The sequence below is a fragment of the Lygodium microphyllum genome, chromosome 22 (genome assembly GCF_053477565.2).
Source record: "Lygodium microphyllum isolate KBCC chromosome 22, Lygodium_microphyllum_v1.1.10, whole genome shotgun sequence".
In the NCBI taxonomy this organism is placed as follows: domain Eukaryota; kingdom Viridiplantae; phylum Streptophyta; class Polypodiopsida; order Schizaeales; family Lygodiaceae; genus Lygodium; species Lygodium microphyllum.
Window position 1 is genome coordinate 62,983,578 of NC_141156.1, and position 144,179 is coordinate 63,127,756.

Genomic DNA, 144,179 nt, shown 5'->3' on the forward strand with positions numbered 1-144,179 from the left:
GACAAAGTGCATAAGAGTTTCTATTGGAAAGGTTTATGGCGGGATGTGAAGGAGTATATTTCTCATTGCTTGGAATGTCAACAAAATAAAGATTCTTCTTTATTACCAACCGGTCTCCTTCAACCATTACCTATCCCTCAAGGAAAATTGACCAACATTTCAATGGACTTCATTACGGGCCTTCCTACCACAAGGCATGGTTGGAATAGCATTTTTGTTGTGGTGGATAGACTTACCAAATCAACCCATTTTATTCCAACCAAGATACAATTTTCAACAAAGCAAGTATCCGATCAATTCATGGAAGGAGTGTTCAAGTTAGATGGTATGCCTTTGAGGACAGTGTCGGATAGAGACATTAGATTCATGGGAAATTTTTGGAAGGGTTTATTTACTTCCATGGGCACTACTCTTACCCCTAGTACGGCTTACCACCCTCAAACCGATGGTCAAAACAAAAGGGTTAATCGATGGGTGGAAGTGTACTACTCACGTACTACTTAAGGCATTTTTGTCATGACATGCAATCAACTTGGGATGATTGGTTGCATCTTGCTGAATTTTGCTACAATAGCACATATCATATGAGCATTGGGATGGCTCCTTTTGCTGAATTTTGCTACAATAACACATATCATATGAGCATTGGGATGGCTCCTTTTGAAGCACTTTATGGATACAAGGTTCAAATTCCTTCAGCCATGTTTCATGAAGACATGAATCCACAAGTGAAGGATGAGTTAGAAAGAATGGAGATGCTTATGAAGCAATGTAAAGAAAACATACGAAAGGCACAAGATGTTATGAAGTCCTATGCTGATGATAGGTGGAGGCACATGGAGTTTGATGTTGGAGATTGGGTCTTCTTGAAGGTGCCCAAGACTCATTATGCATCCCTTAAGGGTGGAAATAACAAGTTATCTCACAGATTTTATGGCCCATATTTGGTTTTGGAAAAGATTGGAGCTCCAATTACCCTCATCTACTTGCATACATGATGTTTTTCATGTATCACAATTGAAGAAGTATATTGGGCAGAATGTAAAAGTTCTTGAAGAGCTTCCACCACTTGATGAAGATGGATTGATTGTCTATGAACCTGAAAATATTATTAGGAAGCGTGAAAATGTTCTTAGGAACCAAACTCTCACTAAATTCCTGATCAAATGGAAGGGGCTACCTATGGAAGAGTCCACTTGGCAACCCTCTTCTTATTTGGATGCTTTTTCATAGCTTTTGCAAGATGAATGATCATAATCTGTGCAGGGATAGCTTACTGTTTTAAAATATTGTTATTGATTAAATTGCCTTAACGACATCAAAAGTGATCTTGATGGTATGGATGATGCCTCAGGGTGTGTACTTCATTTCTACTCTTCAAACACTGAATTTGAACACTCCAGTCAAAATTTATGGCAAATCTACTGATGCAACCCTGTTTGGACAGCAAGCAGTCAATTCATTGTTTCAAGTTCATTATATTGTTTCTTCACACAAAGTGCTTCCACATGCTTATGGATCTTCATTGACATAATTTGCTTCATTATAAACTTGCCTACTACTCAATATCTTTAGTTTTGAGGACAAAACATCTCTAGGAGAGGATGATTTGTAATGAAGCAAATTATCAACACGAGAGTTAAAGCCTATTCCAAGTATAAAACTTTGTAAATATTTGAGCCTAGAAAAGAGGACTTAGGTTTTAGTATAAAAGGTAAGAAGTGCTAATGTAGCATGATTCTTTGGCATTATAAAAAATTTCATCCTTCTTGTCTCTCACATTTTTCTTGTACTTGGATGACAGTCCATGGCTACATTGTGCTATGGTAATGGAAGTTGTTCCATGGCATGGCCATGCTGGAATCTCAGTTTAGTCATTTGTGGCTTAGAGTATTTTTTATTTCCTGTTCATTTCCATTATCAGATTAGTTCTTCTTTACAGAGAGGGCCTCAATGGGGGGTTGGCTACATGGTTGATGGGGGAGCTCAATAAGGGCTCGTCATGCTACACATGAGAGGGTTAACCAACCTCATAGGTAGAAGGGGGAATTCCCTTAGCTCCAAGGATGCCCTATGGGCCATGCAGTGGCTCCTGTGGTGGCGATCGTCTAGATTCGTGCTTAGATTCATTTGCCTTCTCTTGGGTAAAGCTATAGCTAGCTGAGCAATAAGAGTGGTGAGCTGCTCCAAGGTTTGTTGAGTTCTGGAGTTTGAGAGGGCCATTTTCTCAATTGCTTCATCAAACTTGGATGCTATTTGGTGATGGTTAGTGACCATGTCATTATGTCGTTCCATGTGACGAAGCTCATGCTGACATAAGGTGTGGTTGAGCAGGCTGTAGGAATCCGTATATCCAACATTTGCTCATGTGCATATCACCATGGTAATCTTGTGTCGAGATTGGTTCATCATTCATGGAGGTCTTGGAGTCTCTAATCTCCCTCTGGAGTTCTTCATGGGCCTTACTTTTGCCTTTCTGGCCAGTCATCTAGATGCAGCTCATAGAACCTGCTGTTAGTAAACTAGGTGTAACTTTTGGTAGAGAACTCTGATTGGTGAGATTTTTGATTCAGATCGGAGGGGACAAAGCCCTCTTCGAGATGTGCTATTAAGATTTGTGATAGAAAATGGTCAAAGTATTCTGCATTGGGATTTCTATGTTTGTCTTGGAGTGGTCTAAACCCTGTCCACAGTGACCCTAGTGCACAAAAATGGGCATAACTTTTAGATCGTAGCTTCGATTAGGGAGATTTTTGATTCAAACTAGAGGGGAAAAAGCCCTCTTCAAGACGACAAGCTATAGGGTTTACTCCCGGTGCAATACAAATTTTTTTGCAATTGGATCTTTATGATTGTCATGCTTGGCTATGACTATAAACATTGTCTGTCCCTTAATGCAAAAGCACTATATGAATGATTCATATACTTAGAGGCATGAACAACCACATGAATAACATCTTGAGCATACTGATCACTATCCCAAGCATAATTACATGTCCATATGCTCTATCATCATTGCATAAGTGAGGCTTACTGCCGTACATCTCTTCTAAGTACATGCACTTCAAGTGTCATACATGGATACCATCAGCACTGAAAGGGTGTCTAGGGGGATCATTTCATCAGCAGAGCTGGTGATCATGGGAGAGTACCTACATGTGCATACAAGTATCAGGATCTGGATCATTGGGAGGTGGGAAAAGTTTCCCCTAGGTCGGGTAGTACATCCCTTCAGGGTCTCAAGTGGTAAGGAAGGGTCATCTCTCTTTTGTCTTACCACCTCACCTAGCATCGGCCTTTTTCCTCAATTGGAGTATACTTTGCAGACATTTTTTTTAAGAAATCAGCATGAGATGCATTGGAAAGGAAACATTGGGTCGTTTCATGAGATGCAGGCTGATTGGATAGGGATTACCTTGGCAGTCCAATGACTCACTGGCAACTACTTACCCATTTACCAAGGTCTATGACTCACTTGAGATTTATCCAAGGCACACAAGATAAAGAGAGGTTAATGTCAACAATTACGATTGATTTAGGATTAGTTGCGATGCAATAGGAGGCAAATGGGATATTGACTTTCAATGGACACATGCATACAACGAGGGATTGAACTAGTAAAGCCCATGCAATCTTTAATCTCTCAAACAAAAGGATTAAGCTCAGCAAGTGGATAAATATGAGAGATTAAGATCAGATTGACATACCTCTTCAATGTTTGGGGAAGATGGTTGAAGCAAAGCCCATCGTGATGCCAATTTGCTTCATCAAGCAAGTTCGGTTAGTTGTTGGAGCACTCCAATGGATGAAGACTTCAAGCATTCAAATGCTTCCACTAATAATGGGGGCTCTCGTGTTTGTTCCCGAGCTTGAACTTCAAAGATGGAAAGCTTCAAATGGAGCTTTCATGGCTGCCCACAAGAATCCCATGCATGCTAAGCTCCATGTTGTCAATCAGATTTAGAAGGAGGCAAAAGCGGTGAGGGATCTCTTAAGGGATGAGCTTCTAGAGGTTGTAGGCTGAATTAAGAGCTTGGGCTGAGCTTTAATAGCTGCCCACAAATAGTGTACAACAAGGGTTCATATTTGGGAGCTCAATGTCAGAGGGAGAGGTACCAATCTTGCTCAAGGAGGGTTCAGCCACTTGCCCCCCAAGGGACCAGGAAGGCCAAGAGAGTTGCCAGTAGCTAGAGTAGAAGGTAGGAGGAGGGAAAGGGTAGCATCACAATTTGTGCTACAAATTATGGGCTACTTCCTAGTGCTTAGAGTAGGGTTTCCCTAGCCTCCAAGGAATGAAAAATGGAGCTAGGGATTTGAGGGATCAGTCCCTGGTGGTGGCTGATGTCTTGCAAGGGGCTAGAGCAATCTTGGGGAGGTTGTAGGGGTTGGTAGCCATGGCAGTTTGCAAGAGAAGAGAGAGAAGGAGGTCTAAGGCAAGAAAGTAACTGGGATTTTTCCCTCTTCTAACTCCTGGGTCTCTAAACTTGGCCTGGAACCCATAAAATTTGCATGAAAAGAAGTGATGATGTTATGCGAGTGTTGTTTGAGACAAGTCTTACTCACAACTCGATAACGAGACGCTAAGTACCAATGAGAATAATTGACTTTGTCAGGTGCACAACACAATGCAAAAAACTTTAAATATTCAACAAACACCACAAGCCACTCATGGCACACAATGCCTCTCGTAGCTCAAACAACTAAAAAACCAAATCTGGGTAGAGCATCACACCAATCTTACGACAATCGTTTGGAATAAAAACACAAACTTTGAAGACAAAACCAATTGAATAAGTTTCTCATACCTTGACAAGAACCATAGGCCAACACTCAGTGCTTCAACATCCAAAGTTACAATCTTAACACTAGCACGTCAAGACTCCGCTTGCATACGTGTGACCCTCCACTCTCCTCACGAGATACAATAAGTTTTTCCTAGGGTAGGGCAAGGCAAGACTCTTCTCCATCCCTTTATATAGTTTCTACAAATACTCACGTTAAGTTTGCTTTTGGCCTTTGCAAAATGCCTAAGGCTTTTACGCCTTTAACTTTCCTAAAAGCTTAATGAATCATTAAGGCAAAGAAACTTTAAAGCCTAAAAGGCTTAGTCTTATGAATAGCCTAAGCCTATTAAGCTTTCCTGCCACCAACTTGTGATTCTTCAATGGCCACCAAAAACATCTCTTTTTGGAGTAGCGACCCCCAGCTGGAGCACCAACAATGTCATTAACTAGTGTTGCCTTTGTATGGCATCATGCAAAGCTTAAACTACATCTTTCCCAACCCATCTGAAATGGCAAAACTTTAGTCCATTTGATGAGAAAACTAGAATCAATGGACATCTGCTTCACTAGAAAAGTAAATGTAAATCCAAGCTCCTGCAATTGATCAGGATTAGGATGTTAATCATCACCCTCAGTTTCAATGAATCTTGCCAGTTCCTGAGCTATATAATCCTTTAACTCCTCCTTATTACAGCATTCCATCATTTCAAATTTTTGTAGAGAATATACTAATGTGTGTGGGATCAAATCCATGAAGAAGCTCCTCCATGAATTGCACAAGTTTTTTGCATTCATCTTTGCTTGTGAATCCTTCAATTACCAAGTACCCTTTACATTGTGTATAATCTTATCCTCATAGTTGTGTCCTCCCAATGACATTGAATATCAATTTCAACTTGACAAAGCATGCCAAACTTCCAACTCATGTAGGCCTCATAAAAAGCATCGCATAACCTATCTCAAAATTCCATTTGTGATTCACAATATCCAAGACCCATAAGCAATAGTGTTGATCTATTAAAACACATCCCATTCCGCATAGGACTCATCACTTGAAATCCATGTTACTTGATCCATCTTTACATCACCATATAAAGCCACCTTGACATGCTCCTCAAGTCTTCAATGATTGACACTTTCTTTATATGTACTTGTCTTTGTTCATGTAATGTGCTCTAGCAAAAATATGCTTTGAAAAACATATGTTGTGTCCATCCATTCATGATTCAAGATAAAATGCAATGTCGAATCCATGATATGCAACCAATCAACTCATGCTGACACGAAAATTATGAATGTAGTGAAGAACGTGCCTAGCCTATCTATATGTGCTCATGCGTCATGTATAATGCGAACAAAGTTCTTGATTAAATCAAATCCTTAACCCTCAAAATGTTGACCAAGAAAACAACCCATCTCACAACTAGTGGCAACCTTCACAACCCTCAAATTCACCCAACCACCTTACCCACTCAACCAGAGGTTCCTAACTTGGTGATGAATATCCCAATTCTCGTGCGTGCATGAAATAGGATGCTCAATGACGAGTGCTCTCTCAAGTGCATGTGCAAGAAAGATTTACTACATATAGTTGCAGTGGGCCTCATGCCGTGCTAGTGACCAACAATAGTGCAAAATATGTATAAACCCATGCCATGGAATGGGAGTGTTTGATAAGAATAGGAGATGACCCCTGAGTGCGGTGCATCACAAGTGCAATATGAAGTGCTCGTGAACCCATGATCCCTGTGATGTGCAAGAGTCTCGGCAAGATAACTTACCTTGTTCCACAATGTTCAGTAGCAGCTGGCAAACTCTAGCTCCAACCTGTCCAAAAAAATACCACGACCAAGGCCATCAAGTTTCCACACTCAACAATCCAAACAAAATGACAAAAACAAATCCTAAGCTAGACTAACACTGAAAATCCAACTATGAAACAATAAAACAAACTGTCACGCAAACAGCTAAGCTAAGGGAAACCAATCCTAACTTCAGTTTCACTAGGGATTTTCAGTTTTCAAAAAAACACTTGATAACGACCTACTAGTTTAGCCATTTTACCTCCAGATATGTTTGAATCTCCAGCCATAGCTCTTGCTTGCTTCAAAAAGGTGACTAACTATAGTCATTCTTGTTGTACGTGTACCTATAACCTGAGTAACTAGGGTTTTGGGATTTGAAAAGATAGAAAGGGGAAAGAAGAAAAGGACCAAAGCCTGATACTCTGATACCACTTGTAATGAATGAAGCTAAGAGGAGAGAGGATAAAGAACTGAAGAGAGAGAAAGAGAGCAAGAAGAAGAGAAAGAAAGACTAGAAGAGGAGAGAGAAATATAGAAAAGACAGGAGAAGGAAGGAGGAAGCCATGGAAGCTGAAGATGAAGGTGAAGAGTATGTTCTTGATAATCACTGCTTGCCCTAAACTAGGACTCTTACACCTTATATAACCTGGTCAGTGTGACTGGGTGTTTAACCCCTAGTTTCTATGTATCTCGCTTGTTACAAATTAGCAAAAAGATTTTAGGCACAAGGAAAATCTTATAACAAGAGATTAGACACAAAAGAAAGCTCTTATTGTTGTAATCCATATTAAAATTTGAGGCACACTCTCTAACAACAAAAGCAAGTCAAAGCTCTAAGGATATTTTGAACTACTTTCATTGAGCTTTGCCACTTTTTTTAGCTCCAATGCTTTGATGATGCTACACCTTGCTAGAACCTCTCATTAATCTAGTGTGCAATTAACATTTAAAGCATTTATTGATTGTTTACCTTCATGGCTTGAGAGGTGAATGAGAAAAGAGATAGTCTAAGAAAGAAGGTGAATGAGATGAAGAGGAAGATTTGGGGGAGTTTATAAATGACAATTGCTAGTACAAGGATTGGATGCCCATCATTGTTCCTTATGTACAATACATGGCCTGTATAGAGGTAGAGAGCTTTACCTTTGTGAAAGGAGCGACAAGTTTCACAACTTGCAAGGGTGCATGAACAAGTAGAAAAATCAATTGAACTCGCAATTTTGTGAGTCTTCTCAAATTTGATTGAATAGAGTATACTTGAGACTAGAAGACATAAAAATGATCCAAGAATAGCCCAAATGTTAGACACCAAAATTAAAAATTTCATAAGTTTAGCAAAGATGAAAAATTTACAAATTAAGTTAGAAGGAGCATCAAAATGAAGATCTACAACTAGAGCATTAGAGAGAAAGAAAGGACAGCACTAGCAAGGTAGTTAAGATTCCTTATGGAAGATACAACCCTATCCTTCAACAAGCGTGCAAGTTTTTCAATGTGGGAGTGTGATGGAGACAAGAGTTCCCTTACTCTAGTGGTCATGGATTTGGAGTCCCTATACCCTACCATGGCTAGGCCTTATGATCGAAGTTGTTTTACTAACAATTTTGGAAGTGTTTTGTGTTAGACTATGGTTTTTCTTCGATAAGGTTCACGAGCACGCTTCACATTTTAGTGTGGGAGAAAATGATGACACCAATAGAACCATTAAAAAAAGGCACAAAATATCTTTTTTTTGCAAAAAAAATAATAATCACACTATTTCAAAATCCTTAGAATACACCCTTACACATGAGGGGGCCACATCCACATTTATCATCATAAATAAATGGTATACACAAAAGTGTACGTGCATGCATTTGTAATAAAGAGCTAGAAAGAATTGAAATGTGAAGGATAAAGCCTTACTAATACAAATGTATCCAAAATTCAAAGAAATAATAAAAATAGAAGGGTTGTGTGTCTTTTGGGGAAAAGGTGGTGTGGAGTGCATGGTTAATTATGTGCCTCTTTCTCTCCTTTCTTCCAAGATTCCCACATTCTCCCCTTATGGTGCTACTCTTTGTCTCTCCTCTCTCCTTTGTCTTTTGTGCAGAAATTACTCTTTTCCCTTTGCTCTTTCTTTTGTGCATAATGGTTGAAGCTATGGATGAAGATGATGAATTTGTTCATTATTAAGAAAGAGATTTATGGTTTCTTTTCAATTTTGAGATTAATGGCAAAGCCATACACATAGATTTTGTGTGCTTTGTCCTTGGTTTTTTGTTCATTTTCTACCATGGGAGGGTTGCCTTTAGGACAGTAGGCTTTGCCAAGCATTTGGCCACGTACACTCCCTCATCCTTCTTGGCTAGCTTGGAGCATCAACCTTGTCTCCATTACTCTCCTCTCGAGCTCAAAGCTCAGGTACACTACCTTTTGTTCTCCATTCTAAAACTTGCACAAAATAGTGAGTCCTTAGCTTTTAAAAATGCACTAGTTCCTTGATGACCTACTCTTTTGATCCTTCAATGATTCAGTACTCTCTTGTTGTACAACGATGTGCTTGATCAATAATAAATAATGAGAAATAGATTCAAGCTTTGTGTGGATGCTTTGAATGCTTTTTAGGAGATTTCCTTTTGTATATCTATGTTTTTCAATGATTTAGTTTAGTCTTCCACTTCAATGATTATTGGATCACCATGTGAAAATCTATTGCATAGAGGTAGATGCTCCATCCTTCTCTGTGTGGTTTCATATTAGCACATCCATGTGTATTTTCACATCCCACCATGCCTCATGGTGGAGATCTAAAATGTATCCACAAAGTGATACAAAAGCTTGCCTTTTTTTTCCCCAAATAACTCAAAAATGTGAGCTTTCTTGTTGGGTCTTTCAAGAGAAAGCATAACATCATAGCAGTGATTGGGGTTTTCAGTTTCACCGTTAGTATTTTCCTTAACTCATAGCCATGATAACATGTTGTTCTATTCTCATGTTTTACATGATTTTAAATTACCTCATGAGTTGATTTAGGTTTCATCATGAGTTGATTTAGGTTTCACATTTGGACACCATTTTCATTGCTCAAACCTTTTAAGACATCTTTTTAAACCATGGTTAGTAGATCAAAAGCACCTACTTTTCACATTCATCACATGTGAGAACTATTAGATGGCCGTAATATTAAGGAGCATGATGATATGCTCTATTATCTTCTTTGAGATTGGTTTGGATCTCATATGCATGTTGGATATACACTACCTATGATGGTAGATTGAAGTAGCCATTCAAGTTTGTCAATCAGAAGACATCTTCAACATAGACATTTGAGGGCATGTAGTTGGAAGAAGCTTCAAGGGAACATTGATGCCAGTGACAAAATTATTGTGCACTATGAAAGACTCATGTATTCCCATGATCATTTTATTAATATAGTAATTTGAAAGCCTTTCTTGCCATAAGCTTCAAAGACCCTATGACTATCGACTGTTAAAAGGTCAACCAACATAAGATAGTCGAGGTTAACGAAGAAACCACAAACATGGCATGTGATATCATGGTGGGCCGTCTCACTAAAAATAGTGTTGTGCATGGATTGGGAGATGGAATTCCATTATGGAACTCCCATATTGAGGTGGAGTCAATCAATGCCATGCATATAGCTAATCGTGTGCTCAAGGACACATGGATGTTACTTTTCCTTACCACAACACACTCCATAGTAGAGCTAGTTGAGCAAGTTGTGGAGGATAAATGCCAACAGATGGAGTCAAGGTAGAAGAGTTGGGCCTTGTGCATGGCACATGTTGTTCATTGTGAGACACCTGCTTGTGTCATTGGAGGTAGAGAGGTGAGAGTTTTAAAGTCATTATATGGTCAAGCTAGATATTCTTTATGTATCACACTTGAGCTGGTTCCATTCAGTGAGTGCAATTGCATAAATTTGTATTTCATGCTTTAAATGCAAGTATATGTGATATATATTCTAGTGTACATGCATTCGAATGTCAACACAAAAGAAGGGGATGCCATTCTGTATTTCTTTGCCAAAGATGAAAGATTTCTAACAGCAAAAGTAACACGTTTACATGAACCTGTACAATATTTGACTATATTGTAGTGCTCTTTTTTATCATACCAACACATGGGTGCTCACCTTTCCATGTGTGCATGTACACCTACCTCCCACAACCCAAAATTTAATTGTGTTCAATGTGAATGGGGTGCTTTGCATATGCGGCCAAAGAAGAATGGATTGTTACTAGTGAAGCCCTTGGAAGTGGGCAGGTGTTGGGGTGATTTTGCGGCTAGAGCTCACAAAGTTTTTGAAGGAAATATCCACATTGTTTGACATTGCCATTTGGAGCTCAATGAAGGAAGACAACTTAAGTGAGCTACTCCAATTGGTTTCAAGTGAATGTGTGAAGTTGTCAAAGGAAGCACAAGTATTTGTATTTCAATATGGACAAGGCAAGTGTAGAGCAACTCCCACAACCACTTCTTCCAGAAGGAGTTCCACAAAGCCCCTTTTCTTGAAATGTTTTGATGACATTAATTGGTCGCACTGCACTTCAGCCCAACAACAACACTATTTATGGATGATAGCATGGAGAAGATGTAGAGGAACCCACCTAACGCCTTTATATGCCCACACCCATTTGAGGGAAACCCCATGGACACAATCCCCAGAGCACATGCTTCCCTACTTAACCGAGCTAGCATGATTCCACGGTTTAGTCCTGGACTTTGTTAGGGATCACCCATTCCACCCTCCAACAATGAAACTCGATTGATATTTGATGTGTATGATGAATATGTACTTTCAGAATTATTTGATTGTGTTGATTTACAAGCGCAATGAAATGAGGATGAGAGAGAAGAGAAAGAGAGAGCAATGTGCAAGTGAAGGAAATTGTGTACATGCCTTCGCTCAATTGTAGTACTATAAGATGTGTAAAAAAAAGCACGTGCAAAACATATAAGGAAGGGTGGAGTGTAGATACATGCACGCGTGTGAATATATATGTGCATAATGTGTAACGATGAGATAATATTGTTGTCCCTATATTAACTATTCAAACAATTTGAAAAACAGCAGATATTGCACGTTATTGTAGTAAGTGTAACAAACTATTTGATATCGTATCCACTTGCAGTAATTCCAAACAATAATGCTCAATTGAATGTAGCAACAACATGTGCGATATAGTTTCACTTATGTGTGCACAATGGAAGTGATGATATATCAAGATGTAATAGCAAATCACGAACATAAATGAGAGAGGTACATGAATGTATACATGCACGTGGAAGTAACAATGTGATATTCTTTTCATCATGATCTTAACTAGTAAAAGTGACAGACAATGGATCTTGTGCAAACCCTTGATCCTTGCAAAATTAAGAGGGTTGTGAAAAACGGATACATGAGCGTTGCAAAATTAAGAGGGGGAGAAAGAGAGAAGTTGCTAATTGAGAGAGAGAGAGAGAGAGAGAGAGAGAGAGAGAGAGAGAGAGAGAGAGAGAGAGAGAGAGAGAGAGAGAGAGAGAGAGAGAGAGAGAGAGAGAGAGAGAGAGAGAGAGAGAGAGAGACACCTATACTTGAGGTACTTAACATGGAGGGGGGGGGGGGGGAGGACATGGGTGGTGGAAGCGGTGGAGGTATTAGTGACAGCAGTGGAGATGGCGGTAGAGGTGGTGGTGGTGGTGGCAATGGTGGTGGTGGTGGTGGTGATGGTGGAGACAGTGGTGGTAGTAGGGGGGCAGTAGTGGTGCTTGATATGTGCCCAAGAGAAGAGGAGGACTAAGTTGATATGTGGAACAAGAAATGGAGGTTGCCCAAATAAGCTCACCTAAATGCTCACTTCTCACACGAACTCTTCACCAAATTAGTAACATGAGATGTCACGTGGGAAGGGCATGAGCTCATTTGCTTCAAATACCTCAAGATTGTAGAGAAGTTCACAAAAACCCTCTCATTAGACCATACCTAACATGCTAAATTGATATTGATTTTTACGAAGAGTTTGCATACATCTAAAATTGCACCACACACCCAAGAGAAGCTAAAGATCGACAAGCCCTTCTCAAAAGGCGAGTAATAAGCAAGACATATGATAATGAATGTAGGTTATTGCACTATGTCCAATGCAAATCGTTGTAGGACTAAAATGACTATGGGATGTAACTTGACATGTATTAGCCCAATATTAATACAATTAATAGCTCAACTATATGATGACTTCATGTTCAAGTAAAGAGTCACTTACTTTTGGATAAAGTCTTGAACGAAGAGACAAGTTGTGTTAGAAACTCATGGTCTTATCTATAGACTTGTTTACCTCAATTTACTAGTTTTCAACTTGAGCAACTTAGATATTCTTGAAAATGCATGTTAACTAGCCATATTGTCAAGAGACAACACAAACTACCCTTAAGGGTGTGTTAAAAGGGTAGATCTAGCCATATTGTCAAGAGACAACACAAACTACCCTTGAGGGTGTGTTAAAAGGGTAGATCGAGGTCTAGGAGTCAATTAATGGTTTAATATGATCTTAGTCCAAGAACTTGGTTAAGTGCTAAGGTATTGATGTTAGCCATGGTGTAATAAAGAGTTTTAGTTTACATATGACTCTATAAAGCCACCACGAGAGGTGGAGAGAATCAAGGGGTGCTACCACCATTTAAGGGAGGTGAATATGTGATTGTTGGCTAACCTTTGGGCTAATTGAAACGAGTCCTAATTCGTATATCAAATATTCATTTTAAGATGTACATATTAATAAAGAGGAACAAGAGAGTGTATTGCATCTCTCTCTCCTCCCTTGATCATGGCTCCATTCTCTTATAGCACTCTTCCATCACAAATACATTGATTGTGCACTTGCACTTTTATCAAGAACAAGTCCCAAGGACTCCCCAAACTTAAGGCAAATGACTTGGAAAATTATAGGGGTTATGATAAAAAGTACCAATATTGTGATGTCACATTAATATGAAATATAACCACATGGCCAAAATTAGAAACCAACCATCGTATATAACAACCAATGGGCTTAGCATTGCCTATTACTCGAGAGAAAAGAGATTGTGTGGTATGTTTATTATTCTACTTTGGCACTTCTCAACCTTGTCCACGATCCTTAGTCCCATAGGCCTAATCCTTGTTGGTATGATCTTAGGTTAGATGGCCATAATGACTCCCCTAAGAACCCTAATATCTATCCTCTAGGATAGACAAACCTCTCTTTTACAATCATATGATCTACTTATACTATTTTGACCTTTCATTTCTAAATCCCCAAATTGCACTAATTCTACCTTCATTACATCTTTAAATTATCTCCACCTCCTCATCCTTCTTCTCAACATCCCTCCCCCCATTATTGGACATTGCCTTCCCCTTCACTTCTTCAATGTCAATGCTGGAATAGACTCGCCACCCATGTTGTAGCTTTGCTCCCCTTCACTACTCGTTATATACAACCTCAAAGTCTTAGAGGTTATGAATGAGAGCGAGTTTACTAGTTGCTTTCACCTATTTCTCCCAAGCATTATGCTTTTACTCTTGCCTAGCCATTCATCATCATGATCATCTCCTAAGCCATAAATTCCCCCTAAATCCACTAGGCATGTTCCTTCTTCTAGACTATCCTCTACCATTGCTTCAAAAATCTATTCTATACAAGTAAAAGAGCTAGCAAAGAGATATGAAAATGATACAACAATGAAAAGGGAGAAAGAAAAGAGAAGAGACCAAATGCTCCATCCATGTAGTGTGCACATACTTGTTGCACCTAGGGCTTCATAGGCTAGGGATTCAACGTGGTCTCACTTGGTTGACTCCTTTCTTACCCACCTAAACCCTCCCTTGTTATCACTCTATATCATATCAAGGCTACAACACCCCTTGAATTGTTATAGGTTGCAATTGTTCAGATGATTCTAATAGATAAATTTTACCAATAGGATGAGTTAGAAGAATACATGATTGAAATTTGGTTTAATATGTATCCTTATATTGCAGGGTTAATAATTAAAACCTAGTAGAGTATTACATTAATATTTTTGAGTTGAATCATCTTAAACTATGAATAATATCTAAAAACATTGTAAAGTAAGTGCAATGTCACAACCATATGTTTATACATGATATCATAATATATACTTATGATATTGTTTATTATTTAAAATAATATTAAACAAATAGTTATTTTGTAAATTTGATATGACTGAATATTAAGTTTTTATTGCACCATTGATTTTTAATAGTATTAATTTATTTAACTAGATCTCTTTAATATAAATAATATTAAACCATTAGATTTAATATAAGCTTTTCTTTTTAAATCAAAATAAGCTTTCTTTATGGGATGCTTTAATATATTTGTATGTAGTCAAGTTTTAAAAAGGTTTTCCAGCTTTCTTTATCAAAGCAACAAGATCATGCACAAAATTGAAAAACATGGTAAAAAGATAGTATTGTTATTTCTCTTTCATTTGGAATTGGAATTCAAAGCTTTCAAAGCCATTATGGGGGGGTTTTGCTCGTTTCAAACATGGTGTTGATATCAAAACACTATGATTTAACATGCAAAAATCTCTATAGCTATTACAACAAGCTTCAAAAAACTTCATGATAGACAAACTTTGTATTTTGACTGATATTTGTATTTCCTTTGCATATAGACATGAGATATAGATGTAGATGACTATGTTATTTAATATTCCATAAAAGAGGATGGCAAACTATGGCTTTTGCCGTAGGGGAGGTTGGGCCCTGTCGTATGCCTTGCAATTATTCTTTTTGGATTTTATAATTAACATAATTTCTTTTATGTTTTAGGGGATTATATATTCCTAAGTTGTGACAAACAATGTTTCTGAGATTATATATTTCTAAGTTTTGAGATGCAATGTTTGCCACATGATTCACTTTGCAACATGAACTCACTACACTTTATCAAAACTCTTATTAATCAGGTCCTCAACTCAGATGCATACATAGGAAGCCTCAAGTTAGATCCATTATCCAATTGCACTCTCACCCACCTCATCACTAGCACTTGGGTTAATACATCCTTTAGGGAGAGCACTCTAAGCACCCATGATTGTGGCACCCATTGATCACCACTCCCATCTTTGTCACCAACCCTTCCACCATCCTCATAGACCCCTTCACTTCACATAGTGTTGAGAGAGGTAACATTACCCCACTATGGCACAGGAAAGGAAGTCAAAGGCAAGAGAGAAGTTGGTGCACACAAGAAAGGTGTAACAAAATAGGAAAAGCTGGACATGAAAATTTAAATGAATCACAAGCATCAACCACCACCAAACAAAGAGGTTAATTTTTACTAGTATATTTTAATAAATCATTCTTAATTTTAAAAAGCCATGTAGCTACTATGGGAATCTCTTATAAATTTAAGTATTAGGCTCTCTCTTATGCAACTTGTGAAACCTTATGAGCAAATGGTACAAAGGTCTAGGCTGAGATCCAAACACTACACTCAGATGAAATGGCCCAAAATGCTACAATGAGAGGGCTAGAACCTTAAATAAGTATTGTATAGAAAGTTCAAAAAGAGATAATGAAGGCATAATCTTGTGTGTGCTAAGTAGTGTGTCTCTCTATCTTTTCTTCTTCTCTTTTCTTGCTTACTTGCATTGGGAATGGATGGAGGGAGAAAAATTAAGAGGAGCTAGAAAGTTTGCATAAGGGATGGGAGGCCATTGGAGCATCCTTCCATGTAGTAAAAGAGTTGATTTTAATGGATAAAGAAATGGATTTTGGTTTAGAGTCATCATATTGGGTGACTTAGTTGCTCAAGCAGAACAAAGGTTGCCTCCTTCCCAGCGGAGGCCCCCATGGCAACCTTTAGCTTTGACATCCATGTGGCCCCAAATGGCTTGCAACCTTCTCATACGCAAATTGACAACCCACTCATCAAAGCATGCAAGGCGCTATTTTTTCCTTGGAGCATTGCTTTTCATCTTCCTTGCTATGTCACTAAGGGTGTTTTCCCACATTACTCAGGTTTATGCTTGATTAGTGAGCACTTGGAGAGTGTGAGGAGCCACCCAACTTGTTAAGTCAAGCTGAGCTAATCAAGTGTCAGTTGGATGAGTCACGAGAAAGGGGGTCTCCTTGCTCCGGCAGCAACAGACTGGGCGGGAAATTATCAACAAGGCTCTATTTACTGGAGCTGAAAAAATGGTCAATTCTGTACCGAAGGTAGAATATTGCTTCTCGAGTCTCGACTCCATAACGGACTAGTTTTGATGCGGAGATACTGCTAGTGCCCCAGGCTGCAGGTGCCTGCTAGTTTAATGCTTCAAGGTTGGCAATGGCGTGCCTTGCCAGAATTTCTTCATCGACCGCAGGTGTCTTTTTATGCCACGTTCGCACGTCTTGCCAGAATTTCTTCTTCGATTGCAGGTGCCTTTTAGTGTAACGTCTTGAGGTTTCGAAGTGGCGGCAATTGCGTGGTTTGCCAGAATTGCTTCATCGACAGAAGACAGCAACTCGCCAATTTCTCAAGGCCGCCTGTGTATCTTCATCTGGACAGCCGCAGGTGTCTTTTGTGTAATGTTTTGAGGCTTCGAAGTGGCGGCAATGGGGTGTCTTGTCAGAATTTCTTCATCGATAGAAGACAGCATCTTGCCAATTTTCCAAGGTCAAGTCAGGACCTGGCGGTGCTGAGTCTTCTGTTTTGAAAGAAGAAGCACTTCCTCTCGTGCAATTAGGGCCTGTGTATCTTTATCTCGACATCATGGTCCGAGCAGGAGTCCCAACACCTAACAAAAGAAAAGAGAAGGACGCTGGTGCTGCCTCTACCGCTGAGGATAAGGCCGAAGAGCTTGAGAGTAGACGACTCCGTGATCTTGCCTTCTCTCACGACTTGCTTTCTCGTACCAAAGAACAGGCCAACAATCCCTTACGTCCTTCAAAGTGTAAGTTGGTTTACGAAATGGTATACAAGACTTTAAGTTTTTCCATTGCTTGTGACAAATTGATTGAATTTGATGGTGTGCTGTGGGCTTGCAGTTTGAATGGTTAAAGCGTGCCACTAATTGAACTTCTGTAGATCTCTGCAGTCTAAACAATTTTCTCTCTCACATCACCTCATGCCCCTTTGTAATGAGGAGCAACAGGAGAATACATCCAAAGCGTAGCTCAGGGCTGTATTGCTTTGTCTTAATGGCTGTGATGCTTTTATACCATCTATGTAAGTGTAGGGCTGAGGTTTCAAAACTCTTAAAAAAGGCGACCACAGCAACTTTTTAGCACTGGTATATCTGGAGCATCTTTGCTCTGCCCAGCTGGAATTGCGGAAGGCCTCAGTTGCCAATTGCTTACTGTCAGAATGATTTTACACTGCTGAGAATCTGTTGGTAGAAAGTAGAAACTGCAGCTCTTTTGGTGATTAGTGTCATTATATTTCCCAAGCATAGGTGGGTGCTCAACAGTTTTGACTAGCAAAATACGTGCTTTAGAAGAGTACCTTAGTAAGACAAATATAAAATGAAAATGGAAATTGCAAAGACTTTGGGGTGATAGTTCTGAAATAGAGCAAGGAGGGAATGGCTAGCATATCATGTACGACCTTCTATTGATGAGTGTAAGTATGCAACCGGATAATGTATTCATATGTTGCAAAAGCTGTTGAGCATACAACTTACATAATCTGAAACCAGTTACATTTAGAGTTATCCAGGCTAAACTTGGGTGCTGGCATGCTTGTAGTGAACTTCATTACAGTGCCTAGAAAAGTTTAGTACAAAATCCATGCCGAAGTTTCTTTCAAATTAATTTGCTCCAAAGTATATAGTTTGATGTATTTAAAATTTGAATATGAATGTATGCAGGACTTGAGAATGAACATATCCTTGCATGGCATAGTCATGCTGGATTATGGATGTTTTAAAAACTTTTCAAGCATGATCCACAAAAAATGCATGGTGTTTGTTGACATCGTGTGATAAGCTGATAAAGCAACAGTTGTGTCAGCATCAGAAGATGTTTGGTGTCAGTGGATATAGCTGGATGGAGCTGGTGGACAGGTTGTAGTTGTGTCAAGGCAGCCTGCTGTAAATGTTGCTCCCTTGGAGCACTTTTGCACCTCATCGTGAACCTATCTTAGCCCATTCTTCTCCTGTCTTAGCATGTGGGATGCTGCCTTGCACTTCACCATGCAGACAGAAACCACATCCTTTTTGTGGGGGCTATTTTCTCTCTTCCTACATGTTTGTTTATTGGCTGTGTTCACTTGAGTATGCTTGTGATTGAGGTGTTCACCCACTTGAGTATGTCCGTTGTCGTGATGCTATGCGGACACAGTGTGAAAAAGCATGGAATGCATCATCATTTGACTTCTTATTAATTAAGAGAGTCAATGTGATCTAAGTCATTAGTATTAGTGTGAGTTGCATGGATTATCTAAAAATACTAGATTTTTGGATAATTTTAGCCTATTTTTGATATTATTTATTATAAAAAATCCGAAAAAGTTAGAAAAGCTTCTAGATTAGGATGGCATGCAAAAAAAAAGCTAGTTGCTTTTTTAGCCAGTTATGGGTTTTCCATAAAAAAGACAGATTGACGAAATTGCGCGCATGTCGCGAAACCGTAGTTTGAACTGAAAGAAGAAGGAGTGATTTAGGAGATCTGTGACCAGGTGTCTTGGGGTTGCAGTCCTCCTTGCTCTATTGGATCATCATTAGTAAGCTAGAGGCATCAATGCCTCTAGCCTAAGGGGAGGACTAATGATTTGGGTTTTTTACAAACCGGATTTCTATCACAAAATTTGGTAAAAATCCCTATCAAGAGCCTTACCATATCATTTTGGGTTTACTCTTCAAGCACTAGGTATGTTACATTGCTTCTCGATTATGATAACTCTAGCAAATGGAGGGAACAAGTTCTTAGGAGGGATGTCAATATAAAGGGTAAAAGAGATGGTTATCTTAGTGAATATAAAAATGGATTACATCTAGGAGTTGAGTGAGTGCATAGATTTTTCAAAGGACTAGCCTCCAACTACATGTGGGTTCCGCTTGCATCACTAAGATTTGGAATCTATCATCATTATTAGAGGATACCTCACCCTAGTACACAAGTCAATATCCACATCATGGTGTCATTTGGATCTTACACAAAAGCTTACAAGTATGGGTCCCTTCTGTCACACATATATATGTATAAGGAACTAAAGTCAAAGCAGCTTTTGGAAGCCGTTTTTTATAATCTCAATAACTCCCAAGGGAAAGCGAATTTCAAGAAAATTCTCGCGTTACCCGATCGGTTTTGACCTGGTCTACAAAGTTGCAGAATAAACTTTTTTTAGATTCTTTACCGATTTAAAGTTACGAAGACGCAGACTGCTGGCGACATGCAATTTTCTTCTCTCTTTTACCACATCAACTTTCCATTCTATCCTTATTGTATATATATTATAATAATGTGCTTTGGACACCCACCTCTTGTAATCTAGCTCCCTTTCTCTATTTTGTCTACCACCACTCTTGGCTTTTTGCATGATGACCAAGGTGGAGACTTGTCCCATTCACTATTTTCCATATTTTCAAAGATGCCATACATCATCTAGGATTATATTAATCAAGAAGATTAGGTTAATCTAATCTCTCATGGAGGTTATATAAGGAGTCTATGGACATGTAAAGAGGATAATAACAAGCACATGAGAGCACTCTAGAATACTCTCATGCTAGTCCATTTCTTTGAGGTAAGCTATGAGTGAGTTCTTTTATTATGTAGCATAATGGTAAGCTTCCTTTACCTCTTTTTCTATTGTCTCCCTCTCTTCTCATCTTCTCATTCTATAAATATATAATGGCAAGCTTCCTCTACCTTTTCTCCTCTTGTCTCTCTCTTTTTTTATCTTTTCATTCCATGAATACAGAATAGCAAGTACATGAGAGTACTCTAGAATACCCTCATATTAGTCCATCTCTTTGAGGTAAGCTATGAGTGAGTTCTTTTATTATGTAGCATAATGGCAAGCTTGCTCTATCTCTTTTCCTCTAGTCTCTCTCTCTTCTCATTTTTTTTTTCTCTCTCTCTCATATTCTAGTATGGTGTCTAGTACATATATTCTCTCTCGTGAAGTTGTGTCTTGGTTCTTTTCATTCTCTTTGAGAAAAAGGATATCCTAGCCCATCCTCCCTTTGGTTAGGTGGTGTCTCTCTTTAGTTTTTCTTAGTGAGGATTGTAGGCTGGGTGGGTAAGAGACAACCCATTCATCTCTTCAACGCTCATTTTTGGTGCCTCCACAGAGGACTTCTCAAGCTACGCTCTACAATTTCTATGAAGGAAAAAACATCTAAGGAGTTATTATCTTCTTCAACGAGTATTTGTCAAGGAATCACTAAGGAGGAATCTTCATCAAACCCTATTCAAGGGATTCATTGCTCAAGAGTACCACTATGGTCTTCAAAAGAAGCTCAAGAGAAGAAGAATCTTTTTCGGCAAACGGCGCGTATGCGGGTAAAACAAGTTAAAAACTGGAGTTTAAACTAAAAGAATGAGTGATCTAAGAGATCCCTGACTAGGTGTCCTGGTGTCTTGGGGTTTTACGCTCCTTTCGGAGCCAACGGAGCCATTAGATTTAGATTTCGAGTAGCAGAGGAGCTGTAATTTTGATGCACGTTTTGTTCTATGAAGAAGCTCCAGGAGATCTAATGTCTGGAGATTGCTTATGAGTAGTGCAAAGATTCCAGGTTCTTTCATTACATATTGATTTAGTTCATTGTGCTTTGTCTTTGTCGTATTTACCTCTTGTCTATTCTTTTTCTTCTCTTCCATCTCCTATCTCTATTTCCTTCTACTTTTGACTCTCGATGGATTCAACCTTTCGACAAAAACCCCTTCGACACCGTGATTGAGGGAGTGACTAATAATCTTACATTTGATATGAGAGCCAAAGTTTACAATCGGCATATTTAATAAAAAATTCAAGCTAATTTTCATTTCTGCTATTTTATAGAGAGTCTTCTGGACTGATTGCTGCATCTTGTATGCTTTCACCCACCTAACTTCATGATTGCACTCTACTATCTTCTTAGAGATTGGATGAGACAGGTGGTGTTCAATTGGAACTGTTGCATCTTAGTGATCTACTAGTGACCATGTAGTAGCATTTGCATACTGTGGAAATGTTAAAAAAGTAGAGTCATAATGACCCCACAATGGGAGAAGAGGTCTCTACAGTCTAGATACAGGTTGACTTTCCCATTAGCTTTGAAGAAGTAGGTGAAATACCCTAGGATACAACCTGCACATGCATGATTATACAAGCCATACTTTGTGTAGATGAAACACAAGGGGATGCATATCCTCGCAGCCTAGAGACAAACATGCCGAATACCCAGCCTAGGAATAATGCACTTTCATATCACAAGGTCCTATGTCTCACACCAACAACCCTCACCATTCTAGTATACAATAGTGACAACCTAATGGCCTAGAGTCCAAGTGTGGTGATTACACTAGATATTGCACCAATGAGTCCCTAAGTCCTCGTTAACCACCCTAGTCTAAGGGTGCATTCATACATAGTCATAAAGTGACCTAAGGTTGTGGTAATGCTATGGGAGGCCATCCTAGATATTATATCCTCCCATCCTAGATATCCAAGCATGTAATGATAGGGAAACATTTCTTAATCAATATCATTGAGCAATGCTGTTTATGTGCTAGTGAAAGCCCACACAAACACACAGAGTTGATACATCTTGGTGCTTGCAAATCTCCAAAAGGAAGAGTCCCAAGCATGTTTGTAGGAAAGTCATAAACCCACATAGTGTAACAACCCCATGTTCCAAATTAAGTAAAGCATTTGCAGATGTACTGCTCGTCGGTCTCCACCTCCTACATCTAACATAGCTTGTCCTCTTGTGTCTCTCTAGAATCTCTCTCTAACTTAATTTAGAGCTAGTATCTATGTGAATTTGTGTGATTTAAGAGTCTTAGCGATGCAAGCGCACATTTGTGTGTGCATGTGTGTTGTTGTTGTTGTTGTTGGTCCTTTTTTGGGGGGGGCGTATGATATGAGACTATGGTTCCTTACAAATTTTTTCAAGGTCACAACACCACTAGCATAGTTTAAATTAAGAATATTAGCTTGAACATGTTGTGCATGACTCTCTATTGTAAGTACAAATAGAGCCACAGAGTCATGTAGAGTTAGGAATCCTCATCCTCGAGTTAGACGGTGCCCACAATATTATTGGAGGATCCAAGCTATAATCTCTTACCATAGTTGGATATTCTTGAGGGATTTCATTTCATTAGATTCTATCATATAGAAGAGTTGATATCTCTCCAATGTAACTCTAGGATGAATTGCCTTCCATCACATTGGCTTTTTGGTGAATTTTTATTTTACCTTTATTTATTGATGATGATACATAATACGGATCAATTGTACTTATCATTTTCAATCTCATTGGTCACTTAGGTCTCTAGTAGATTGTAATATGACTTTGTTATCTGTGTGTGTGTGTGTGTGTTTGTGTGTGTGTGTCTCTCTCAACCCCCTTCTAAGCCATGTCCACCCTTGTGCAAATATAGATTCATTTATATGTTGTTATATTATGGATGTGGTGGTCTGGCCCCTACTTTTGGTAGTCACTATACCTATTTCTATGCCTATTGTATATCCGCATCTCTAGTCCCATATTTCTATGCTTAGAACCTCCACTTCTCGTTGAATTAAAAAGTTTGACCTTTGAAAATCAACCATGGGAGTAATAAGAACTCAAAAGGTTCCAAGTATAGATATTCCTGAATTTCACCTGGTTTTGGCCAAAACAATTGTCTATTTTCTTTTGGTATTTTTGCGTTTTGCTATGATACAATGAATCATGTTGTGATTAAGTCTCAAAATAGGTTTGTTTTATTTATGTTATTTGTCTTGTTTGTTGGCTTTGGGGCAAATACTTGAAACTTGAAACACATGTTGAGAATTAACCACGATCAAGACAAAAGAAGGTGATGACATTCGATTAAATGCATATACATAATTTGTCATTTAACATGGTGCCTTTAAATATGCTTTTATACAAGTGATGTGGCTCAATGTATTATGACCTAAATAGAGATATGATGGGCAAGAAGGCTAATATATCTTTTGCTTAGTTAATGGAGTTATGCCCTAGGATGAGAGGACAATGGAAAAATTTAGTGAATTTGAAATCCATGGAAAGAAAGAGAGGAACAATGAGAGTTTTGAGGGTAGAGGAGTTACATGATATTTTCCCTATTTTTGGTGCTTGGTATAAGAATCAAAACATAGGTGAAGCAAATAATGATGGAGGAGCACACGTTAGTGTGATTACTGTGGCTTGCGTAGAGCAATTTGGACTTTGAATTTTTGAAGGATCAAAGTTTTGAATCGGGCTTACTAATCATGCTAAAGTGAGTTGCCTAGGCATAATTCAACATTTCGAGGTAGATCATGGCTTAGAAAGGCACGTGCAATAGAAGATTGGAATAAAAGGAATCACAATGATTTATAATCATAGAGGAGTAGCAAAAAATTTATATAATATGGCCTCGAGAAAAGAATTGGTGAATGACGATGATAGTGGAGAAGAGGAGGAGGAAAGTGATAGTTCTAAGGAAGATGATAGTGAGAATGAGAGTTCTGGAAGTGATTCTAATCATCAAGAGGTGTCATCTATTGTAGTAGAGTTTGTAAATCTTGAGATGGGGAGGGACAAGAGACTCCATAATTTCTTGATGGTAGATGTGATTGTTTGAGAGATGAAGAGAGCATTGAGGAGGAATTTTTGAGTTTTTTAGAATATCATGAGGGGGAGGGCTTAGAAATTGAAAGATTTAATGATGAAGTTGAGAATTCATATTTGTTACCGAAAGAAATTGATGTGGTTGAGTGTGATAGTGAGCTTCTAGGTGTAGGGGCTAATCGAGAGAGTATTGAGGTTATGGATTTTGACTCTTATTAGCTCCCTAAGGGCTTTCCCTCAATCATCCCCACCTCTCTTATGGATGGGATCCAACTAACCTCATGCTCACTTTTACTCGACAAATCTCATTGCTTTCATTGATTGAGAGTGCTAGCATGTGCCTTGCATTTCTAAGGTTTAATAGACCCTTGTCTCCCAACACCCCCCTCAAGGATTGGTTGTGTTGAGTCAATTACAATGCATAGTAGTCCCCTCCTTAAATTTGGCCTATTTGCTGTAGAACTGACTCATGGCTTACTGGTTTCCATAGTATTTGGTAAGTAGATATAACATTAGAATTTTGATACATACAAGGACTCAAATAAAGAGTATCTAAGTTTGATTAGAGTTGTAGACTTGACATCTTGCTCCATGGTATTTGCTTGATTGCTTCAATATTGCAATTCGAACAATTAGGCTTGTTTTCATTGTAGCAAGCCATGAAACACAATTTGAACAATTAGGCAATTGTATTGCAATGCTCTAAACACAGAAAGCATGGAACCCATTGTATGACAAAGCACAGACTGATAAACTTAGAACACAGTTAGGGTTAGGGTTAGGGTAACTCAGAGACAAGGAACATAATAAATAATAAAGTGAATGAATAATGAATATACAATGCTCATGTAGCAAACACACTATGCAATGATTATTGAACCTCGAACTCTTGTATCTTTGGGATCAAGGCAGAGGTTATGAGTTGTAGAGTGTGTTGTACTCCAAACGGATTTTGAATCGTAGCAAAGGTAGTCTCCAAGTGTTGAACACTAGCAAACGTAGCTAAAAAAGGCTAGATCTGATGCACACGGTAGTGCAGGGGAGAGAGAGAGACTAAAAACATAGGTATCTGAGAACAATAACATCTGACCCAGAAATTGGAGACATTGTGCGCATTTGCTTCAAAATTTGGGGCTTTTCTTATACAAGTAAAATTTTGCTCAGCTAAGCCAATTTCACTGTAATTGGTGCACATTTGGACCCCGAAATTAGAGGGTTTTGCAGAATTTGTGAAATTTCTGGAACATTTGTCTGTATTTGACACTCGGGATGATGAATTAATGCAATTGGGGCAGATTTATTGCAAAAAATTTGGGGCTTTTTGCATCGGTGATGCATTTTGAGCCGATTTGTGCTTTGACAGTGAAATTACAGCAGATTTACTATTGAGTGGGAGAAATTTGGACTTGGGATGTATTAAATGTTGTAAAAGGACAGCTTCTCTTGGTACATGTATTGTTGAATGCTCATTATGTAGTGAAATAGTGGTACATACAGCATTTGGGTGTTACGGTGATGCATTATTGAAGTGGGAGCTATCATTTATGCATGTGTATCAGATTCGATTCATGTACATGCTGTAATCAGCTCTTGGGACTGAAATTGCAGCAAAATATGCGCTTCTTGGACACCTTTGGAGGTACAAGTATGTGTGCTTGCTGTTATATTCAGCAACCTTGCCATTGGTGGAAAGCATTCAACATTTTATTGCAGTCTTTTATTGCTGAAGATGGCTGGTAGTGCACTTACATCTGACACAAAGAATCTTTTTGAGATTCGTAAATTTGATGGCAATGACTATGATCTTTGGAAAGATTGTATGTAGTTTATACTTTTTCTGAAGGATTGTGATGATGCTTTGGCAGAACATAAGCTTGTTGCTTTACCAGATGCGGATTGGGCTAAAATGGATAAGAAAGCCATTGCTTACATTAAAATGGTTGTCACAAATGATATCTTGGTTGATATCAAGGGACTTACCACTACTTATTTAGTTTAGGAGAAACTCAAGGCTACGTATGAGAATACAACTCCTGTTGATGAAGTCCATCTCATGTGAAAGTTAGTCAACTTGAAGCTTGATGAGTCTAAGCCCGTCTCAAAGCATTTAAATGCTTTCACTGGTATTTTGAGTCAATTACAGGATGTAGGCTTGCTGGCTTTTGATCCTAAGCTGAGGGCTATTTTCTTGCTCATGACTTTGCTAGATTCATGGGAAGCATTGGTTGTGTCATTGAGCAACAACCCCAACTTGACATCTGATGGTGTGCATGGTTCTATTCTCAATGAGGAGATTAGATGCAAGGCAAGTGGGGAAAACAATGGATCAGCCTACAATATAAGAGGACGAATTGAAAAGAGGTCAAATGTTGCAAATAAGCTAAAAAATCGCAGCAAAAGCAAGGAAAAACAACAAGATGTCACTTGTTATCAGTGTCGACGCAAAGGGCAAAAAAGCCCGATTGCAGGTACCATAAAAGGGAGCAAGAATGCAAGAAGCAGACTCATGCAAAAGGCAAAAAGAATGAGAAGAATGGCAGCTCTACCCCTAAAGAAATAGAAAAGGCAAATGTGGTATCTAATGTTGTTATTTAGGGAATAGAAGAAGATAAAGATGTTGATTTGTTGGTTGCATCTTCAGATCCATATGCTATGCTAGTGGAAGACATGTATATCACTAAAAGGGATGTGATAGATGCCTTGTTGTCTGCTCATGATGGTTTGTCACGATCGTGGATTGTTGACAGTGGTGCTTCTTTTCATGTAACTCCATCTTTGGAGTGTTTTTTTTCTTATGCAGAAGGTAACCTTGGGAAAGTTTATCAAGGGAATAACCATGCATGTGATATTGAAGGAATGGGCACCATACACTTGTTGCTTGAAAATGGTTAGGAATTGATTCTTCATGATGCTAGGTATGTATCTGGCATTAAGAAGAACTTGCTTTCTGTTGGGCAGCTAGACAACAGGGGTTACTTCACTATCTTTGGTGGTGGAATGTGGAAGATATAGAAAGGATCTATGCCAGCCATTAGAGGCGGTAAAAAGGGAATTCTAAATTATCTTCACTGCAAGGCACTTCCTGGAAAGTTTGTTGTAGTTGCAGAAGTGTAGTCACACTTGGAGTTATAGCACAAGCATCTTGGACACGAGCCAAAAGGGTTTATAGGCACTCTCTTCACTTCGAAGAGTTGATGTGAAAAACTCAAAGCTTGACTTTTGTGATGATTGTGTTTTGGGAAAACATGTAAAGAGTTTAGACTCTCATGGAGCCTCGAGGAAGGCATGTATTTTGGATTTAGTCCATTTTGATGTATATACCATACCAATAAAAAACTCATAATGGTTTTCATTATTTTGTGTTTTTTTATTGACGACCATTCTAAAAAGCTATGGGTTTACTTGCTTAAGGAGAAAAGCGAGGCATTGGATGCTCAAAGGTTTTATGCATTTGTTAGTACTCAAAAGGGTTTAAAATTAAAATACATAAGAATAAACAATGGGGGAGAGTATGTATCCAAAGAATTCACTAAGTTTTGTGATGTCAATGGGATCAAACAAGAGCTTACAACTCTTGATAATCCGTCATCTAATGGTGTGGCTAAGCGAATGAATTGCACTTTATGTGAGAAGATTCGGCGCATGCTGTTTACAACTAATCTCTTGCAATCGTTTTAGGGAGAGGCACTTAAAACCACAGTGCATATTTGCAACCAATCTCCACATCGTGCACTTGAAAGTGGCATCCTTGAAGATAAAATCACAGTGCATATTTGCAACCGATCTCCACATCGTGCATTTGAAAGTGACATCCTTGAAGAGGTTGGTCTGGTAAACTTGCTTCATATGATCACTTAAGGATCTTTGGTTGTGAATGCTATGTCCATGTACCTGTTGATAGCAAAATCAAACTTGACATGAAATCCCACAAAGGCAATTTCATGGGTTATGGAGATGAAGGTGAAATGGGTTATAGAGTTTGGGTTCTAAGCATGAAAAAGGTGCTATGTAGTCGAGATGTGGTATTTAATGAGTCAAAGTTGCTGAAAAATGCCACATCTAGTGATTTGGACAAAAAGAAAGTAAAATTTCAGCATGATCAGCCACTTGGATTGCCATCAGCCCATGAAAATTCAGCTCCATTTGATGCTGGTTTTGATAATCAGCATATTATCATTGAGCGAGATGACAATGGGCAGCAAAGGGATGCTGAAAACCAGCTTGGGCAACAAAATTAGCATGTTGAAAATGAATTACAGTAGCAAAAACATGTATTACAGCAACCTGAAAATGCAGTCCAACAACCAAATAATGAGGTCATTGACATTCCTTTGGATGTGAATCCATTGCCTAATAACATAGATCATTGGGTGAGAAGGTCCACACGTGTCAGGAGACCTATACAAATGTTTGATCCCTCTTTGGACTGCATTTTACTCACAGATGAGGGTGAGCCTCTCACATATAAAGAGGCATTATCATGTGAGTTAAAGAAAAAGTGGGAGCTAGCTATGCAGGAAGAAATGAAGTTATTGTGTTAAAATGATACTTGGGTTTTGGTTCCATTGCCCAAAGATAGGAAAGCCATTCCTAACAAATGGTCTATAAAATCAAGTGTATGGATGGCAAACCCAAATACAAAGCCAGGCTTGTGGCTAAGAGCTATACATAGAAAGAGGGGATTGACTTTTAGGAAGTTTTTTCACTTGTTGTTAAAATGACCACTCTTCGGGTATTCTCTGCTATCGTAGCATCTATGAATTTTGAACTTGATGAGATGGATGTTAGAACTACATTCTTGCATGGTGATTTAGAAGAAGAGCTGTACACGAAACAGCCCGAAAGCTTTGTTATACTAGGAAAGGAGCACTTGGTGTGTAGGCTTAAGAGAAGCCTGTATGGTTTAAAGCAGGCTCCTTGACAGTCGTATAAAAAGTTTGATGCCTTCATGCTCTCATATGGGTTTAAAAGAAGCAATGTAGATCACTACTTATATATAAAGAAGGCTGATGATGGAAGCCTTATAATACTTGTGCTTTATGTGGATGATATGCTTATTGCTGGAAAGCATAAAAGCCAGGTTAATGCATTGAAAAGACAACTGCATTCAGCCTTTTCCATGAAGGACTTGGGTGCAGATTAATACATTTTGGGCATGCATGTGACAAGAGATAGAGAGCAACAACTCTTATTTCTCTTGCAAGAAAAGTACATCAACAAAGTACTTAATCGTTTCTCTATGGCAGATGCTAAGCCACTTCGTGTTCCTTTACTACCATACCTTAAGCTTAGCAAAGCAGATTGCCCAAAAGATGATAAGGCAGTCAGCTCTATGAAGGGTGTTCCTTATGCTTCAGCTTGTGGGTCACTCATGTATGCTATGGTTGCCACTAGACGTGACATTGCTCATGCAGTGGGAGTTGTGAGCAGGTTTATGTCAAATCTTGGCAAAGCACATTGGGAAGCAGTGGAGTGAACCTTCCAGTACCTTAAGGGCACACAAAGAAAATGTATTTGCTATGGAAAGGGTACGTTATATCTGTAGGGATATTGTGATGCAAACATGGCTGGTGACTTGGATACTCACAAGTTTGCAGGTGGGTACATATTTACTTTGATTGGTGGGGCCATTTCTTGGTGCTCTAGATTGCAAAAGATAGTAGCACTTTCTACCATTGAGACTGAACATATTTTAGCTTCATTGAAGCTTCCAAAGAAGCTGTTTGGCTTGGTCATTTGGTCAAGGATTTTGGGCTACATATTTACTTTGATTGGTGGGGCCATTTCTTGGTGCTCTAGATTGCAAAAGATAGTAGCACTTTCTACCATTGAGACTGAATATATTTTAGCTTCATTGAAGCTTCCAAAGAAGCTGTTTGGCTTGGTCATTTGGTCAAGGATTTTGGGCTGCCCACCAAAACACTTGGTAGTTGGATGTGATAGCCAAAGTGCTGTATGCTTGGCTAAGAATGCCATGTTTCATGCACGTACTAAACATATTGATGTGCGGTATCACTTTATTAAACAGGTTTTGGATGATGGTCTAGTCACACTGACTAGATCAAAACATAGGATAACCCTGCAGATGTTCTCACTAAAAGTCTTGCTAAGGCTCAACATGAGCATTGCATTCGGCTAGTGACCCTTGGTTAAAGGTTCGCTTAGGACCTTTAAGTGGGAGGTTGTTGGGTGTAAAGGCCCTTTCGCTACTCCCCGTGTATATATTTACTTGCACATGTGAACACACCCTGGCGGGTGTAAGTGTACCGTACCCTAAGTATAAATACATTCTTTTATTCTTCATGTGTACCACATTGGTACACACCCATCTCTTGACTCTCCACTCTCCACTCTCCACTCTCTCTGCATTGCACGGCTGAATACACCTCAATTGACATGCACACTACCTGAGTTCTTCCTCTTGCTCCCTTTAAGGTTTGTAGGGAGAAACACGGACTGTATAGCAAACATTGAGAGAAGAAGAATTCAAAAAAAGAAGAGTGAAGAATGATGAACATTGAATCATGTTGATACAATGGAGCAAAGCTCGAAGATGATTGCATTGTCTTGGCTGATTGGGCGGCAATATTTTTAGGGAATTTGCATAGTGAAGGGAGCAAAATACAGTCCTCTAGGTAGTTGGGTATCAAGGTAAATGTTGAATGGTGAAGGACGGTTGTCAAGGGAGTGGAATGCAGTCCTTTGATGCTGTCAAAGAGGAGAAAGAAGATCAGCAGCAACCATTGCACTCTGAAGTCTAAAGGATAGCAGGGTGGCTGAAACATAGCAATAGAGGACCCAACAGCAGCAAAATACAGCATACTCGGTGTGCAGATTGACTGTCGTTGATGATGCAGATGCCGGAAAGGTGTCGAGGCTGCAAAACAAAAATCTTGGCTGATGAAGAATGATGTTGTGTGCAGCAAACCTGTAAACGCTAGTTAGCCTAAAGGTGTAGACCAGTGGGTGGCTGCCAGCAGCATCTGACCTATAAATGCAGCCTACAACAAGTAGAACAGGCCGCTAGGCAGCAGGCACCTATGAAGGATCATCCATGAACTGAGATGTCCTTTGAGTAGGGGTGTAAACATCAGTGGAGAGGCTGAGGAATAGAGTGGAGATGGATAGGATAGAGTGATCTGATGGAAGGAGTCAACGAATGAATGTCAGTGAATGTGTAGAATAAAGGGATTCAGTGCCCTATTTATAGGTACAGGCAGTCTCGAGTGGTGCCCTAGATTGTGGGCCCCCAGCCCTTTTTTTTGCTGTAAGAGTGAAACGAGAATGAATTAATGAATGAGTTTCTCAATAGCAACTTCTTGGCCTTTGAGTTCCTTCTCTCAAGTAAAAGGAAGAGGCACAATGCTCGAGGGTAAATGATGCCATATTCCTTAATGTGTCGTTAGTAGTGTCATACTCCTTGGGTAAGCTTACTATGAGCATAGCCATATCATCCCTTTTTGGAATTGGTGCATTTGTGCCATCTAATTGGACTGTGATGCTCCTAATTTTGTTTATATGCTCTTCTATTGAGTCCTTAAATTCAAAATTTAGGCCATAGGTGTCAGAAGTGATGCAACAATGGAAGCATAAACAACATGTTGAAATAAATTGCTGAAACACAAGACAAGAGAAAGAAAGAAAGAATGAACACAAATACAGATGAGAACTCAGATGTATGCTTGGGAAACGGAATCCATATCGAACACGAGACAGCAACATACAACAGTGAGTCATTGGTTGTGTGGGCACCTTGGCACCGGCTCCTCTCTCCCCTGAAGAATCCACAAGTGATGATTGAAGTACACAGAGGAGGACGAGCCCAGCAATATATAGGCATAAAATGGGGGGAGCAATAAATGCAGTCAGCCAGCATTTAATGCTGGTCGGCGAGCATTAAATGCTCCCCAGCCCTAAAAAGGGCACCAGAAAATGCCAGAAAAATACTACATGAAATGCCACAGCTTCTGCAACACAAACTCACACCTGAGCTGACTAATTTGCTAACACCCTCTCTTAGATCAGGGGTGATCTGATACAATACAATAGTACAATGATGGGGAATCATGAACTATACAACATAGAACCACTAGAAGAGCCATGGATATCCAAGCAGTGAGTGGCCAGCCCACCACCAAGATGCCTCGGAGAGTATCTAACGTCAATGTCGATCATAACAGCACCACCTGAAAACAGAGAAGAATCATAACAGCTCTTTGTGTGATGTCACCTATGTCACTCAGGACATACAAGACCAATGTGCCAAACATGTCTCTGAACATGTGACCATGGAATCTCCGCCTTCGGCCAAAACTGCCAAAGTGTCCCCTCATGTGAGCTCGAGACGAAAGCCTCCCGCTCTTTGCCAAGTAACCAGCCCATCATGAACTTGGATGTCGATCCCAGCTCGAGGATTTGTCCTTGCCAAACTTCGGTCGATGCATCAGGGATGTTCCTCTCTGGATCCTATGCATCTATATAGACATATAGATGAGGCACGGTTGCCCCATCTCACCACCCCCTCACACTTCCTCTCTGGCACTGGAGAGTTGTGAGGGATGTCCTCATCACCACCACCAGAAAGCAATGGAGGAAGGGGCCACCAAGCCCTTCCCACGATCCCAAGAGGATCCCTTCTGTGCCTTGAACTTTGCCTTGGTCGGAGGATCGGAATCGGAATTTGAGGTAGAGGATGACTTATCAGAGAAGTCCACATTCCATTTCGTTTTCTGCTCCTGTCTCGTCCGGGAAGTCGCTAACTCTTTGCAATCCTTCCTTAAATGACCCTTTTTGCTATCGTGGTAACATTGGGCCTTCGACTTCATCTTCGAACCCCTCTCCGAAGCTGCAAGAGCCTCACCCAAACCTCCATAATGTGACGGAAGCCTCCCCTGTAGTTGCAAAGTAGTCTCATGCTCAAGTAGCATAGAGGACGTGAAGAAAACTGACAGGAGTCGTAGATGTTTGCGCCTGTAGAGCATTCGCCACTCCATCAAGCTCTCGAGGAAGCTTGTAGAGTACTGTACCAACAAGATGTGCCTCTGATAGGGCAGATTGTAGAGTGCGAAGCTGGTCCTGGAGTTGGGTAACATGAAGTAGGAAGGATTGAATCGTATCTTTGGATTCAAACTTCAGTTGCTGGAGTTGGCCATAGAGAGTAACGGCCCTCATGGTGGAAGGAGCCTCGTACATCAATTGTAACTTCGACCATACGTCTGAAGCTGTTGTACAGGAGGTGACCGCCAATAGGACTTCTTTGGAAATACACCGAAGTAATGCCGAATAAGCACGGGCATCATCCGAATCCCATGTAAGCATTGCCTCCTCATGGTTATCTTCATCAAAATCAAATGGAACAGGAGAAGGTTGTTGAGGACGTGCCATAGCTCCACCAACTATGTATCATAACTGCTTTTGGATAAACCAAGCCTTTATCACCGCACTCCACGTGTAATAATCAGGTCCATGGAGCTTGTCATCAGTGGTTGTGCATGGGGGAGCCATCTGGAGAAGATTTAGAAAATAAGTAGAGAAAAGGGATTGGGAGAGGGGACATAGCCAAACCACGAGCACAGATTGCAAAAAGCAAGAGTTCACGTGCAGTATAACCCAAAATCTGATCAAAATAAGACAAAAGCTGCTGTAAAAAGTCATGAAATCAGTCAACAACTGTCAAAAACAGCAAAAATGGCCTGATGATGTAAGTGCCCAGCTAGGAGGAGATGCAAAAACACCAAAACGCAGGCTGAAATGAATGCGCAGGCTGTACGGATGCTGATGTCAGCAAAAAACGCCTGATTGGAGTAGCAGCTGCCTGATCAACAAGAGGGAAAACAGTCCTGAAATCAGCAAGAAAACACAGCTGAAACACAAATCCTAAAATCTGATACCATGTCAGACGCGATGCAGCAATGAAAGCATAAACAACATGCTGAAATAAATTGCTGAAACACAAGACCAGAGAAAGAATGAATGAATGAACACAAATATAGATGAGAACTCAGATGTATGCTCGGGAAACGGAATCCATATCGAACAGAGACAACAACATACAATAGTGAGTCACAAGTTGTGTGGGCACCGTGGCACCGGCTCCTCTCTCCCCTGAAGAATCCACAAGTGATGACGGAAGTACACAAAGAGGAGGAGGAGCCCAGCAATATATAGGCATAAAATGGGGGGAGCAATAAATGCAGTTGGCCAGCATTAAATGCCAGCCCTAAAAAGGGCACCAAAAAATGCCAGAAAAATATTACAAGAAATGCTACAACCTCTGCAGCACAGACTCACACCTGAGCTGACTAATCTGCTAACAACAGGACTCAATCTTTAAGTGAAGCTCGTGGTTCTTTGCCTTTAGTTCTCTCAAAAATCCTAATTACTTAAAGTTTTGGGCTACAGTGTTTGTGCTGGCTGCAACCATCCTAAATGGAGGGCTTAGCTTAATCCTTTTTGTTTGCTGCTCTTCAGGCCTTCAAATTTAACCAGGACCTTCCCTGATACACAGGGCTTAGTATTGGTTGTGCTGCATGTATGACCAGGATTTTTGCACACTGCTGCCTTTTTGGAAAATTTAGTCATTGCTCTTTGTGCAGGGTTCAATGTTGTGACTTAGGGGAAAGTTTCAATGTTGAACTTTCACTGATAAGACCTAGTGTCTCTAGAGTTCAAAGAAAGCTTTTTCTTATACCAGAGCTTACGTTCCAAAACTCACATACATTATACAGAAAGTACTCTGTTATCTGCCCTACTATTAAAAAAAAATCTTGTCCTATAAACTAGTTATAAAAGCTACGCAGCACGCTAGCTAGAAGACCATAAAAATGAATAGACACATGATAACAAGAGAACAAGATTTAACTTTGTCATCTGATATTGTTTGTAAGCATATTTCTTTTCTGATGATGCAAATGCAAAAAAAAGGAGAAAAATGATTCTAGAAGGCATCACTTGTAATCATATTCCCTTTTTCCAATAAAAAGGTCATTTGATTCATACCTCATCAATTTTGTAAGGTAAGGTGAATATTTATGAAGAACTGACCTAGTGACATAGCTGGCAATGGCTATGGTGATTAAAGTTGTCTAGATGACATGCAGAGTTTGATATGACGTTGAGGATTAACCAGGATCAAGATGAAAGAGAGCCATAACGAGACTTGATCAAATGCACACACAAAGACTGTGATACTATGTTGAGGATAAATCAAGATCAAGATGAAAGAGAGCTGTAACTAGATCTGATATGTGACTGCTTACATCAATTACTGAGTGATATCACATGTTCTAAGGCTCTAAGGTTTAATCTGCCCTTGTTTCTCAACAACACACAACTCATGTTTGTGCCATAGAAGATGCAAGCCAAAAAGCCCAAATATATTTACAGCCTGATAGAACATAAAGAGTTGGATACATTATGCTCTTATCTTTAAAATGAAAGAGGATTGTTGCTTGTGTTCATAATGTCTAATTAACTTGCTTGACAAGTTCAATATTATTGCAGCCATTTTAAATTGTGATGGAAGAGATATAGTAAAGAAAGGACATAGGAAGAGCAAGTATTTGTTCTCCTTTCCTGGGCTCATGGCTCCTGTTGCTGGTGGGAAAATTGGAGAACTCACCAACTTGGACTCAAAAAATCCAGTCTTGTATGTTGAGTTTCCGCAGGTATGCTTTGCACCTCTGGAAAAGCGCATTGATAGCGAACCTTGAGGGGGGGGGGGGGGGGGCGGTGGGTGACGCATTTTGCTCCAGGATTTTTGCTCTTGTCAACTAAAAAAAAGTGTGGTGATTGCAGGGCCGTCTCAAGCTGTTTGGCACAATTGTTTATCCCAAAAATAAATATATGACCTTACATTTTGTACGAGGATCTGGGAGTATCATCTGTGAGGATTGCTTTGAGTCTCTAGTAAGTGTGCTGAATTCAGCACATACTTTGATTAACCTGTTTGAAAAGTGAAGTTTAGAACAGCCTGAACATTTATTGCTTTGCATTTAGGCCATATGCATTAATGATCCCATGTATGGTAAGGATCTGGTTTATCTCATATTAGTTCCTTTAAACATCAGTTTGTGACATGGACATGCATGCTCAAATGCTGACACATCCACATACACTCACTCCCATTGACATTAGTGTGTTTTTGTGTAAGTGTATATAGCCATATATCCACTGTTTACTTGATCATGGGTTCAATTAAGGATTTCAGCTCTCTCTCAAGACATTAGCATTCTTGTCCTGCATTCCCCTACAAGTTGGATTTCCAAATATAGGTTTTGGCACAATTCATAACAACTTACTTTTCTGTACTCACGTATGCTCACTTATCTCAGGTAGTATTCTCAGTTGCTTGGTGGATAGGTACCAAGGAAGAGAACCCTGAAGAAGCTCGGCTTCCGTTTCCCAAGAATCTTGAACAGGTAATGCAGTTTTTTGAAGTAATGATTACTTCTAGATTGTTTTCCATTACCATTTGGTGGGATCACCCATTTAAGAAACCCCTTGGCAGGATAAGCATTCTGAGTTTGATTTCACAGCTGGTGCTGGCCAACCAAAAAACTCAAATGCAGGTGGAGAGCAAAAAGACAAGTCTGACCCTGTCTCTCTGTCCAAGTTGAAGGCGAAAATTGAGGCCTCTCAATGTAATGTTGAAGAGCCTGAAGCTCAAGCTTCAAGTCAACCAGTGCGCCAATCTGCTCGCACTTCTGGAAGAAAACTCAAGTAGGCATTTTCTTTAAACACGGCTCCTTTCTTTGTGGTTTTAGCCCACCTGGACACTTTTAACAAGCACTTGAGTTTCTTATATGGAGACCTTAGCGCTACTCTCTTTCTTACGGTTTGGCTTAGACACACCACGTGCTTTGGTCTGTAGCCTCTGTCAGTAGCGCCCTCAGTTGTGCATCTTGCACTCGTTCTTTGTTTGTTCTTCTGCTGCACACTCTGACACAGTGTTAGAGCCATGGCATCAGATCCGAAGGTGGCCTTTTTCCATCAGTTTAGGCAGGGAGACTTCTGGCTACTATCAACTAGATGACTTTCTACTGCTCGTGTTGGTGCTAGACAGCTGCATTTTCAACAAATGAGCAGCAGCAAAGTTTGTGTTTTATTGGGCAGCCACCTGTAATAGTTGGCAATTGCGTTTTGTGTGGACCACTGGACAGCCACCTAGGAATGGCCAGATTTGGTAGATGGTATCCAGATTATAAGATGATTCACCTTGCCAGTGGCTGTTCCACTTATGGTTGCCAAAAGCCATATTGCAGCCTTCAAGCAATAGATGGGCACAAAGGGGGAGTTTATCTCCAGAGGAGCTGTGTTTACAGGGCAGCATGCATGTTATACCTGCTTTTTCATGCTGCCTAGCAAGAGAGGCCTGCATTTTGGCATTGGGAGAAGTTGTGGACCCGTGGTAGACTTTCCACAGCAGCTGGCTGGTTGAGTGGCATTTTGCTGCTGCTTGGTGTAAAATATCTAGATACCATGTATTTGTCAACCTTTTTTTATCACAACATTCAATATATGGAACATCAAAAAGAGATTTTCTCCTCTTTCATGTTGCTGACTAATGCATTGTGCAATTGCTCATCTCGATTCTTAATTAACTTTATGAAAAGAGTTAAATTGATAACAAAGTTGCCCAAAGTTTGCTGTTTACACTTCCATATTGACACAATGAATCACATCCAATCTGTGTTACCTTCAAAATTGTTTGTGAGTCATTCATAAGAGAAAACTTGTTTAAAATGAATTGAAGTCGCAATAGGATAGACCACCATTGAAGTGCATTCCCTTTTAAGAAAGTACCTGCTTTGTGTGCTTTTGAATGCTCAATAAAGCTATCCCCAAAATAAGGTGCATCAAATAGTTGAAGGAAAGTCAAAGCCTTTAGCGTGTAAAAGTGTTTGTGAGCCATCGAGAATAGAAAACCTATTTAAAATGCACCCAAGTTGCTAGTGTATTGCTTTGCATCAAGAGGATAGACCACCTTTGAAGTGCATTCCCCTTCAAGTTGCTTTGCGCACTCTTGAATGCTTAGTAAAGTTACCCCCAAAATACGTTGCATCAGATTATTGAAGGAAAGTCACAGCCTTCAGCCTATCCTGCACATCATTAAATGTCTCAAATTTCATTGCTGTCTCAACGTCTATGTAATTCTTTATCCTTCCCAGGTGCCAAATTATCATACATTGGTGGTTACAAATATGGTGGCCTAGGTGATGCCATTGTTGTGTTTGCATTAATCATTTTCTTTGCTGGGCCTCCAAATTAACAAAAAATTCTAGTTTGCATAACTGGCTGCATGCCAGTGTTACCATAAATGCCACTATGCATTTCAAGTTGCAATGTCCCATGAGAATTCCTGTGAACACCTTGTATAGGTGGCTGAAGACCAGCTATATTTTGCATGCTAATGTTGGCGGGTATAGTGGCATTCATAGCGTGAAACATTGGACCACCTCCAAAATAATCTTGATGTATAGATGGTTCAGGAATTGTTTGATGTCAATAAGAATATCTGTAAGCTCTTTCATTCTTTCTCTCTTTTGCCTATGGAAGCACTAGAAGTAAGATAAAGCAAAAATATTAGATTTTGAGATTTGGTGTGCAAGCAAAACGGTGTATATTCAACAAATAGGTTGTTTAGGGCTTTGTTGTTGTGTTTTTGGCTATTTGAGGCCATTTCGGGTCCAATTTTAGCTCTGCAAGGTTGCAGAAAACAGTTTTAGCGTACACAATAATTTCAGATGTGTCGGCTATTTCTAGGTGCACAGGTTATAGATTTCGAATCTGTGAGTTCTGAGGTGTTTATCAAGAAGCAAACACAAGGTTTATTTGCAAACATGTTGTAGATTGTATGTCTTGTTGAGCAGTCAGTGAAAAATGTTGCTTGGTATATTGATGTGTACATTTTGTGAAAGGTTGCAGAAGACTTGCTTGCTGTTTAGTACTTAGTTTTGTCATAATGATTGAGAATAGTGGAAATCCTATTTTTGAGAAGCCAAACAAGAATAACTATCTATCATGGAAGTTTTGTGCGATAAAATTTCTTATTGAAAAATACCTCCACGAGTTTGTTTTGGATGAAGAAAAGGAACCAGAGCTAAGTAATCTTGCGATTGTAGAAGAATTAAAGGTGCGGAAAGAATGGAATGCAAAAGACAAGAAGGTAATTTATTGACTATTTGCAATCATTGATAACACTATGTTGGGGCATATTAGAAATGCAAAAACTTCATATGCAACTTTGACAATCTTCGAGAATATGTTTTCAGTATATACAAAGGCACGGAAGATTCAACTCAAGCAACAATTGAATATCTTGAAGAAAGGGAAGATGTGTGTAAATAAGTATGTTTTGAAGGTGAGAAGCATTGTAGATGCCCTAGTAGATCTCATGGGATAAAGAGACAATTTATATGTAGGTATATCCCATAACAAAATGGGATTGCGGAAAGAAAAAATAGACATATTGCAGAGGTTGCATAGGTATTGATGGCTGAGAGAAATATGCATAAGTATTTTTGGTTTGAGGCTGTTCATACTACTATCTATATTATGTACATGTCTCCTATACCCGTAATTCATGGTATGACCCTTGAAGAATGTTTTACAGACAAGAAACTTGATATATCACACTTGAACATGTTTAGTTGTATTGCATATGTGCATGTGCTTGATGAGTTAAGAATGAAATTGGACCCTAAGGTTGAAAAATGTATTTTCATTGGATACTTTATTGAGCAAAAATGATATCGTTGTTATAACCCTGCTAGTGGTGAGTTTCGGGTAAGTAGGGATGTTATTTTTGATGAGATGAGCAGTTGGTATGCATCTAGTGGAGATACGTTGAATGATGTTGATGACCATGATAGCCATATACAAATAGAAAAGCAAGAGAGAGAGAGAGAGAGAGAGAGAGAGAGAGAGAGAGAGAGAGAGAGAGAGAGAGAGAGAGAGAGAGAGCGAGAGAACTTCTTCACCTGATGGCTTAGTGTCATCAACTATCTTGTAATCAAGTAATCTTGTATTTTTCGTAATTAATACAATTACCTTTTACGAAAAAAAAAAGAAAAGCAAGAATTGCAGATTCTTAGTGGACTAGAGATATCATATGGTAGTAGATCTATAGTCAGTCCTTGGTTTGAGAAACTAAGGGATAGCTCCACATTTTAAGATGCATCTACTAATATTGCAGGTAATGACAAAGGGAAGAAGAAAGTGTGAGATAGTAATAATGCATCTACTAGTCATGTAGTTTTTGATGGAGTGGATGATAAGCTTGGTATTCCTTCACTCAGGATACTGGTGTATAGAGAGCACATGGTAATGTAAAGACTCCATTGAGTGATCCAGTGGTACTACGTAGGTCTAGTAGGGTGAGATATCCTATTAGAAGATTTGGTTTTGAGGGTTATGCAGCTCACCGTTATGCTTATATGGTAATTGCTTTCAGGAAGCTATTGATCATGTTTATTGGGATGCAGCAATGGATGAGGAGATGGTTGCATTAGACACTAATAGGACGCTGGATCTAGTATCATTGCCTAACTGCAAGAAAGCTATTAGTTGTAAGTGGATCTATAAAATAAAGCATAATGCAGATGATTCTATTAGTAAGTATAAGGCGAGGCTAGTTGTAAAAGGCTATGAGCAGACATATGGCATAGATTATGAGTAGACATTCAGTCTAGTTGCTAGGATGGCAACTGTTAGATGTGTGATTGCTTTAGCAACGGTCAAAGGTTGGAGTTTATAGCAAATGAATGTGAAGAATGTCTTTTTGCATAGTGATTTGTAAGAAGAGGTGTATACGGAGTAGCCATTAGGCTATGAGGATGTAGAGCATCCCACATGTGTGTGCAGGTTAAAGAAAGCACTCTATGGGCTGAAACAACCAGTTAGAGCATGGTTTGACAAGATCAGAGAGTATCTTGCCAACATCAGAGCTAGGTACACTCAAAGATAACTAAGCCTTCCTTTGAATTAAAGAGAAGTAAGATCACAAAAATGGAAGATGTCACATCCACTGTCATCAAAATAGTCTTCTTAAGAGCTACCTTCTTCTATGTCGACACACATCTTTATGGAGGCTCAGAGAGATGGGCAACAATCTTCCGAAACACTTTGAACACCCTTCCAAGTGCACCCATCGACAAGATCTATGCACTTTATATTGATGAATATGTTGAAGTCATCAAAAAGAGAGAAGAGAGACATCGACAAGAGAAATGCCAATCTCCACTTGGTATGTCGTACACTACTACTACTTTAGCAATACCATCTAGATGATCCCATCTATACCTTGGAGGAAGGTGTATAGTAGCTTGGTACAACACTAACAAGGATCGGGAACTCTTAACCTAGGGAAAACACATCAACATGGAATATGAATCATACCGCAATCCCATATAATCGGTGAAGGTAAATAAATTATATTTTCTATTGAAAAGAAAAAGCTTTGGTTGACGTGTATGCTATGGGTACAAGTTTATGATAACCTCAACCTATTAGAGTATATGAATATTAATAGAGGTGGCTCAAGGGAAGAAAGATTAATTGACACCTTTGGTTCAATTGCAAGTTCAGGAGATGTTTCTTTTGGTGCATCACTTTGTACAAACATTCCACCAAATCCCACCTACATCTTACACTCAAAGTCCACACACATCTCACATTGAAATCCCACCTATCTCACTCTCTCATTTTGTTGCACATACATCTTTGCATCCACCTCTAGGACAATTCACCACTTTGGTGTGAACACAATTCCTAGACACTCATCCTTTATGACTCTGAGCTATGTGCAATCGGGTGGTGGGGGTGTGTTAGTATATCCCCCCAAACCAAGCACCTTTGGGGTTCGATTTACAAGGGTTGCATACCCACACATACAAATCCCTTAGTGTTGTCTAGAGGGTCCACAGTTTGTTCAAATGTCATTATCTTGTGGACAATTGGTTTATTATTAATACCTTAGTCTATACTTGGGCAAGGGCCAAGTGTTACATTGTCTTCTCCTAGGGCACCACATTGGGCTCTATTCCCTCCTATATATGACGTGAAAGTTCACACTACATTGCTATATTTTCTAAGAATGCTTTTATTGGATGAGGCTCATTTTAATGGATCTAACTATATTAATTGGTCCAATTTGTTGAGGCATATGTTAGATTCTTAGAGCTTGTGGGACCTTGTTAAGGGGTTAGAAATCTAGGGAGACCCCTATTGGGCTCCCCTCGAGACTGTTTGAGCTTGGAAAGCAAGAAATGCTTCAGCTGTAGTTGAGCGATGCAAGGACTTTTACTTGAATTTTACTTTCAATCACAACACTTTGATTGAGCATTTGAACATTGGGGAACACTTGACCGATTGCTATGTGATAAAGATAGGATTCATTGTTTCAATCTTGACCATGAGCTTCGAAAGCTCAATATATTGGATTGGGATGGCCTTAAGGTCAAGTGACTTGATTATCGGAGGTGGTTTGCCAAGTTTTCCACTACCGGACCTCCTAAGTCTACTAATGACTAGGTTACTTTGTTCCTTAACAAATTGCCATACAAAAACTTCAGTTTTATGAAACAAGTGATCTCATAGCCTACTATGCCTACATTCTATGAGTCTTTACATGTGCATGGGGGAGTTTTCACCCACTTTACATGCATGAAAAGGCTGAAGGGCGTTTTGCCTTCCTTTTCCTATAAAAAGGACACATTGAGAGCCTCTCAATACATTGTTTTGAGCTCTATTTGACCAGGACACTTCTTATAACAAAAGGGAAACTGTTACTACTGTTCTAAAGCCATTTCTGCAGGTTTGCAGCTGATTATTCACCTTATTTTACACTTAAGTTGGTACTTAAACAGCTTATGCTATGTGCAACACTTGTCTCTTGTAATTTTCAGCATATAGTCAAGTCTCTATACTGCTGAAACAGTGTTTTTACAGCTTTCAATTGTGTACATTTTGTGCACAAGTCTCTCCCTAATTTGTGGTGCATTTGTCTTCATCTTAATCAGCTGTAATCTCAGTCTAATATCAATTTAATCTCTATGCTAACTTGCTGTAATTCAACCTTTTAATCTTTGTGCTATCTTGCTTTAATTCAATCTTGTGTGAACAATCTGTTGTTTGGTTCTTGTTCTAAGCATTCTCTATCAAAGTTCATAAGAGATCCACTTTTCCATCTTTAATGAGGGCCCTTGTTTCCATGTTGTCTCAATTAAAATTGAGATGGTAGAATGTATGCAAGAAAAATAGGTATTGTCAACATTGTGAAAAGGTTAGTCAATTTGATGGGAAGTGTTGCTCAAAGGCCAAAGGTATACAAACTAAAAGCCTTGCACACATAGACCATAGCTCCATAGTCAGTGGGTAACTTTTCTTAGTGGAGGCAGGGTGGTGGCCAACAAAATGCATAGGGTCAATGGCTAACCCTCCCTTAGTGGAGGCAAGGTGGTGGCCAACAAAAATATGTAGGGTTAGTGGAGACATCATGGTATGACAAGGTCACATTGCTATCGATCAGCCACCACAATTTGCTCCTTTTGGACTCTTGAGGGGATGTTAGATTGGTTTGCTAATATACAAGTTGCCTTGAGATGAGGCTACCATAGAGGCCTACCTCACATGTCCTTGTGGCCATCAAGCTGTTTGGATAGTGGATAGTTGAGCCACACATCATCTGACTCTGCTCGAGGCCTTATTTATCATCCGTGGTTCAATTGTGGGGAATGTCCAATGTAGTAACAAGTCCTTAGTCAAGATTTAGGGCATTGATCGTGTCAAGTTTGATATCAATGAAGGCATGAATCTGGCTACTTTACATGATGCTTATTATGTTTCCCAGCTTGGGTTGAACCTTCTATCCATTGATTAGCTTTGCCTCTTGAGGAGACTTGAAACCAGTCATCCTCCTTGGAAAGAGTGGTAAATAACCTGATTTAGCACTAATTAGAGCAAGTATAAAATGCACATAAACTGAAAATGCAAATGTTACCACTTAAACTTGGAAATTCGATAGTTTATTGGTCCCAAAATTAGGGCCCCTTGCGGTGTTTCTTTAACTTTTATTGTGAATGGATGGAGTACAATTGAGATCTTTTGATCTCCTATGCTAATCTAAGTGCCTCTTGCTGTCGAAACTGATCAACAAGTCTCCAAACCAATTTGCCCTTGGTTTGCTTGGGGATTGGCTTTCACCCTAGTCCTTGAAAGACAAATGAAGCCCTAAATCTGATATGGGTTGGTTGGTGTCTTGAATCTCCTTGAAATTCTTCAATTTTACCTACTGGGTTTCAAGTCGTAGGCCCTTAATTTTGAGTGTCATCTCACGGTAGTTGTCAAACCCTAATTCCAAAAAGGTTGCTGTCCCTTCCTATATGCTGTCACTTGCACTAGAAGGACCTTGGATTGTTGTCACTGGCACTTGGAGGGCTCCAAATTGCTGCCACTTTTGTAGGATTGGTCCCTGGTGGCTGAAAATCACATCAGCAACATCTCCTTGCTCTTTAACAGCCTCTTTCTATCCCACAATGGTTGGAATAGACTTCCACCAGTCTCCAAAGACGTTTTTCCTACTTGCATGGGCAAGTTTTGCCAAGTGGCAGCCTTCTAATCCTATTTTCCAACATTGTCCAACTTATTAAATTAATTCTTAGAATATTAATTCTGAAAATTAACTTAATAATTATTTTGATTTCTATAAAAATAATTACACTAGCCAATAATTGAATTGGCTAGGGCAATTTGTCTTCCAAGTATCCTTGAGGAGTTACTCACCTTGAGACTAGCAATAATTAATTAAATAATGCCTAGTCTCTAACATTACCATTGACATTAGTGGCCAATAAATTGGTCTAAGCCAAAATTTGACACCGGATATTGGCTAGTACTTGTTAGATATAACTTATTACATCTTTTGCCTTTGGCATCAATTGATATTTTAGGGTCTTGGATCCCACACTGTGAAATAATTAACTTGCACCTCACACGTGTAAGTCACGTTAGCACATTTGATTAACTTTTACTCAAATGCTAAGCAAATCAATAAAATTTCATGTCCTCATGACAAGACTAGTCCTCTTTACAGTGGCCATAGTCAAGCTACTTGATGCCAAGACTAGTTTGGTTGGGGTCGGATACATTTAATGGCCTATATCAATTCAATTTCTATCCTACTCGATGACTAAAGGCTCTACATTGTATAAAATCCATGGCTTGGTTGTGGCTAAGAATCCTACTGACGTGGAGCGACTTTGACACTTTTGCTTAGGACATCATGGTACAATGCTCTTTATAAGTTGTTACGCTGTTAGATGGCTGAGGTTCTTTCTTGCCTAAAATTGTCTAAGGATGTGTATAAAGTTGTCAACTTGGGAAATAACATCACACACCATATCCTCAACAATCGACACAGAGAGTTGAGGGGCCCCTTAGGTTGATGCATGTTGATCCTTAGTGGCTGGGTATCCACTGTTGCCATTAATGGAGCACAATACTATTTCTTATAAGTGAATGACTTTTCGAGATACATGTGGATCAATTTTTTCAAAGTTACATCCAAAGCCTTCACATCTCTACATGGATGCGTCTAGTATAGAATCAAATGGGTGTGTGCATTGGGATACTAAGGAGGAGCAATGGTGGAGAATTTGTCTCCCATGAGTTCTTCGAGCTCTTCAGGAGCATGATATACAATGCCAACTCAGCTCTATGACTTTGCCTCTTAGAGTGACTTGTAGAGTGTAAGAACTGGGATGTAATGAACATTGAGAATGACATGTTGTTCGCAGTAGAGCTCCGTGAGGTCTATGGTCAAAAGCTATGAATACTTATGTGTGTATTTTGAAAGATGCATGAATGTGGTGGTTCCTCATAAGATCCCCTTTGAGGCATTTCACGATGTTCAACCTTTTATTTTTTGTCTTGAAGTCTTTGGGAGTTGTGCGGGCATGCATACTCGTGTCCATAGTAGAGGTCTTGATGTTTATAGGCTACTCTTTTAAAGCTAAGACCTATCGGTTGCATGATCCTTGTATAAATTGTTTCCTCAAAGAAGTGATGGTGCCTTTCACAAGAGGGATATCATATAGCCTTTTGTATAGACTCTCAATCTATCCCATAGCTTACCCTTTGTGAGGTAGCGCCATCTGAGGCTAGCCTTTTTGCTACTCTTGACATACCTATACAATCTTTGACTTCCAAGCCCCCTCCTAGGGAGTTGTTACCTTGCTGGTACTAGCATACTATGCGGGATTCAGGGATCCTTCCATTGGATAAGGACCCAAAGGGCCCTATAAGATGTGCTAAGCTTGTGCTCCCTAGCCTCCTTGCTATATTTGCATCTATCTTTGTGGTAGATCACATAGCACACTCTAAGACGAACAATTGGTAGGAGTCTCTAAAGCATCTTGAGTGGTGATTAGCCATGGAAGAGAAGCTAGAGAGCATTGATAGGAATGGAGCCTAAACCTTGTAAAGAAAAGTGATGGGACGGTATGCACTTGTACCATATCTGAGAGATGAGAGTGAAGAAGATGATGAATGATGAATCACTGAATCAAGCTTAATGAGTCAAGTTGATACAATGAAGCCGAAGCTCGAAGATGATTGCACTATCTTGGTTGATTAGGTGGGAGTATTTGAAGGAAACTTGCAGTGTGGAGGGAGTGAAACACAATCCTCCAGGTAGTAGGGTATAGAAGGTAATGCTGAATGATGAAGGAACATGTAAACCAGTTGTAGTTGGAGCAAAACATGGTCCTCAAGCTCGTTGAAGATGAGGAATAAGATGACCAGCTACAGTCACGTACTTTGAAAGATGAAAATCAGCAAGGTGGCCTGCTAGATGCACAAGCACAGCCCTAGAAGGCCCAAAAACTGCAAAATCCAAACCATAAGAGATAGCAGATTCCTGTTGGAGCTGATGCCGAAGCCAACAGTGGTCCAAATTGCAAAATGCAGCTTTGGGAGAGGTGTCATCAATAGAGGGAATGATGCTAGACTGCAAAACGCAGCCTACAAAGGGTTCCGTCTCAGGTAGAATCCATTCGGGCTTGAGAGGGGGTCTTGAGTCACTAAAATTAGGGTTTCATTAAATCTAGAATTTAAGTTTAACTAGCCCCAAAAGCACAAAATGCTGAGTTACTTGAATTAAATGGCTTATTTTTGGTATTAGGTCAAATGCAATCCCAATTCTCTATAAATAGGGGCCTAGTGAGTGCAACCCTTTATCACAACCAACCTATAGTGGGCACTTTGGGGCACATTGCCTAGTGTACTCCATACCCTATTCCTACCCTCCCTATCCTACAATGAGTACGTACACTCCATTTGTGATGTTGAAGAATGGTTTTAGTGATAAGACTTGGTTCAATGGTTCGAACTTTGTAACTTGGGCAAATCCACGCAACAAGTGCTAGAGGCTATGCTCGATTCTTAAATTACCCATCCTGACATTTTGGCAATGGAAAGCTCTAAATGCCATGACTAATGTCGAATCAATGTAGGGATCATTACTTGAGATCCATTCAATATTTCAACACTTTCTCCTAGCATTTGAGGGTTGGACTCATTATTCATATCATCGATTGCTATGTAGGGAGAGATTATACTCAACATATCAACCTTGCTCGTGAGCTTCAATAGTTCTCTATTAAGGAAGGGGTGATTTGAAAGTTAAATTGGCTGAATATAGACATGAACTCGCTTACCCAAGTCAAGCAACGGTCACTACTATCAGACCCAAGTCAAAAAACAATGAGATCACATTATTGTTAAACAAGCTGCTGCCCTTTTATTTAATGGAATAAGTTATCTTGTTCATAGTGCTAGGCTTTATGAATTTGAATGTTAGCTATTGTGTTATGCTTGATTGCATGACCAAGTGCACAAGATGACCTCCTCTTCCTTCTTGTTATCTTTAGAGGGACTTTGGTTTCATTTAATTTGAAGGGGGTGGCAAGAACTCTGAAGAATGGAAGGCAAGCCCTACAAAGGGTGGTTCGCCCTATTCAAATGGAACCAAAAATCCCAAACCAGCTTGACAAAATATTCCTAAATAGAATAGGTATTGCTCTCATGAGTCATTGCTAGTGCCCGGGTCATGCCAACAAGGAGTGTCAGTCCAAGGCCCAGGGTAATGCCCCTAAGCCTTCTCCTCATGCACATTAGACCTTGTGCATTGGCAGGAGTGGTCCTTCCTCTGGTAGCTGAGATGGGGTCCTCCTCTTACACATGCTCCCATTCTTCCTAGTCCGACACTTGCACGAGGATTGGTTATTGGTGATGGATGTGGGCTGTGGAGGTGGAGTGGGGCGTGTAGGCCTGAGGGTATGCTGGTTGTTGGGAGAATACGTAGGCCCATGGTGGCGCATGGTGGGCTGGTGGTTGGTGGACTGTGGGGTTGATAGCATGGGTGGCCCATCATTAAAGTGGCTTCTTTAGTTTCAGACCATCGGATGGGGATGTCTCCCCTAGATGACAGGCGGGGTGATCCAAGACTCTCCCAAGGTAGGTGGCAGAACCCTAGGAGACACCAAAATGAGTCAATGGGACTGAGTGACAGGACCAATAGAGGTCAATAAAGGACCAATGATGGGACCAGCAGATGACATTGTTATCATGGAAAAGTAAAATGAACCAAATGAGTGAAAATACCTTTGCTCTAAATGTTGAAGCCTGAAGCTTTAAACATTCTTACACACATTTAAGGTATTATAACCTAGACGCCTTGTTCCTTTGCACACTTCGGATTGCCAGCTACTCTGCTTCAATTATTGTTAGGCCTTCATACTCTTAAGATCCTCCATTCTTTAGCAGAAATGTTGCACAAACTACATGCTGGCTTATCTCAATGTGCCTATACATGTAAGATATGCTTTGTGTTGCAACAGACAATCCCGTGCTTACGATGAGGAAAACTTTGAGCCCACTGTGCAAAAAAACTGAATGAATGAAACGAACAAAACCCCAGAAATAATGGCTTAGTGTAGCTACAAACACTGAGAGTGTTGTAGTCATTTCTGCGGCTTGGTGCTCCAAGAACATCAAGATTCAAGTTGAGGCAACTTCGACTCATGTCCTGTCTGTTCTTGGGAACCCACTTCACACCAACAACACCATGTAAGCAGAAGATAGATTGCACTATCAATAAAAGCCATACTACATTTTTGGTTTCTCTCTCCACTAAAACTGGAGTATAATTGGACTTTTCAATTGTGTACCTGCCTATTAATAGGCATTGCTTGCTGTGAACTCCTTATACCACATTGAATCTTATGTTGTCCAGGTATGTTGACGATGCATCATCATCTGAGGAAAACAGTAGTGATGACTTTGACACTCCAGTCCATAAGGAGGCTCTAGCTGATGTTGAGAAAAAGCAAGTTCGGACAATGAAGGAATCATTTACAGCTACAAATGCTGGTGAGCGATTGCTTGTCATCTAAAAATAGCATTCAAGATCTGATTGGGACTAATGGCAAAATTTTCAGTAACTTACAATGGTATACATATGTTGCAGGTGATAATGCTCCAATCTCTCTTGACAGCGATGGAGATACACCTGTTAAAGTGGTAGATAATACCATGAATCAAAGACAACTCTCACCAGAACTGGAGATTGTGAGAACAGAAAGCTTAAAGCAATCAAGACCCCCTTCTGCAAAAAAGATATCAGTCTTGAAACAGTCTAAACTTGAAGCTTTCAGTCAGAAGGTGCATTGGCTCTACATTCACTGGATTTGAAGAGTGTATTCCAAGTGGTTTGTGCTTTAAAATGATATACAGTTGTTTGCTTATTGCTTCCAGGAAGAATGTACAACTATGGTACATGAAGCATCATCTCTTAAAACTGTTTATAAAGGTATATGTGAGCGCCTATCTTTCATCTTTTGCTACTTGCATGACCTAGTGATAATTAGGTGTAAATACTTGAATAGCAGCACATTGACAACTTGAAGAGATTTTTCAGTTTTTTTTTTGTTGGGAGTTCACCCAGAGAGGCCTGATCAGTGTTATAGACTGAGATCCACAGATCTCTCCTACTTTCCTGAAGGCTTCAATGCGGTGGAGTCCTGTTACGTTGTTAGTAAATAACTATGCAGAAGCATGGCAAATTAAATATGTGGTGTTATGCACACATGTAACTTAAGCATTTCTATGTGTGAAATGGGGCTTGTGAGTGAGCCACATCATTAATTAATTAATTAAGGATGAAGCTTGTAGAGAATTGTATGGCAAGAGGTTTAGGAAATGGGAGGTTTCATGTGGGTTCCGTATGTAGGAAACAATTTCATATAACTTAAAAACTGCAACAATATTTGTACAAAGTAGAGTGATTGTATGACATTTCAGTACAACATTAGCTAGGAATGCAAATAATGCATGGTTAGCCTAACTGTTAGACAACTTTCATGATGGCTTAGAAAACACATATGAACTTGAGCAACATTGGTCTAACATTAATTCTAAAAGATAAACATTGTGGAATAACTTGCAAGAATACCTTCATCAATTAAGATTAATCAATGAATGATCATCATTCATGATCAAGCCAGCTGCCATCATCCATTGAATATTTAGATGACAGGTAACTACGTACAAAGAATTGCAGGGTTCATGAATCGCAAGAGTACTTTATCCATCAATCATGAGTACTCAATGCATTACTGGTGGAAAATGAAGTGTTGAGAGCCGAGCATGGCTGAGGGGAAAATGGAGTGAACTCTCTCTGAAGAAACACCTTTCACATCTATGGGCGTTAGAATGGTGAGTAAAGAGTGAGGACTGCATTGACAAGACATGGTGCCTACAGAGACTCCACTTAGGGTTAGAGACAATCACATGTCAAAAGATCTTAAGCCACCTCAGTCTAGTGATGAAGAGAAATATGGATGCAAAAATAGCAAGGTTTGCAAGACTTAAGAATACACCAGTAGAGTATTAGATGATTGAGGCTAGTTTGTCGCTAGGAAATAAAGCATATAAATGGTGGATGAGCTTGAAAGAAGCTATTTTAAAGATTGACTCATTTTGAATCCATATAATGGAAATAATTCCTTCTAGTAAATGAATTAGAATAAATTGAGAGGATCAAGAAAAAGGTTGCTTGAACTTGAAACCTACTTAAGTGAGCTACTTATTGGGTGAAACTTTCAAATGATCATTAATTCTAATTAATAAGAGTTTCACATTACACCTGGTTTCTTTTGCCTTGTTTGTCCTGTGGACGTGAAATTTTGAGATGCTTTAATCTTGCCGATAACATTTGATTAAGTTATTAATTAAATGTGCAAGGTTATTTAGCACATGTGATGCACATGGCAGTTATTTCATGGTAACGGATCAAGGACCCTAAGGATGGAGTGGGCGTCAAAGACAAAAGTTGTGATAAGTTATGCTTGACAGATACTAGGTGGTGTTGTGCTAAGAATTGCTCTTAGCCACTTAAACAGTCCCAAAATATGCTTATTTTAGGCTTATTTTAGCCAAAACCCTAAAACAAGGAGCGGATCAAGAGAGTTAAGTGGGAGAGGATCTAGAACCCTAATTTTCTATAAATTGGCAGCCAACCCTCCACTCTTTCCCTTAATCTCGTTTTTGCAGGTTTTAGGTGTTATCAGCTTGCTGCCTACACCCCGTTCGTGGAAGACATCTCAGCCCTTATTGTCCATCACTGTTCCCTACAGTTTGGCGCTTGTTTCCAGCCCTCCACACGCTGATTGTTGCTGTTTCTGCCTGGCGACTAATTGTTGATCATCTGCACTGTTGTCGTACAGCATGCCACATCAGCAAATTGCTGCGTTTGTAGGCCCCAGCTGTCGCCCTGACAATTTTCTCTCTCCTGCTGCAGTCGCTGCAGTTTTTCTCTCCTGCAGGTTGTTTTGCTTGCATTTTTAGTCTTTCTCTCACCTGTTGCCTACGTTTTTAGTCTTTCTCTTACTTGTTGTCTGCATTTTTAGTCTTTTTCTCTCCTCACTGCTGTCTGCATCAGATCCAGCTTCTCACTATTGCGTTTGCTGATGTTCAACATTTGGAGACTGCCTTGCTGGGATTCGGGATCCGTTCGGAGTACGACATACTCTTCAACTCATTATCCCTGCCTTGATCCTTGAGATACAGGAGTTTGAGGTTTAGTATTCATTCACTGTATAGTGTGTTTGTTGCATGAGCATCGTATTATTAGTAGTCATATCATTTCATTTATTAACTGTGTTCATTGTCTCTAAGTTACCCTAACTCTAACTGTGTTTTTTTATCAGTCTGTGCTTTGTCGTACGGTTTCTGTTTATGCTTCTATGTTAGGGTATTTTCTTTACAGGTGGTACTCGGTGTCAGATTTTGGCCTATACGAATTTATTGGCTACTAATGTTAGTGTTTATATTAAAAACTAAGCATTGATTAATTAATTAATGTCAATCTAATGGTCAATAGTTGCTCAGGGATACTTGGAAGACAAAATTGGCCTAGCCAATTTAATAATTGATTGGTGAAATTAATTTTTTGAGCACTAGAATAATTATTAAATTAATTTTTAAAATTAATATTCTGAAAATTAATTTGATAAGCTGGATAATACTGGAAAATGGGATTAAAAGATTGTCACTTGATAAAACTTGCCCATGCAAGTGGAAAAAACGTTTTTAGGGGTTGGTGGAGTCTATTCCAACTATTGTGAGATAGAAGGAGGCTGTTTGAGAGCAAGGAGATATTGTTGATGTGATTTGCGGCCACCATGGACCAGTCCTACAGCAAGTGACAGCAATTTGGAGCCCTCCAGAAGCAGATGATAGCACTCCAAGGTCCTTCTAGCTCAGGTGACAATATACAAGAGGGGGCAACAGTATTTCTGGTAGTCCTAAGCTGTAGATGATAGCTTCCATGGCTGTCTGAGCAAGGCAGCAACAGTTTTTTAGTATTTTATCGCAATGAAACTCTAAGATTTCTTGTTTGCAGCATTCTTTCTCATCCCTTAATCATCTCACAAGTTAATCTTAGCATTTTCCAGCAGTTTGAGCCATCAGAGGAAGAGATTTTAGTCAATCTTTGCTATAAACCCTGATTTACAGCAGGAATTAGGGCTTTGACAGTCGCCTCGGGATGTGTGTTTCGAATTGAGAGCCTAGGACTTGAATTTCAAAAGGTGAAATTAGGGAATTTCAAGGAGATTGAAGAGGCTAGCTAGCCAATATCAGATTTGGGGTTGAATTTGTCTTTCAAGGAGCAAGGTGAAGGTCAATCCCCAATCAAATCAAGGTGTAAATTGGTTTGGAGGCTTGCTGATCAGTTTTGATAGCAAGAGACACTTGGAATAGCGGAGGAGATCAGAGGATCTCAGTTGTACTCCTTCCATTTGCAATATAAGATAAATAAATACCACAAGGGGCACCAATTTTGGGGCCAACAGGACGTCCAATGTCCAAGATTAAAGTGGTAAAGTGTGCATTTTTAACTTGCGGGAATTTCATGCTTGTTGTAATTAGTGCTTAGTCAGGGAATTACCACCTTCTTTGAGGAGGAAGGCTGGTTTTATGGTTCCATCACCAGGATAACATCAATTCCCTCGAATTGGTGGACTTGAGGTACCTGATTGAAGGTCAGAAGCTTTGCTTTAGTGCTGAAATTGTATTCAGCTGAGTATTATAGCAATAATGTCTTTAGATAGTGAGATGGGATGAAGCAAGGATGATGCCTCTCAATCTGAAAATTCACAAAGTGTTGGGAAAAATGCAATGCTTGATCTTGGACAAGGCATGGAGCACGGACAACAAGCTGAGAATGAGGAAATTGGACAAGAGGTGGGTCCTTCTAGGTATCTTGAAGTTTATGACTGGCAAGAGGAAGATGAATTTGATAACCGGTATCAAGATTAGGTGAGGATAATAGTTGCAATGTTTATGCAATTGGCAAATGATCCTCAGTTTATGCACTTTTTGAAACTCTTGAAGGAGGGCAGCAAAGGCAAGAAGAGAAAATCATCTTTAAGAGGTTTGGGATAGTAAGATGCATCGAAGGAAGAGCCAATGCAACAGCATGATATCCCAAGATGCCAGTGGGGCAATTGATGCATATACTTGGGAGTGCTGATCCAATGCTTTTTGGATAGCAAGGCATGCATGCAATGATGGGGTAGCCTTGATACTTTGGTGGTGGCACTAGTGTCCATGCTATGTTAGGTCAGGGACAACATACGGAGATGTATGACACAACTCCTTATGGTATGCAACAACCAATGAGTGGTGTGCAAGGCTCAATGTATCCAGGTATGGCTGGTAATATGCATAACCCTATGTATAACAATGTTGACATGATGCTGGGGCACAAAGTGGCAAGTTTGGCAATGCATATATGCAGCCCATTGTGTTTAGGACTCATGGTATTAATGCTAGTTATGCAAATGCTCTGTATAGTGTTGATCATGAGGAAAAACACAGCTAGTAATGCATACAATGTATGGGAAATGTATCTTGGTATGGTTGGTAATATACAAACTTCCATGCACAGTCACATCATAATGGTCCAAAGTATAAAAACAAGAATATTTTCTTATGCATTTGATGCTCCTAGCATGTTAGGTACACACAAGGGACTGGTCAATTGGATGCAATGTTGCATATTAGTTAAGTTGAAATTGCAATAATGTGAAAGTATAAAGCATTGCAATGCTCGAGGGAAAGAAAGGTCTATAATCTAGTGGGGGTTTCGAGGCAAGTAAAGTTAGAGGCAACATTTCCATATACTTCTTAGTGAAGCTTCAGCATTGTTGCACCAATAGATGCAAAGTGGATGGAAGAGGATGACTTGATAGATCATCCTCTGTTGCCTTTCAGTTAGAGCTGATGGATTCAGTCAGGTTCAACAGAGCAAGGGTTCAGAGCATTGCCTGATGCTCAAGGGGGAGGTAGCACTTCCACTCCTCCAGTTGTGGACAACTCTTGTATGTAGGGATCTTGGATGTATTCAGTATATATCCAAGGTACTGTGTTGGCAGTATGTATGCCATGGGGTCACTACTCAGTGTACTAGTCACTGTGAGATATGTGCCTTAAAGAAATTCTAGTGTTGTGATTGTGATGCCTTATTGAAATTCTAGTGCAATATGCTTATCCTTTGGTACAATGCAGTGCAATCGAGAACGATTGCAAGGTTTTCAAGGGGAAGGCCTGTCATGGGAACGTGAAATTTTAAGATGCTTTAGTCTTGTCGATAACATTTGATTAAGTTATTAATCAAATGTGCAAGGTTGTTTAGTACACGTGATGCACATTATAGTTATTTCATGGTAACAAGCCAAGGACCTTGAGGATGCAGCGGGTGTCAAAGGCAAAAGTTGTGATAAGTTATGCGAGTTGGGCTTTGGGGTTTAGTTGGTGTCAGTTTTGACCCTAGGATAGTTATTTGGCCAATAAATGTTAGTGGTGATACTAAGGACTAGCATTAATTAATTAATTAATGCCAATCTAAGGGTCAATAGAGGTTGGGGATCACTCTCAAGTGCGAATGGCCTTGCCAATTTAATTATGGATGGGCACATTTAATTTTAAGCAGGGTCAGAAGGGCTGAAATTAATTTTCAGGATTATTTAATTTTGAAATTAAATAATGGTTGGATAATATTGAAAAATGGGTTTAGAAGACTGCCACTTGGAAAAAATGCCCATGCAAACTGAGAAAACGTTTTGGGGGTTGGGTCTCAGCCATTTAGTTAGTTTACAGCTTGGGAGAGAGAGAGGGAGTTGCTTGTTCATTTTTGGATTGAAGAACAGCAATGTGTTGTAGAAGATAGCCATTTGGGAGCCTCAGTAGGTAGGGGACAGCAGGGAGATACCTTCCAGGGGTTGGCAACATCATTGCTGATCAAATGACAGTATTTTGGAGGTGCTTGGCATTAGGTGTCTGCATTAAATGTAGGTTGGAGTCGGCAACAGGCAAATTTTAGGGTTTTCTCGCGAAGAAAATTAGATTTCTCTTTCTCTCACCTTCTTCAATAACTTCTCAAAAGATCTCAGCATTTCTTAGCCGTTTGGAGCAGATCTCAGCCATGTTTGGTGGACAATAAGAGGATTTCTACTGTAAATCCTAAATTTATGCAAAAATTAGGGTTTGATAGCCACCTCAAGATCCGTGCCAATAGGAGAAGTCATGGTACACTGAATTCAGCACCTGAAATTTGTGTAATTGTTAGGGCATTCAGATGCCATCCATTCATTGTAAACTGGGGAAGCATTTGGCCAGTTTGTGGTTCAAATTGTGCAAGTTTTGGGTGAAAAGTCAAGGGGCAAATGGCCCGAATTGCTTGCTGATTGCTATTACAGCAAGAGGCTTTGGGAACAACAAAGGAGATTGTGGAATTTCAGCTTGTACTCATTCCATTAGCAATTAAAGTTAAGGGGTGCTAGTTTTGGAGCTAACTGGGTGTCCAATGTCCAAGATTATTAATGTTTTACCACCCTATCCCTATCCAAAGAGGAAGGTTGGTTTCATTGTCCTTATACCACATAGCTTGTACACTTGTCCATTTGCCTGTGTAGTGTCAAATCCTTCACTGTTGGCACAATGGTCACCGTGCCAAGAGCTAGGGGTACCAAAATTAAAGCTCATTTCTCATTCCAAAGAACTTATAAACTAGTTTATGATAACAAGATGGGGCATAGAGTGATCACTATATTGCACGGACCATACATAAAACAAAATCATCGTAACTAGATGACAAGTTTATATAGTTGCAAATATATGGGAATCAATCAATGCCTTTCAAATGATTGGGATAGGAAGATGTTGGGATAGAAGATTTTGAGATGGAAGAAATAAGAATATCTCAAAGATTTAGAGATTTTGGGATGGAAGAAATAAGAAGATCTCAAAGATTTAGAGATTGCATGCACCAAGCTCGAACTCTAAGATTCAAACTTTAAGTGAAGAGGTACCACCTACTTTCCTTGGCCTTGAATTGCAATAAACTAATGATACCAACATGTGTAGCAACTTTCAACTAGAATAGTTATCCACCTCACAATTCTTCTCACAATCCAGTTTAAAACGAATGACAGTACATGTTTGACTTGTCCCATTTAAGCTTGTTCCCACCATGCATGCCTTGGAATTATCACCTTCAGTGATACTGTCACCTTTACATTTTAATTGGTTGCTTGCAATCATGTAGGATCTCAATTGTTCATTTTGACCTTGCTTTAGTAAGTACAAAAACTTCAACCACTTACTATTGGACATGCATCCATAGTTTGTGGCTTTTAGACTATAAGTAGATCACATAGTTTATACTTGCACTCCAATGAGTTTTAGATCCCCCACCCTCACTGCCTGGAGAGCAGCCTGCAGAGATTCACTCCATGGCAGAGGGGAATGACAAGCTATAAAATCGAGTGGAAGAGTTTTAAGATGCATAGGATGAGTTGGTGCTTGGAGTCTAAAAGCTTCATAGTGTAAGATCCATTCTGCAATGCTTCATGATCCTTATGTAAGAGTAGTTGCTACTTGCCATAGATTGTTGGTTTGGTTGTGATTTGGCTCACTTGTAAACTATACCTATCTTCCATTCTTAGTGTATTCATGCACCGATCTCTCCTTGTTCATTTGCATGCAGGTTTTTGGGTTTCTAATATCAAAATATGTTTTCGTATGAGATCATGTATGGGAGGGGTCACTTTGAGAGGGTGGATATATTTTTATCATATCACTTTTTGCCGCTTGTGAGTGTAGATTTGAATTTACGTACTCTTGGTTTAGAGTTATTTCTTGAAGCAATGCAGGTGTTGGTTTTCCATAGTGATGATTAGTGCGACAAACTAAAGCTACTTGATTGTTGCCAAAGATACAGTTTTTCATGCCTGCATGAAGCACATAGAAGCCAATTTGTAGGGAGTTCATCCTCGGCAATTTCATGCTTCACACAAAGCGTATAGAGAACCCATCTCATTTTGTTTGGGAGTGCACTCTTGGCAAAGAGCTAGAGCTTGTCCATCATCTGACCCATGACAATGTGGTGGATCTCTTTACAAAGGGTCTTCCATTGCCAATTGGCCTTTGATTCTTCATCATCTAGGCTTCCTCACTAGGTGTTATCGTTATGATTCCCTTGCTTGTGAGCATCACATTAGGAGATCTGCCCTTAGTTAGTCATTCATTTACGCATCATTTTGATCCATCCATTCCCTATAGGGACCTTGTCATTCTGGTGAGTTAACTCCTTCACCTTACTTCAGCATCCCTTGCTTAGACTTCTATTTGTGTTCAGCTTGTGTTAAGCTCATTGTGACTTTGTCTGCTTCAGCTCGCTTTGTTATGACAACCACCACCTTGATTGGATAGCCCGAGTGGTTAGTAATGATTATTCATTGAATGACTGGTTCTGTGCCATCCAAGGCTTTCTTCTAAGTTCACTTGTTTTGTGCACTTTAATACTCAATGGAATCCTAGCAAAAGTTTCTAATGGAACTTTGTATTTGTCACACAGTTTAAGAAAACCTCTTATTGATCGTAGCATAATATATCAATAGCTTTAACCTCTTACGATCCATCATATAAACCTATGCCATACACTGACTTGACTTTCAAACTTTCACACACACGAGAATACTTGTGTATTCACTAGTTTATTTCTGTGATAAGATTTGAATATTAAAACATTAATCTAGGAAGTCCTCTTCTTGTCTATGTATGTCGTTAATCTATTTGTTTCACTGACATTGGATGTTTCCAGAGGGCTCCAAGAGTACGGGAAAGCCGTTGAAGGTATCGAATTAACAGCCTTTGCTAGTATGCTCATGTTCAAACTTTCCTTGTTACCTTATTTGTCTCAGATTTTAAGCTTCAGGGTGTTCTGTTTACAACGTCTGCAGAGGAGCACAACTGAAAATTCAAATCCCAAAGATTTTGATGATGATGCTAATGCAGAAAATGAGACTCCATCGAAAGGCAGGGTGAAGTGTATTCTTGCACTTACTCCTTAAGGCTATATTTTTGTAATTCTCAAAAAACCAGTGTTTGAAGTAGTACTAATATGAGGTATCTGGCAGAAGCGGGTAAAAAATGCACAAGCTGTTAATGCAAACCAAGGTTAGATCTGCTTCCTTTGTCACTTTTAATGCAGCCAGGCCTTGGAACTTTTTTTCAAATTAATGTGCGATCACTGTTTGTTTTGTTTTGTTTTTCGCAAATGTGTGAAAAAAAGGAGCCAGATGAGAAGTATAGAATTTTGAAACAATACACAACACATGGTAGATTTATGAGGGGAGTCCTTTGATACCATTGTGGTACTTAGAGAAGTAGCTTGGCAAAATTTTGTTGTCTGGGATTTTGATAACCTAGAAATGTTTGTGCTGCAGGGTCTGCAAAAAGGCCTAAAGTATCACATCCAAAGACCAAGGTATCTTAGATAGAACTTAGAAGGTCTTTAACTGCCAGCAAGCATTTTTTGCTTATTTGTATGCACTAGTTTAACTGATGTTGCTGCTTTGGCATAGGTGATTGGGGATGATGACTCCATTGAAAGTGAAGTAAGTTTTTTGTCAAAAAGTCCCTTAGAACAATGGTAAATAACTTGAGTTGATAGAATGGTGCTGGAGGCTGTTTCAAAATGTGCGAAATTTGTCCTTGTGTAGGAAAAGAGAAAGAATCAGTCAACATCCGGAAAAGGCAAGAAAAGGGTGACAGGTCTGTGTCATTCATCATCTGTTCTCCTCATTTGTATATTGTAAGACAGTGAGAGGCTTGTTTATATCTGAATCCTCAAGTACCATGCAGGAACTACTCCACAAAGAGGTGCTGCTCTGAAAGGGAAAAAAAATACCAGGACCAAAGGGTCTCGTGCAAAGCTATCTGATGTGGTAGGATGATTGTTATTCTTCATTACATCCTGTTGCATTCAAGAAAAGTTGCTTGCCTTGAGGGTTAAACAATCTGCATTTCAGTTGTAGAAGGAGGGCAAGGGCATGGGGGCTGTAGAAGGACGTTGTCGCAGCACGTAGGGTTGAAGGTCATCACAGGGGTTTGGTAAGAGAAAGAATGTATGGGGGTTCAAGAGCTTAGACTTTGGAGATGGTAGAGATAAGAGAAGGGTTGAAGGTTTCAAGCCAAGTTCTTGAAGATAAGAGACAGCAGGGTATAGGTAGATTCAAGGAGAGGAGTAGACGGAAGAGAAGGGGTTCGAAGAGATTGAATATGTAGAAGAATACTCCCAAAAAGAATTAGAAAATATAGAATAATACTAACAGAGATGAAGCCTGTCAGTTTCTTTCAGCATTATGAGAAAATACAACTCTAATAGACAAAAACGTGTATAAAATAATGCCTTCCTCTATGCTGCTTAGATCGCCAATCTGATGCTTTCAATGGCTCCGAAAGGGGGGTTAAATACCAGGACACCTGGCCAGAATCTTGCCAGATTACTTTCAGAGTGCTGTTCACTGCCTGAAAACAACGATTGCGCGTCGTCCGATTTTGCTAATCTCTTTTTTTACATAAAATCCTCTCAAATTGGCTGAAAGCTACATGTTTTCTTTTACACGTCTTCCTAATCTAGAAGTTATCTATAGTTTTATGGATTTTTACAAGAGATAATATCTAGAATATTAAAAATTGACTAAAAACTTGTCCAAAAAAATTTAATATTTTGAACCATGGACACTAATACTAATGTCTAAAGTGGCATTGGCTCTCTAAATCTAAAAGGAAGCCACACTCTAGATTTTTTTTACACGGTGTGCGCGTAGCGGCACGATATCCATCCCCTCTTAACCTGCACATCCTCTGGCATGTGCTAAAGTCTTACAGATTTGCAGTGTCAGAAGAAATATCTTCAGCCATGTCAATGTCTTCATCTTCTGCCTCTTCTTCTTCCTCTATGTCTTCATGCTCTTGAATTATATTCAAGTCTTCTAGCTCATATGTTGAACTTTCGCTTTGTTTGAAGAGCTTGATTCTTTTTCCAGCTATGGGTATCTTCATGCTTGTTCCATCCAATTCAGCCAATGAATATGTGGCATTGTCATGAACGACCTTTACTGCATATGGGCCAAACCAACGCTTTACTATCTTCCTAGAAGCACCGTATTGATTGTTTAGGAGGCTGTCATAGACAAGTATCCAGTCACTTTCTTGAATTGCTCTTGGCCGAAGTTGATGTCGCTTATCAAATCTTCTTTTGTTCTGTAGTCTTGCTGTCTTTAGCTTCTCAATAGTTGCTTGAACATCTTCAGGCTTTCTTTCTAGCTGCCATATGCGCAAAGTCAACAACTTTTCTCTACTGATGCCTTCCTCCCAAGGTAGAAGATTCCATGTGAGAATAGATTTTTCAATTGGCATAATTGGTTGTTATCCATGCATAAGTTCAGCTGGCTTATAGCCAATCACTGAACTGTGAGTAGTTTGGTCAGCCCATAATGCAAAAGATAGCATTTTAGGCCATTCTTTGATCTTTCCTCTACAAGACTTTGCTAGAGCTTTGAGAATAGATTGATGATCTCTCTGACTCTTTCCATTGCCTTCAAGGTTGTAGGATGATGTTAAAGCCAACTTAATACCCAATTGAGCAAAGAAGTTGCGTGCCTCATCAGCATCCAACTCTCCTCTATTTGCAGTTACTTTACCCACACAACCATATCTACAAAACACTTCTTTAAGTAAAAAACGACAAATAGCTTGAGTGGATTTGGTTGTTAAGGCTTTGCCTTCAACTTGATTGGTTAGATCCTCTCTTGCAAGCACTAAATACCGCATATTCCATATTCCTATAGGCATGGTTACAAGATCAATAACCCATCTATAATGTATAGATAAAGGATAAGTTGGTTGTAATCCATCTCGATGCTTGACCATAGAATACATTTGACACACATAACAGGTTTCAACAAAATGTGCTATGTCCCGATACATGTTTTGCCACCAATATTTTTCTTTGACTTTACTAAAGGTCTCCCATATGCCTCTATGGCCAACCCACAAGCTTTCATGAAATTCCTTCATTACCTGTTGTCGCAGTCTTTTGTTACCTAAAACTTGGACACACGCTCCTTTTTTCTTCTTTGTGTGTTTCCATAGATGTCATTCTTTAAGAAAAAATCCATAAGCTTTCCTCTTGATATGCTTGAACTCCGCATCAGTCCAAGTCTCATTCTTCTTCATTGTGCTCAAATATTGGCCGATCTTTAGCCAATCTTCTTCAAGGAAATGAACTAGAACTTGAGCAATGCAATGAGGATGCTGGCTTCTAGTTGACCATCCTGTTGTTTTCAGCTTTGGACCAGTATATGCTGTAACTGAAAATCAGCAGCCATGGAATGAAATTCAACAAGTCTCGCCTTTCTTGCAATATGCTTTAATTCGGGGTTGAGAGACTTAATATATGCAATCCATCTTAGCATAGCAATGTCAGGTGTAAAGCAGTTGGCAATCATGCCCAAGAGGAAGACAATCAGTTTCTACCATCACGGAAGCACCTTTAAAGTATTCACGAGCACACTTTAATGCTGTTACAACTCCCCACAATTTCCTTTTTACTTGTACCTACCTTCTTTGACGTTCATTGAGAACTTTTGCTCCAAAACGAAGACCATTTGAATAGTCAGCCCTTTTGAGAGTAGGGGCTGAAATTAATAGCTTTTTTAATTTACGCATAGTGAGAGTATGCTCTTTATTCCAAGAGAATCTTTGGCCTTTTCTTAATAATTGATAAAGATTTTCAGCTACATGAGCAAAATGTGGTATCCATATGAGATAGAATACACATGTGCCAAGAAATCTTATCACCTCTGAAACATTTGTGCATTTTTCTTACATTTTGCTGATGGCATCTATCTTGATTGGAGAAGGTTTATGTCCATAGGGGCCACATAGATGACCGATCACTAGGACTTCTTCTACTCCAAAAATCGACTTAGCTCCAGAAAGGGTAAGATGTACCTCTTCTAGCCTTGTCAAAATCCTGTCACAATCATGAATATGGTTAACTACAAATGTCCTGCAACCATCTTCGTCAAGCTCCTTATTCTTTTCATTGACTTCACATCCCTTGATAGGTATATAATCAAGAAATGGAAGAGTAAGTTGTGGAATAAAGTCCCTTAAGACTTTGTGCATGGCATTCATCATATGGGCTACGGATTTTATTACACCTTGAGGTAGAGTGCACATGCGGACCAATCTAAGAGGTGTCTTCATTGTGGTAATGTCTCGGCTTTCTAATGAAAGCTGAAATTGGTCATATCTTGAATATAGGTCACCCATAGAATAAATTGCTCTACCTGCAAAAGCTTCAGCAAACTCATCAACAATTGGACCCGAACCAACATTTCGGATTGTGATACGATTGATAGGCTGTAGATCTTGAATGAATCGTAAAGATCCATTTTTCTTAGGCACAGTAAACCATCGGTTTGAGTGAGGTACTGAAGAAGGTTCTAAAATCTTCATTCTGATCTTCTCATTTAGAAGTTCCAATAATTTGGACAGATGCGCCCTTGGAACGGGAATAGGCTTGAGGTTCCAAGACACATGTGGGACCGTAAAAATGACCATAGGAGCCATAATATTTGGATGCATACAGTCTATTTCACTTGGTTGAAATGCAAAAGTTTTTCCATGTTTCATTAGCATTTGCATAAAAGAGTGTTTTTCAGCCGGCGAAAGGAAAGAATTTTCACCTATTTTGAGCTCTTTTATACTTTCAGATGTGAACTTGTGACCAATGTTGGAAGGATCACGAAGACTTGGCTGATTTGTTGCCCTATCAGCGAGCCCTTTACTTTCAAGAGGCAGTGGGACTGCCACAGTTTTGACTTTCTTATCCATTGTCTTGTATTTTGTCTCCACTTGTGCTTCAGCCCATTGTCTTCTTGTTCAACAAATTCTTGAATTGTTTGATAAAAATCCAATGTACATACTTCTATGGATTGATTTTCAGCTTGATTTTTTGCATGAGCAGCTGCATATATTTCAGCCAATGTGTCAGTAGTAATCAGTCCAAAAAAAATGCTCGAAATATCTTCATTTTCAGCCATCATGTCATAAGTTTTCAGCTCCCTTTTTACATGACATAAATATTTTCTTTCAGCCTTAGTCATGGCCGGAAGAGACTCATAACAGCCCATACTATTGGCTGTATATACATACAAATTTGCTAGACACAGTTTCTGTAGCATAAGGAGGTTCAATCTTTTTACATGACGCACTACCATAGCCTCACTTTATAGTAGTGCAGCCCGAAAACCCTTGAATTCTCGGGCATTAGGAGACACAAGATAATCATGCAGTCGATCTCTGTTTATGGTTAACATACACAGTAAGAAATTGGACAGCTCGTTCATTATCCTTGCTTTGGATTCGAGCATAGGAAGAACCATCATCAAGAGCTTTTGTTTCCAAGCGGGCTTCAGAAATGTAAGGTTGCCCAAGAATGATAGGGTAACTACAAGAGTCTTGAACAAAAAAGTGAAAATTGTATTTTATTTTTCCAATGGTTACCTGCACATTAGGACATACAGCATATAACTCTCCAGAAGAGTTGTTTGCAGCTCTCATTCGCCAATCTGGATCAACATTTATGGGCCATCCGCCACTTTCATAGAGACTTCTTGCCATGACGTTTAAGAGTGCAATACATGGTGTTTCTTTTTCTCCAATTTTGATGAATGTCTCCGTTGTTGCTCTTGCCCAATGCGTACGGGAGTAGTGACTGCTTGGAATGAACGGAGCCTCTTCTTCCTCATGCATGTGCTATGGATGGACCATTACATTTTTAGCTTTCACTTCTTTAATTTTTGCATTCATGTTTTTTTTATCTTCAGCTTTAATTGCTGCAATTAATTCTTTAACTGCTTCAAGTTGAATTCCTTGTGAAGTTAGCTTCTCTTCATCCTGCACAAAAACTCGAAGAACTTGCAAAAAAGCATGCAGTGTTTCTTCAGCTTCATCGCCAACATATTGTCTTTTTCTTTTGATTACATTAATAATTACATCATGGAATTCACGTTTGGCAATTCCAAGAATTTCGCCTAAGGTGAATTCAATTTTGCTTCCTAGAATTTGTTCTTCTAGGACTCGTTTGAGATTGGTTGCAGATTCTACGTCAGACTGCAATTTGTAGCCTGGTTGCTTGCATTTCTTCTTTCCTTCGGTCTTCTTTGTTTGTGGCACATCTTCCATCTCTTGATCTGGGGTTATATTTTCAGCAAGGTTTGGTTGTTCAGGCGTTCTTTTAGTTATCCGTTTCGGAGGGCCAGAAGAGGAAGGCCTTGGTTTATCTTCTATTCTTCTCTTTTTTTCAATCAAGACTTCTTTATGATTGACGTCAGCCAAATGTGCAAAGGCAGAAAAAGAATCTACCGGTTCTTTTCAACCAATTATTTCTCGAATATACTGACTAGCGTTAGCCAAATCTTCTTTGGCTGCTTTACCACGTTCCATTTGATCTAGTGCATGTATCCATACTTTAGATTGTACATTAGCTTTACATGCTTTCAAACTTGATTTAATTGGCTCAATTTGCAGCCCATAGGTAGCTGCATCAATTGCTGCATAGGCATTCTTTACAGCTTAATCTTCTAATCTTTTCTTCATTTCACCGTTGCCAAAATTTGGCTCCAGTGGAAGACCAATTTCAGCTGCATGAATTTTTCCGTCTTTCCAAAAGACGAGCTTCTGTGCTTCAGCCTCATGGAAGGCAGAACACTCCCTCTTGTCATGTTGTTGGGTGTCACACCAAATACAATGCCTCTTAAAGCCTTCTCTCATGGGTCTTTGAGTTGATACTCGTCCTCACTCTTCGACTTTGACATCCAGCTTTGCTACTTTGGAACTAATTTCTGTAAGATTCAAATGAAGGTCATGCATGCTTTTAATGAGTTCATCCATTACATCATTTTTAAAAGGAACAGAAGAAGAAAGAGTTGGTTGACTAGTCAAAGGAATAGGGGATTTTGAAGGTGGAACAAGCTCCATCAATGGAGTTGTTGAAGTTGAAGTAGAGCCCAATCTTAGTCGCATCCGCTCTCTTCGAGCAATCATGTTAAGTGCATCAGTAACATCTGTCCATGCAGTCTTGACTCTTGATTCGGAGGTAGCATCTTCCAGGCGATCAGCAAGCTTCTCTTGCAGAATGGAATCTGCAGCCTCAAGGAATAATTCAATCTTTTGACATTCCATACTTTGTTGGTCTTTAGCATCAAATTGTCCAAATTTACTTTCAAACTCATGGTATAGAGCTGTTGCAGCTAAACCTTTGTTGAGTTTTCCAACCCATTCAGTGAAACTTTTCTTCGTCATTAGGCCAAAGTCTTCTAAGACTGGCTAGAATCCTGCCAGATCACTCCTTCTTCATCTCCCACTTATGGAGTGCTGTTCACTGCCTGAAAACAGCGAATGAACGTCGCGCGATTTTGCTAATATCTTTTTTTTTTACATAAAATCCTCTCAAATTGGCTGAAAGCCACATGCTTTCTTTTACATGTTTTCCTAATCTAAAATAGTTTTATGGATTTTTACAAGAGATAATATCTAGAATATCAAAAATTGACTAAAAACTTGTCCAAAAAAATCTAATATTTTGAACCATGGACACTAATACTAATGCCTAAAGTGGCATTGGCTCTCTAAATCTAAAAAGAAGCCACACTCTAGATTTTTTTTACACGGTGTGCGCATAGCGGCACAAAAATGTGTGTGTTGGGGTATAGAGAGCTCCAAGCTTGAAGATGGGCAGGCTTGAGAAGGCCAGCAGATGGAAATGCAAAAGAAAAGCCCTAATCTTGCTAATGATGCCGAAATGGAGTGTTGTGTTGCTGTTCATGGACCACTATTTATGTTTTGCACAGGTGCAAACATGGAGAAGAACAAGAACAGCCTTAGAGGGGCAGAAAGGGGAAAGACACAATAGCGAGACATAGAAACACAACAATCTCTCATAGATACCAAACATTTGGTGATGATACCGTGTGAGTGTGCATGTGGAAGCAACAAACCAATTGTGAGAGAAAGAGAGAGCACTTAGAGAATGTATGCAAAGAACACAAACCCTGATGGGAAACAGTAGTTCAAGTCACACACAGAGAGAGAGAGAGAGAGAGAGAGAGAGAGAGAGAGAGAGATTTCTTGTAGCCATGTTGTACTTCTAAATTTGTGTTTTGGTAATTAATACAATTACGTCGAGAGAGAGAGAGAGAGAGAGAGAGAGAGAGAGAGAGAGAGAGAGAGAGAGAGAGAGATGGTCTACTAGGGATGACCTATGTGTCCGCAAGATTTCACGAGGCCATTGTATCTTTTGCACTACTTGTGATGAGACACCGATTCACCTCTTCATCTCTTGCTTGCTAGCGAGATAGATTTGGAGCTTTGTCTCTTGTGTGTAGACCTCGCCAACTCGTTAGCAGTAGCAGATCCTCATCCGTTCTTGGGTCTTGGGCAAGATGACTTCATTGTCTTCTTTGCACTCCGATTATTCTTGCCTTTTTCAATTTCTCAGATGGACGGCTCTTTAGCACATTTGGCGTACCCGTAATGCCTTTATTTTCGATCTTCAAGTATTCGTGGTCATGTGGCATGTGTTCGAGGATTACTCTTATGGTAAATTTCTTCCATGATTCTAGTAGATGGGGTCCTCCCTGATGTGGCTGCTCCCTGGCTAGATATTGTTCTCTCTACTTTAATTCTACAGCTAGCATGACATTTGTGTGTTGTTTTATAGTAGCCTTTTGGCTTTGACTTGTGCTTGACAGGATTCTCATGGCTGGCCAAAAGGCTTGATGTGAAACTTGTATCCTTTTTATTTGGATGGCTTGAAGGTCCGATGTAAATATCCCATACATTAATATACACTTATTCATGAAAAAGAGATGGATGGAACTAGACTGAGTGTAGGCACAAACATTGTGAGAGTGTTCAACGGAAGAAGGAACATGGACATAGTGAGAAGGGAAGAGAGAGACAATAGGTTAAAAAAAAAAGAAATCTGCATTGACTGAAAATGAACGCTGTGTACAAAGGGAGGATTGATCAGTCCTTGCTCGTAGCTCACAACATCAGTGAGGACACTAGATCAGGTTGATGAAGATGGTAGCACCAAAGTCGGAAAGTGTCAGAGATGACGTGTGCACAACCTGCAAGGGAATGTGTAGGTGTGATGAGTCTCCTCCAACAGACCCGAAGGAGTCCTCTTAGTAGTCGATCGAAATTCATATCCATGCATATCACCATCTAGTCTCCCTATGGGAAACCTAGGACTTAGTTGAACATGGGAATCTTAGTTCTACTTCACAAGGGAAGCATGGACAAGTCACCCTTAACAACAATCTAACGCCCACCTAAGAAAGACCACTTTGTAATCAATTAAAGGCAGGAGTGAGGCTAATACCGCACTTGGTTCAAAGAGTGAGAGATGGGGGAGAGTGTAACTCGATCCCCCTACCCATAAGGTAAAATCTCAGCTCCGATTCCCTAAAATGGTATTAAACTTGGTAACTAATCCTACTGATATTGGGGAGGGGGGTCCATGATTTAATCAGCTCTCTCTAGTGTTGGAAAGTTACCCGACATGTCGGATCCACCCAGCCATAGGCATTCGATCGTTAGGATCAAAGCCTCCCACTTTCCTTGATTAAATTTGCTTTAGTTTTCTAATTAGCAAAGCATACTACCACGTTGTTTGGACATATAAAAAACAACTTTCTTTTATTATTAGTTAAACTGGTTCGTTAAACTCAATCTTTAGCACATAACAAACAATTCAGTCACCTCTTTTTTTTTTCATAATGAGTTGTTATATGATATCAAATGACTGAAGAGTAGAAAAGTCACATTACTAAAAGGGCACAAAGAAGTACAAAAGTCAAGGCAAGGTTACTAAAGAGCCGCTCGACACCAAGGTACTAAATCATTTCCAGTCAAGATATCAGCATGCTGAATAAGATTAAGCTACCACTAAAGAAGTCCCTTAATCTTCGCAACATGATGTTGGATGCCCAAGGCAGAATAAAAAATAAATGCATTGCGAGTGCTTCAAATATGCCAACAATCCCAAAATCTAAGAAAGTGAAATGGAATCATCATCACCATCATCTCTCTCTCTCTATATGGACATTGATGGAGAGACCTCAGGTGATCATGATATCTAGATTGATTCGCAGTAAGGCCTCAGTCCCACATGACATTGTGCAAGCAGAGCTTGCTACACCGCCCATGCTAGTCGAGGCATTATTTCAAACAATCTGCTTCCTACACAGATTTCAGAATATGGACAGAGATCGCATTGCATACAGAGCATATATGGTATCTCAGGAGATGGCTCGAGCGGGGGATACCACATCATGGTATGCACAGACTAGAGCTTGGTTTGACAGACATGGGTTGGACATTGATAGACTCCCACCTCTTCTATATGATACTCAGGCTTCCACTTACACCCTCTCTCTCTCTGAGAGGAAGAGACTCATCAGACAGGAGATATGGCATATTTATATACAGAGGACATGGGTCAGCCCTGCACAACCACTGCCATCGAAGATGGCATATTATTATACACAGTTCTTGAGCATATCAGAGCAGGGATTCATAGAGATTCCGAGATATATGCAGATCTATATGCCACATCGATTGAGAGTTCTTATTGGACAGCTCAGGGTATCATCACATCAGCTTATGATTGAGAGTGACAGAGCCAGTGGCATCCCACGGGAGGAGAGGATATGCCCCCTTTGCAGATCAGAGGTGGAGAGTGAGGAGCATTTTGTTCTCAGATGCCCGGCATACTCAGAGTTGAGATCTAGATACACATTGAGCAGCTCACTTCAGGGATGTATGACTGATATGGATCAGAGATCATTTGGCCGTTTTCAGGGAGAGGCATGGCACATCAGAGAGCAGAGCACACAGCGGGTCCTAGTCAGAGAGGGGCCCACCCAGACGACTATTACACAGTTCTTTCAGACAGACAGAGTGAGAGCTACTGTACCAGCCTCCAGCCAGACCTCCGGGCTCATACTACAGCAGGCTGAGGACCAGCGTACCCGACGCCGCACGAGGATCCGTGGATTTCGGACCCCACAGCCACACCGACAGGAGATCCGGAGGATTCTTGATCTACATCGACAGCAGACTGAGATCCGACGACACTCGACACATTGGATCTCAGACCTCCAGTTTGCTCTTTTTCCACCGCCGATGTACCACATCCTGCATCCAGGAGGGATCACCTGCTATTAGCGACTTCGACGACTGCTACTACATCCCAGGATAGTATATCTCCCTGCATCTGTTACATATACACATCGCACCACTTTATCACAGCCGACAGTTGTTCCCCTATCACAGCCGACATTTATTCTCCTTTTGTAGCCATTATCTGGAGTACCAGAGCTACATACGCACATACACATACACGACACTTATCACACTCACAGCACCGTATTTTCAGTTTCCAGTTTTTAGCTTTTCATTCAACACTTTTATTTTGGATAGCTGGACCTCATCAGTTGTATCACAGTTTGTCTCATAGGCCAGTTTTGGTCTTTAGAAGACGTTAATATTACTTTCTTTCTTTCTCTCTCTTCATGTGCAAAATACAACTGGACAATCCACCCAAACTAAAAGATATGAACTGACTATCTGCCTCGACACCTGCCCACAGCCTTTTCGTATTTCAGTAGCCCATCACGAACAACTAGCTCACCTAAGCTTATTAAAACTATGTTTGTAGTATAGAACAACAAAAAGAACTAGCCTAGTGGATAGTCACTCGGCAATTAAGTGCACTTGGGTGACGACACTGCCCGGATGGGTGATCTCTCGGGAAGCTTTTCTTACAAGCTAGTGGAAGCTTCTCGTGTACAGCCACGGCGCTAACAAAGCCTTCGTAGCCCGTTGGCAAGTATGCCAAGGCCAAGATGCCTTGGTCGCCGCCTTAGTCGTGAGCCTTGGAGTGATGTCCGCTTGACGACATGACGCGCGGTGCTTGCGTATCTTTATCTCCATGTTACGTTCCAAAAATGGTGTCCCTCTTTGACATCATCGATGATGCTATGGAAAATACTAAAAGCAAGCATTTTCTCTAAACCGACCCCTTTCCCCCCTTCCCACACACACACACACACACACACACACACCCCCCTCATTGAAAATGCTAAAAAGCAAGCGTTCTCTCTTTATCCCCTTCTCGGATTTGTCACAACTCTATAGAAACAGAATTTGTATCCTTTTTCATTAATTTGTCTATGTAATGATTTATTAAATTTATTTCCTTTGCACTAATTAGATATAAAGAAAAGTGCATTGGAGCTGGCTGATGAGTGGTCACAGGTTATGGTGGACCCATGCGGTGGGCTAGAGAAAAGATAGTTCACACTTCCACCTATATGGCCCGATTGGGCACTTGTGACTAGAACTCACGCATATCAGGGTTAGACTTGCGCACAGAAAGGATTGATGCCTTGAAGTGTGGGCTAGATCCACTAGAACAGACAGTTACAATCAACAAGATGGCATGATCATGAAATGCTTGTATAATGCGCATGTGTGGGCTGAAAGCTTGAAATGCACATTTCTTTGCATAGGAAAGTCACATGAAGATTCGGATATCATTTTTGCGATGTACACGGAAAAAGCTTTCATATGACACCCATATTGGGGGGGTCCCTAAATTTTAGGAGATCCCTAAATTTTAGGAGGTCTCTAAATTTTAGGAGCCTCGAATTAGCCTAAAAATGTTAGTCCTAAAAAATAGGGATGTCATTCTAAAAATAGTAAGTTTTGTACTCTGACTGTGCTTACTAAATTTGGTTGTTTCTATTCTTGACAGTATTCGACCCAAAAAAGAAAGGCCATAGAGAAGAGACAAGTGTCAAGACACTTGTCACACAAGTTTTCAAGTGTCCCACCACTTGTCACATCTCATGACATGTGGCTGGACACTTGTCTTGTGCTACTCCACTTTCCCCTTTTGTACTAGCTCTTCCCTCTCCTATAAATAAGAGCTCGTTTTTCTTCATTCAGCATCATTTTTCTTTGCTGTAAACTCATGTACAGCACCCACAAATAGCCAAAAACTGGCCCCATCCATCCCCATCATCATCCCCCACTTCTCCATTATCAAATTTCTCCATATTCCCTCTTCTATCACTGCTATTTTACAGGACAGCAAGCCTGTAAATTCATTACAGCACCTCCTTTTCAAGCTCTTTCTTCCATTTTAGCAACAAGAAGCAAGCCCTATCCATGTACTACTGTTCAACGATGGAGAAGGCTGATTTCCCCTTTTTCTTCTCTCATACTGTAAAGAAATCAGTTCTTATCATTGCATAATAGATAATGCATGTGTGTTTGTACATCTTTGCATGATCTTGTGAGAGTGAGAATTACTTCTTCTCACTCTCAGGTTGATTGTAACTGAGCTCTTCCCTAAGGGACTTGGGTTGAGCAGAAATACATTCCTTCGGGGGGGGGGTTGCCCATCTTTAACCCTCAATCTTGTCTCCATTACTTTTTCATTTTGATGGCTGTAATTTTGTGAGTAATTTTCATTTTCAGCTTTAAGTGTTCATTCTCTTTTGTATTAAATCTCGAAAACAAGCGAATATCATAATTGTTAAGCATACTACGTTGTTCGGGGCGTTTACAGTGGTATCAGAGCTTTGACTCGGTCCTCACCCCCAACACAGGTAGTGCTTACAATTATAAGTTTGTTTGTTTTCAGCCCTTGCATTGAGTGCTTGAGCATATTTTTTTTTCTTAAGAGTCTCAATGGATCAGTCGAGTGCTATCCTTCAAGCCATTCAAAGTCTTAGAGAGGAGAATCAACAAATTCGTGACCAACTTCTCAAACTAGAAAAAGTTGAGAATCCCAAAGAATTCAAGGAAAGAAGCCCATCTGCTTCAAGGAGACAAAGCCATACCAATGAAAGGAGCCGATCAAGAAGTCCAACTACTTCTAAGAGGCAGTCCCATTCTACTTCAAGACAAAGAAAGAGATCGCGTCGAAGCTCATCCTCTTCTTCAAAGTCATCTGGCGCCTACTTTGATGGACCCTCTTCTAGTAATGAAGAGTCACACCCTTCTCGTGGAATACCTCATCATCGTCAAAGGCGTCGACATTCTTTACCCTCGTCTCCATCTTCATCCCCATCAAGCACTTCATCATCTTCAACCTCAAGATCCGAGCATGGACGAAGGCATAAGAGGAAGAAGAAGACTAAGTCACTATCTCAACTTGAAAAGAAGATCAAGTTCAGTATGTATGATGGTTCTCGAAATCCTGATCTTCTTTTGAAGTTTATTCGTCAATTTCAAATTTTGTATGGTCGTGACAAGTATAAAGAAAAAGAAAAGATTAAGTTTGCAGCTTTACATTTAACCGACTTAGCCCATACTTGGTGGACGGGGTTGGAATATGATCATGCTGCCCCAAAATCATGGCGGTCCTTTGTTCGCATGATACAAAGCCAATTTCTTCCTGTTCATTTCAAAAGAGATGTAAAAATGGAATGGGATCGGCTTTGGCAAAGGAAAAATGAGTCACTTGGTGACTATACCAAGAGATTTTGGGAGCTACTTTTGAAGGTCCAACATTTCAAGAAGATCAGCGGTTCGGAAAAGCTTAGGAAGTTTCAATGAGGTTTGCATTTTAAACTTCGTACTGCTCTTAATCATTATCATTGTTCTAGTCTCAGGGAACTCATTGACCATGCTGAGACATGGGAAATGGAGCACAATGGCAACAAATCATTCCAAAAGAATGATAAGAAGAGAGTAGCTGATGATGAGGAGTATTCAGCCCCAAATGAAGGACAAAAACAGCGGCAAAAGCAGCCATCAAATCAAAAGAAGATGAAGCCCTATGCACCTCCTAATGCTCCTCAATTTCGCTCCAATCTATACCCACAAGCAAAGCAACTTTCCGAAGAAGAAAAGCAACGCTTCATGAAAGAAGGGAAGTGCTTTAAATGTGGACAAACAGGTCACATAGCGAAGCAATGTCCAAACAAGGGACAAAGCAAGGTTTCTGACAACAAGCCTAAGTCGCCAGTGAAAATCAATGCTATCAGTGATGTAGTTGCAAACACAACTCACACTCCAGAGACGCGCAAATTATTAAAAGCTTGGGGACAGTTGCAAGGTAAGCAAGCGCTATTCTTGATAGATCTTGGGGTGAATGAAAATATCATTTTCTTGCAATTAGCTAAAGAGCTTGGATTAAAGAATGAAGAGATGGACACTCCGGGAGAAGTTCGCCAAGCTTTAAATGCTGATGAAGGTGACACAGTGAAGACTGTGATACCCTACATTGGCAAGCTCAAGTTTCAAATTCAAGGCTACAGTGACGAAGATACCTTCTGTATCGGAGACCTTGATGGTTGCGATGTGATTCTTGGCATGCCCTGGAATCATAGAGTAGATTCAACCATCTTCTCTCAGAAAAAGAAGGTAGAACTCACCAACAAAGGCAAGAAGTACGAGATCCAAGCTGGAGTTTCTGGAGACACCATACCTATGGTAAGCCATATGCAAGTCTCTAGAGCAATTAAGGATTGTGTTCAATGTTGTTTGCTTTATGTCACTGATGTAAAAGATAATATGAATGCTGAAAACCAAGAGCGACTTCAGCTCTTGGAAAAGTATAAAGATTGTTTTTCGGAAGATCTTCTTTATCAGCTTCCCCCAGAAAGGCCAGAAGACCATCATATTGATATTATCCCGGGCAGTTCTCCTCCTAATATAGCACCATACCGTGTGAGCCGTCCTCAACAAGAAGAAATTAGAAAGCAAGTCAAAGACCTACTCAACCGTGGGCTAATTAGGCCAAGTAGCTCACCATTTTGTTCACCGGTTCTTCTTGTTCAAAAGAAAGATGGCACATTCAGGATGTGCATTGATTATCGAGCCCTCAACAAAATCAATGTGAAGAATCGGTTTCCTATTCCCAGAATTGACGACATTTTGGATCGTCTAGGAGGCTCAAAGGTTTTCAGCCGCATTGATCTAAAGAGTGGTTATCATCAAATTAGGGTAATACCACAAGATGTACACAAAACTGCTTTCCGCACTTCATACGGTCTTTATGAATTCTTGGTGGTTCCTTTCGGATTAACCAATGCACCAGCCACCTTTAATCGAATGATGGAGCGCATCTTTAGAGAGCATCGACAATATGTCGGTACTTTCTTTGATGATATTCTTGTCTTTAGCAAGAATGAAGAGGAGCATCATCAACACTTGGAAATTGTTCTACAATTACTTCAACAAAATCAACTCTTGGTAAATGGTAAAAAGAGTGAATTTTTCATGCATAAAATAAATTACCTTGGGCATGTCATCTCTTCTGAAGGGATTCAGATGGATCCTGAAAAGATCAGGATAATCCAAGAATGGCCTCATCTTCATGATGTACATGAGGTGCGATCGTTTCTTGGCTTATGCTCTTATTACCACCGCTTCATCAAGCATTTTGCACATATGGCTTCTCCACTTCATGACCTTACAAAGAAGAAGATCTCTTTCCAATGGAAGGAAAAAGAGAAGGCAGCCTTCACAAGGCTGAAAACAGCTCTTACTTCTGGACCTGTTCTTATCATTCCAGATCTGGTAAAACCATTTGTGGTGGAAGCAGATGCTTGCGGTGATTGTATTGGTGCAGTGCTAAATCAAGAAGGCCATGCCGTAGCCTTTGAAAGCCGCCGTCTAAATGATGTGGAGAAAAGGTATGACATTTATGAAAAGGAGCTCTTAGCGGTGGTTCATGCTTTAAAGATATGGAAACATTATCTTTTAGGCAATGAATTCCTTATTAAAACTGATCATCAAAGCTTGAAGTACTTCAAGACTCAAAAGCATTTGCAGGAGAAACATGCAAGATGGGAAAATTTCTTGTCTATGTTTCATTTTCAAATTATGTACACTTCAGGGAAACAAAATGTAGTTGCTGATGTACTTTCTAGAGTGCCTCACATTGCAACTATTACAGTGGCTCATCATGAAGATTTTCAAACGATGAAGAATACTTATGATGAAGATACTGATTTTGCAGCAATTTGGTCAAATTTACAGCAAGGAGGTTCTCATTCAGATTATTCCATCAAAGACGGTTACCTTCTCATGAACAATCGCCTTTGTGTCACGCTTCCTGTTCGACAAAAGGTGCTTAAAGAAAGTCATGAACCCCCTTATGCAGGGCATAGAGGGAGAGCAGCCACTCTAAGTGCAATTGAGCACTACTTTTATTGGCCAACATTATGAAAAGATACACATAACTTCATTGAGGCTTGTCTGGTATGCCAAAAATCCAAATATGATAGGCAGAAGATTCCAGGATTGTTGCAACCTCTTCCAGTGTCCAAAGATCCATGGGAATCTATCACAATGGATTTCATCTCAGGTATTCCAAGAACACCTCAAGGTCATGATATGATTTGGGTCATAATTGATAGATTCAGTAAACAATCACATTTTATTCCATGTCATAAAACATTGAAATCCGCACAAGCTGTAAGACTTTTCATTCAACATATCTTCAGATTACATGGTATGCCTTCTGAGATCATTTCAGATAGAGACTCCAAATTCACAAGTAACTTTTGGCATGCTTTATTTGAGAATTTGGGAACCACTTTAAAGTTCTCCTCAGCTTTTCATCCTCAAACTGACGGCCAAACAGAGGTGATGAATCTCACTCTTTTGGATATGTTGAAAGCTTATGTTAGTGAACATAAGTCACAATGGGAGAAATATCTTCCATTATTGGAGTTTGCTTACAACAATACAGTGCACTCATCCACAGGGAAAGCTTCAAATGAAATAGTACAGGGTAAAGTGATTCCTCCTCCAATTATTCGCACTAAAGATAAGATTTTTGCTGCTGATGAGTTTGCTTCAGATTTAAAAACCGCAATGGATCAAGTTCGAGCCACTATCAAAGTTGCCCAAGAGCGACAAAAGAAGCAAGCAGATAAACGAAGAAGACTTTTGGCTTTTGAAAAATGTCAATATGTCTTGCTAAAGTTTGATAAAAGCAGGCTCAAACAAGGTTCTGGTCAAAATTTATCTTTTCCAAAGCTCTCCAGTAGATACTTTGGACCCTTCAAAGTGATTGAGAAAATAAATGAAGTTTCTTATCGACTTGAGCTTCCTACTCATTGGAAAATACACAATGCTTTTCATGTAAGTTTGCTAAAACCTTACATAGGACCAGAACCAAAGGAACCCATTACTAAAGATCTCCCAGAAGTTGAAGAAACAGAGCAACTCTTGGAATCTGAAAAGATTTTGTTTCTCAAGGATCGAACCACGAGAAGTAGCCTTGTAACACGAAAATTCTTACTAAAATTCAAGAATCTACCCACAACAGCAAATCACTGTATATTCTGCAGATAGGCCCTTTAGGGCTTTCTCGCAGTTATTTTGGGTGTCTGAGGCCGTTTTAGGCCCCGTTTTAGAGCCGCAAGGTTGCGGACAACAGTTTCAGGGTACACTGTGATTTCGGTTGTATTGACCAAAAGTGGGTGCACAAATTACAGATTGCGAATCTGTAATTTTTGAGGTGTTTGCAGGAAGCAAACATAAGGTTTATCTACAAACAGGTTGTAGATTACATGTACTATTGAGTAATCAGTGAAAAAGGTTGCTTGGTGTATTGCTGTGTATGTGTTGTGAAAGATTGCAGAAGACTAGCTTGCTGTGTTGTATCCTTGTTTCTGATAATGGCAGTAGAAACAGAATTTGTATCCTTTTTCATTAATTTGTCTATATAATGATTTATTAAATTTATTTCCTTTGCACTAATTAGATATAAAGAAAAGTGCATTGGAGTTGGCCACTGATGAGTGGTCACAGGTTATGGTGGACCCACGAGGTGGGTTAGAGAAAAGATAGTTTACACTTCCACCTATATGGCCCGATTGGGCGCCTGTGACTAGAACTCACGCATATCAGGGTTAGACTCGCACACAGAAAGGATTGATGCCTTGAAGTGTGGGCTAGATCCACCAGAACAGACAGTTACAATCAACAAGATGGCATGATCATGAAATGCTTGTATAATGTGCATGTGTGGGCTGAAAGCTTGAAATACACATTTCTTTGCATAGGAAAGTCACATGAAGATTCGGATATCATTTTTGCGATGTACACGGAAAAAGCTTTCATATGACACCCATATTGGGGGGGTCCCTAAATTTTAGGAGATCCCTAAATTTTAGGAGCCTCGAACTAGCCTAAAAATGTTAGTCCTAAAAAATAGGGATGTCATTCTAAAAATAGTAAGTTCTGTACTCTGACTGTGCTTACTAAATTTGGTTGTTTCTATTCTTGACAGTATTCAACCCAAAAAGGAAGGCCATAGAGAAGAGACTAGTGTCAAGACACTTGTCACACAAGTTTCCAAGTGTCCCACCACTTGTCACATCTCATGACATGTGGCTGGACACTTGTCTTGTGCTACTCCGCATACAAGCCACAAGACAAGCTACATTCATGAATATAAGGGACTAGACATCAAACTTGTCTCCCAACCATAGACCCAAATGGGCTCACCCTCGAGCCTAGGAGCTAGCAACACTTTGGGTCATAACCACATCTCAAGGGTCTGTGTCCCATACCACCAATCCACACCATCCTAGTGTATGGATGTGTTAGCCAACAAGCCAAGAGTCTCAGAGTAGTGATCACACAATAATGTGCACAATAGGGCCTTGAGTCCTCTAAATAGAACTTGGCTACCCTAATCCTAAAGTGTACTTAGTGCATACGCACTAAGTCACTTCATAACCATAGTGACGAATGCTTCTAGCACCTATTTGGATGGCCAAGGATGTAACATTGGGGCTGTTTTGGAAGTTCAAACTCACATGCTTGCTCTCCATTGGTCATTATTTCAAGCAATGTGTGATGGTCAGCAACCTTGGGTCTCTGATGTTTGTTTTTTTCTTGAAGAGTGGGGAATTGTGCATGGGAATACTAAAATTCAGGGTTCTTGGTGGCATGTGCCCAACAATGACTCCTAGCTTTCGGTTTCTTCTTCTGTTCTCTTGACCCATTCGGCATGCTCATGGAAGATTGTCCTTTAGAAGGTGAATTGGTATCCAGCAGAGGATAGCTTACATGCTAATTCCTTGTAGATTGAGTTATTGATTGTGTTTTGGGTGCTCTCTTGGGAAGGAAAGCAAGATGATTGCTTCAAGTTCAATTGGATGGCATGTTTAGGCTTGAATTTTGTTGCAGATGCCACTCTATTGGCTTGTAGTATGCTGATGGCTTTTTGCATAGCTAGACAAGTTGTTGGGGTATCCTGTGGGTATTGTGTTTTGTTGGATATGACTTAGTGCATTTGTAGGATTGGTAGCCCTTAATGGTGCTCAACTTTTGGGTGACAATTCCTTTGTTTCTTAAGGCTGACCATATCAAAGTGATGCAGCCCATCCACTTTATGCTATGGAAAAAGAAAGGGAATTGTTTGGGTAAGGTGTAGATATCTTGGTAGCATGTTATGACTCCAAAATGGTTGGGTGGAGCTGCTTGGTTGGATATCAATCTTCATATGATAGCTTTGAGACTAGGGCTTTTGCAAGCTTTCTGTGTGCAGAGTCATCCTTGGATTGATATTACAAAATTCTATTGAGGCTAGTATCTCCCATGGTCGCATGGTAATCTGATTTTCTTGGTGGCATGTTTTGAAATTGATGCAACCTCTTAAAATTTCACAATCTTGTCTCCTTACTCATTTGATTGGCTCGTGGCAGGAGGACCTCCGCTTTATAGTTTGGTGTTCTCTTGATCTCTAAAATGACGCTAATTCATTACATGCGCAAAAGTGGTGGCCACTTTGAGGAAGCTAGACGGGCTTGACAAAGACTTACAATGAGATAAATTTTATCGGATGACTAGATTGGGGTTGCAAATAGTACATGATGATGTCATTCTTGGGCAGCTTCGTCTTTATTCTTTGTGTTGCATTCACCAGAACTTTTGAGTGCCTAAAGGCTATAGCCAGATTTGGTCGGCCTTGCAGGAGCAGCTTCAACGACACGCTCTGTTGCTTGCATTTCAGCCTTTTTCCCCTTGACAATGTTTACCAGATGACTTCTTGAAAAGGTTGGCTAATCAGATTTACCATAAAATGGTAGAGGATAGTAGATGGGTCATTGAGAAAGCCAACAAATTATGGCATGTTCAGGATAGCAAATGGAAGTGGCGGGATAGATTTCTTCAACTGTGGAAGTTCAAGATTCCTTACGAGGGGAAAGTTTTCATGTGGAACCTCACAAGATCTCTTGTGCCGTTGTTTCTTTTGCACTACATGCAACGAGACCCGATTCATCTCTTCATCTCTTGCCCGGTTGCTAGATAGATTTGGAGCTTTATTTTTGGTGTGTGGACTTGATCGACTCAGCAATGGATGGCCATCTGTTCTTGGGTTATGGGAAACTTGCATAGTTGCGTTTGTACTCCGTACGGACTAGTTCGTTCCGTACGGTTCGTACCGTACGGTGCGGTATGTATCCGTACCATTTCGTACCAAAAAACAAGCTATTTTGGGCCTTTGAAGACTAGACTATACAATATCTTCCAACTCCTAAGCCTTATGTTTATTATCATAATTCCAAGTCTCTCACACACACATACACACACTCTCTCTCTCTCTCTCTCTCTCTCTCTCTCAACTTCCAAGATGAGTATGCAATTCCAAGAGCCTTCCCCGCCCCCCGCCCCTCCCTCCCCCCCCCCCCCCTCTCTCTCTCTCTCACACACACACACATTTTTTTTTGGTAATATCTAGTGGAGTATATTTATGTGCTCACAAATTTACAAGTTGGAGACCCCAGGAAAAGGGGGCTATCCCAAACTATCAGAAACATAAAAAGAAAAGCTCTATGCAGGAAGCGTCCATGTCACCCTCATAGCTGGCATCATATAGACACACACACACACACGCACGCACGCGCACACACACACACAAAAGAATGAAGAGCCTGTTTGTCCATCCACCCTAAACTTTACTTTGTTCTTTGATGTATTACATATACACTCCCATCTGTCTTCTAGTAGCGCATTGCACATGTTGTGCATGAGGTTTTTCCTTGTTATCCTCATGTATTCATCCTATTAACTCAAGTGACATTGCTATTTTAGCTCTAAACATGTGTTCTATTATCTATAATCCAAAATAACCTAGTTTTTGTTTTTTTTCTTGTACTAATATCCTACCATACCTTATAAAATCATAAGGTACCAATTAGTACCGTATTTTATCGTACCGTACTGTATCGTACCTTTCGTACCTTACAACCCTGTGGGAAAGATGCCTTCTTTGAGCACTTTGCAGCCAATCAATCCCGCCTCTTCCAGTTTCTCAGATGGGCTGCTCTTTGGCAAATTTGGTGCATCCATAATCCTTTATTTCTGATTTGGCCTTGGGTATCCAGGGCCACATGGCTTCTTCCATGGTTTCGTGGACCTAGTCCTCTCTGAAGTGGCTGCTCCATGGCTGCATATTCTGTGCTCCACTCTTGTTGTGCTCCCCCCATATGATATGTGTGCTGTGTTTTGGTGGCCTTTTGGCTTCACTTGTGATTGCTGGAATTTTCTGTGGTTGGCCAGAAGGCCTGATGAAAAAGTTCTTATTTAATTTAAGCTTCTTCATGAAAGAGAAAGGAGGTAAAGAAGACAAGGAATGGGGCCCCTGCTTGAGTGACAATCCGAGGGCAGGTAAGTGATGGTGCCAAACAGTGAGAGAGGAAATCTGACTCTGGAGAGAAAAGAATGATGGTTGGACAGAGGAGCTGCAATTAGCAGAGGAAATGGCCACCACCAGCTGCTGAAGGGAGAGACCGAAAGCGTGATGAATGGCAAGAGATCTCCAGGAATGGGGGGGAGCAAGGACTGATCTGGCCGACCTGTTAGAGTGCTTGTTGGACCCAACTAAACCAGCCAACTGCCACCATAAATGCTCCAAAAGTGCTGCCCAGCTTCAAGATAGGCCTTATGAAAAGTTCACCCTACTTGGAAATGTCCACCCCACCAGTAAGTGTAGTGGGTCACACAGTTCCAAAGCTTGCAAAGAAATGACTTTTGACTAGCTTATGGACCAAGGAAAGGGAGTTAAATGTATTGTTTTGGTTCCCCAGCCTATTTACAAGGATTGTCTGATGTGAGCATAAGGCATTTCATTTTAGGGATAAGAAACTAGATTTGATATGTAATGATGGTCACTTGTGTCTAATTGTCAATCCTGATTTTTAAGCTATAATGGTTGAAGTGCCCAGATGGTTCTTGGTTAAATTACGTCACATTAACTGAAGTTTTGGGTAAGGCAGGGTCCCTAACTTTTTTGTGTGATGTATATATATCTGTATGTGTGTGTGCATGCATATGTGTATCACTTTGAGCTTTTGGGATTTTCTTTTTGTAACCTACAGATGCTGGCAAACCATTATTGCATGATGACATTACTATTCACTGCATTTGGGAATGGTAGTTTGGGACTTTGATCAGGCTTCTTGATCATTGCCTGCCATGTTGAGAGCATCTGGCCTGTCTTAATAAAGGAACTGCAGCTTATAAACCTGTGAAACCATGGGAATAGACTGCAGCTTGTCAATCCAACAAAATGAGGCTCAGTAGCATTAGCCTCTGTAAGCATGGATGATGTGAACTTATCGCTAGAGAACATACTTATTACTTGTGTTTTATCAATTGAGACTTCCATCTGGTGATAAAAGAATGCACCAGATAGCACCAGCTTCCTGAATACAAAATCTAGAGAACGAAAAACTAAAGAACCAGACTTCTGTAAACTTGTACAATAGAGAACTCTGCCTTTATGTTTCTTTTCTTTGTTATTTAATTCTGGTCTCTTAAAAAAAGTTTGTTTTGGTATTCAAGCTTTCCTCATGCAATCTGGACGAGTCTTTTACTGTTTATGACTGTTTAAACAGGATGGTACTGAGGATGAGCTTTCGGTTTCTGCTGAAGTAAGTGACTCAAAACCTCTCTCTCTCTCTCTCTCTCTCTCTCTCTCTCTCTCTCTCATACACACACGCACACAGATGCACACAACCCCCCCACACCCAGCCACCGACCCATACACACACCACCCCCCATCCCTTCCTCCTTCCCAGCCCGCCTGCATCACAACATACAAACTGAATCTCGCATCACACACATAGACACACGCACACACTCTCTTTCTCTCTCTCAACAGCATACAAACTGAATCTCACCTAACTCTTTGAACTGACAGGTGAGTGATGACAGTGATGAGGATTGGGTTGGATAATGATCACTCTAACCATATCAACAACTTATGCCTACCAGTTAAAGGCCGTGTGAATTTGTAGTTCTGTTCAACTTTATTTGAACACAATATCACTTATTGCATAGAAAACCTTGGGGCTGGAATTCTCCCTATATAATCATAATCTTAGAATACCCACAAGTGTGGTAATGAGGTCTTGATACAAGTTAACAGTACATTTATTAGCAGAGGGAAGGAACAGTAGAAAGCTATCAAGCTGAGCACTGGTTAATCAGTTTCCTTGATATCTGCTCTTCCCAGGTCATAGGCCAATGCAATGTAAGGTGTTACTGGTTGACATGTTACACTACCATTTTTCACCTATATATGGAATATGATAAGGATTTGTCAAAGATGGCAGGAGCCCTTTTGTCTAGTTGAAAATGGCACAAGGATGATGGAGATAATATTGGGAGGACTTTTGGATTTATCAAACTGAAGGTGCAAGTTTCAGCAAGCAGCCAACATCATGACAGAATTGAGACTCGTAATCACTGGGATTTTACCACAGATGATCCAATTGCGCATGTTTGAACCAAAACATGCCTATGATGCATAATATTATTTAGTTTGTCATTGATGGTATTAAACTGATCTTAATTGGAGTGCACACAGGTCTTCTGAGCTTAACACGTTACTCTTCTACATCAATTATGGGGACTTCCTCTTAGAGATACCCGTGACTTGTGATAGAGTTGTCATGGCAGTACACCTGGCACTAATTTGACACGCATTGTTGATATATACAGGTGAATATTTGGTTTTGAATACATTGTAACAAATGGATGCAATTTACCCTTTCCATACAACAAGGAGGCCCTTTCATCCTAGCCACAAATGGATGCACTTCCCCCTTTCCATACAACATGGAGGTCCCTTCGATCTAAGCAAATGGCTAATTAGAGCGGTGTCAAGCTTGGCCTTATACAGAGACCATTTTCTCCTCCAAGCATATGACCGGTTTCCCTTGGTGTCAGCCATACATTGGAATAGATTCGAGCAGGTAATAGCCTTGTATGGGTAACATTTTCTCCACCACACGAAAAGATTCTGACGCCCATCCTATGTCATATCAGCACGCCATTTTCTCTGATGGGTAGCTTGGACTCCTACCAACACAATGTACTCCGCCATGCAATGCATATCACAGTTTTCTCAGATCTCCACCTGAGCAACATGACTCATAGATGATAGTACTGGCCAGCAAGCTATCACAACTTGTTCCAATCACACATGCCTGGTTTGAGCCCCTTGCCCTTGACTGGAGAGCTCATACAGGACCTACTCATGTCAATTCACTACAAAATTCAAAAGAGTTGAAGGGAATGTTAAACAAATTAGAGAAGAGACACCACATTGAGCTTTGAACATGCGGTGCATGAGACCCTTGGCAAGGCCTACTCACTTCAACTCACTACAAAATCCAAAAGAGTTGAAATGAATATTAAACAAATTAGAAAAGAGTTAAGAGTAGGCTTTCTTCCTGTCCCTTGATGATTACTTACCTAGGTAAAGGATGCTGGCTAAGAGTGGAGTTTCTTCCTGACTCTCGATGACTGCTCGCATTGTAACTATGCCCAGGCCTCACAGGATGCTGGCTAAGAGTAAGAGTTTCTTCCCGTCCCTTGATGACGTCTAGCTAACGCAGACGCTACAGACAAATACGAAACTTGGTGATCTGTCTAGTTAACTTTGATAAGTGCGTCTGCTATCTGACGAAGGAAAGCTGAAACCATCGTGGTTGGTTACTTCATCTCAAGAGGTATGCCTGGTATGAGAATCCATGGAGCAACTGAAAATGAAGAAGATCGAGGGAGGGAAGAGAATTAACAGACAACAAAGGAAAGAGAAGGCATCGAGGTGGAGGTGGAAATGGTTCAAGGCATGCACAGATTGTCAGCCCGTAGCTGCCCAGCATCTCAAACGATCGCTTGATAACTGATTTTGGTCATGTCTGTCATCTAGTTAACAATGGCGTCTCCTCTGCCTCCACCTCGTCATCTTCTATGGACTTACTTAACCTCCTTACTTCGCGTTCCTGTTCAGGCATCGGGGTGTGAATTTACCAAACTACGTACGCCAACGATTCGCAAGCCTTCACGACATTCTAATTCTCTCATTGGGTCACCTTGGAGATGTGGTTGGGGACAATTGTACATTTCGTATTCTCTTAGCTTCAATAATGACATCAATAATAAGACGAAACGAAACAACTACAGAGCTGCTAACCTATGGAAAGAGTGTCTCTTCAGAAAGTCACACTAATGTTTCTTCAATGAGGGAAATGGACCATCCTTGCAAAACCATTTCAGGTGGGAGCTTTACCTTGTCATTGTCAACATTAGATATTGAACCATCAACAATACCTTGTATCCATTCCATAAAGCTGGCCTCAATTGCCCTTGTTTGCCCTACACAACATGACACTCATATTCTGTGTCAATCTCTATACCAATATACTTTCTCATAACCTAGAGACACACAAAGCAACTTTCACAATGTCCTCACGTAGACCTTTTAATATCTGCCCAAAATTGCCAACAAAGAGGACTACCTTCCCCCCAAATGGGTTATCCGAAGGCATGATGTCCCTTAGAGTCATGTCCAATGCCTCAAAAGAAAACTAGTGCATCATGGGAGCTTCAGCCCATAGTATAATGCATGTTTGTCTTAGTAACATAGCAAGGTCACTTTGAATTGGAATACTACAAGTTGATTGTGAGTCTAGCTACAATTGAATTTTAAATTTAGAGTGGTTTGTTTGCCCATTGGGAAGGAGTGTGGCAATACCAAAAGACACAATAGCAAGTGCACCTAGCCTTGGCCATGTAGTTACTTGGAATGAATGCAATCCTTGGAATGAATTTCCTTGCACCAATATTATTGCATGTTATTATCTCTCCCTCTATAATCTTACTATTGAATCCCTTGCATATAAGTCTTGTAACATTGCACAATCCTTTAGATGGATCTAGATTTCTAAGTAAGATGATAGGGGCATTGAGCTTCAGTCACAATGAATGAGGAGGGAAGTCCCCCCCCTCTTTCCTTCCCCCAAGGTCAAGTGAGTTCAAGCACTTTGTAGTATAAAGGAATGAATTCTCATCACCTTCAACAATGCTATATACACTAAAATATTGTCTCACATCACTAGACATTATATCCAAAGCTTTTCCATTAAGTACATCAACTTTCGTATTTCGAGGAGCAAGAATTGCTCTCTTACTAAAAACCCTTGAAAAGCCATGCACAATAGACACATCATTGTATACAAATGCAATGAGGTCACGAATGGATCGTCCTTGCAAAACCATTTCAAGTGGGAGCTTTTCCTTGTCATTGACAACATCAAATATTGAACCATCACCAACACCATGTATCCATTCCACAAAGTTGGCCTCAATGGTCCCTACCCCAAACAACATGACACACATATCCTGTGTTAATCTCAATACCAATATACTTTCCCACAACCTAGAGAAACACAAAGCAACATTCACAATGTCCCCATGTGCACCATTTTATACTACCTTCCCCCCAAATGACTTATCCATAGACATGATGTCCCTTAGAGTCCTATCCAAGGCCTCACAAGCAAATCCATGCATCATGGAAGCTTCACCCCATAATATAAGGCATGTTTGTCTTAGCAACATAGCAAGGTCACTTTGCACTTGAATATTCCAAATTGATTGTGAGTCTAGCTGCAATGGAAGTTTAAATTTAGAGTGGGTTGTTCACCCATTGGAAAGAAATGTGGCAATACCAGAAGACGTAGTAGTGATTGCAACTCGGCCTTGGCAACATAGTTTTACAAGTAAACATTTATAAGGAAACATCTTGCTAGATCTTGTAGGGCCATCTAAGAAAAAAGTGTCCCATTACTTGCATCCACAACTTCCATAATTGTCCCAAATGCCCTTCTCTGGCCCTTATTGAGTATATTTTCCATATCCTCAATAGAGCTTGCTTCCTCAAGAATAGTGGATTTCCACATATTTGCTGAGCATTTACAAACACTTGAGACATCCCATCATAATCCCACAAAAAACTACAGCCATGTTGTCGCAACAAAACTTGTACATGTGTCATCACTTCATTCTGAGCTTGAATTTGCAACAATTCATCACATACATGGGTCGACAATAACCTATGCAAAAAGTCATTGGTAAGAGGTACCTAATCTTTCCCACAACTATCCTAGAAAAGGACTACAAAAAACCAGAATAACAACAAATAGATTTCTCAATTGCACCTGAATTTACATCTAACATGCCTCTTGCATGCATTGGAGCCACTCATTATCACTGTTTAGCATACCCTTCACTATGCATGCTTCCTTGAATGAAGGAAGTACTCCCTTTGCAAACAACTAAAGGAAGTGCAAGCAAAACCTCTCACCACTATTTGGGGCCATAAAGTATATACAACCACATATATTACCCTTTTTCCTCGTTGTCCACAATTTACTTCTTGAACTCCAAACCCACTTAGAGGGAAACTCTTGGTGCAATGGTTTTCTTGCCTCAAGGAACTGCTAGTTGCAAGAAAACCATTCAGCCAAAGTTGTCTTCCTAGCAATGTCACCTACAACAATATCTTGAATATTTTCATGATCAAAGAAGACAATATTGTTCTCTCCACGAAAATGGACTTGTAATCATTGGATGTTAGGCTTCTCATTATGCAAGCAATACTCACAAATTCTCCAATATGTCTTTAACACCGAAACATAGCGCACATTAAGGTAATGTGAAATCTCATCCAAACCTTCTCGGTTCACTTTTGTAGCTATTTCTGTATTGCATGCAGAAGTGAATCTCATGATTACTCAATCATGCCCTTCATAAATATATTTATAAAGATATTTGACAATAGCGATCGTAGAGCAAATCTCTACATTGATATGACCATTGTATCATTTACTCAAGTACAGATTGTAAGGGACAATCCAACGATTATCAATATAGTTTCCTCTAATATTAACTTTGTTACCATCTTATCTCCTATACATGTGATATTGAGATTGTCAACACTTGTCATGTGCAAAAAATTTTGTGGATATCTCTTAGTGCAACACCCTACATTCATGCATGGACTTGAAGGATTGAATTCCCCACAAGGACCATGTAGATTGCACTTGATAGTTTTCTAAAATTCAATTACACTACCAAAAACTCTTTTGAATAGTTGTTTCTTTAGCAACAACTGCATCATATCATGATGCTTTTTGTGGAACACACATGTAATGAAGTCAAGGCAATCGTGTGCTATTCCAACCAGTTGGGATTGCACATAAAAGTGATAAACAGATCAAGCTTGCCTTTTTCATGCATTATCCCCATGGCATCTTGATACAACTAATGCATATGCCTTGGGCTTGCAATGAGTGAGGACGGTAGAACAAGTCCTTTACCTAGATTGGCTCTGGTCAAATGTCCTTGCACAATATCACTTGTTGCAACCATATTGGCCAAGCCTCAAGACATTTATTGTGACAACCATGCTAGCCTACATTGCTCAATACTACAATAGGTATCAACAATGAATTGTTGTAACAAACGGAACCCTCGCAAGAAGCATGCATTGCTATCATTGAGAATAAGCCACAACTAGAAATACAATAGTATTCCTATGATTCTCCTAGGGATTTATCTCATCCTCATGCATCCCTTGAAAAGATAAAGGTAGATCATTTTGCACATGAGCATCTCTAAAATGAGGATTTGTTGTCATATGGGTATCACAATAAGTGACATGAAGACCCATAGAGGTTTGCCACAAAGGATTAACATTATCTACATCTACTACCACATTTGACATTGCATAAGTGTGGATATGTGCAATCCCAATATTCTCATCCACATGTTGCAAACATGACGGGCCTTGAATTGGTAAAACACTCCCTTGAAAACCAAAGCTTGATAAATATGCGGGCATATTTACAAAGACAAAATCCATTCGAGCACTCTCAATGTTTTGCAACATAACCTATCAACAATATGATTTCTACATCTATCCCTTGGAGATTGGAACATCTCAACCTCATTGTAATCCAAGTTCTGTTAGCCTGAATGTAGCAATTGAGTCCTAACCCTCGCCACGTATCTATGTCTTTGTTGTATTGAGTTGAGAAGTTTTCTCTGCATGTTCACTATGTGGTTTCTAGCCAATTGTTGGACCAAAGAGAACATGGTTTAGTGTTTCAACCCTATAAGAAAAAAATATCTTTAAACATAACATAGCAACCATCACAATGAATCAAGAATATTCACCAATGCTTTAAGATTACACACCACACACACATAGAACAACAATGATGTTCATGGCTTTGAAAATATGGATGTCTCAAATAATCTTGCACATAGCAAGTCACAACATTCACAACAAAAAGAGGCAATTGTTGAGCTAAAGGGAACATCATTTGGTGTTTCAACTATGTAAGAAAACAATATATTTGAACACAATGAATTAAGCATCTTCATCGACTATTTATGATTATAGTCCACACATGCATAGAAAATAGTTAAGTTTTAGGTTTTTGAGCGTCATGAAATGAACATTTGTTATTTTGTGGCTCAAATGTAAGTTAATTTTGCCACAAGCTAGCTATAAGCTCTTTATGGTATGTTGTGTGTTTATCAAGCCTTTTGAGTTGGTCAAGAGCTAGAACCATAGAGGTTGCACTCCCCACATGCTTATCTACAAGTCAAAATCATGTTTTTGTTGTGTGGTAACACCAATTTATCCTCATTGAGAGGGCCTCAGAATTGAGCGAGGTATGGGTAACATTAGAGGGACTTGCTGAGTTTCTATTTGCAAAAAAGTAAAACGTTAGAATTATTCATCAAGAAAGAATAAAACATAATTCACTCACCATTTTTTTCCATGTTTGACCTTTTACTACAAAAAAGTTAATGTGGGCAGCAAGTTAGGGTCTTCTTGGTGGTCAATTTCCTTTGAAAGTAGAAGTTGGTAGATGGAAGATGTGGAGAATAGCTTTGAGCTATCCTCCTCCCCTTGTAAAAAAGAATGCAATCTTCCAATCTCTGGGACTCTATTGCAGTTTGTGTAGGATTTTTGAGTTTTAAGGTTATTAATAATGAGTGTATTAGTGATATTTACAACAAAAGTGGTTCTATCTATGTACAATGGATGTTTTTTGGATCCACCAATTGTAGAATCCAAATTATAGTCAAACTAGGCAAGGGTATGTAGGTCTGTAGGTTGAACCATTAGGACACACAAGTAAGACATAATGCCACTAACTAATTGTTAAAATCACAAACTTATGATACATATTTGGGGGATTGCACAATGGTCACGCTGCCTAGTTTAATTTGATTTATCCTATGCTTGTATCCATCAATAAAGGGAGAGTCTCCCTACAACCACCTTGCACTGTGTGAATGTACTTTAGCCTCCAAACCTTATCTCTTTAGGAAACCATAATCCATCTTGTTAAATGCCTATAAAAAGGCACCCATCTTTCATGAATAAACATGTCGTTTGCTTTGTACCTTCATTCTGTCATTGTACTTGTGTACTTTTCCTCTCTATCTTACTTTCAAATATCTCAACATGGTATCTACATGGTTATTATTACTTATCACTAACTCAGAGCTACTTCAAACCTACAGTTGTCATGCATTTGCCGCAAAACATGTCTACATGTCTGTTGTCAATCCACGACTGTTACTTAGTTGAATACACACCATTATTCTCGGGATCTACTATCGTAAATCCTTATGTAAATGCACCTAATGATGTAAATCATGTGGCCTATCATTTTGTTCTCTCAAGTCTATTATTGCTCCTACCTTCATATCACTATTGAATCTGAGAAAGAATGAACTGCTAGTTACCACTATTTACCATGGTTGTTATGCATCATTGAAGTCCAAGATAATTCCTTGATCTACTATTTCTTTTTACCAAGAATAAAATGCATCAATGGTTGTCTTGAACCACGTCAAATAGGCTGAAGAACTAATGAATGTAAGTGCTACCATTAATTAAGTCTACCTCTGGTTAATCATATCTAAAGTGATTTCTACTATTATGGGCTACTTCTACTATTGGAAATCATAACAAATGCTACCCAATTGAAGTTATCTTCTTGTTGTTATTAGATTTGAGATACGATTTACTTCTTCAAAATTGTGTATACTGATCTGAGCATCAGTCAGCTCATCTCTTTGTTGTCCTAAGCTACAGTGAGTTGTCCATATCCCTATTGAGAATATGTGTTTCTTACCATGGCTTCATGGCTAGTAGTGAGATTGGTTCTACCAAGTTCAAAGTCTTTGCCTTCCATACTTGGAAAACTGGAATCAAATTGATTCTAATGAAGAAGGGCCTTTTGAAATATAGCTAATGGCAAGGAGAAGAAACCCCATGAAGCCCTCAACAAATTGCTTAGGAAGCACGAAATGACAAAGCACAAGCAATCATCAAGCTTGAACTGGATTACACTTACATGCACCATGTTGATGGTTATGCTACCCCCAAAGACACATGGGATCAACTCAACAAACTATTTCATGCTAAGTCAAAGAGCTCCAAGTTTAGTCTTTTCATTGAGGTTTTTTGTCTTGAAATGAAGTCCCCTTTTGCATCTCATCTTAATCGTATGAAAGGGCTTCTAACTCAACTCGTAGGGATTGAACTTAAAGTTGAAGAAGACATTGCTATTGGTGTCTTACTCAAATCTTTTTATGGGGAGTATGACCGTGTGGTCACTAGTCTTATCAACATGCCTTCTTCTAAGCTAGTTGAAGTTGATGCCTCTCTTCTAGAACAAAAGAGATTGAAATTTAAATAAGTGATCCATAACACTACTCCAAAACATTAATCAATCTACACTAATTCAAAATACCAAGGAAATAGTAAACTCATTCATTATGAACCCCTTATATGTGACTTTTTTCACAAGCATGGTCATAAAGAAAATAATTGTTTTTCATAAGAAGCAAGCTCAAAAAGTGTTTCTCATGAAGATTGGCCAAAAAAGTGAAGAGGAAGCTAAAGAAGACAAGGAAGAAGTTGAAGCTAAAGAAGAAAATCATGAAGCATTTATCCATGACTTCGAAGAAGAACAAGACGAAGAAGGGAGCTAAGAAGGCTCATTTTGATGTTTCAACTTATAAAGGATTGCTTTAGAATGTGTGCATTCTCTTTTGTGATTCTCTCAAGTCAAGGCATGAAACCCTTGTAAATTCTACTTATGTTGTCCTTTGCTAAAATTATCTTGTCTAAGCAATTTCCCTAAACCATCTAGACCTTTGAGACACAAATGATCAAGCAAAGAATACCTCTGATCATCTTGAGTAGACAAGCTAATGTGCCTCTGAGCTTCTTAAGGTTGGACATATCCCTAGTAAGTCATGCGTTGATCGAGCTATTGCAAAATATAGTCATGCACAAAGCTGTCTACATCATGAGTTTGAAGAGGGATGTAAAATCACAAAGCTGTCTACATCATGAGTTTGAAGAGGGATGTAAAATCACAAACACATGGTATGTATTTGGGGATTGCAAAAGGGTCACACTGCCTAGTTTAATTTGATTTACCCTATAATTGTATCCATCAATAAAAGGAGAGTCTCCCTACACCCACCTTACACTCTGTGAATGCACTTTAGCCACCAAACCTTAGGAACCACTAATCCATCTTGTTGTAAGCCTATAAAAGGGCACCCATCTTTCATGAATAAACATGTCATTTGCCTTGCACGTTGGTTTTGACATTGTACTTGTGTACTTTCCCTCTCATTCTTACTTTCAAAGATATCAACAATAATGAAGGTCCATTAAAGTGATAGGTGATGCGGAGCTCCTCTTCTCATTCAAGGTCTTATCCAACAATAGGTGATGTAGTAACTCTTTTGGTGCATGTAATTAGTGAGACTTAATAATAGATCTTAAGGGTACAAATTTATAGTATGTGGGGTCTCCTCTTAGCAAACTGATTACATGACTTTGTTCAACCAAGGTGAGAAGGAAGATGCCTTTAGTTGCCATATTGTGGCACAATTGGTACCAACTTTGTATGAAGCACTTGGAGGAAGGACATTGCTATTGGAGCTCTTCAAACTTGGATGGGTCTTTAAGCCTTATGGTAGGTGCATAGATAGGAAAAATTTGACATTTTTGTAGTTGTTATTCTAGAAGTTCATGAGATAATTGCTCTTGGATAGGAATGCTTTTGCAACATTGAAGAGTTTGCTCATAAATATCTAAGTGCATTACATGGGTTCAAAAGAAGGGGTTTTTTAATACCATTTCTTTATATTTTTTAACATACAAAAGGGTGCCATATAAAGGGACATTTACAAATTGAATAGAAAAGGGATATGTTTTATTTTGGAAAATTTCATAGGTAAGGATATTTCTAAATTAGCTTAAATACATGATATAGAGAGTTTATATATAATGAACCCCTCAAGGCTACATGAAGCTGCTCAAATATACAAAATGTTAAAAGAATTGGCCCAGCAAATCAAGTGATCTCCTACATAGAATGCTTCTTATAGCTAGATTCGACTTTTGGTACCTTTGCAAAACTTCTCACAATGATAGATTTTTAGGTCTAGCTAACAAGGACATGATTATGATCACATCCCTATGGCAACACACAATGTCGAAAGAATAAGAGCATTTACAAAAAACACTAATTTTTTTAAAGGGCTAGGGAAAAGTGGCTTGTGATCTCACTGATCTTAAGGGAGACATGTTGAGAACTTTCTCATTAGGTAGAGCAGGTGGCATTTGGTGCAATGTGCTCTAAGGCTTAAGAGGCAAGATCGGCTTGGCTCAATCTTCCTATTATTTTTGTCTAAATAGAGCCATGGCATGGGCTACTCTATTGCTGCAATTCTTGGTCTTGAATGTTTATGTTGGCAATGAAAGGCAAGGCAATGGCACATTGATGATATCATAACAAGGATGAAATTTTCTTGGGGAGCCACATGTATCTATAGCCTCAATAATACCCTTAGGCACAAAGGAGAGCCTTGGACAACCATCAAGATGTTGTATGTGGGCTGCAACAATTAAGGTGATATTTATGGCCTATTTACTGAGAATGGAGAATCCAAGTGGATTTGGATGCTACTTGAGATTGGGACTTGAGCCTCCATCAGATTTGAGGTGTTGGAGTGTCGATGCTCATAGGTTGTTCGTTATGAGCTTGACTAGTTAAAAGATGTGGGGAAATATTCATTCGATCATGGGAATGGTTTGTTAGGGTGATGGAGTAGGAGTAATGATTGGCATGGGCCATTGAGTTAGATCTCTAGGGTTGAATGTTGAGATAATCATATTGCCAATGAGTTTCAAGTGGATGTATTTGTTAATGTAGTTGGCATTACATTCTATGAGGTAGGATTTCAATTCCAACTCCTCTCTTTTGTAGAATGTAGAAAAAGATTTGGAATGGTTTCAATCTCCACTGTCAATTTTAGACTACATTTTCCCAGCAACAAATATGGTTGGACTTTGTAGGGATGCAATTTGGCATCATTAGACTATTGTAATGATTGACCCAGTCCTCTCCAATAGCAATAAGGAAGAGTATTGAAGTTGTCACCTTTATCAATAAGTGCATTAGTGATCACATTTGGGGATGTAGTCAACTAGATGTAGAGGTAAGTGGATGGGACTATGAGCTCATCCTTCGATCCTAGGCTACTAGCAGTCACAAACCTAACATTAAAGTTTTTGGGGAGAGTGTAGAGTGGCCCAAAAATCTACTGAGTTGTGCATACTGAAGCTCCCTTTCCAAAGGGTTGTACGAAAGGTTTGTGAGAACTGGGGAATGCAAGTTCGTTGGAAGAGGGCTGCCTTGCTTTGTCTCCAAGAAGCTGCAGAGGACTTCATTATTGAGATTTTCAATGACTAGCTCTTCTCGTTGCACACTCTGGGAGGTGGACAATCATGCTGAAGGACCTCGATATGTTGAAGAGGCTGTGGTGGAGATACGACCACCTCTTGCACCCAAGCGACTTCGTGAACGCCAAAATTAGGGACATACTACTTATCCCTCCTGTGAGGCAGCCTAAGGAACTTGGAAAGTTGATGAAACTTGAGCTTCTAACACCTTAGAGTTCAAATATTATTTTTTGTTTGAATTTTTATAAGCATATAGCTTTTGCTTGTCTAGTTTGAGTTGTTGTACAAGTTGACAACATGGATCTAGATGTTGAAAGCCAATCTACACAAAGATAGAGGTATCTTTTTCTTGAACTCTTAACATTTGCACTTTATGGGGATCAAGAGGGATATATGCATGACACATCAAATGGTTTTTTGGGCACAACACAAGGGCCTCTAATACCCCCTTCAATTCAATTTACAACCATGCCCTCAATGTTTTATTGTCCTTATACACCACTAGTGGTATTGTGAGTGTGGGGGGAGGAGAGGAGTTTCATCATTAATTGTTGAGAGGTGAGAATATGAAGGGCTAAAGAATTTAAAGCTAATCAATGGATTTTGTATGCACAAGGCATTAGGCATTGAAAGCACAAAATTAGACAACTTCAAATGCATTCTTATGTGTAAATTGGGTATTTATCCTGCATACTATAATTTTCTCTTGCTTTTCTTCAATGCAACATTGAATGCATGAACACATTGTACAATCATTTGAATAAACATCTTCTTGTTGTAGGAATATGGAGGTCATGTAAGAACCTTTGGCAATGGGCCTAGTATTAGGCTTAGGTCTTTTCTCTTCCAATAACATCATTGAGAGTTGAGAGGGGATTGGGATGAATGTAGATCATTTGCCATCATAAGAGGTGAGAAAGAAGAATGTGTTGTGTGTGTGTGTGTGTGTGTGTGTGTGTGTGTGTGTGTGTGTGTGTGTGTGTGTGTGTGTGTGTGTGTGTGTGTGTGTGTGTGTGTGTGTGTGTGTGTGTGTGTGTGTGTGTGTGTGTGTGTGTGTGTGTGTGTGTGTGTGTGTGTGTGTGTGTGTGTGTGTGTGTGTGTGTGTGTGTGTGTGTGTGTGTGTGTGTGTGTGTGTGTGTGTGTGTGTGTGTGTGTGTGTGTGTGTGTGTGTGTGTGTGTGTGAGTGAAAATTTTTATGGCCTAATGTGTATAAAGAGTTTAACTTTAAACCAAGCATAGTGGGACTATGCAAAGGTAGAAAGCAAGCAAAAAAAATTTAATTTGAAGACCATTGCTAGAGAAAAGGATGAATGTACTAGTATTACAACAACACAAAGATGTAGATAAGTTGGAATAGTAGCTATTATTTGTTGCAAATATTAGTATATATCAACATTGTTTTGTGATCCAACTTGATGTAAGATGCCTTTCTTCAAGAATGTGCCAATGGCAGGAATCCCCCTTGCTCTCATCATCTATATACATTTGGTCTAGCTTGTGTATGCTTCTAGACCTCAATTGGATTGTGTTATAGCATGCATGCATGCTCATGATGGTCGCAATTATCTTGACATAGCAAGGCAATGTACTATAGGAATATTGGCAAAGTTTCCAAGTCTTAAACCTTATGTAGTATTGTAAGCAAATTGAATGGTATGAAAATAGCAACGGTGTTGATGCATCTATGTATTCCTCGCCATCCTCCATAGTTCTCACCACATCCAGTAAGTAGTGACAAAGTACATGCTGCCAAAGTCTATACCCTCCATTTGTGCAAATGCTGAGGACTCCATGTGAAAATGCTAAAAAAGCCTCCACAACATCAAAGCATATATAGAAGGAACATGTTCACCTAGCATGAAACACTAACACCAACACAAGTATATAGAGAAATCGTGAAATGAGAAAGATATCGTATGACAAAAAGTTGCATGAATGGAGATATCATCAACCACTTTCACCCCTATAGGAACAATGTCCTCCATTGTGAACATGCACATAATATCAAAATCAAAACGGGGCACATGGCTTTCGATCCATCAAGGTGAAGTCCCTTGGATGTACAACATAGAAGAATGAAGGTGATCAACATTAGAAATTAAGGTGAGCATTGAATGGAATTAAGAATTAAGGCAAACACTCCAAACCAACCAAAAACCTAGTTGAGATAAATGCAAGATAAATGACCCATCTAGAGTCTATCAAGCACATTCAAGCAACCCTAAGCCCATGGCATATGTGGTCCTCAATCACTTTGTTCTCTAGGATGGAACACCATCTCTACTCAATGATGCATTTGTAGGAAAATCTAGGAGAATGAGGCCTATGACCCAAGCCATGGCACTTCTCTTTCTATACTCAATCTCAAGCTTATCTATGTTTGAATAAATTCCTCATTTCTAATTGAAGATGCAAAATTCTTGCCTATGGCGATATAATTACCGATCCTAAATGAGTAAAGATTAGGATCACAATCGTGTACTACATGTGGGTGGAGAGTATGATAATGGCACATGGCGAGACAAACAAGGGTGTACAAATTGGTACCCTGCAAAAGAAAAAGAGAAAAGACTAATCCAAAAAAGAAATGGACAGGCTAGCACCATACCAATCAAAGAAAATCTTGAGAAGTTCACCTCTTTAAGGTCTCTCACGTGAAGGCAAATCTATCAAGGGATCAGCAAAGTCATCATTCACCCTAGTTGCCAACAAAAAATGTGCCACTTTAAATTGAATAGCATACATTCCAACCAAAAACAAACTAATCCTTTAAGTACCTACCAATCTCTTTATGCTTCACTTGTTGTGGTAGCTTTTCCCTCCCTTTTGCAATTCCCTCCCCTCCTAAGATCACCTAGAAGAAAAACAAGGAAAGGATCTTTAAACATATGCATAACAAAGTCAACAAAGCAAAGTTCACATATCATAATATTCTCACCCTATGTTTACGAATGAGTACCACTTCTAATCCTTTTGAACTTATCATATTTCTCTCTTGATTGGCAAAACATTAGGTGGGAGTATATCCAATCACCATTGACAATTATTAATCTCATATTGATCATACACTTACCATCACTTCCTCCAATTGTAGTTGTTTCCTCACCTGTCTCTTCCACTTAGAGGCCATTGAACTCACCCTGCATGAATTCAATCATCAATCAATCCTTAGCTAATGACTATTATCAATGTGCATTAGGGGCCATGTTAGTTATTTCAATATTTAAACATCAACATTACTTTGATAAATCTATCAACATTACTTTGATAGATTTATGCAATGCTCATAAAGATAGTTTCAAATATGAGAGAGCTCTAAGCATTTTTATTTTGATGCAATCGATTGCAACATATACAGACTAGGACATGTATACAAATCATAAGTAACCAAATCATTAGACATGTATCAATTCATCCTTTTGAATGTGACATATCTAAATAGCTATACATCAAGCAGTAAAGGGACCTGCTTGCACCTCAAAGGTGTATGATTGATCTTGGAGCCTTAAAGTTATTAGTCCTCTTACCCTAGATGAGTTCAACCATGCATGAATCTAGAGTTCGGTGCATCACAATTCTATCTTAGCTAGGCACAAAGTGTTGCAATGAGATGTAATGATGCAAGACCACAAACAAGGAAGAATTGACACTTCAGTTTAGTGATCTCAAGTGCATTATTCCAACAAATACTCCCATCTCAAGTGATCAAGATGAATAGTACACATCTTTGATCATGGAGGTGCATACCAAGTGTGTGTGAGGTGTACCCCATGTCCTTCATCTCAAAGCTCTTCTTAAACTAAGTTTTCAAAGCATCTAGCTCATCATAAGCACTCCTAGCAGTAAACATGTCATCAATGAAAGGGATGCAGGAGATGCGGGAGAGAAGAACATACACAATGTAGGTGATGTCAACAATGTTATGACAGCCTTATTGCACTTTCATATATATATGAATAAATAATATGGGCGGTCACTATACACGGGTAGGCCCAAGGGCCTTTTACCCCAACAACCTCCCACTAAAAGGCCAATGGGCCAGGGAGTGAAAAAACAAAAGAAAAGAAAAGAGACAGGGTGAGGAATCATGACATCTCACCCAACGCCCGATCGAAAAGCGAGCTGTGCAATAAGTGGTAGGAACCTCCTCACAAGAAGAGTCAAGCATCCCTGAGTCCATGACATCCAGGAGATAAGCGATCCCATAGCTCTAGACAATAGAGCAATCCATGACTGCTTCCCATGACGCAAGCAACACAACTCATAAGTGCACGGCTGTAAAGCATCAGAGTGGCACATAGCATCAACACAAAAGACAACGGAGAGCATACAAACTCTCCAAGGTCAATCATCCAAAGAGGGCCAGCATCCCGGACATAAGTCAAACGGGGTCTCAAGACAATATGCAGTCTCAACAAAGCGAAAGACTGACATACGGCTATAGAATCAGTCATAAAGTGCACTGAACATGCATCAAGAGGCCTGAGAGGTGTAGACATCTCATAAAAGACAGCATGACGGCTGTGTAGAGCCTGCTGGGCATCTAAATCCCAAAACCTGTAAGCCATAAAGTCACCATCTCCATAACCAAGGAGTATGCATCTGGGTGACATAGGCTCATGTGGCATACTGACAGATGCTTGGCAACCAAACATCCTCAAGTGATCATAGGAAGGCCTCATGCCACTCCATGCCTCATGCAGAGTAATAACATCCAAAGAGAAACACGACATCCAATTAACCAAGTAGACTGCCATCATAAGGGCCTCATCCCAAAAGCCATAAGACAACAAAGCTGTGGTAAGCATAGAAGCAACCTTTACATGTAAAGTTAGGCACATGCTATGAGCAATCCCATAATACCGTGGGCATAAGAAATCAATGCCATATTACTGAGAAGAGATCCGTATATTGGGAGAGATAGCATGACTCTCATAATCCATATGCAAGCATCTAGACCTGCTATACCAACAGAATCCATAAACCTATCAAGCATAGTAACAGCATCCTCAATCCGTACCAAAGGGTAAGCCCAAACACGATGGGTAGCATGATCCATGAAGGTCAAAAAATACGACACTCCACCAAAGTGACTGGGAAGGCATAGGTCCATATACTGCAACATGGGCTAGATCTAGAGCGGCATGCCTCACACAATCGCCATAAGCCAGAGAGGCTCTGCAAGGACCAAGAGTACAAGAAGGGCAAGCATCAAGATCTGCATGTGACATAGCAGGCAACAAAGTCATACGAGACAGGATCTCCATCTCTCTATGGTGCATGTGGCCTAGGTAGTAATTCCATAACAATGTATGTGGTATCTGAATAATTGCAACCATAGAATCTCCCACATGAGAGACATGCACTGGGTAATGGAAACTATCTCTAGAACCTCTAGCCAAAACCAAGCAACCACAACAGATCTTCCATGACCTATCTTGAAGAGAAACAGAGTAACCTACATCATGCAACTGACAGACGGAGATCAAGCTCTTATTGAGCATGGGAACATGTAAAACATATTTGAGCATAAGAGAAGTCCCATCAGGCAAAGCAAGGTGTATGTCCCCTATACCAGCAATGGCATAAGACTACTCAAGGCCCAAGTCAAGACATCCGTCAACCTCCCTGTAAGAAGAAAACCATGCTCTGTGAGGGGTAACATGATGAGATGCCAAACAATCCAAAATCCAAGCATAGGCAAAGGCCTGATCACTGAGCAAACCGCATGTACCTCACCACTAGTAATAGTGGTAACACCCGCTGCATCTGTTGTATCTCTGACTCTCTACTCAATGCGAGTCCACGTCTCTGTCTCTGCTGCTGTCTAATCCATCCAAAGCATTTTTTGTTAGCATGCCCAAGCTTCCCACAATGGAAGCAAACAACATTGGAAGAAGTAGAATCTGTAGAAGACGACGAGGAATCCAAGTCATCAAGAATAGGGGTATCCATATCCACGAAACTCAAAGAATCTAGGGTTGTCCCAACATAGGGAACTTGCTCATCAAGATGACTATTGGCATTAGCACAAGTGGCAGAAGCATGCTGCTGCAAGGTCTCATCCATCCGTAATGGAGAGGGGAACATAAAGGCATCAAGCAAAGATGCATAAGATGGATAAGCTCCCACATGAACAAGAGTCGTAGCCAAATGCATGACATAACCAGCCACAATAGTGTAAAAGCCAAGACATCTGTCAAAAGAGAATGTGGCTTGCAGCCATAAAATCAGCCCATAACCATACGCATGCGCATAGCTTTCCAGTACATCATGCCATCAAGGAACAGCCAAGTCAAACCAAGACCGGCAAGTGGCAATAAATCCTGCAAGAGACAAGCTTCAGGAAAAACCCAAATATCTGTGTAAAAGCATCCAAGTAAGAGACTCTGTAAAATACATAGGATCAGACCATGTGCATACACAGGTGGCCATAAAGATCAATTGCTCCCTGACATACACGGGCAATAGCAACCCAAATAGCATAGATGCCATACAACAGAGAAGCAAGATGGCCATAACTGTAAATCCCAAGCACTATCCAAGTCCAGTGATTAGTAAGTATCTCGCATGTCAAATGCAAATGAGCAATCACAGCTCAATAGGCAACTACCAAAACAAGGGAGCAGTTCACTACTCAATATCTATAAGTGCATCCAAGTAATAGCCAAGATCGATAATCAGAGGATCAAATCCCATATAGCATCCAAGGTCGTAACAGAAAAAGCCAAGTCAATGTCCAACTGCTTAAGGGAATACTCAAATGAATGTCGAGACGAGCTCAAACAACTGCCTTCCACAGCTAAAGCATAAAGCATTCACCAAGACATCATAACCCATACTAGGTAGCCTAGGCATAAACCATGTCATAGATGAAATGCCAATTGCAAAGAAGTGACTGTCAAACCCAAATCGAGCTCTAATCTCAGCTCAAAAGCATTCCGGAGCATAAACAAGACATGTGGCATAGTCCAAATACATCATGACATCATATCGAGTAGCCAACCCTGACCAATAGCGATGACCCAACTATAGCATAAATAGCTTCATCCCTGAAGTTTCTAGCAGCAAATAATAGTCCAAAATTGAGTAAAATAATGCTCAAACCAAGCTCAAATCAAGTGCCAACTCATAGGCATACATTCCCAGACATGTAAGCACCAACCGGGCACAATCGGGCATCAAATGACCATGTAGCATGAGCATAAAATGTAATGACAAGGGGCTGCCATGTTTTGGGCTGCCTGTGGACTATGTAAAACAGTCAATGGCTGAGCAAGATCAGCTCCAAAACCATCTCACATGATAGGCATACATTCCCACATCATTCGGGGAGCATTCGAGACCAACCAGGTGACCAATGTCAATGCCAATGTGGCCCAAACATAAAATGCTAATGTAGCATTGCTGTGAACTGTCTGTGAACTGTCCTGGACTGAAGCAAATCAGCCCACAAATCAATGCCAAGTCAAATGCCAAGTGCCAGGGGGTCCAATGGACCAAGATCAAGTGCCAATGAGTAGCCAAGTAGGTGGGGGAGCTGGAGAATGATCACGTGTTGTCCAGGGCCTACCAAAAAATGGCACAAACTATCCTGAAGGGGGATGATCACTTTTTTTATGAAGGGGGGGCTCAAGGGAGCCACAAGGGGGCTCAATAGGTACCAATGAAGGCCCAAACAAAGGCTCAACAAGCCAAGCAAGGCGGGAAGCTTCAAGCTTCAATGGGGAAGCTCATCAATGGCTGCCCCAACCTACAAACCATGTTGTACCTGTGTGGACTGAAGAATGAGAGAGAACAAGATCTCATACCTTGTGTAGATGCCGGGAAGAGCTCGTGAAGGAGTGGCTCTGATACTAGTTGAAAGGGATGCAGGAGATGCGGAGAGAAGAGCACACACAATGTAGGTGTTGTCAACAATGTTATGACAGCCTTATTGCACTTTCATATATATATATATATATATATATATATATATATATATGAATAAAGAATATGGGCGATCACTATACATGGGTAGGCCCAAGGGCCTTTTACCCCAACAATCAACATATAGCACCAAAATGATAAGGGTACCATCATGGGCCTTCTTCATGTAAAGATACGAATCCATATCACTACAAGAGTAACCTTATGAATGCATAAATGCATAAAATATATGATACCTCTCCCTTTGTGTTTGCTTAAGTCCATAAAGATTGTTCCTCAACTTGCATACTAAGTGTTCCCTGCCCTTTTTCTCAAAGTCCTTTTGTTGCTACGTATAGATATCCTCATAGAAGTCCCCATGAAGAAAAAATATTTTCACATCCATCTAGTAAAAATCCAAATCCATTTACACAACCAAGGCCAATACTAAGCATAGGGTAGTCATCTTAACCACAAGACTCATCAAAGTCAACTCTCTTCTCCTACTTAACGCCCTTAGCAACCAATCTAGCCTTATATACTAGCTTAGGGTGATCAAGGGTGCTCTTCAACTTGTACAACCACTTGCATAGCAATGCATGTTTCCCATTGGGTAAAGGAACCAAATCCCATGTATAATCTTTCTTCACTAAATCATACTCAAACTCATGGCCCTCTCCCTAGAGTGACTATCACATTTGCACATAGCCTCCTTATAAGTAAGGGGCTCACTAGAATATGTCACCATGATGTAGTGCATAGAGGGCTCAAAATTATTAAGAGGACATGATGCTCTAATGGCGCATCTCAAGATTGATTGTAGAACCTATACGACCTATCCTCTTTGTCCAACATTATGATCCTACAAAACATGTAGATTGTGGGCTTCTACATCATCAACAACTACAGTAGACTGTCTAACTAGAGTTGGCTATACTATAACAAGTTGCTCCTCTTAAAAGATCACCTTGCATATCTCAACTACTTGCTTTTGTCTCATATGCATCTTTTTCTCATGGAAAACAACATTCCCATGGATAACCTTCTTAGCTTGCAGATCCTAAAGGCAATAGTCTAGCTCACATGCATCATTGTACCCAAGAAAGATATATTTAATGGACTTCAGATCCAACTTATTGTGTTTATCTTTGGAAATATGGGAAAAAACCTCACATCCAAAGATATGCAAGTGTGCATATGCGGGAGGTTTAGCAAACCATACCTTCTCTATGACTTTGCCACCAAGAGAAATGTATGGGGATCTATTAATTGAATGAATGGCAATAGTAAAAATATCAATCCAAAAGTACTATAGTAAGCTTGACTTGCTGATTAGGCATACTGCCGATTCTTTTCTAAAGAGTCATATTCATGCAATTTGCAAAATAGAAGTCAGGGGTGGGTTGTATGGGGTGATCAATCAATGCTTAATACCCCTCTCATCATAAAACTTCTCAAATACCTCTCAAATACATATTCACCCCCATTGTCAGATCATAGTATTTTACACATTGGTTCTCAACCATAGCAAGAAAGTATTGAAATGTAACTTTACTTAATAGGATAGGTCCAAAATTTATGCAAATAATCATCAATGAACATCATTACAATGTACTTAGCACCACCTAATTACTAACAGGGCATGAGACCACAAAGATCAAAATAAACAAGAGCTAATGGCTCACCCATGCACTTAGAACTAGACTTTTTATGAGAGTTATGAGTATGCCTACCACATAAACAATGATCACAAGAGTCAAAAGATGAGTAGTCAAGGGGTGCAAATGAGTGAGTACTTTCAGTCCTTCAAAAGACATATGTCCAAGACCATAATGCCAAAGAGATACATGAGGAAGATTAGTCATGGTCAAGATATGATCAAAAGCTTCCTTGCAAAATCACCAAAAAGAGACATGGTCTCTATCATCATCCAACTATTGAGCAAAGAGATAAGGCTTTTAGTCAAAGCTGAGACATGACGTACATCATGAAGCACAAATGGAGTATCAATATCAAATTGCAATCTCATATTACCTATGCCAATAATCTCCAATACAATTTCATCTCCTAGTCTAACCAAACTTGTGATAATACATTAGGTATAAAACCAATGATGATGTGGGATAACATAAAATGAAGCCCCCAAATCAAAAGGCAAACTCTAAGAGTAAGAAGGAAAAGCATCAATCAATTGAGTAGCATCAAGATATGAAGCAACAAGTATATAATCATCTGAGCTATACTTCAAGGCATTTATCTATTCTATCTTAACACTAAACTTAGGAACAATGCTGTGATCATCAAAAGATTTGTCATTATCCTATACTTTCATTTTTCCTTTTTCTTATCTATCATTACACATCTTATAGCATTATAGACTTAATTGATCCTACTCCCAACAATATTAACAAGTAAGAGAGGACTTATGACTAGGGGCTTATTGCATGATTGCCCATGAGACATAGACTTGCCCCTAGTGGGCTATGAGTCTCTACCACAATAATTATTCCCATTATAACCTATCTATCTCTCACTATGAGTGCATGAGAAATATGTGCTACATCAACATTCTTCCTCTTTACTTTCTCTATAAGCAAAGCACTCTCTACATGAGCTAAAAGCCGCCTTCAAGCGGGTTTACACTCATAGTAGCATGAAATGTATCCCAAGACTTGGGCAATGTAATAAGTAAGAAAAGAGGCTTGACATTCTCCTCAAATTTAAGACTATGCAAAGTAAGCTTACTAAAAATAGAACGAAATTCATTTAAATGAGAAGACATAGATATCCATTCCTTCATACAAAGGTCCATGAGTTTTTTAAGCTAATACAACTGATTCACGTGACTCTACTTATCATAGAGATCACAATTTTTTTTCCATAATGCATAAGTACTACCCTCAATCTCAATGACGTTAAAGTATACATGCTTTGATAATGATAAAATGATGGTAGACTTACATAACTCATCAAGCTCTTTCCATTCCTCTGCATCATAAATTTCTAGCTTTATGCCCTTTAATTTCAATGGCTTAACTTGCTTCTTATGTACAAATACCTACCAAATTTGAGTCTTCCAATACTGAAAGCTATTACCATCCAACTTCTCTATGTTAAAGATAACACTATCATTAGAAGCATTGAAGCATGTGACATTATGTCAGATAGACAAAGAGAGTACAATTGCTATAATAACAACACATCAGTCCCAAAACTAAGCCAAAAATAGTATAGTAGGAGGAAGATAGCCAATACACTTCTGTCCACAAGTAGAAAGCACTAGATTACTTAATACAAGTAAGTGTTTGCTCTCACAAGAATTGCTCAAAACTAATTTTTAGCATGGCTATCCATAAAACTATAATAGATAGCTAGGGGTAAAAGCACTTGTACCTATGCCATCCTGTATTTACTATACACATGATGACCACACACATGTACACTATAGGTGGTGGCCACCCATCATTGACACTTTATTCTTTATTTTTTCAATGACTATTGAATAAGGAAAAGCCAATCACACGTTGTGACTATTGGAGATTCTCTCTCTCTCTATGTGTGTGTGTGTGTGTGTGTGTGTGTGTGTGTGTGTGTGTGTGTGTGTGTGTGTGTGTGTGTGCAATGGCTCATATCTCTCTTACCTCTACTTGCTCGTGCTTCTACTTGGGTTCCAACCTTTGACTAGTATAAGAGCCTGCCATCTAAGGAGCTTCATTGAGCATTCTTTCGGGCCATGACAAAAGCTCCAGCTTGAAGGTTTCATGGTAGTTCAGCCCTCTTCTTCCCAAGGTATGCATTGTGCCCCCTTCTTCCTTGCTTAGTCCCATGTGTTGAGGCTTGCTCCAAGGGTTCAAAAGGACACTATTCATCATTGCTTGAGGCCTGGAAGTGACCAACACAACCAATAAAGTGCCCAACCAACTCAGCATGATTTGTGCTAGATTTCAGTCTCCTATTTCCTTTATATTCTAGCAGACATTAGCAACTCCTATATGGCTCTTGTAGCACTTGGCAAAGGCTTGGCAAATTCTCTAGCATTGTTTAGGACCCATTGAGCACTCCTTATAAGTGGATACCTCAGCCATTCATTGCATACTTAAGGATGTCTTGCTGTCATACAAACAAGGATAGCCATTTCTTTACTATTTGAGCTCCATTGATGCTCACACATCTATGTACTGATGTTGGAATACATGTCTTGAGGTGCTCTCTCTAGATTGTGTTGAGCTTTCTTAAGTTAGTTTTAAGTGCAATTCTTTGATGTATACACTTTGGGAAAAAGGCTATTAATAGTAAGCTTTATGCATTTGAAGTCTACATACTCTATGGGTATGCCATGTGAAATGTATTGATGCTTGGACTTGGGTTTGCATTACATTTGATGACTTCGAGCTTTAACTACCTGCTTAAATTGCTTCAATGATTGTCATTTTATGGGTTTGAAGACTCATTGGGTCTTATGCTCCCATAAGTATTAGCCAATGTCTCTAGGCACCCAGATGTTATGTACTTAATGTACTTAGCATTTCATTGCTCTTTTACACTTTGGATATGCTTCCATGGATGTGCCTTTGAGATATTTGCATTTATTTGGATACATTACACTAGAATTTTGGATTTTTTTTCTATGCAGTTGAGCTTGGTTTAATGAGACAGTGGGACTCTTGCATTATGTACATGCTTTCTCGAATAGTCTTGGATGCAATTATACCTACTAGTTTGCCAATTTGATTTACATGCTTTGGACACTAGCACTTACCTCTATCAATAGTATTCAATGATTATACATGCTTCTTGGTTATGTATTGAGCTTCATTACTCTCTACCTAATCAATTGTGTATTTGATGGATATTTGCATTTCAACTTGAGATCTCTTACATACATGATGTCTATGCCTATGAGATGTATTGGTTACTAACTCCCTTGAGTTTATAACAACTTTTGTATAGATTATATGCCTATTCACATGTTGCTAGTTGCTTCTACATATCCAGCTCTTACCCCAATATTCCTAGTAGTGCAAGCTTGTGATTTTTTGCCCGCATAGTGCCAAATAGTATTATTACCATAGTGCTATAATTCCAGTTCTCAGAATTGTCTTAGAGAGTAGACATTCTACTTTGGTAGTCTCTTGCTTGTAGTTGGTGGACAACTCTATACTTTGGTATTTTCTCTTATTTCCCCCTTGTTTTGGCTAAGTTTTGGGGCTGATTTGTAATCATTTATAGCAACCTGTTCTCTTGGATTTTGCAGTGGTATACTATCATTATGGCTGGTCCTTTGAATGATAGTGCTATCTTGAATATTGACAAACATGATGGGATAAATTTTTATTATTGAAATATGCAATTATGGTAGGTATTGGTACAAAATCATCAAATTAAGTCATTGAAAACCAAGAATGCCAAGCCCAAAGGCATAGATCACGATGATTGGGATGAGTTGGATGAGCTATGTAAATCCACCTTTATATTGTCATTGTCTAAACATATTTATTTTAGTGTTGTGGTACCTAAAGATAATGCTTGGAAATTATGAGAGAAGATATGCAATCTTTATGACATGTAAAGTTCTACATCATAGATGCATTGGTTGAAATAGCTTATGGACCTCTACATGAAGGATGTTTTCTCATTTGAATGAGTTTCATTCAATTTTGAGCTAGTTGAATTCACATGGCATTGAGTTCAGGGATAACCTATCTCCCTTGTTTTTGCTTGTTACACTTCTCGATTCATGGGATACTTTTTGTACAGTCATCTGTAGCACTACTCCTAAAGATGGCTTGAAACTCTAGGATGTTAAGGGTATCTTACTCATAGAGGAGATAAACAGAAAGAATGTAGATGCCTCCTGTAGTTCTGATGTAGTGACTATTAGGGGTAAACGTGATGGTAAGAGTGGTAATCGCTGCCATGGTAGAGACTCACATAGGTCTTAGTCTCATGCACAATCTTGCAATAAGTCTCATGGTCATAAGTCCTCTCTGGCATGTCATTACTCTGGGAAGCTAGGTAATATTTGGTCTCAATGCCATAAAATGCACAATGATAAGTGCAAAGATAAAGGTAAGAGCAAAGCACATGAAAAGTACTATGATCACTACATTGTCCCTAGTAAGCCCAGTGTAAAGATTGAAGAGATAAATATAGTGCATCCAGAGTCTAATCATGTACTATACATCATCTTAGCATCTTTCTCTCTTGATGCCTCTCAATTGATTGATGCTTCATCTACTTTTATGTTACCCCACATAGGGATTGGTTTCAATTCTATCGCAACATGATAGGTTCTGTGCAACTAGAAAATGACTTGGCATTGTATATTATCGATATTGGGGATGCAAGGCTATAGTTTCTCTCACGCATCTCTTTTACTTTGCATAATGTACATTATGTACCAAGTTTGACCAAAAGCCTTCTATTTTCCATGGCAGTTGGATGATACATATTATCATGTATCTTTTGGTGATTTCTCATAGAAGATTGCCTATGGAAATATTGTCTTTAATCAAGGTACCAAGGCTAGCTACCTCTATCCTTTATTTGTATCTGGATTTATTGACCATGTTTTGGCTATGGATTGACATACCACATGTACTTCTGATGGCATCATCGCCTTGGACACATATACTTCTCATGGCATCATCACCTTGGGCACATACAGTTATCTTATATGCCTTCCAATGTTGGCTTACCTTTATTGAGAACCTGTCTAGTTATCGACTAAAATACCTAAGGTTTGACAATGGGGTGAGTATATCTCCAAAGCATTTGAGTAGCTTTGTGATGAGAGGGGTATTAAGCAGCAATTGACCGCCCCACACACCCCACCCCAAAATGGTATTGTCGAGTGCATGAACAAGACCATTCAAGAAAGAGTCTAAAAGTATGCTAAGTCAGTCAGACTTACTATTGCATTTTTGGACTGAGGAGTTACTACTACTATACATTTGATAAGTAGATTCACATGCAGTACTATTGGTTGTCGATTACGTAGAAGATATGGTCTAAAAAACCTCCCTCATATGTGAATCTTAAAGTCTTTAGATGTGAGGTTTTTTGCTATGTACCCAAGGACAAATGCAATAAGCTAGGTCCTAAGTCAATGAAATACATCTTTATTGGTTATAGGGATGCAAGTAAGATAGTCTATCCCCTATGGGTTCCATAGACCCGAAAGATCATTTGCAACCATGATATTGCTTTTCATGAGGAGAAGATGCATAAACCACATGAGCAGGTAGTTGAGATACACAAGGTAATCTTTCAAAAGGAGTCTCATATTACAATACAGCCAACTAGACAACATGCAACTGATATTCAAGTGGCCCATGATCATGATGTTGCATAGGATGTACAAGCCCCATTACATGTTTGGAGATGGTCTACTAGACATAGGCATCAACCTAATTGGTTTGCACCCTCCATGGACTACGCTATGGTGGCAGATTCTAGTGAGCCCCTTACTTATGAGGAGGTCATGCATAGAGGTGATAGTCACTTTTGGGAGAGGGCCATCTAGTCTGAGTTTGATTCACTAAAAAAAAATCATACATGGGATTTGGTTCCTTTACGCGCGGTGGAAAACATGCATTGCCATGCAAGTGGGTGTACAAGTTGAACAGTACCCTAGATGCCCCAAGCCAGCACGCATATAAGGTCAAATTGGTTGCTAAGGACTTTTATAGCACTCATACAGCACGCATATATGCACTTAAATTTGGACCTTTATGGATGTAAAAATGGATTTTTTGCATGGGAACTTGCTTAAGGATATATCTATATGTAGTAGTCTAAGGGCTTTATGGAACAGGGACGGAAACACCTAGTGTACGAGTTGAGAAATAGCATTTATGTCCTTAAGAAGGCACCTAAGGAATGGTACCATAAGTTTGATGCTTTCATGCATTCACGCGGCTATACTCACAGTGTGTTTATACATGAAGAAAAACCATGATAATAGCCTCATTATCTTTGTACTTGATGTTGATAATATGTTTATTGCTAAGAGAGCTCATGAGATGAGCTAAATGCATTGAAGATTCAACTCAAGAATAGCTTTGAGTGAAGGACATGGGGAAAACCTTATATATTCTTGGTATGATCATCACACTCGATTGCTCTAAAGGGGTCCTTTACCTATCACAAACAAGTGTACATACAAAAGGTGCTTGAGCGATTCCATATGCCGGATGTTAAGCCTATTGGCTATCATTTACCTTCCATGTGAAGGTTAGTGAAGGCAATTGTCCCCAATCAAATGAGCAAAAGGTCTAGATGACCAATATCCCTTGTAGCTTCATAGTGGGAAATCTTATGTATGCCATGATAGCTCACACTAACATTAAATTTGCAATTGGACTTGTGGCAAGCTATATGGCTACACTTGGTCGACACCGTTAGGATGCCATACAGGGTATTATGAGATACACAAAAGGCACTATAGATATATGTATTTTCTATGGTGGCTAGGATACTACAATCATGGGTCACACTGACTCCCGACTATGCAAGACATGAAAATAATAGGAAGTCCACATTTGGGTACATGTTCACTTTTTTCGAAGGTGTTATTTCTTGGATGTCCACGATGCAGAAATGCACAACCTTGTCTACTACTAATGCAAAGTATATTGTAGGCACAAGGTTTGTAAGGAGACCCTATGGCTTAGGTCATCTAGTAGCAGAAGACATTGGTATTATTGTTACTCCTCCACTATATTCGAGTTCTATGAGTGCTATTTAGTTGTCCAAGAATCTGGTCTTCTAAGGGAAGGTAAAGCACATTGAGATGTGCTATCACTTCATTAGGGAGACAGTAGAGGACAAGTCTATTAAACTTTTCAAGATCTCGATCGATGAGAATCCTATAGATCTGCTCACTAAAAGTCTCTCAGTGACATGTTTTGCTTTCCTTAGAAATATGATGGGCATAGAGTGAGATGACATTTATTCCTTATCTTGTTGCACTTTACATACATTTGTACTTCTTTATGTTTTTCTTATTCTCTCCTCACTTAAGACATATTCACCTTTAAGTGAGAGGTTGTTGTGAGTAAGACACATGTGCTTATGCTACTCTATATTTACTACACATATCATGACCATACACTTTGGCGAGCACCCATAGCTATCACTTTATTATTTATTCTTTTAGTGACTATTGAATAAGGAAAGGGCATTCACATATTTTAATTATTGGAGTTCCCACATCCCTCTCCCTCTCCCTCTCCCTCTCCCTCTCCCTCTCCCCCTCCCCCCCCCCTCTCTCTCTCTCTCTCTCTCTCTCTCTCTCTCTCTCTCTCTCTCTCTCTCTCTCTCTCTCTCTCTCTCTCTCTCTCTCTCTCTCTCTCTCTCTCTCTCTCTCTCTCTCTCTCTCTCTCGTAGCTTACATATCTCTGTCTTCTACTTGCTCATGCTTTCATCGGGCTCCACTCTTCATAAATCAATATGTAACTATAGGCAATCATGCAAAAGAGTCCCATTGTTAGGAATATCTCGATAGCAACCGAGATATACAATGCAACTAACAATGTAAAGACAGAGCATAAACCATCAAGTACTAAAGGCTCTCAAAAAAACCAAGGTATCAAGTATATAGATGTATACTACAATGGATACCAAGCATGTATCCACCATTGACAATAAGCAGTGCGAGGTGTCTACTACAAATTAAAGACAAATTAGCCCAAAGTTATAAATCTTTGTTGTGACAGTATATATATAAACCAAGAAAGCATATAAGAGTCTCCCGCTGACTCAAATGACGCAAATTTTGTGAAGAAAGTACCAAGTCCTCCAATTGGAGAGAATCTAGAGTATCTAAAGTAGGAATGAAAGCTCAAATCATGGAGTTTATAGCATCACAGGGCCCAAAATACATCATATATACATCTGAGAATACAAACCTTCAATAAGTCTTCAATCCTATGAGTGGAAATCACTAAAGTAAATAGCCACTATCCAAATGTAATCAACCAAGCTCAAATCTAAGCTATAGAGCTCAACATAAGCATATTCAGGCCTAGACAACAATTCCAAGCATCAACATAACCATGTAGCATACTCGAATATCATGTAGGCATTGAATACATAGATATTAACTATGGATGCTTGCTATCCAAACCAAAACTCTTATATTTTATGTAAAATGGAGAACTAAAAAATATACAAAAACAATTGTATGATTGTTTAGATTTGTAGTTATTGTCATGCTCTTTATTTTTAGCTATAAAACACCTGCATCCAATATCATATGCGAACGTTATAGCCAAAATATGAAAGTGTTATTCATGACTTTTATAACATGCTCTGTATCCACTCAAAATGGATAAAATGATTGCTTATTAAGTCAATAAGAACTCAATAGGGTTCAGCTAAGCCCTAGGAAGTTTCTTAACTAGCCAAGAATAAGTGCTAAATGTAGGGAAGCCAATGCATATCTCAAATGGACTAAAATGAAGGAAGTAAATCCGTCTTAGTGGAAGCACACGAGAGTGAAAGCAAGAGCTATGGTAGAAGGAGCGAGAGTGAGAGTGACACACACACACAAGATATGGGAACTCTAACAATCACAATGTGTGATTGGCCTTTCCTTTATTCAAATGTCACTGAAAGAATAAAGAATGAAGTGGCAGTGATGGACACCCACTACATGTAGTGTATAGGTGTGCAGATACTATCAGTGTAGTAATACATGGGTAGCTAGACACAAGTGCCTTTACCCCCCAACAACCTTCCACTTAAGGCGAATGTGCCCTTAATGAGAAGAGAACAATAAAAAGGGACAAAGTACAAATATACATAAGTTTAATATGATGAGAAAAGATATCACCTCATCCAATGCCCATCAACTTCCTAAGGAAGATAAAACCCTTTACTGAGAGACTTTTCATAAGCAGAACTACAAGCTTTTGGTCAATTCAGATCTTGACAGGGTCAATAGACTTGTCCTCAGTGACCTCTCTAATGAAATGGCAATGCACCTCCAATATGTTTTGTCTTCGCATGAAAGACTAATTTCTTAGTTAACTAGACAACACTCATAGAATCCAAATGCATTGTAGGAACCACATCAATAATACCAAGGACTGCCACCAAATGGCCTAACCAAAGAGCCTCCTTGCAAACCTTAATGGCTGCAACATACTTGGCCTTAGTAGTAGAGAGGGCCTTGCATTTCAACACCCTAGACATCCAAGAAATAGCACCTCCAACAAAGGTAAAGACATAGCCAGAGGTTGACTTCCTATTGTGTACATGTCATGAATAATGAGAGTCAATGTATCCCACAACTCTTGTATCCTAGCCACCATAACATATGTGCATAGTGGTTGTGCCCTTCAAGTATCCATGATACCCTTGACGACATCCTAATGTCGTCTGCCATATGTAGCCATATAGCGTGCCACAACTCCCACTACAAATGCTATGTTAGGATAAGTGGCTATTATGGCATACATCAAATTGTCCATGGCAGATGCATAGGGATCATGGCCACCTCGGCCTTCTTCTCATCACACTATAGATAATTTCTTGACTAATTTTCACATGAGAAGGTAAAGGACGGCCAATAGGCTTATCCCCCTATATATGAAACTACTCAAGGACTTTCTGGATATACTCCTTTTGTGACAGATAAATGATCCCCTTAGAGTGATTGCATATGATACACATCCCAAGAATGTGTGAGGCTTGTCCCATGTCCTTCATCTCAAAGCTCCTCTTGAGCTAAGTTTTCAAGGCATCCAACTCATCATGAGCTCTCCCAACAACAAAACATATCATCCACATAGAGTACCTAAATCATAACAATGCCATCATGAGCCTTCTTCATGTATAGACATGGATCCCTAGCACTATGGTTATATCCCTGTGAATGCACAAAAGCATATAAACATATCATCCATATAGAGTACCTAAATCATAAGACTGCCATCATGAGCCTTCTTCATGTATAGACACAAATCCATAGCATTATAGCTATATCCCTGTGAATGCACAAAAGCATCAAACTTGTGGTACCATTCTCTAGGTTCCTACTTAAGGCCATAAAGGTTGTTTCTCAACTTCCACACTAGGTGTGCCCTTCCTTTTCCTTTAAAGCCCTTAGGCTACTGCATATAGATCTCATCATGCAAGTCCCCATGTGAAAAAGCCATCTTTACATCCATTTGATAAAAGTCCATCAACCAATGCTAGTACTAAGCATAGGGTCATCATTTTGACCACATGAGAAAAGACTTCATTGAAATCAACATCATATTCATGCTTGAAACCTTTAGCTACTAATCTAACCTTATAAGTGGCCTTGGGGCATCCAAGGGTACTTTTCAGCTTGTATGACCACTTACATAGGAGTGCCTTCTTACCATGAGGAAGAGGAACCAAATCGCATGTATAGTTAGTCTATAAGGAGTCAAACTCTGACTACATAGCCATGTCCTATGAATGACCTTCATCTATGTGCATGGCCTTATCATAAGAGAGAGACTCACTTTTATCTGTCACCATAGCATAATTTATGGAGGACGTAAGGCACTTAGGCACTCTAGTAGAGCATCTCAAAGCACGCTAATCCTGTGCAACAAGTGGGGCCTGGGCCACTGGAGCATCAGTTGTGTTGTGCAGACTATCTAGCTAGCTATACACGAGCAGGAGGCTCCTCCTGAAAGATCATTCTACATATCTAAACCACCTATTCATGCTGCTTATACATAATTTTCTCATGAAACATGACATCATGGCTGCAAATAACCTTGCAAGCCTACGGATCCCATAGGCGATAGTCCATCTCACTTGCATCCCCATAACCAAGAAAGATACATTTCATGGACTTATGATCCATCTTATTACACTTGTCCTTGGTAACATGATAGAATGCCTCATAACCAAAGATGCGTAAATGAGAATATGATGGCAGCTTTCTAGTCCATACCTCCTCTACAACCTGGCAATCAATAGCAATGTAAGGATACATGTTAATCAAGTGTATGACAGTAGTAATTACCTCAGTCCAAAAGTGCTAGGGCAAGCCTACCTGGCTAAGCATACTGCAAACTCCCTCCTAATTTGTCATGTTTATGCATTCGGCAATACCATTCTAGGGAGGGATGTAGCGGATAGTTAACTAACACTTAATACCTTGCTCATCGCAAAATTGCTTAAAATCTTTTGACACATACGTATTTCCATTATCAAAGCTTAAGCATTAGATATATGCCCAAGGCAACAATACCAAAGAGATACATGTGGAGCTGTAGCCACAACCAAAACATGGTCAACTGACCCAGATACAAGCAAAGGATAGAGGGTATAGACTTAATACCACGTGTAATAGAATTCTTCATGAGGAATCACCAAAAGAGACAACATAACATGCATCATCCAATGTACCAATAGAGATAAGGCTCTTTGTAAGACCTAGTACATGACGTACATCATGAAGAGTGAATATGTTGCCTTTAAAAAAAAGGTAGCTAGACATTACCAATACCAACAATCTCCAATGCCATGTCATTACCCAAATAGACAGATCCAATGTCATTACCACAATAGGAGGTAATTACATGATGTACATCATGAAGACTCCAAGCAAGGATAGAGGGTATAGACTTAATACCACGATAGGAGTGAAACTAATCTCTATGAGGGGTCACATGAAAGGAAGCCCCTAAATTTATCAACCAACACTAAGTATATCCTGACAAGCTGTGAAGCATCCAAAGAAGAATCTTCCAAGATAATATCATCAGATACATCAACCTGCACCACATTAATCTCCTCAATCTTGATACTAGACTTGCTAGGCACAATGCTGCAATCATCATTCTTGCCCTACACTTTATCCTATCCCTTTTCCTTGCACTTGTCTTCGCACATTTTATGACATTGTGGTCAAATATGACAAGTGAGACCGAGCTTACAACTACCACAAGACTTACTACAAGATTGTCAATGTGTCCTAAACTAAGATCTATTAGAGTCTCTACCATGGCCATTTCCATCCGGCTAGCCTCTCATAATCAATGTATGTGACGTAGTATCCACATTTTTTCTATTCACCTCTTCTGTCTCAAGAGGGCACTCTCAACATTCTAAAATTTTAGCCCATCCTTAGCATAGAGAGCCATATGAAAAGTATCCCACAACTTAGGTAGAGTACAAATAGAAATAAAGGATGGAAAGTATCCTTGAACTCAATCTCCTACAAATCTAAATGGATGATGATGGAGTCAAACTCATTCAAGTATGTAGACATAGAAGCCCCTTCCTTCATGGGGAGGTCCATCAAATGTTTCAACCGATACATGTTGAGAGGCAAGACCCTACTTGTCATAAAGATTCTTAATTTGTATCCAAAGCTCATATGCAGTCTGATTTTTTGTTACAACATTGTAGTGAAATTGCTTAGAGAGTGATAAAATGATTGTGGACTTGGATAGACCATTCAGTTTATCCCAATCCTCAGTCGTAATGTTTTCGAGTTTGGAACCCCCATTTTTGAGTGGTATAACCTACAATTTCTACACTAAAACTTACCATGTTTGGGTCTTCCAATAGCTATAATTGGTCCCATTTAGTTTCTCAATATTGAAGATAGCATAATAGCAAGAACCACTATCCATAATGAGACCAAGCAAGTACAAAGAAGGGCAAGACATGCTGCTATAATACCCTATAAATTAGCCCCAAAACCACTGCTAAATCAAGTGAGACACTGGAGATACTGCCAAAGTAATGAGCTATCCACAACCTATAAGCAAAAGACTGTCAAGTCCAATTGACTACCCTCAAATAAAATGCATAAAACTAAAATGACATACTGCTATAATAAATTGTAGCAACATGCCAACAACCAACTGTGAGCAACCAAAAGGAAAAAAGCTAGGAATAACTATCACTTAAAACTATTACAACTACAGTGTGTCAAAAACCATATATGTAATAGGCATAGACATCATGCATAGGGTAGGTCTCAAGAATAAATGAAGAGAATAGCTTGATGTATAATCCATTAAGTAAAAGCTCAATACATAACCCAAAAGCATATAAATACCATTGATAACACCCTAAGTGATATAAGTACTAGGTCCGAGCCAAGAGATCAAATTAGCCCATCCAATAAATATCAAGAGAGCATATATATGTTGCAATGAGTCCTAATGTCTCACTATAATAAACTCAAGCTCAACTATATAAATCAAATACTCTATAATGCATCCATTGCCAATGTGGCTCAATACTACATAAAGTCAAGTAGCTCCCACTAAAGCAATATTCAAATGCCAAATGAGCAAGCAAAGCTCAAAACATCATGTGAATGGCATCCGAGTATCCAAGATACATGAAGCATAAGCCGAGACCATAAAACCTAATAGATTCTTCAAGCCCATAACTGCATAAGTCACTAAAGTAACCAAGGTATATAGCCACAACAAATATCAATGTAACAGAGCTCAAATCTTAGCTCGAAAGTATGCCATAGCATATCAAGAAGTATACATAACAATCCAAGTAACAATACATCCACTGAATATCTTGTACAAGCATCAATGAGCATTAGACATAAGCTTTTCATTGATAAATACTTGTTTCCCTATTATTATAGCACTAAAATGGCAATGAAATCAAAGCTATTTCAAGCTCAAATCAATCCCCAAAAGCATAACCATACCATTTGAGCACCAAAATAGCATCCCTAAAGCATCAAACATTCGTTATGAAATTTATTGCTTACTATCCAAACCAAAATAGTTATGTTTTATGTGAAATAGAGAATAAAAAATTACACAAAATCAACTCTGTGAGTACTCAAATTTGTAAACTCATTGCACTCTTCATTTTTAGCTATAAAACTCCTAAATTTGATACCATATGCTATGGCCAAAATACGACAATGATGTCAAGCTACCATAGATGTATATGACTTCTACAACATTCTTTATGTCGACTCAAAAATAGATAAAATGGTTACTCCTCGACTCAATAAGCACTCAACAAGGCTCAGCTAACCCTTGGGTAAGCCTTGTAAAGCTCCCCAACGAGCGCGAAGCAAGCTAAAACAAGCCAGAAGAAGGAAAGGCTCAAATACTTCGAGCGAAAGCAACAATAGCTACCATGAAACCTTGAGTTGAAGCTTTAAATTTGGGCTAAATCAAAGAATGAAGAAGCTCCTTTAATGGTTGTCTCTGATACTAGTTGAAGGGAGAGCCAAGAGTGGAAGTATGCGAGCGGAAGCAAGAACTGTGGTGGAAGGAGAGAGAGAGAGAGAGAGAGAGAGAGAAGATGTGGAAACTCCAATAGTCATGGTGTGATCGGCCTTCCCTTTATTCAAATATCACTGAAATAATTTAAAGCGACAATGATGGGCTCCTGACATTTGTAGTGTACAGGTGTGTAGGTATTGTCAATGTAGTAATACATGCGCAGCTAGGCACAAGTGCCTTTACCCCCAACATGAAATGCCAGCTGTAGGTAGATGTAACAAACTAAATATAATAAGTGATAAGTTAGTGGCCATGTGAGGATCATAATGACCACCAATGTGTTAATGTAGATATGCATACCCATCTAGTCAAGCGATCTATTATCAATGTCCGCACGTGTTGACCTTGCCATCTCAACAATTACAACAAACATACTCTTGTCATTTGCAATCCTTTGTAGTCATTATGACATGTACTTCTCATGTATCAATTAATAGTGCTATTTTTAATCTTGAAAAGCTCAATGGCAACAACTTTCAATATTGGAAGTGAATATGGCAAGTGTTAGTGCTGAAGAAGCCAACTAAGCCATTGAAGTTCAAGGTATAAAGTTAGATATTTATGATGAAGAGAATTGAGAAGAACTTAATGAGCTATGCAAGTCCAATATAACTTTGTCATTATCAAAGCCAGTGTATTTCAATGTCATTGACACTGAGGGTGATGCTTATGAAGAAGTTTATGGATCTTTGTATAATGGAGAGGGCACACCTATGTCTACTTATTTGAATGAGTTCCACTCTATTTTCAGTTTGCTTGTTTTGCATGACATCAAGTTTGAGGATAATATAAAGACTTTATTGACACATTAACTTCAATTCTCTTGTAACAAAATGGTATTCATGAATCTTACAATACAAGAGTATGCAAGGACTGCTCACATCTTGTACAATGTAAATTCAAATTTGCGCCAATGCAAATAAAGTAATAGCAATGTATTGATGGTGGAAAATGCCTACAAAATATCTTTTAAAATTAATTATTTGTTATTTTACGTAAGCATGAAACTCTCATGCTAGTCATATTCTAAAAACGTAGAGTCGAAGTCTCTCCTATTGTGAGAATCTAGAATGAGTTTGTAGATACATAGTTAATGATCATTAAACTATTATGAAGTGGCCAAAGAGGTAGAAGTTTTCCTTGAAACAATCTTGTTAGGACTGGAGGAATCTTGCAAATCTGATTTGCTTCACGTTGTGATGTTGGCCGATTGCATGCACAAATTCGCAAGCTATCAAAAATCAAAACTCACAGTAAAACATCATGGAATTAGATAATGATGGATGGAATTCACAAAAAGGCTACCCGAAAGGCTTTCAAGTTGATTAGTAATGCTTTGTAGGAGCTCTTGCTGTGGCATCTCCGGTTCAGGTGGGGCCTCTGCTGTTTCTCTAGGCCTTAGCATGGTTGGTAAAACCTACATGGGCTCAACTTCCCCCTTCCACTGGGCTTGATACTTCAATTTTCTATCTTTCTCCCTGGCATAAGTGACTGATTCTTCATAGGATGTGGGAAACTTTCCTTTGACCTTCTCCCTTAGTAGAGGATGAAGTCCAGCTAGAAAACAATCTTTCTTAAGGCAGTCAGGATTGATGAAGTTTGCAGTTCTCATGCATTGATTGCTAGAGGCAAAAATGATTAAAATGGTAATAATAATCATGGTAGAGACTCATAGCCCAACAGGGGCAAGTCCCAATCGTATGGGCAATCTTGTAGTAAGTCCCACAATTGTAAGTCCTCTTTAACATGTCATTATTGTAAGCAGCAGGGTCACATTATGCTACAATGCCATAAAATACACAATGATAGGTGCGATGTGAAAGGTAAGGGAACGATATAGGAAAATGAAAAGTTCACTAATATTGGATCCAAGTCCAATGTGAAGATAGAGGAGATAGATGCATTGGAGTACATTTCAAATGACTAAATTCTTGTAGCTTCATCTCTTGATGCCACTCAGGTAAACAATGCACTGTCTTCTTACCCTCATTGTTGGCTTCTTGATTTAAGGGCTTCATTCCATGTTACTCTGCATCGTCATTGTTTTCATATCTATCATACTATTACAAGTTCTATTAGATTGGGAGATGACAATGCATTAAATATCATTGGCATAGGTGATATTAGTCTATAGTTTGGTAGTGGTCCTCCCTTTGTGCTTCATGATGTACATCATGTCTTGTCTTTTATGAAAAACCTTATTTTAGTTGGACAATTGAATGATGGTAAATACCATGTATCTTTTGGTGATTCTTCATGAAATATCACCTGGGATAGACTTGTTTTTGCTAGAGGTGCCAATGTTGGTAGACTCTACCCTGTACTTGTTTTTAGGTTTGTTGAACATGCTTTGGCTATGTCCGATCTTCCTTATGTATCTTTATGACATCATCACCTTGGATACATATCTTTGAACGGAATGAAAGTATTGATCATTTGCAGCATCTCCCACCCTTGGATTATTCTTGTTTTGATTCATGTGATTATTGTTTGTATGGAAAGCAAACTTGTAATTTGCATAAAGTGTATAGTTCTACATGTGTGGATTAGCATTTGGCTCTTGTGCTCTCAAATGTTTGTGGCCCAAAGTACTTTGTCCTTGGGTGGCACGAAGTATTTTATTACATTCACAAATGATTTTTTACATAAGGGTTGGGCATATCCCATTAAGAGAAATTTGGATGTCTTGCCTACATTTCAATGCTTTCTCACCATGGTTGAGAACAAATTTGGATATAGGTTGAAATGCCTATGGTTTGACAATCGGGATAAACATGTCTCGAAGGCTTTTGAGTAGATATGTGATGAGAGGGGTATTCAACATCATTTGACTACGCTATACATCCCACCCCAAAATGGTATTGAGCAATACAGTTAGGTTGTGATTATTTAATTGCCTTTTATTTTTAAAGAGTCAAGCATTTCAAATATCTCTTCTTCATTACATGTATTAACTATGGATATTGACCATTATTCTTGCTTATTTTATGTGTTAGTGCTTTATCTCGTCTAATTGTGGATAGTTTATCTCTAGAAATCTCGATCGACTTTGCCTCCCTTGGTTGTTTCCCTTCAAGATTTGTTTTACATTTAGATTTGTTTTTCTTCAATTTAGAAGTCACTTAAGTGTGATGTGATGGGGTGAGCTTGCAAGTGGGTTGGGTAGACACAACCAATGATTTCCCACAGACTACCTTTGAGTGAGCAAGAGGGATCATGGAGCCCATCGTTGCATACTAGCTCTCTATCAATGTCTTCACCTATGAGAATAGGGTATTTTTCACAATTTTCTACAAGTTTTATAGGTTCATCTTACATTCTTGGCATTACTCCTCTATTTTTTCATTGGAAGTATGGTCATGTTGACAAGTTCTCATTCTTCATTGTGCACTCAAAGCAACTTCTCAAGTGTTTCCCTACTTCTCTCATTACCTGGTATCTCTTTTGCATTATGGATTTGCTTCTTGCCTTTCCCTCATGGACCAGTAAGATCGCTTTTACTAAAAATTGCAATTATATTCACATACATGAGTGTCAAATGTATATGTTGCATTACATAATCAAACTCACATTTTGTTACTTGCTTAAAAGGTCTACCATTAAGTATTTCCTTTCCCACATCTTCACAATCTAGAACAATATGGGTAGGATTTTTGTCTTAATAATTACAAGGATTCTGCATTTTTCTAGGAGAGATTATGGTTTTTCACCATAGGGATCAAGGATTGTGTTGGTCAATGTAAGCTATGGTTGGCCTAGCCCAATCCATGCTTCATAGGTTAGAATATTGAAGTTCACTTCCTCATCGATAAGGGCATCAACAATATACTCATTTTTTGCAATAACTTTCACTATGAGATAGGCAAGAGGTATTATCTCATCATCTTTTGGATATATGTCTACAAATCCAACATTTGGAATGCAAACGTTTCAAGTTCTTGGTATACTATCAAGCACAATTTACATATTAGAGTTGGCTCATTCATGCAATGCCACTCATAGCACAATCAAGGTCAAGGTTGTTGAACTTAATTCATTTTTGTCTCTTGATGGGGTTGTGCTCTATTCAGATCGAGTGCAACCTAAACATAGTGTATAGGCATTTTCATGTAGCCTAGTTGCCCTTGATGGCTAGCATGGCCCATTGAAGTTACATGGTCTCCATTTTTTCCTTGTTTGAGTGTGGGTTTCCCTTGTTTCATCCCTGTGATTCCTTATTGAGATCTATTGCTTGGGTACAATCACTCCTTATTCTAATCTCTCATAGGTTCTCAATTTGATTCATCTTCCTTGGGATGTTGTTAGTAGTGCATTATGTTGATTTTAATGTGGTTCATTGTTTCCTTATATAGTTTTGCATGTGCAATTATGTTTCTTGTTTGCTTGCTAGATATAATCACAATTTTTTTTCCTCCTCCCATGTTTCTTTTTTAGCTCTTTCCTATGTGCATTTTCTTACCAAATTAGCAGTGCATGTACTTCTCTTCCCATGAATTTGAGATGACTATATATGCAAAAATATTTTCAACTTTTCTAGACAACGTATTCAACTACAATTCCTATGTTTATCCAAAGAGGCTACATGGGGTACATCAAGGAATACAAGAGATGAATGCACAAGCAACTGTCCTTGGAATGCTTGCAATGGAGCATGAAATAGAAAGTCATAGGCCTTTATTCCAATTTTCGTCTTGGTGATCGATAAGAGTTTCCAAGTATTTGTTCCATAGAAGTTCAGTAGAAAATTATCCCTCTAGTATCCTTGGGTCTCCCTAGAGCTATTGTATTGCACTAGTACTAGGAACCCTCCCACATTCTATGTGCCATGTGACAACTTTTAACGTGCATTTTCACAAGGTCATTAGCATGGAGTACTAGGATTGTTGCAATGGATGGAGGTTTTATCACCATCAAGAGGGACATGCAAGTACAAATCCTATAGTAGCAACTCTCAAGCACTAGACTTGTTGGCCATCTTATGGGTCTAGCTAATGAGTCTAATCCTTTTGGGAGTTGGTGGCTCTCTTGTGGGTCATTAGTTCTGCTCGTAGTTCTAGCTAATGAGTCTAAGCCTTTTGGGGAGTTGATCTAAGGCAAGATGTTTGATTAACCTTTGTGCAAGTAGGCCCAAGTAGAATTGAGTCACATCAAGTAGTAGTTCTAGCCTCCAGTTCTGTTATGGATGTTGGAAATGTCAATTCAATATCTTTTACATCCATGCAATGCCTTCCACACCCCTAAGGATGCCCTTATTGATGAGTTCTCTAGTTCTCTACCCATGAATCATTGGTCGCTACTTTGCAATTGTGATGGCCCTTATTGAAAGGTGAAGCAAGAGTAAAAGCATAAGCAAAAACAAGAGAGAAGCAGGAGCTATGGAGGTTGAAGCAACAAAGAGCTCTTGGTATATGGGAACTCCAACAATCATAATATTTGACTTGCATTCCCTTATTCTATTGTCATGTAAAGAATAAAGAATAAAGTGACTATGAGGAAATGCCAATACCAAGCAGCTGCTTCAAAACCTGGCTGCCACCTACAGTGTATAATTGTATAAGCAATAAGTATAAGTAAATATAGGAGAGGAGGTTGATAACCATAACTACTCCCTTTCACCCTTCACTTCTATAATGAAAATCTCCTTAACAAGTAAGATCACCATGCACGTCTTCAAACCATGATCATGTCTTCAAACCATGATCTCCTAAAGCACTGAAGACACTTACCAACCTCTTCATCAAGGACAACTATCACTCTTCTAATAGGACTATACCATGACTATACCCATCATGAAACAAATACCCTCAATGCTAAGTGCCAAGGGACTAGGACTCACCTCGGGGGGTGGGGGGCAACATAAGAGTGATAAAGATAAAACAAGTCAAGGGCAAGTAAGAAAAGTCCAACAAGGTCAAGAACAAGCATTGAAGTCCTTCCTTGAATGTAGTTTAATTTTTCAAGTTGCACCATGTTACCTTGAGAAATTTTAATTACTTAATTTTCCAATAACTCATGATATTTGAGCTCACTCTTGTGCAATTTGTAATAATTCCTCAAGCTAGAAACCTACAACAAATGTTAGGTCACAAGTATAAAACTTCTATTTGCTTTTTAGAATTAAATAACCTACGTAAGGTGGATGCAATATTAGAAGGACTAGTTAGTGGATAGGGTGCCCATGGAACCCTAAGGCATAAAAGCCAACAAGTAAATGGAAGAGCTCATTCATATGTGTTCAATTTTGAGCAATCTCTCCTCTTTTTCTTCTCATTTTCTATATTGTCTTGACATTATTGAGAGTGGGAGAGAGGGGGTGTGTGTGATGTTGGGATTGATAAGCTTATCTCCTTCTCTTGTTTCTTATCTCTTCTTCCCAATCGTGAAAGTGCGAGAGTGAGGGACTTAAGTATGGCAAAGCTCTATAACAACAACTACTTCTTCTCCATCATCTCCTCCTAACAATGGAGTGCTTCTCATGGGTGTAAACGGGAGTGAAGCATATTTCAAGAGAAGCATTGTGTGGATCATGCAGTCATAAGCAAACCTTCCAAGCATCAACTACAATGCAAGAGATAACTATGCAAGTTCGCTACAACTTAAGGCTAGTCTTGTATTCTTGTTTTCTTGAGTAAGAAGGAGAGTATATTGTTGGTTTGGAGAGTGGAGGGTGGCTAAGTGAGAGATATCTTGGTCCAACATGGTGGAAGCTCTTGAACTAGTAGGAGCTCCATCAAAGTCCCATTGTTGTGCATAAAAGCCAACATAAAGTTTCTTATTTAACTTATTAGTTTGTCAAGTTGGTTTTTGACCCTTGTTAACACTAACTTAACTCTTTTAGCACTTAAAAATTAGAGATGCTCTTGGGCTTAGTGGTTAAAATGTGGGTCAATTGAAGCCTCATTATTAATAGTCAAGGATAGTCTAGCAGAATTCAAGCATCTACTAAGACCATGGTGATCTCTAAATCTTTAACATACTTAGGATAAATATTTCAAACTTGATATCTAGAACCACAATCCCTTGATCTTCTCCTAGTCTCCATGCTGGAGGAGGTTGTATCAATGGGCTAATGTGTTGGAAGGGTGGTAGCCAATAAAGAGGGTGGTGTAGGTCCAAAAATAATGGTGGCTACAAGAGTGGAGGTGGCTAAGAGAGTGAAGATGGGCAAGTTGGTGGAGACAACCAAGAGAGTGAAGTGGCCAAGATGATAGTGGCAGCTAAGAGGATGGCCAACACGATAGTGCTAGCCCAAATGGTGGCTTTTTCGAGCTCCACCCTCCTCTCTCTATATCTCTCCAAAAAGTACGACGATGATGATAGTGGAGGTGAGGATAATTATTATGATTGTGATAAGAGTGGTGGCAACTTGCTGCCTTGCCTCTTATCCCTCTTTATAAGGGAGCCATCCCCTCCTCTCCCTCGTACTCTCATTCATATTCAATTCTTGTGGGGGAGTGGAGAGAAGAGGGGAAAGTTTTAGTTTCATCTCCTATGCAAGCTTTGCATGGCCAATGGCTATTGATAGTGTTGTTGATCCCAAGAATGTGGCTACCACCGATCCCAATGTGGCTACAAGGCCATGCCAAGGCCACATGGCAATTGAAGCTAGAACTCACCAATGAATATAGACATTGAGTACAAAGTAGAGGAGGGGGTAGCTCCCCTATAGAGACAAGGAGAAGAGGTATGCCACCATTCTTTTCTTGATCATTATCGTTAATACGGTAAGGGGTAGTTGTCCCTCTTTGTAGCGGCATTAACTTTCTTGTAATTCACGCACACTCGAATCTTACCATTCTTTTTCATAACAATCACTATAGGTGATACCCAATTCGTGTGCTCAATCTCATATATAAATCCCGCCTTCAGGAGCTTATCGATTTTCTCCTTCACTGCATAGGCGTGCTTGGGATTCATAGGGTAAGGTCGTTGCTTTGTTGGCACCGCATTTGGAACCATTGGGATATTATGGGTCACAACCCTAGGATCGCCTTCAAGTCCCTCCAAGGACTAGGCAAACACGTCGACATACTCTCGTAGGAGAGCAACAAGTTTAGCCTCCTCATCCTTGGTCAAGTCATCAGCCAATGAACACATGTCGAGGCTTCTCACCTTCCCCTGCCAAGTGGACTTCCTTGACCTTGGCAGTCCCTCAATTGGCTCACTAGTTTGCCCTTGTCTCTTTGCTCCTAGCAGAATCACCACTCTATCACCCTTCTTAAACTTTGTGAAGTATTTGGGGAGATCCTACGGCTTCTTTTGCCTCTCTGCTTCTGAGTCCTTAGTTCGCTTCCTGGCCTCCTCCTTTAGCCGCCTGCGCCTTAGGTAGACTGGCAAGTCCCCTTTGGTGCATCTGACCTTAGAGGGTTGGGGTATTTCGGGATCACTCTCCGTACTGACTTCTGACTCCGAGTTAAACTCATATCCCTCGCTTGAGGAAGGAGTTTCGCCAGGGGGGTCGTAATTCAGTAGGTGTATCCGTCTTAAGCACTAGAACTACCAATGGTTGCACCACTCTTGCCTACTCATAATCCATGGCTCTTATGTGCTCCAACTAGGATCTATCGCACTCCATCCACATGACTCCTCTTTCATTCTAGCCTTCCCTTTCCCTTCTAGGCCTAGAGTCTGCCTTGATCTGTTCGATCGTTCTCCCTTCAGTGTCATATTCTATTGTGTCTAACTCTTCTTCACTCTCGTCTCCAATAGAGCGGCAGTCCTCATACTCCTCATCATCAGAGTCTTGCCCCTCTGTCTGCTCGTCATCCCCCAGGCTTTCCTCTCCAATCTCCTTTTCGTTAGTGACTAAAGCCCAATTGTATAATAGGTTCAGATCGTGAATTTTGGTCCATTTCCACTCAGGCTTAGCCAAAAGATCACTTAGGGATTTTAAATTGGCAGCCATGTTGCCCTTCAGTTTATCGATCAGGTACTCTATGATTTCCTGAAGCTCGAGCTTGTTGGTGGAGATCGGTTTCCCTGGGTTACGTGAGCTTCCTACCATCATGCAGAGTGGCATGATGGGCTCCCTTGCTGGCATGCTTGGGGATTTAGCAGTTTCCTATATAGCTCTTCCTCATCTGAGAACGGTAGGTCAATGGTTGCCAAGACGTGCATCTAATCCCGCTTGTCCTCAGGGCAAGGGATGTACTTGGTCAATGATCCATAGGGCTTGCTTACCTGTGCATCACCTTTTAGCATGGTTGAGATAGCATCAAGGTCGGCTGGGATAGTCTTCTAGGTATCCATCTCAACCCTTACCGCTTCTGTTCTATTCCCCAAGAAGATGAGATTGTTATCCCAATCTTCAATAACTCAAGCGTTCCTCATCCAGAGTCGGCCTAGCAGTATGTCATAGTCCACTCCCTTCATGACAATGAAGTTCACGGAAAATTGTACCCTTGCGACCTTCACTGGCCAGCTCTTTAAGACCCCGAATGGTCTGACCTTCATTCCATTGGCCAATGTGACATTGAACCTAGCCGTTTCCACGGGTGGGTTTCCCTAGGCCTGTAGAACTATGTGGCTCAAGACACTGACATCGACGCCTGTGTCTACGATTCCTTTTCGTGTTACATCCCCCAAGGCTAAGATAGGTAAAACTTCATGCATCTCAATGCCTTCACAGAAAGCATTTACGTGTAGTAACCTTGGAACTAAGTGTAGCGTTAGGCTTGGAATCTGTGTGACGACGTCTTGCTCTTGCAAGTCAGTGGCAGTGTGCTCCTCTTTTCCCTCCACCCAGTGCTTTAATTCTTGCCATAAGGAAGGGTGCTGCCGAAGTAGATCTCCTAGGCTCAAGGTGACTGGCGTGGTTACTAAAGTGGTGAGGAGGTTGCTGGGTGGTTGCCTTCCTCCTTGGTCAGCACTCTTTGGCCATATATCTTGGTTAGCTTGCTGACATGCTTCTTCCTGGTCTTGCCTCTGTGGCATCTCATGTGGTGTGGGTGCGTTCCCCAATTGAGGTCGCGACGGTGAAACGGGTGTACTCACACTAGAGAGATCTTCAATTTGGTCTTCCAGTATGGGCTCTACGTCCTTAAGGTGTTCTTGGGCGTCCTTGACCCACTCCTTGACTTTGGCTATAGCCTCAAGTTGTCGTTTGGGGTGGGGGTATTCCCCTACCTTGGCACTTCCTGGTTTTGCTGTCTTAGGAGCTGAGGTCTCTGCCTCTGCATCAGTGACCCTCTTTCCTATCACTAGTGTTGTAGCTTCCTCGGTCTTAAGGGTAATCTTTGTGTCTGTTCTCTTTCTCCTTCTCCTCTGGCTTTTCTTTCCCAACGAGGCTGCATCCAGGTTACTTGGCCTAGGCAATGAGATGCCTACCTGTTTTGTCTGTACTCGCGTCATGACATGTAGTGGGATGGGCGTATCCTCATTGTCAAAGGTCTCCACACCAAACAACCCTAGGGGTACTGAGGGCACGTTGGCAGAACTAGTTGATGGCTTCCGTCTAGGATAGTCAGGAAATAGGTGTGTGATTCCACACTCGGTGCATCGAAGGTCAGCTTTGTCCTTGTTTGCATGTTTCCTTTCCGGGCAGCGTGATGAAATATGGCTTGATGACCGCAAATCCAGCATGAGATTGGATCTTGGCTTGGTCCTCCAAAGCCTCTGCCTCTTTCTCTACCTAGCGCCATCACCGGTACTAGTCGGTAGTCCATCAGGACTGGATTGCCTTCCTCATCATAGGATATGTATGGGTTCACGTAGGTCTCCTCTTCACTAGGTTCTTCCACATAGTGAACAGGAGCGTCACTCGGTGGATGGGTTATATAGGGCCCTGGTGGTCTGGGTATGCCTGTTGGGTTCATTTCTAGCCTAAGAATGGTCGGTCTTGCGTCATTTGGTGCTGGAAGTGCCAACTGGGCTCCCCTGCCAAAGAGGTTAGGTGGCCTAGTGCCTAAGTATGGATGGTTGTATTGATGCACATATGGGAATCTCCTTGGCAGTCTGCAATGTAATGCATCATGACCGAACCTACCACAGTTCGAGCACAGCCTAGATCTAGGATCTTGGCACTCAGCCGGGAGGTGGTTACCGCCACAGTGTATACACTACACATGCGACCACACAGGTTTCCTCGTTTGGTCTTGCAATCATGAAAGCTCCATTCTCACCTTAGCCAGCTCCTGGCCTTGGTCAACACTCTTTCCCTTATCCAGTATGCTAGAGTTCTCTCTCTCTCCTGAAACTGTTGACCGCTCTGGAGCTCTCTGACTTGTACTGTCCCGACTGGTGTTCCTCATGCTTCGCTCCCTAAGTTGATCGTCCACCCTTATTGCCTCTTCAAAGACTCTAGCTAACACGTATTGGTGTGGAGTTACTAGCCAAAGCCTTGTAGAGCTCCTCGCTTCGAATTCCATTTATAAATACGGTAGACATAGCCTTCTCGTTAGGTCGCTCATTTGCAGGGATGCTCTTGAAGAGGCTATGCACACGAGTGACATAGTCCCTTACGTCTTCCTTTTCCCTCTGACTGACATTCATCAATCAGACGATGAGATTGTCAGAGTACCCTGCCTCAGAGAATCTCTTGATAAAGAGGTCCTTAAGACAGGCAAAGTTTGTGTGCTCAGCTGCATCTAGACTAGTGTATCGAATTCTCCCCTTATCACCTAAGCACAGACCGAAAGCTTGAGAGCGTTGTGCAAGGTCTGTGAGACCGTTTGCTTCCCAAACTTGCTCAAATTACTCCACAAAGCTATATGGGTCATTGCTAGGTTCATATTGTCAAGCTGCTTTGCTACAATAGGGATTCTAGATTACCCCTTTGCCCCTTACGTGACCCCTAATCCCGAGAGTAATGCGGTGGCTAAGGCTGTTGCGCTCTGCTCAGTGGATGTATTGTCCATGAGCCACTTGGCTACGAGTTCACTCAACGATAAGTCAGCCTCTGCTACTCGTTCTCTCTCTGCATTTGGCCATGCTTTGGCTGCACCAGCCAAGGCTAGCACACACCAAGCCTCATACATGTGTACATCTTATTGGAGTTTCCTAGCCTTCTGCTCGTGGTTATAGGCAATTATGCTCTCTGGCGCCTTTCTAATCGCCTTTCTTTCCTCTTTTAAGCTTGCTATCACTTCCTCTACTGGTCTACCCTGAACTATCGTCCTAGTCAACAAGTCGTACTCGTTGACTAACTCCTGTACTAAGACTGGGAATTCTCCCGGTCCTCTCCTTGTCCGCCTCGTGATCCTGACATTGCTCCCACTTCTAGCTCCACAAGGTTATTGATCAATTTGAGTAGCTCCCACTTCCAGCTCCACAAGGTCGTTGATCAATTTTAGTAGCTCCGATAGTGTTCGATCCTCTATGTTGTCACCTTCTGGATCTTCGTGTCCTCTTCAGGTCCTACTGATGAGGCTCTTAGGCACCCAACTATGTTTTGGGATCTTCTCCTAATAGTGGGTTCCTTGATGTTATTATATCTCCTGATGAGTTCCTTGTTATTGAAAGTAGTTGTCAATCTTATTCACAAGTTGTGCTCCGTGCTTTCTAGTCCTCAATGCAAAAACAGGCTGCACCTTTGGTGATAAAATCAAAAGTGAGGTGTGGATGCATGAAATGCTCAATGCAAACTCCACTCTTCCCCTCACGTTCGTAGCCTGATATGGCTCTAAGCGCAGGTTGGCTGATCTAAGGTCTTACTGAAAGTCCATGCTGCGCTCTCTATTCTGCTTCAGGGTTGGTTGGTTGATTACCGAAAGTCAAGTCAAGTTCTAAATTCGGTCCCGCTCAGTGTCTAGCTATTTGGGGTGAATCCTTGATTATCCTGTCTAGTCTCTAGCTTCTAAGGGCTAAATTGGGTTTCTAGGGGGGGTCAGAGATGTGAACAGGGTGGCCAAGACTGTCAGGCAGGTTCAAAAACCCTCTCTTTTAAGTTTTGGTGAAGTGGTCTGATTCTTAGAGTCAGACCGTCGAATTCTGGGAATCGGACAGGCTGGTCCAATTCTGGGAATCGAATGGGGAGGTCCGATTGTGGGACTCAGACATGGTCGTCTAATTGTGGGACTCGGACACATGGTCCGATTATGGGACTCGGACATGTGGTCTGATTTTGGCACTGGGTCCGACTCCAGAAATTGGGTGGTCCGATTCCGAGAATAGGACAGACTGGTCAGATTGCGTAGACAACAGTCCACAGGTTGCATGCGATGACCCATGGAATTATCCAGTGCCTTCTAGATAGGTGCAAAACACTACAAGGAAGTGCCAGACATACCTGGAATCACTGTGGTGCTCGAATCGAATGGCACTCCAAGGATCTCCCTGCAGCTCTCTCTCTCTCTCTCTCTCTCTCTCTCTCTCTCTCTCTCTCTCTCTCTCTCTCTCTCTCTCTCTCTCTCTCTCTCTCTCTCTCTCTCTCTCTCTCTCTCTCTCTCTCTCTCTCTCTCTCTCTCTCTCTCTCCCTCCCTCCCTAGCTCTCAAGGTCACTCTCTCTCACAAAGCAAAATGTCAAATGTGGTCTTTCCTAGTTCCCTCGGCCTCTTATTGCCCCATCCCAGCTTGCTGTAACCTCAGAAGCTCATCCCTCACACTCTTCCAACCGGAAATTTGAATTTGTGCCCCTATTTTCCTGTTTCCAGCAGAAGCAGAACCCTTTCTATTTTCCTTCTTTTTCCTATCCTAATCTTAACCTAATGCAACAAAAATCAAAAACAGAGATGGAGATGGATGGTCCTACTCTAATATTCAACAACAAATCAAAATAATTACTTGCTCCAATGATTAAAATCTCCTAACTATCTCGAGCACCAGTTCGGGCTGCAAACCCTACTTCTATGCTCGATTCGATGCGCATGGCGCTCGAGGCTCGATTCCGTCGGTCCCGGCAACGGAACCAAAATGAAGAGGAGCTACGAAGCTCTACCTCGAGACCTACAGACTGCTTATTGATCAAGCGTTTCAAGCCGAGCGGCCATGGCTACCTCTCATATAGTTGACGCGCAATGCCTACCTTACGGATGTAGTGAGATTACCTTGATGCTCGATCGAGTTTCCTCCTCTCTCTTGCACTCCGGTAGCTCCACGATCCTTGCAGCAAGCTCAAGCAACCTCAAGCCCTCTCTGTCAAGCTCCATCCTCCATAGCCGCACGAGAAAAGAGAAGAGAAGAGAAGAAGAGAAGATGAGAAGCTTCTTCTCCACGATCCCTCACTCTCACACACTCACTCCCTCACTCCCTCAATCCCTCACTCAAGCACAAGCAAAAAGGCAAGAAACAAGAGAAGAAGAAGAAGAAGCTTTGGCCACACACAAGAATGAGCTTCTCATTCACTTTTCAACTTTATATACAAAACCCTAAATCCCTTTTGGGCGGTCATCCCCTTATCCCCTTTTTTACATGGCCGGCCGTGGCCTAGGCCCTCTTTTTCTATTTTCCACTGTTCTAACTTATCCCATTCCCAACTAGTGCATACAATTTGCACAGGAGTGAGCCTGGTACTCTTTTACAAGGATTCGGGAGCACTTTCACAATTAATGGTGCGCTTTTACTCTTTTATTTTCTCGAGGCGACATTGAGGCCTTCTGGAGAGGTCGTCATTCAAATTTTTCAGGGTCAGACTTCCATCCGGGGCGCCTTTTCCTTCCTTTGTCCTGTGCCCTTTTGGTTATCTCCTTTTTCCATTTTCCTGCTCCTTTGCTTCATTTTCCCGCTCCTCTATGCTGTGGTAAACACTCAGTGCTCTCAAGCATTTGGGCTCTGCTTAGGTGACAAGGGCAGGACTTGGTATACAAGCTTAGATGCCACAGAGTGAGCAAATTTCAATAGCCTCAAGAATCTCTTCATCAAGAGATTTTCTTAGCCTGGATACTCTGACAATCTGCTAGTATGACTGATGAATGTTAAGCAGAAAGAGAAGGAGGACATTCGCGATTACGTAACCCATGTGAGGAGTCTTTTCAAGAGAATCCCTACTGGCGAACAACCGACTGAAAGAGCAGTTTCAATTGTGTTCATCAGCGGAATTTGAAACAAGGAACTATATAAGGCTTTGGCAACCAACTCAAGCTTGCAGCGAGACGCACTAGTAGCTAGGGTTTTTGAGGAAGCCATCAAAGTTGATGATCAGCTAAAAGAGTGGAGCTCCAACTCAGAAGAAACCAACTCCGAAGTTCAGAGAGAGCGTCAGCCTCTAGTGAACGACTAGCCCCATTGTCCCAAGATAAGGGGAAAGTCATCGAGACGAACCAAGACTTCGCTGATGTCAAGATGGAGATAGCCAAGCTGCAAGACATGTGGAGATGACCAATGTGCCCACACGTCCAATGTGTGTACTGTGGCGGAAATCATTTGCCTATCAAGACCCTCGGTCGAGACCTTGCGCTAACTGCGGCAGGTTCGGTCACGACATCCTGCATTGCAGATTGCCCAGAAGACTTCCGTACTCCCAACCATACTGCCAGTCTTACCTAGCGAACACGCCGCAGCCACTCTTCGGAAGGGGAGCCCCATTGGCCCTTCCTACACCTAACGACATTAAGCCGACTGTCCCTAGGGTGGACATAAACCCTACAGGCATACCTAGACTGCTTGGTCCCTATGTGACCCATCCACTGAGTGATGCTCCAGTCCACTACGTGGAAGATCCAAATGAGGAAGAGACTTACTTATACCCTTATGTCTCTCACGACGACGAGGTCAACACAGTTCTTATGGATTATCGACCAATACCGGTGATGGCATTGGGGAGAGAATGAGGTAGAGGTCTAGGAGGGTAGACGCAGGATCCAATCATCTATTGGACTTGTAGTCACCCAGGTCATGTCTCATCATGTTGCCCCAAGAGGGAGCAGCAAAACAGAGACAAAGCTTACCTAAGGTGCATTGAGTGTGAAAACACCCATCTCTTTGTCGATTGCCCAAAGCGAAAACCTTCTTCAAGTTCAGCCAACGTACCATCTGTTCCATTGGGGTTGTTTGGTGTCGAGAACCTTGATGGGGAGGCCACACCCATCCCGTTGTGGGTCATGACCCGTGTCCAGATGAAGCAGGCTGGCATATCGCTACCAGGACCCAACAACCTCGATGCAGCCTCGATAGGGAAGAAGAGCCGCAGGCGAAGGAAGAAGAGGTGGAAAGCTAAGATTGCACTAAAAACTGAGAGTGCTACGACTCTGCCTATTGGAAAGAAGGTCACGGACACAAAGGCAGAAACTTCAGCCTCCAAGACGACCGAAAAGGGAAGTGCCAAGGTAGGGGAATACCCGCATCCAAAGCGCCAACTCGAGGCCATAGAGAAAGTGAAGGACTGGGTGAAAGAGGCCCAAGAGCACTTGAGGGATGCTGAGCCTATCCTAGAGGACGAGATCGATGATCTCCCCAACATAAGCACGGCGGTCTCACCCCCTCGACCAAAGTCAAGAGATGCAACCGCACTGCAGGCACAACACCGTTTAGGCCAAGCCTTGATCCTGCAGGCCCGCAAATTAGCCACGGCTGTTGGCCAGGACAATCCGGTTTAGGAGAGAGATGAGCAGCCAACAGCCTCCTTACCACGCTAGTGACCACCCCTGTGACGTTAAGCCTGGGAGACCTGCTTAAGCAGCATCCCACCCTATGGCAAGACCTCAAGCAATGGGTTGATGCGCGATGCTAGAGCTATTGAAGATTGGGCTAACGGCTTGATCTTCCTAGGTAATAGAACGGAAGCTATGAGGGTAGAGATGGACACTTGGAAGACCTCACCAGTTGACTTGGATGCCATCTCCGCGAATGCTCAAGGGTAATGCTCAAGTCAAGAAGTCTTATGGGCCCTTGACCAAGTATATCCCATGCCCAGAGGATGAGTGAGATTGGATGCATGTCCTTGCTACAGTCGACCTACCGTACTCAAATCAAGAGGCATATGAGCAAGCCATCAAGATGATGGGCATGTTTGACAACACGCCCTCCATACCAGTTTGCATGATGGAAGGAACCCTTCTTGGGAGACCTAAGCCCATCACCTTCCAAGTGCCAAGCAACAAAAGAGAACTCCAGGAGGCTCTGGAATACTTAACGGACAAGCTAGCTGACAATTCAACAACAAACTTCAAACCACTCTAGGATCTCTTAAGCAAATCCAAGTGGCAATGGACCAGGGTGCATGACTTGAACCTTATGTACAATTGGGCCCTAGTCCCTGATCAATGACAAGAGATATACCAAGTCCTAGGAGACGACGAGCATTCTGATGTAGAGGCCTTTGATAACGAGTACGAAGACTACCAGTCCTTCAGTGATGAAAGTGAGGGTGAGATAGACAGAGTAGAATACGACACTGAAGGACATGAAATAGAACAAATATGGGTGGACTCCAAACCACAGAAAAGGAGTGTCTATAGGATAGAGTGAGGGATCATGCGCATGGATTGTGATCGCACTTGGTTAGAACACATAGGAGCCATAGACCTTGAGTAAGCAGGCCTAGCCCAACTAGGAGCGACACCAGTGCTTAAGACAGAATCACCATCTGAACTATGTCCAGCAGGGGAGACCCCCTCTTCTAGTGAGGACGGCAAGTTCAACTTTGAGTCGGAGGTAAGCTCGGATAGCGACCTAGAAATACCTAGGCCGCCCAAGACCTGACGCACCAACGGGGACCTACCCGTCCACCTGAGGCGTAGACGATTGAAGCAAGAAAGGGCGAAACAACCCAGGGACACACGAACAGACGAACAACGAAAACCGCAGGACCTCCCTAAAAGATTTACGAAATTTAAGAAAGGAGATAGGGTAGTGATCTTGTTGGGTGCCAAACGGCAAGGGCAAATGAGCGAACCAATCAAGGGACCATCCAAGGTCAAGGAGGTGAACCTAGTCTAGGAAGGGGAGACACCCCGACCAGCCTTCATTGCCAGTGACTTGACTGAGGAAGAAGAAACGAGTCTTGTCGCTCTCTTGCGAGAGTACATAGACGTATTTGCTTGGTTCTCGAAAGAGCTTAAAGGGATAGATCCGAGTATAGTGACTCATAATATACCCATGACACCACACGCAACGCCGGTGAAGCAGCGACCGTACCCAATGAATCCAAAGCATGCTCATGCTGTCAAGGAAGAGATTGATAAGCTGATGAGAGTGGGATTCATTTACGAAATTGAGCACACTGACTGGGTATCACCCATAGTCATCGTGATGAAGAAAAATGAAAAAATTAGAGTGTGCGTCAATTACAAGAAGGTGAATGCTGCTACTAAAAGGGACAATTATCCATTGCCATACATCGAGCATATGCTTGAAAGAGTGGCGGACAAGGAGGCCTACAATTTTTTGGATGGCTTCTCAGGATACAATCAGGTGCAAGTGCATCCTGCCGACATGCATAAGACTGCCTTCGCCATCGAGTGGGGCATCTTTGCTTACATAGTCATGCCTTTCGGATTGACTAATGCCCCTGCCACCTTCCAACGCCTCATGTGTACCATATTTAAAGACATGCTTCGCAAGGAGTTGGAAGTCTTTGTCGATGACCTCTGTGTTCACTCGACCTAGATGGAACACTTAGACAAACTCCAAGCAGTCTTTGAGTGGTGTCGCCTATATCGTCTCTCCTTGAACCCCTTGAAATGCCAGTTTTGAGTGAAGCATGGATGCATCCCCGGCCATGTGGTGTCGAAGAACAGCATTGCCACTGACTTTTCGAAAGTCAGGGTTATTGTCGACCTTCCACCCCCAACCAACTACAAGGGAGTCCAATGCTTCTTGGGCCATACAGGATACTATCGGTGGTTTGTATTGAATTACGCATTGATAGCCAAACCTTTATACAAGCTGCTAATTGTCTTTGAATGGACTGAAGCATGCCAACGAGCATATAAAGAGTTGAAGAAGGCTCTAACCATAGCGCCAATTCTACAAGCCCCAGATTGGACCATTACCTGGTGAGCACAACCTAGACTATCTAGTGAGCTTTGCTAGCAGACAACTCATTGAGACGGAAATGAACTACTCGATGATAGAAAGAGAGGGCTTGTCCATGGTGTTTGCTGTAAAGAAGTTTCGGCATTATCTATTGGCTGCACCCTTTACCTTTTTTGTGGACCATCAAGCCTTGCTATATCTAGTGAATAAACCTTGCGCTACAGGACGCATAGCTCTGTGGCTCCTTCTGCTTTTGGAGTTTGACTTCTTTGCTGTTGTACGGAAGGGAAAACAGCACTACATGGCTGATCATATGTCACACATCCCCATAGGAGAAGCCGCTGGAAAAGGCATTACCAATGAATTGCCAGACGCCCACCTCTTTAACCTCTCCAGCAAGAGAGATTTATTCAAGGCCGATTTAACTCCATATTGGGCAGATGACATAGTCCAAGTGCTTGAGCATGGACTGCCTGAATGATCGATAGAGAAGGCAAGGCTGAGGCGACTCATTCTCAAAATCCAACCCTACCAATTGATAGCAGGCCAGCTGTATCGCTTGGGGCAAGATGGATTGCTGCACAGATGCATGTGCAAGCATGAGATGCACGACATGCTCTCAGAGACACACAACAGAATTGCTGATGGACACTTTAGCGGGGCAAGACGGCCCGCAAGGTGCTGTAGTCTCAACTATGGTGGCCAACGATGTTCCATGATGCCGCACGATTTGTTAAGCATTGTGACTAGTGTCAGCGGACATTAGGAGATATTATCCTCAACAGAGCAGCCCAATATCCCTATAAGGGAGGGGTCTTAGCAACCCCAGTTCTATAAGGAGTTCTTTAGGAGGCAGAGGAAGCCCTAGCACTTCCCTCTCCTAGTCAGTCAACCCACTTTGAGTGGGGTAATAGTTTCAATAATTCAGAGAACTTTAGTAAATCCGATCATAATCATTGTGCAACCAATTGCAATCCCTACAAGGATGCTTGACTTGTTAGGCTTAGGATTCCCTCTATCCATTTTTAATGCCTTAGAAAAGGAAAATATAGAGCTCCACATTAATGAGTTCCAGAAGTTAATGTTTAACTGTCAAATCCAAGATGAGGAACATTTGATGATGTTCTTTAATATGATTCTGAAAGGAAGAGCTACAAAGAGTGAACAAATGGCTAGAGACATGTTTGAGGTACTTTTTCCATTATGTACATCAAGTTGGGATACGTGGCTCCACTTGGCTGAGTTTTCATATAATAACTCCACACACTCTAGCATTGGAGTTTTCCCTTTTGAGGCCTTATATGGGTATAAGGTTCCCCTCCTCACAGTCTTATTTAATGATAAGATCAATCCTCAAAGTCAGACTGAGTTGGATCGCATGCAAGCCTTAGTTCAACAATGTAAAATGAACCTTCAAAAGGTCCAAACACACATGAAACTCTATGCTTATGAGAAAAGAAGAATTTGGAATTTCAAGAAGGGGAATTGGTCCTTTTGAAAGTGCCTAAGTCCTGCTACTCTACTCTCAAAGAGGGCAGCAGTAACAAGTTGGCCCACTGCTTCTATGGCCCATACCGAATCCTGAAGAGAGTTGGTGACTTGGGCTACCACTTAGAACTCCCCCCTACCACCAAAATCCACAATGTGTTTCATGTCAACCAGCTGAAACCCTTCATGGGCTCCTCAATGGACTATGTGGAAGACCCATCAGCCCCACTGCACAATATTTGCAGGCCAAATACATCGTTGTGGCCACCATAGACTACCTAACGAAGTGGGCAGAGGCGAGAGCAACACGAAAGAACGATGCTCGAACGACTGCCAAGTTCTTGTGGAAGTAGGTGATCTCACGATTTGGTTGCCCCATCGAACTAATCAGTGACTAGGGGACACACTTCATCAATGAAGTGATAGTGCATCTCCTATCCACCTTCCTAATTATCCATCGAAAATCCTCTCTATACTACCCTCAAACAAACGGCCAGGTAGAATCCACAAATAAGATTCTTGTCAACGTCCTAACCAAGGTGGTATCTGCCTCTCGCAGCGACTGGGATAACAAGTTGATGGCAACCTTGTGGGCTTACCGCATAGCTTATAAAACGGCTGTCGGGGCCAGACCCCCTTTAGGTTGACCTATGGAACCAAAGCAATTCTCCTTGTAGAATTCTTTGTGCCTAGCCTAGGAATTGCACTTCAGGAGCGATGGGAAGGAAAGGAGGCATGGATGCAATGCCTAGTTGAACTTGAACGCCTCTCGGAGACTCGCCTTCTAGCCACTCATGCACTCATATGTGAGAAGGCATGACGTAAGAGCTGGTTTGACAAGCACGTCAAGCATCGCGACTTCGAACAGGGCGACTTAATACTCCTATACTCAATTAAGGGGCATAAGCAAAAAATGAAGTTTAGGGGTCTTGGACCTTTCAAAGTCCGTGCAATCAGCCGAATGGGCAACGTCGAGCTTGAGACTCTACATGGTGAGGGACTAGGCTTCTTCAATGATAGTCATGTCAATAAGTACTATCCCCCCACGCATCCTTTGTATGAGTCACCAATGTTGGAACCGCCTATCAAAGTACGAGTAGCCACCATCACCGAAATCGATGACGAGAATGAGGAAACCGTAGAGCCTGTGTACCTGCACATCACAGTCACTGCCAAGCAAACATGCGTCTTCAATGCCTTGATCGACAAGGGAGCGGACTTCAATGTCTTGACTCACGATCATTGGACCCAACTTGGCAAACCACCACTATAACCCACTAACGCCAAATTAAGTCCATATGGGGGCCGCTCATATGTACTTCTCGGCAAGTGCAAGGCTGTCGTTTCTATTGAATCTGAGACTATACCAATGATCTTCTACGTGCTGCCAGGCACCAAGGACGCAGGCATGGAGATGTTGCTAGGGCGAACCTTCAAAAAGCAAACTCGTTGCAACGTTGATTATGAGTCGCAGCACATTCACCTTGTCATAGGCAACATCCGCATTGTTATAGCTTTTAGCAAGGATTGCGTGACCTCACCCCAGTCTGCACGGCCACCAGTAGAAATATTAGCAGCCAAATCTAAGGAGAAGGGTAGTGCTCAGCCACCACCCACCACCTCTCAAGAACCGCTGCTCATGGCAGCAAAAGCTAAGGCCCAACAGCCTAGGTTTCAATGGAGGCCTAGACAACTGCAACCACCGCCTAGGAGTCGATGCACACAACCTCATCAGACCCGAAGCTCTCAACCTAGGAAACCAAAGCGCAGTTATAGAAATCAGCGCATGATCAAGCAAACGTGGGTCCCTAAAGCCCTCTTGCATGCACAAGGCTACTATGTGAGGAATGCTTGGATATGGATCCCTAAAGCCCACATGGCGAAGTGCACCACTCGTACGCCACCCCCAAGCTTGATCACCCCAAGCCCCATAGAACCTTAAAACCATACATCGCAGTGCTCCCTAGGCCCACATCCATCAAGCTCATCCACGCACATGCCCAAGAGAGTCGAACAAGCCTATCGGCCCAAACGGCAGACATCTTTACATGAGCCATCACCCGCTAGAGCCCATCCGACTACAATGATCCATTCTAAAGGTAGCAATCCATCAGAAGTAGCCGCTACTTCCCTAGCCCTAAGCCAAGAAGTCCAACTGTAACCTCAAGAACACCCGCAACCACAACTATTCATTATCAAAGGCTCTAGTGCTATCAAACCCCAACCACTAGCACATCTCAAACCCTCCTACGAGCGGAAATCATTGCTGACACTAGCCTCAGCACTAGCCGAAGACACCAGGGATGACGTGGTTGATTGCATTAGACGGCTAGATGCCACTTTCAGGGAGCTAGCTCTGAGCTAGGACCACTTGGATTTAAGCTTTGTTGCCCAAGCCTTTTGCAACCAAAGTTCGTACGATACCTTGTTCTTGGGAGACGTTTGAACTTGCCTTCGCAAAAGCAGCTAACTCTGCCTGGTGAATTGCTCAACAGCAAGATCTCTAAAAAGCAAGCCCTCAAACAATGCCTCATCACGTCATATGATCAGCAAACCACTCCTACCATCACCGACCAAGAAATTGCAGAATTATCCAAACTTGTTGAGACTGAATCCCTATTCTTGAGGCACTAGTACACTCTTAGGTTGCAATGGGAATTAAAAAGGTGCCAAGTCATGACAAACGCTAAGCAATGCCGCGCAATCAAAACAACGGAGTACGACCCCACTTATGTCATGCCAACCTCGTATAGAGTGTTAACCACTCTTCGTGGCCGACCCCTGGAAGAGCACATCAAGGGACACCCTTACCTCGATCGCCTACTGACTGAGGAAGAGCTACATGTTGCTAGCCACGTCATCTTCGGTGACTTTCTAATAGATGTTCTCGCTTACATCACACACATGGACACTAGACCTTTTGATCTAGACCACGAAGCTAAGCTCGAGTACAACCCCAATTTCTACACTTGGTTCCTACGCCGGTAACTCCTAGATCCATTGCAGCCTGCCCTTGACCTCCAAAACCTTCAATCCTAGGAAGGATTCTTCTCGAGCTGGGAGGGGAGGGGAATGAGGTGAATCAAATTAAAACCAAGGAAAATCAAGCAAAACACATAAATACGTAAACAACAAGCGAGGTAGGAAAATTGCAAGAGAACTTTGAAATTAAGGGCAAAAAGTTAAAGTCGGAAGGGAAGATTCTACATTGGATGGGATTTTAATGCTTTCATTCAATAAACATATAGAGTCTTTCTTTTTAACTATGACTTTTCTTGCGAATTGTTAATTTGGAAGCACTAATGGAAACTTGGGATTATGACAGGAACAAAAGATATCGCAGCAAGACTGTGCCCACCGACTTCTATTCACGTAGGAGGAAAGAGCGCAATACTGCATCACTCTTGAAAGCCGCGCCTATAACTAGCTCAAGTTCCGAACCATTCACAATGTAGAGGGTGTGGTGGCCAAGGAGGAAGCAGCCAAGAGAGTCATCGAGCAATGCAGCCTCACCAAGTACCTCGAGAATTTTGCGCAAGAACCTGACCACCCCAAGTGTGTGGAGTTTCTCAGGACATACGACCCTAACAATGAGTGCTGCACCATCATGGTAGGAAGGGGAGAAAATGCTAAACAGGTATAGGTTTACTTAAACCTTGCCTTGGTGGAGAAGGCGTTGGGACTGGAGCCAAAGATAGAGAAGAAGCAGAAGAAGGATGTGTATGCCATGCTGAAAATGAAAAAGGAGGATGTACTAACTAATGATGGCATCAGTATCCAGGACATTCTTGATGCGAAAGCCAGACTGCAAGCGAAGCTAGTACACACGCTCTTCTCCAGCCAGTGCTACAATGCCGTAATGCATCAAATCAGCGTGCCTGTGCTGGAGAATGTAGTAGCTCACACCTTGCATGAAGTCGACTGGAATGGATATGTACGCAAAACCATCGACCAGGTGGCTAAAGCACTGAGCTTAAGAAGTACACCAGTAGGAGGAGAGTCCCCAGCTTCCAAGGCCACAGAAAGAAAGAAGGCCTCGTCCGAGGCCTCGTTTATTACCTATGGAAGCATTTTGATTGGGCTCATCCAGGAGGCAGTGAAGGAGACATAAGATGCAGAAGAAGGGGAAGGAGAAACGCCTGAC

At 40.4% G+C, this 144,179-nt stretch overlaps 1 protein-coding gene across 3 annotated transcripts; it reads left to right on the forward strand.

Moving 5' to 3' along the window:
• The first annotated feature begins 16,664 nt into the window (after positions 1-16,664).
• RHL1 (root hair initiation protein root hairless 1 (RHL1)) lies at positions 16,665-85,765 on the forward strand. Of its 3 annotated transcripts, XM_087663217.1 has the most exons (18): positions 17,394-17,527; positions 35,443-35,641; positions 35,846-36,009; positions 36,140-36,250; positions 36,676-36,762; positions 36,852-37,063; positions 49,635-49,771; positions 49,869-50,062; positions 50,156-50,210; positions 59,067-59,098; positions 59,206-59,286; positions 59,383-59,422; positions 59,692-59,732; positions 59,830-59,862; positions 59,968-60,019; positions 60,110-60,192; positions 83,269-83,304; positions 83,574-85,765. In XM_087663217.1, exons 3-18 carry the CDS (start codon positions 35,926-35,928, stop codon positions 83,607-83,609), a joined length of 1,314 nt encoding a protein of 437 aa, XP_087519343.1. In that variant the 5' UTR covers positions 17,394-17,527; positions 35,443-35,641; positions 35,846-35,925; the 3' UTR covers positions 83,610-85,765. The 3 variants fall into 3 exon arrangements, 2 of the variants coding, with proteins under 2 accessions (XP_087519342.1, XP_087519343.1); XM_087663216.1 differs by lacking the exon at positions 35,443-35,641 and having other exon boundaries at positions 16,669-17,527; positions 83,574-85,762; XR_015687901.1 differs by lacking the exons at positions 35,443-35,641; positions 60,110-60,192; positions 83,269-83,304; positions 83,574-85,765 and having other exon boundaries at positions 16,665-17,527; positions 59,206-59,281; positions 59,968-60,020.
• Positions 85,766-144,179: the final 58,414 nt, after the last annotated feature.

What these genes read in the sequence shown, in the direction of transcription:
- RHL1 (XM_087663216.1), top strand. Translation starts at nt 17,347, where the DNA reads ATGGTCCGAGCAGGAGTCCCAACACCTAACAAAAGAAAAGAGAAGGAC. An exon ending in TTGAAGCTTTCAGTCAGAAG is followed by an intron (nt 50,063 to 50,155) that starts GTGCATTGGCTC and finishes TATTGCTTCCAG; the next exon opens with GAAGAATGTACAACTATGGT. An exon ending in GTACGGGAAAGCCGTTGAAG is followed by an intron (nt 59,099 to 59,205) that starts GTATCGAATTAA and finishes CAACGTCTGCAG; the next exon opens with AGGAGCACAACTGAAAATTC.